The following is a 117118-nucleotide window of genomic DNA, read 5'->3' as shown; positions in this document are numbered from 1 at the left end:
ACAAATGATCAACATCTATCAACTAATACTGTCTATCAACTAGTACTGTTTGAGATATCGTTCATATGTGCAAGACATTTTAGAAATATTAATTAATACACAGAGATACAGTATGGCACGCATATTTTTATTTTATTATGGAAATTGTTTGATTTAACAGTATAATAACAAGTACGAAAGTTACATATACTTATATACATACTTATACACATACATACGTTAATTTTTTAATTTTTATTCATTTTAGCATAAATTTTTTAATATCAGTGCATTTGTTAATGTTGAAATATTTTTTTAAAGAAAAATTATTGTTAATATCTCATGTGTTCACAAAAACATGAGTTTTTATTGTCTAACTATATATTAACCATTAGATAAAAATTTTCTTGTCTTTAAAAATCTTCAAATCTTTTTTAGTTTTTCCTTGTTTCTACATCTTGACAAGATGTTGCCTATAATTCTCTTAATTTTTCTAAAAATAAGAAATAATTCCATATGATTTATATATTATGTAGTTTTTAAAAATAAATATATATTTATATTTGAATTAATCCATAAAACTTTAAAACATCTATGAGTTATGATTATTTACAAACTTATAATATTTGATAATATTAATTTATTAAATTAATCTAGACTTGAGGCTCTAATAATTTAAAGATCAGTTTGGCATTATTCATTTATATCAAATTATTTGAAAAGAAACAGATGTTTCCAGATCATGAGAGAATGAAGTGGAATTTTTTCAATTTCTTATTTCGTTCAATTTTGTTTTATCGATTTCATTGTTGACTGTCACATTAATAATATCTCATTAATGTTCTTATAAATTCTGAATTAATAATATATCATTAGTGTTCTTATAAAGTCTGATAATCTAAAAGCATATTATTAACAAGCAAAACATTAACAATCTAACATATCATCTATACATATCTATACATATCTATAACATATATTATCTTATACATATATATTATTTCCATATAAATTATTATCAAACATTAATTAAAACATTAAGAAAATACATTTATAGAAATATATATATAAAAAATATAAAATTTGTAGCTTTGTTTGCAAGTTTGTATGGACATACATTAAATCAAACGAAAATATTTCGACGAATTACATATTATAATTATAATTTATTAGTATAAAAAAAAATAAGTATTAGTACATAAGTATTAGTATAAGAAACAAAACTAAATAAGGAAATTATATAAATGAGAAAAGTGTTCTGATGCGGAAAAGTAGCTACAATTGGCTTTTTCATTTTGCTTACTTTGTGCAAAAAATGTACTTTTTGTACAGTTTATATAATTTTCATATTTGTACATAATTATTATTACAGATAAGAAGATTGTGTAAACATATTTTATTTTGTACTTTCTTCGAAGTATTTTCTTCGAATAATTTTATGATTAAATAATGTTGATATATGCATATATAAATAATTTTCTATGACAGGACAAATGAATGTAGCGGAGTTTTATTTCTCGTAACTAAAAACCATAGGCTGGAATAAAACGTTACATTATGAACTTTTTAAATCTGTTCTGATGAATAATGATGAAGTAATGTCTTGAAGGTAAGTCCATAAAATTGGTCCCTGAAACAAAGATAATTAAAATATTTTGACAAAACAATTTCGTCTAGTTCTGTGTAATAATTAATTTAAGGACCTAATATTTCTCTCTAAATGTTTGCTACTTAAAAAACATCCATATTTGTATATGTTCTTACATAAAAAATTGGCCATCGGCGATTGTTTCAAGAATTATTTTACACTTTTACGTGATTTATTGGACAGATACTTTACTTTCTGATACTTTTTTACAAGTTTTAAAAATATGAAAATATAATGTTTTTAGGAAAAGGAAAAGTACAAAAATGAAGCTAGAAATGACGCAAGAAACTTTTTACATGTCTCGCCTCTGACGTCACACAACCCATGTCGCGCCGCGAGAGAACCGAGCCTTAATGATCCTTCTGGCACCATCTAACAGAATTGAAATAATTTCTAAGGTGTTATATCGTCGATACAAAGCATACACTCAATTTTCATGCAATACCGATCGTTGTTAATGCAAATTGCAACATCCGATAAATTCAAGGAATTGCTCCAAGAAATTGGAAAAAAAAAAAAAACGTCGAACTTGTCGCACGTGTGCTACGAGAAGATATCGCGAAGGTATTTGCACATTTTTCTCGACATTTACAATTTGTGTTATTTTTATGATGAATCGATCAGGTCTTTTCGTCTAAAAAAAAAAAAAACAACACGGCGCAATATAATACAGGCTGAATGAATCGCAGGTTATAATGCGAGGTGTGCTCGCGCTTAAATCGCTTGCATACAGAATTCATCTAACCTCAACGTTCTTTACGCCGTATCGCCCTAAATATATTCACGCAAAACACGTGCTGACGATGAACGAGGCATTTCTCCGTTACGAGAAAGGCAACGACGTGTTTGACATTTCGTTTCGTTATGTGAACGAAGAGATGAATATCGACCGTCAATTTAATTTTTCCAGACAGGTCACCGAAAATGTGAACAATTTTCTGAAAAGAATCGATGCAAACGTTTACAAAAACATAAACAAAAAGGTAAGACGAACGATTTTTCCTTTTTTCTTTCTTTTTTTTTTTTTTTAATTTTTTTTACTATATGATTTTTATAATTGTCATTATATTATAGTACTATTTTATAATAGTATAGAATATACGAGGTATTACTTTATGATTAAAAAGAAGAAAGCAATTTTTTAAAGCAATTTTTAAGGACAAAATGGAAAAAACGTTTATATATATAATGATATATATTCAAACAAAAAAAGATAATTCAGATATATTGCTTGATCAAGCAAAATTTTCAGTGAATCTTTTAATTTTTTAATTTATTAAATAATGAGAAAGAACATATATTTTTTTAAAATAATGAGAAAGAACATATATTTTTTAAATCAAATGTAAAATGTTATTACTTATCTAATTATTATGATAAATATTATATATGTCTCAATGATCAAATTGAATAAGATATTTATTTCCAATAGAATGATCTAGATTCAAATTCTGGCTGAAATGATCTTTTGTAATAAACATTTTTTGAGAAATTTAATTAATATTAGTAGAGGAAAAATATAGCTTTCAAATGAAAGACCATAAATGACATAACAAAGGCTAAATGTTTCTTCACTTTACATAATAAATTAAAAAATTAAAAGTTTCACGATGAACAGATAGATTCTAAAAATCCTGCTTAATTGAATACTGCCTGAATTATGTATTTTATATAAAGTAAAATTTTATGTCTTATTTGTGAAAAAGTTAAAATTTGAAGAAGCAATAATATTTCTAGATATTGACTTTAAAATAAAATACATTTAAAATAAAAAATGTATAATTAAAAAAATAAAAATTTTTCCTTTTAGATGCAAAGAAAAAAGAAGAAAAATGCTACTTTAGAAGTATCTGATATACCAAATGACAATGTAAATACTGGAAAAATCATGCTTCTTAAAGATGATATTAAAGTAAATGGCGATGCATTATGGCAAAGCCTTTTACAAGATTCTGCAAATCTGAAACTAGTTATTTTTGAAAAAATCTTTTTAGTGAGATTAAACGCGCCTTACATTAACAAAATTTCATTACCATCAAGTATGCTGGTGGATTTTCCAACTTATCCCTCCAAGTTTGAATCGCTTTATACTGACAAAAAGCAATCGATATTTGATTGGTATAAAAACGATCGTATTAACAACAAGCCGCATTTATGGACACACATAGGCACTGGATATCTATATGTACCAAACATGACTGACATCGGTTGCAATTTGAAGATTAGCTGCGAACCACGAAACGAGTCAGACGTGGGTTGTAGAGTCGAAGTAGAATCAAAGAATGTTGTAGAAGCTGGTCCTGGGCAATGTCCATTTGATATTAGACATCAATTTACAAAACATAAATTATCAGGCAGAAGGTACTTATATTTGTAAAATATAACAGAATGAAGCATTAGAAAAGTTGAAATTATGAAAGTCGACGTAATGAATATGTATATTTTACTCAAGAAAAATATTTTTAGTTTCAGAATAGTATCTTACAATATACTAGCGGATACGTACACCGATTCTGATTTTACTAAAGATGTATTATTTCCATATTGTCCACAGTATGCATTAGATATGGATTACAGAAAGCAATTAATACTTAAAGAAATAATAGGTGAGTAATAAATATAATTTATATAAGCTGTTTAAATATTTTTTATTTATTATAAACGAAAAGTATTTTTTATTAATTCATGTGCTATATATTTAAAATATCTTAAATTTATAATTAAAAATCAATATATTAATAATTAAATTTTGTTAGAGCTTACGAAATTGGTCCTTTTTAACGTTCTTAAATATTATATCAGAATTATTGGATTATCGAATAAAATAATAATAACCATTTATATTTTTTATTTTCATTATCTTGCATTAATATGATTATTGTAGGTTTTAATAGCGATATAATTTGCCTACAAGAAGTAGACAAGAGTATATATGAATATGACTTATTACCATCTCTATACATGTTGAATTATGATGGTGTATTTATTACAAAGAATGAAATGAGCGAAGGACTCGCCACGTTTTTCAATCAAGAAAGATTTGAAAAATTGGGATTTGAATACAGTGTAATGGCTCAGAACATTGATTTTCCTAAATTTACTGCCGTCTGGTCTAAAATCGACAATGACAAGACAAGAGAGAGATTTTTGAATAGAAATACAACTATTCAGGTAATTATACATAAGATACAATTGAAATCTTAAGTAAAGATCATATTCTGTACTAAACTCAAAGAGATAAAAAATTAATGATTTAGGTAACAATGTTACGATTGAAAGAGGATTCATCCCAAATTTTGATCGTCGGCAACACACATCTGTACTTTAAACCTGATGCGGATCACATACGTTTATTGCAAGGATATTACGCGATTACATATGTACATGATGTGGCGAAAAAAATTCAAGAAGAAGTAGATATTTTTTTCAACTTAGAAACTTTAATATTTATACCTAAAAAATATTTGATAACATTGTTTTTTGATATTGTTGCGAATTATCTCACGAATTCTATTCTATTCTATTATTTATATGAAAATTTCTTGACAATGACCATTTGTATGTTGACAGAATCCTGGATGTAACGTGAATGTAATTCTTTGCGGAGATTTTAACAGTGTGCCGGAATGTGGCATTTATCAACTGATTACGGAAAATTATGTTCCGGAAACGTGCGAAGATTGGAAAAGCAGTAAGTAGCTTTCTTCAGTATTATCAGTTTATGGAAATTTGGTTTTTTTCTGATTTTATTGATGATTTTACTTTATCATGCAACATGAAAAAATTCTTCTTTTTTAGATGCCGAGGAAACTATAAAAAACATATCCTTAACGCAGGATCTTTATATGTCTAGCGCTTGCGGAACGCCAGAGTATACAAATTATACGCCGCAGTTCTCTGCTTGTTTGGACTATATATTTTATGAGAGGGACAAATTCGAAATAGAACAAGTAATTCCAATGCCCAGTAAGGAGGAACTTACTCTTCACACGGGTTTGCCGTCTGTAGTATTTCCCAGTGATCATATATCTTTATGCGCCGATTTAAAACTAAAAGGATAATGATAAAAATTGTTAAATTGCGCTACGCCTGTAATATCAATTATATGTAATTAAACATAGATGGTGATCAAATCTATTTATACATTTACGTAATATACAGGCAAAAATGTACTAATATAAAATCACTATCATTGAAACTTATTATTCCTATTTCAAGATTCTAATAGTATTAGAGTTAAGTTATACATTCTGCTCTACATTATTTAAATGTATATCTTTTTTATATTGCCAGAACAATTTATATTGTGCATTTTAAGGATTAACTTAAGTTTTAGAAAGTTTATTATAATATTTAGATTGTGCTTCTTTTATCATCATGTGTCGGCATGTCATGATTAGAGCATTCTTATAAGTAAAGTAAAAGCAATAATAAGATTTATATTTTCTGTGATAAATATATTTTATATCACTTCGTTTACTTGATTAATATCAAACCGCAGATAGCAAAAATTTATTCTAGTGCAAGAAATAATTCTTAAGAAACAACATTAGGAAAAGTATATACTAGGAATGTGTGAGTCAAATTATCATAAGCAGATTCTTCTTTCCAAGTGCATCATATTAATTTCATTTGTGGTCATCAAGATATACATTCATATTTCAATAAGCAAAATGACGTCATGTATCTATAGCTAAAGTTAATTTACAAAAACTTATATACATTAATATATTTTTTTGATATATTATTTCCTTCTTCGACGGCTCCGTTCGTAAAGATCTGCAGGTAACTTTAAATTTGATTGAACCACAAACTTTCTATATCCGCTACACAAGATGTTTTTTAGTACCTTTTTTTACCTTAAGCGAAAAATTGAATTTTTATACTTTACTATTTATATTTTACCAGTCTACGAGATTTACGTGTAAAGTAGAAATGTTTTAATCTGTAGTTATCTATATAATTATAACTATTACGTTTCAAAGCGTTTCACGTATAAAATGAAATTCAATTTTGGAAGAGTAGAAAAAATTGTTCTGTTTTCATGGATATCCGATGATTAAAATATTTTTTTTCTATTTATTTATATTTTTCTTTTTCATCATAGATTCGATTATTACATGATTGTGTTACTTTACACATGAAACACTTTGTATCTAATATATTTATTTATGAAAAAAGAGAGAGTCGTTATCCAATCTTCATAATTATTCATCACTGTAAACTCATTATCTCTGTCATTCATTATTTAATTTAATTAAAAAATGAAGAATCACAATTTATTCAATAACTATGATTATGATTCAAATAATAAATTTAAATATAATTAATTAAACTTTTAATAAGTCTATTCTGCATATCAAACGAATTGTCATTGTTTTATTTCATAAATTTAGATCCTGATATTGCTTATATTGCCTTATATTTGATGCAAGTATTTGTCAAATCGAATTATAATCATATGATTATATGAATAATAATAATATTTATGCAAAATCTTTATGTTTTATTCCTTGATCAATCATTTTTCCATCTCAATTCGATTAGTTGTTCTTTGTTATTCTCATCTTCTTTTAATAGAGGAATATTTCAGCAATGAGATTTACTTACAGTTTCAAAAACGGGATTAATTCACTTTAATTGGTCCATTTTTCGGCGCAGTAATCGGTGTGTAAATATGCCGATATAAATATATACTATGATTAAAGCCGAACTTTACATAGTAAAGATACAGTTTATATATCTTAATCACAACACAAATTGCATTTATTATTCATTAATATATTAATCACATCTTATTCTAATACAATATCCAAATTATCCTGATATAGAAGAATACTTCATCACGAAATAATTACTCAAATGAAAGATTTCTACTACCTGCAGACCTTTTCTTTCTATCACATACTTTGTTTTCATTTCCGTATAAATGTAACAAATCTAATGTGTATCTAAAATAATTCTCACCACTAAGCTTTGTTGTAACAAACCTTAATCCTTTTCTTCCTAAAAATATCATAAATGTAAATACAAATTATGAAACTTTTTATTTTTTTTTTTTGTAGTCTTAAGCCGAAACTCTATAGAAAAACACATTCAAATTAGATAAATTTGTTCCTTAATTTAAATTGCACGTACAAATATATACAAGAAAGGAATAATCCACAGAGTAATACAGGAATTATGTAGAAATTGATCAATTAGAAGTATCGATAAGACTTTTTTATTCTTTTTTATTCTTTTAAAATTTAAATGTTTTTCACACATCATAGATACAAAAAGTATATAAACTAGATCAGGAATAAAAGGATTAAGGCCTTTCCTCTTTCTCATTCGATGACTATAAACGATTGACTGAAAATATCTTAATAAAATATATATCCAAAAACAAGTTACACGTTCAACAATGAAATAATACATTGATATACGTAAAATCTCATGTTGCGTCTATATTTATAATTTCAGAAAAAAAAAACATAACTATTCCCAAAAATAAAATTACGCAAATTATTTTATTGATTATTTATTGACAATCCTTCAAACTTTGACATTTTCGTGTGTTTAGTCTCATTTATAATTCTAACATCTTTATGCAGACAATGAATGATTTAAAAATTATACACTTCCCCTTTTTATAAATAAAAAAAACATCAATTTTGTAATTTCAATATATATGCATTATATATTGCATCAAGAAAAGTAAATCAGAATAATCAGTTTATTTAATATTATACAACGCAAAAGGAGAAATTAAATAAAAAAATTATGACAATATAAATATATGTACAATGTGGCATAAAAATCATATATTTTAGGATGCATCCTTTCACATATATTTGAAATAGCCAAATGCAAAATTTTGAACAAATTCATACAATCTTTGTCTACGATCAATCTCCATTACTATCAAATTTCACGTGAATAATGCATGTGCCAACAAGACGATTCGAACTTAATGTTTAGCGATGTGCTGCGGACTCAGGAATAAAAGAATAAAGTTAAAGAGGTGAGACACGTTCGCGGCGAGTGAGTCCACCATATTTGTTTCATAAATCGCACACATGGAACCACAAGGAACGTGACGTATCATACGTGTATACATGCGCATATGTGTGTATACCTCAAGTAGGATTTTAGATTTCGTCTATTCCCAAGTCCGTAGCTACAGTGAATTTATGTAATGTGACACAAGTGATACCTCAACATACGACCGTTGAAACCGTTAGAGTATTTCCTTTCCCGCCTTATTAACGAATAAGAAAATGTGATTGCATCGGACAACAAGAGTATGCGAGATAGAGAAGAGAACGCAATGCTATGCAAGGAATTTACATATTAGTAAACGATTGTTGCTCGCTCGCATGTTCGCTCATTTAAGATTATCACATTCCTCTTCGCGGCGCACTCGGCACCAACAATTGCAACGCGGTCATTGCGTCAGGGAACAAAGAGTGATAATTCACCACTGGTACGTAGGCTGCGGTTATGACGCGACCGGCAAACCATCGACCATGCAGCGAATTCACCGCCGCCACAGCAGTCGCGATCGATGGACATTTGACATAGACATTGCCCTGCGGCGACGCTTGATCAACGTATACGTGCAATACACCGCCGTGCTTGTTACATTCTTCGATCACGTCGTCACGAATTTCTTTTGCCCAATTAGGATTCGTTTCACTGAAAGTACAACAATAACAATACAAATTGTTATTATATTATTATTATTATTATTATTATTAACGTTATCCCACTAAAAATTATAATTATGGACAATGCTTTTATGCTCTTTTATGAAATCAAGAGTAACACTCGATGGTTACGATAAGCATGTAATGTTATCATTATCTTTGCACACGACTATTTGCGCATATGCTGACTCAATTATGATAACATTTTTATTTGGCATATATTTTACCCCCTAGTGAAAGTATGATATACCTGACACTAGGTCTACAAATATGCAACGTATAAAATGAACTTATAGTTTAAATGCTTATATAATACAAAGATATTTATGCAACTTACTTTTGCGGATCGAACATATTCGATAACATAAAGCATTGTGTCGCGATAGGAGGTGCAGCCTGAGGTGGTGGCTGTGGTTGAGTCATCACTGGTGCCATATTTAAAGCGTTTGCTGCAGCAGGAGGAATTTCTAGACCAGTACCTTCCGCCAATTTGAACATTAGTTGTAATCTATAAAAATGTACAAATTATCATCAAAATGTATGTAACAAATCATTTGTTATCTATCTCTTTTCCTTTTATAGTTTGCTTACCTTCCAGTTGCTCCAAGATCAATTCCACTACGATCTAATTCGTCAGTATCGAGAAGAGAAGGTCCTTGAATTAAATCCGTTCGTTCTGTTACATTTCCAACTTTCATAGGTCTACCAGCAAGTTCGAATCCATTCAACTGTTCCAATGCTTTCTTTGCATCGTCTGCATTTCTGAACTAAAAAAAAAAAAGAGAAATAAAGATCTTAAATTTCACATAAAAATGCGACAAAAAATATTTAAGGTATCAGTCTTTATGGATTACAAATAAAAAATATTAACTCAATTATTATTCAAAAATCTTGATAAATATTTAAAAAAAAAAATATATGCTAATAAATAATATTAATGTAAGCTTACTGTCAGAAAACCGTAACCTTTGCTCCGCCCTGTTTCGGGATCCATTATTAACTGTATGTTATCAATTTTTCCAAAAGGTTCAAAGATTCCGCGAAGCATATCTTCCGTGATATTAAAGTGCAGAGATCCTACATATAATCGCATAGGTCCTGTTTGTCCTTTAGGCATTAGGTTCGGCATCGAATTACCCATGCGATTCTTTTCAGCCTGTGTATGTTGTACTACGATAGGCACCCCAAGAAGTTTTTGACCCGACAAACCAAGAGCCTGTAAAACGATATAAAAGTTAGCAAAGTTTTTTTCAACTATTTAGTATATAAAATATTTTACTTTAAACGAAAAAAAAAATTACAATCTCATAAAATATTATTTGTTATCTTTCTAATCGCATAATTAATATACTCACAAGTGTCACACTTTCTGGATCTTTGAATTCCACATAAGCAATACCTTTGAATCTTCGAGTTTTGTTACATGTAATTAGTCTAACATCTTGCACTTTGCCGACACTTGAGAAGAATTCTTCCAGATCTCGTGCACGAATTCGCTGGCTTAACTGCATACAAAAGACAGTCCTAGCATCTCGCTCTTCTGGTGTTAATTCATCGTTTCTAAGAATAGATAATATATTATTTTATATGTATTAAATATAAAAAAATACATATTAATTTTAAAAAATTCTAATTTATAAATTAGATATTTGTTGCATATTAATTTCTGTTACTAAATGTAGTAGTAACAAAATAAAACTTAATATTCATTTTGATCTAGCATAAATATATCCCCCAAAATCACAGACTGCTGTTCCATGACTTGGTCTAGTCAATTATGCATTTTGAGAAGTATATGAATATAGATAAGAAAATAGAAATAAATAGTTTATATATTTAACTATTAAATTAATTGTATAAATTTTAAACAATTTATACAGCTTATAATTAATATTTTCTCTTGATGTTCAAATTGTTTTTATTCCATATTAAAATTATTTCCTACGTAATCAATTTATTACAATAACCTATATATTAAAAATGCCGGAAAGAATAAAAGCTTGGTAGAAAGTAACAATCCCGTATCAAAAAAACAAAGATTTACACAATGTAATAAAGTGATGCATTTCAATTTTATATAAAATGTTAAAAACTAAAACTATAATCTTAAAGGCAAATTCCTGATATCATTTCAAAATAAAAATTGTATTAAAATATTGAAATTATAATAGTTTTTACAGTTGTTACAAACTTACAATTTGCTCACTTTTTTATACAGAGAGATATAAAAAAGAGAATAGCACTTTTTTAGAATATTTACATTTAAATATCAGCAATATTGGTAATTATACAATTTCGTTATTGCAAAAAGATTAATCAAATGTATTAATCAGCTAATTAGATTTTACTAGTTTACTATAAGAGTTTTGTAAATAACTAGTACTTACATTCCAAGAGGACTGTGGCCTTTGCCGAATGGTGGTCGGGCTCTAGGAAGAGTTAATGGTGTTAACGATCTCTTTCTTCTTCTGTCTCTGTCCCGATCTCTGTCTCGCCTATCCCTTTCTCGATCATTATCACGATCCCTGTCCCGATCTCGTCTGTCGCGCGATCTCGACCTGCGCCGACGATCGCGGTCGCGATCGCGATCCCTGTCCCGATCGCGATCTCGGTCCCTGTCTCTGTCGCGATCCCGTCGATCTTTGTCTCGGCGATCGCGATCTCGGGATCGTGAACGAGAACGCGAGCGATGTTTGCTCTTCCTACGAAAGAAAAGTACATAAATTAGAAAAAGTTCACTTGAAATAAAATAAATTAAATACTATTTCCTCAAGTATTAAGATGAATCTTTAAGAGTCGGCTCTCTCGAGCAGCTAATTCGTCTTTTATGACGTCATACGCGAGAAATGATGTACAGTAATTTCTTTGCAACGCATAAGTTTACTTTTTATATTTCTCTGAAGAACATAATATTTTCATATTCTTAAAACTTGTAAAATATATCAGAAGCTAAGATAGATCTGTCCGATATGCTACCTAGAAGTGTGAAATAATTCTTGAAGATAATTTTTTCAGTTTTTACACGGCTGTTTCTGAGCTGAGTTGAATTTTCACATTTAATTTATCAATTTTCACACAATATCATCGTTATAACTTACTTTTTGATTTTGCATCTCTGAAGATTATGAATATATTTCACTGTTAAACTAAAAAATAAAATATATTGCAAGAAAATTACTGCATGTCATTTCTCGCCTATGACGTATCATAAAACTAATATAGCTACAGTAAGAGAGCCGAGCCTTAAATATCAAAATGAAGATTTGTGATACCTACGTGTACGTAATTTTATATATATATATATATATATATATATATATATAATTATATAATATATTAATATTATATAATTATATAATATATATATTATATAATTATATTAATATATTATATAATTATATTAATATATATATATATACATATATATATATATATATCTGCTGGTCTCAGCTTATATTAAATGGAAAGAAATGGGTTTTATTTCAAAGCTAAGATATAAAAGACCTATTTAAAAAAAAAAATAGTAAAAAATGTAAAAATATCAAGAAAACAGGTTTGAAACATTCTGTTGGAAATCCCTACACAATATATATAATTAAATCTTGAATAAATTTTCTCAATAAATTCTCTCAATATTGATGTTTTTATAGTAATTGCAGAATTCTATAGTTATTGTAAAATATGTATCATTGGATTCCTAGATTAAAATAGTATTAGTAAATAGTTATACTTTTTTACATGTAAATGAATAACGCTAGATTGGTTGAGCAATCTGGATGCTGAATAATAAATTCTTAATTTCTTGCTTCAACCACAAAAGTTGCATTATCTTTTCTTATATATATATATATATATATATATATATATATATATATATATATATTCTTTAAAACCGAGTGTTTCACAAGGCTCGGTTATTAAAATAGCGCAACGCAACTTCATAATTTTGTTTTATCTCGTTTTTTTTATTCAGAGCTTTATTAAAAAAGTACGTTTTTGAGTTCACGAAAGGAGAATCTGTAGTACAGATATTCTTCCTAGATACTTACCATTATCAGGTTTAACCTTTGGAATTATGAAATAAACCGGAATACTAATTGTATGGGGTCTATAACAAAGAGAATAAAACTTTCAGATGGGTCTATTAGGCGAATGACTAACACTGCTTCAATTATGGCGCAAAGATATGGCAATACATCACAAGGCCTTGCGAAAAATAATAGAATAGCCTTTTCTCTTTGTGCTTTAATTTGAATCAACAGTGTATTCACGGTATATCAGGATTGACACGCTAATATCAAAATAATTACGATCTGAGAGATTCTTGGACAGGATTTTGACAATCCTGTGTAACTGTATCGTGGATCATTCCACTACTGGATTATTCCAAGTTAAAGGCATTATGAAACAAAGCACAGAATAACATAAGAAAATTGAATAAAATAATTTTTCACTACCCAAATTCTTTCTTACTATACTTCTCAATTTAAATAAATTCAAATAAATTAGAAAATCAAAATGTTTTATTCTTGAATCATTTTATCATCGCCCCTATCATTACCCCTTTATCATTAACGCGTCACATTCAATGCCATAAATCAGACATATGGATACGTACAAAACCGTTCGTTGGATCACCGAAAATGACCCAAATAAAATCGCAAAACACGATGATATAAATAAAACTAAGACGATGACAAAGTCGGTCTGTCTTAGCAAGATCTCCAAATTCTAGTTTTAATGTATGACATGAGGGTCACCTGGTCTTGCTCGGCTTCAAAGTTTAAAACAAGGATTATATAATTAAGTCTTGTGATCCTACGGTCTCCATTTAATTTCTAATACAGCCAAATAAAAGAGGATTGTACTTACCCAGACGATTTGCGACTAGACCCATTCTCCTTGGAGGACTTGTCTTTGGAAGAGGAGTCCTGCTCCTACGAACAGCAAACAGTTGAATGCCAATGCCAGCCAGCCGATGTGGCAGGGACGCGCGAACAAGGGGACAAAAAGCAAATCGTAAAACGTTAGTAAATTTCATAACGACAGTCTTTTCGGCATATAAAATATAACAATATAACATTATATATAAATATATATTTTTTCCGTTTTCATTTTATATCTTTTTTGTTTTATAAAATGTCAAATTCAACGAGAATTACGAACGAGAGAAAATCTATTTTCTATATCATATTGCCTATCAGAGTATTATGATAGCAACCTTCCCTTGCTGCGAAAAAGCAATGCTTTTTCTTATTTTTATTCTTTTTTTTTTCTTTTTTCTTTTTAATGCTTTTTGATGCTGGATGGATAGACAGATGTCGGCGTCAACTCTCGTGCTCTTTCTCATCTTTCCCGTTCCGGAATTGTATGGGTCTCCGAGAGCGCTGAGGGAGGGGAAGGTACAAGAAGAGAAGAGAGAGCGAGCGTGAGAGAGCGAGCGTGTAACAGAGAGAGAAAGAGAGAGAGAGAGAGAGAGAGAGAGAAAGACAGACGGGGCGAGCATAGCGATGCGACACGGTCGCATGCACCTGGCTCAGACTTACCAATCGCTTTATCGGGTTTTAGGAAAGCATTGCAATCTTGGGTTGAGCATGCCTTGGTGTTTAAACTACCAATGGCCAACCACACATCCTTTTATTTTCTGCAAAAGAGAGCCCTCATCAAAGACAGCACGATTTCAAAGGGGTGTAACGCGAGAGACGCGAGCGAGCACCCCTAATCGCATAATCTACGAATTACCAGCAATTAGGGAGCGTGTCTCTTGTTAATTAGGAATCGTTTCAGACCACCGTATTTTTTTTTTTCTTTTCTCCCTCCCAATACGGGGTAGAGATTGATCTTCCAAGAATAAGCACCTTTGCAACAACTCTCATAGGTCCGTCCGGTCAAATTCAGAAAATGTTTCGTTCTTGCTGCGATATACGTCACGTTTCAATAACAATGCAATACGTGGCAAAAGCACAAGCAAAGTAAATTTCTTCTCCTATTCAATTCAAATATCGGTTCGGTTAATTGGCGTTAAACTTTATTTAAAAGAACATGATAGGCAGAGCATTTCTCTGACGAAGACTAAAAGCAAGTTCTTAAAACATTTTCTTGAATTGATCTAATTATTTTTCTTTTCCAGTTTGTTGGCCAATTTACCATATCATTACTTTCACGTGGTCGTTTGCAAACTCGAGATATAACGCAGGGGATGCTTACAAAGTTCCTATCCAATTTCTCTGAGATAAAATGCCACAATATAAATAAATAATAAGAGCTTAGCATGCACAAAATTCCAAAAGTTCAAATTACTGCGCGCAATTTGAATATGATGTGTTTTTTTGTGTAATTACGTCCTAAAAAAGGACGTCGAAATTATCTGTACAAATTGTACAATATAACTCATCCTATTTGTCCCGATGAGATCGATGAGATGGATAGGCATTTTGTAAACAATTTAGGAACATCAAATTTAATTTAGAGAATAAGCTAAAATTGGGATAAGAATTTTGGAAGCCTGATGTGTCTCCTGTTGCACTGCAATTAAGTGTTGTGATGCCACTACCTAAAAGGCAAATTGCTATCATTATAAATTGTACAAAGATAATGAGTAATGTTTAGTTATTTTGTAAAATAATTTCATTCATGAAATAAAATGTTTTGGGATTTCTCTAACATCCGAAAACTATAGCACCTTGATGACATACTTTTTATAACTTTATAAAAGTCAAGAATATTGCTTCGTTTTCAAGCAAAAAGTAATGGTAAATTAAATAGAAGAAATTGTAAATAGGAATAACATTGCAAATATTTCAAATTTATCAATCACAGTAAAATTCGACAAAGTTTCTATACTCATATTCTACGATGTATTAGTATCAAATACATAATCATGTAAAATAATATAATTAAAATAATTCAGTAGACAATAAGAAATGAGACAATATCTGATTACTATCTAAAAAAAACATCGAAAATAAATATTTTATAAAAATCCTCCCTTTTATAAAAATTTCCTCAAATTACATTTGACTTTGACGAAAAACTAAAAAAGAAACAGAAAATGTTACCAAATAAAATACTGTCAAAGTATTATTAAATGTGATATATCCTTTTGTTTCTCTCATAATCTTAGAGATAAGATAACCACCTTTATCTTTTTGCAAAACAATGTTACATTATTGGAATAAAGAATATTATGCTATATCTAAAAAAAGATTTGTAACAAGGACAATTTGATTTATCTATACATCCATATATTTGGTATACCAATTTTCTCAAATGTATTCAGAATGTCTATTCAAATATTGTAAAAAGATTCTGAAAATTCCCAGATTCTTTGGGTACTTTTATTCAAAATTTTAGCTAAAATTAAAGAATTCTTAAATAATAAATTTATTTTGTATGTGCTTTTTTTTATTTTCTAATCACAAAAAAACTTATTTTGGATATTAATATTTTATCTTAATTATTCTTAGAAGATATCAAATTTTCTTTCTAAAATTTCACAAATTACCCATACATACAATGTACATGGATATATGTATGGTATTGATTGCTAATTTGAATGATTGATGGATTAGCGACAGCTTACAGTATAAGAACAAAATTATGAACAAAATTTTGAGACACAAAATTCAAATTTAAAGATAAAATGTCAAAAATTTCCTAAATTGCAATAAAATTCTATTTTTCCTGGTTTTCAAGAATAAAAAAAATTCTCTGAGAATCCCAGGCTTTTTTCAAAGAATATATATTCTGTATACATATGGACAAATTATCGAGACACAAAATACATTTGTAGAACTATGGATCCTGCAAGTTCGTAAATCCCCACACGAATAACTTGAACCGATTTTAGATTTTTAAAGCCATCCATGCCAAAATTCATAAACTGTAAAATCTAAAGATCCTACGACATAAATCTTGACATATGTCTCAGTCACACACCCTTGCATTCAAACCTATTTTACTTTTATTCGCGTAAGTTTTAGTGTAAGGACCTCTGGAACCCTCCTGTCCGGATATCGATGTTGTTACCACATATACAAACAGTATGAAGCTTCCCATGAATTACGAGTCTATTGTTATCACTGTCGAGAACTGTGCTTCCATTCGAGCGCGTGTACCGCCATGACAGTGACGCATGTGTTCTCCATTTCACTCTTATGAAACCTTTATACCTTTGCAAGACAAAATTTAAAAGAAAAAAAATGTGAAAAAAATGAAAAATGAGAGAAAGAGAAAGAGAAAGAGAGAGAGAGAAAGAGGAAGCAACTAGACAAAAGTAAGGAAAGAGGAAACAAAAAATTAAGTAGAGAATGATTGTTAGATGATTGCTATATCTTAATACCTCATCTTTTGAATGTTATGGTCTCGCTGGCGCACATCCTATGAGCGCGAGGGTACATGTAACGTACCATCTATAAGTAGAGAAAACGGACGTGTTGATCAATAGTTGGTATATCAGACACAAGGGCGTACTTTGTTCTACATATATATATATATATATATGTATGTATGTACACATATGTATACTTGTACATAAAAAACTATCATATAACACAGTAGAGATGGACAGAGAGAGAGAGAGAGAGAGAGAGAGAGAGAGAGAGAGAGAGAGAGAGAGAGAGAGAATATAAAAAAAAGTAATGAGATAGCGGAGACGCAGGAGTGGCGGATTCCCTTTCTCTCATACGGCAAGTGCATGTAAAAAAAAAGGGGGGAGGGGGGAACGGAAGGCACGTTTCGCCATTCGGATAATGCGATGCACGAGCGTGATGGAAACTGCGGCGGGTCAGATAGAGATCAAATGAGAGAAAGAAAGAGACAGAGAGAGAGAGAGAGAGAAAGAAAAGAAAAAGGAAATAGGTCGATATTAAATACATGAGAAAACAAAGCTTACCCCCTTCTTGTAAGGCGCCTCCAACATCGCCTCGACATCCAAATCCTCCGCCATTGCGCGAGTCGGGGAGCTCTCTGAAACGCCACGCATTAGCGGACCACGGAATTTCACGCTGCTTGCAGAGACAAGAGAAGGATATATGTGAATACGGAATGTCCTCGACACTGGACTATCGATTACGAGCTACAACGTACAGACGGCGAGCGCTCTTATAGACAGAGCGTCTCGTGCAACGATCAAGATTTTAAGACGCGAGAACGATCGTCGCGCGACGACGTCGACAGCAAATCGGACAAAATGGCCGACACCGAATACAACTCTTCCTTTCCCGTCCCGGAAGTGATGTCCGTCGATACGTGAATCGTTCAGCAACTGTAAGCTCTCTTCGGCTTGTTCTACAATACGTCGCATGTCGATGCCACAAATCACAAACCACAAGAATTGACCAATCACAGTCGGACGTGGGGAAAAATGCTTGATTGTGATTGGCCCATTCTTATGACCCACGACGTCACACGATGCATTGTAGAAACAGGCCTTTGGCTGCGTTCCAATAATCGCTGGGTCTATTCTTTTTAGCTGAATTGGCTGCACTAATTCAGAGTTTATCTTTCTTCTTTCAGTGTAAGAAAAAAAGATAGACTATAAACTAGTCAATCACATATGAAGTTTGTTCGTGTTGCATGCACTTTTCTCACTTGAATTCTAGTGAGGTTATTAGTAATATGAAAAGTGTACTAATTTTTTTAATTATTGTACAAAATAGCTCAAACGTCAAAGTGCATAAACTATTAAAATGGCGCATGGAAATATTAGAGAAAATATTAGAAGAAATAATGGATATATATACGATGACGGAATAATTTTACCAGCTCCAGTACCTCCATTCATATTATTATACGATGACGGTATGTAAAAATTAGTAGTATATATACATCAGTGCTCTACTTGTTAAATAATAAAGTATTTACTATTAATAAATATATTAAATATATATTAATATATTAATATATTTATTAAATTGATGATTATAATTTCTGATGATTATAACTATAATTATAATTATAATTTCTGTCTTCTTGTTTATAATTTTTAGATGATGAAATACTACATTCTTGCATAAAATTGGCCAACCACAATCGATTATTCTTCTATAAATCGATTATGATTGGCCAATTTCTTAAGCTTACATTAGCTTAAAGTCTCATTGTAAACACCGCTTTTTTAGAGTTGGTTTAATTCCGGTCTACAATGGTGATTTAAACCTTAAGCCATAAGAAATTGATCACCTATTGTAGATTGGGACTAAAAACTAGCTTTGTTTTTTTGGCCTGTATTGCATCCTAGAGGAACCATTTAAAGATCGGCAGAAGAGATTATGGAGACCTCTATCGGAGATGAATTTTTTTTCACCCATATTACAACCAAAATACTGCGAGAAAAGTTATACATAATTATGATATTTATAATTAGAATATTTGCCTGACGAAAGCTACAGAGCGATTTTTGTAAGAAAATATGTGAAAATAAATAATTCATTTATGCGTAGATTTGCACTACAGGACAATAAAGTGCAAATATTTTCATTTATTGTAAATTTTTTTTTTTTTAAATGTAAAATCCCGCTCTGACATCTAGCAAGAATCATAATTTTATAAAAAATACATAGAAAAAGGCTCATGGCAGAATATTGCTTCTACGAGATGATATATGAGTGTGCTCAAATATATATCTGTAAATAAGGCGTAGATAGTTACATTTATTTTAATTATTTAAGAGCTAAATTGCAAAATTGGCTCTGTGGATAGCTTCGTAATTGTAAAAAAATTATCTTAACAAAATTTCATGAAATTTCACGAAACATCGTTTCTATAAGACAAAATATAATTGAGTATAGATACATATCTGCACTGTAAATAAGGAGTAGATAATCATTTTAGATCAAGTCGGAGTTAGCTCGTCACTCCTGCCGACTCTTAAAAGAAATAGTGGGTGCTTTCCATTTAGTGACACAGATCGACACAAATATCATTTTGTCCTTGTTAATCCTTGAAAGCCAAGAAAGATAAAACGATAACTTGTGTCACTAAATGGAAAGCACTCAGTAGTAGTTAGTTTGTTTCGTTTCATGAAAATGTCCCTTAACACGTAAGTCCTTTCGTGTTCGTGACTTATGTAAATTCGCTTTTGTACGCATATGTATGTGCTGTATACATATATAGACATGGTAGTGCTTCAGAGAAATTCTCGTGTTTATTAATAATTTCTCTTCACATTGATATGAAGTATAGCTAGAAATAATTTGGAATTGGTGCAATTATCAATCTTTTGTGGATTTTGTTGATTCGAACGTAGTTTCCTGTATGAATGCAACTCGGAAATTATTTGCGGCGGCTCTTTACAACATGTACAGCGAACGAGCAAAAATATTCTTTTAAGGGAAAAAGTTCCGGTTTCTGAATTTATTAATATTACAACGAGAAATCATACAAGGCAAAACTTGTCGCGCGCTCCCATTGTTGAAATGGCTGCATCCTTGTCAGGTATGTTATAAACTTTTTTTTTTCAATAGTATTTTACATTTGTGATTTTTAAAACTATTAATTTACGCCATTTTAAAAAATGCCTAAATCTATAAATAAATTAATATCGTATTCTTTTTGCTTCAAATGATCCAGTAATGATATCAAATATTCTATATAAAATATATATATATTTTCTTAGTTAAAGTAAAAGCATTAAATATTTTTGATAGATACATATATAATTTTTTTTTTTTTTCTAGCTTACTGGGTGAAATTTTTTAAAGGAGCAGGATTTCCACAAGATGTGGCAACTAAACATGCTGTTGTGTTTTCAAATAATCGTATTAAACCAGATATGTTGCCAGATTTAGATAAGCCTAGTCTTAAGGAAATGGGTATCACATTAATGGGTGATATGATTGCTATTTTGAGATATGCCAAGAAAGTTGTGGAAGAAACAACATGTGAGAGATTTTTAGTTGATTCAGAAGACGTACCTCCAACTCAAAAAGTTTCTGCGAAGCCTGTTGTAAAGAAAGTAGTCAAGGAAATTGAAAATAAAACGGTAGTTTTAACAGCACCTAAAACGGATATTGCAAAAAAAATAGTTAAACCTACATCTACTTTACCTGCCACAAAAAAAATTGTGACTGTAAGGAAACCAATTTCTACATCAATTACTACCAATGCTGTTAATCAAAAGCAGATATCTGTGAAAAGAAAATTAGTGCCAGAAAAATCATATCAAGATAATGATGAAGACAATTGGAATATTGTAGAAAAAAAATTAAAGGTAACAAATGGTAGTGAAGATGATACTGTCGAATACACTGTCGCTGCACCAAAGGTAACAACTGTAAGAAGTACTCCAGTGCTCAAAAAGTCTGTTGAGCAAAAACGAACAGTATTTGATAGATTAGGTGACAGCTCGGTTACAAGTACAACCAATTTAGCTGATGCAATGCCTACTTTCAATATTACTGGAGTTGGTAAAGATATATTCAAGAGATCGAACAGTGTTTTTAAACGTCTTGGCGACATTGATGACAAAAAAGATCATCCAACTGCAGGAATACTTAAGAATGGATCAAACGCTATCAGTTCACCAGGTATACTAGGTATACTAAAAAATCGAACATCGCCTAGTGTACGGACATCAATTATAATGACAAACAGAGTTATTCCTAAAACTACTGGCACTATGCATGCTGATCATGAAGCTAGCAAAAAGACTACTTTGAACAGCACAAGTCGTATACTGAAGCTAAAAAAGGAGGTGATACCTGATGTTAAACCAAGTATTACCAAACCAGTTGTTGCATCTGGCAAATTAGGTATGTATATATGTTATACAAATGTTATTATAATGTATAGTATATATAGGAACAGTCTTTATTGGTGTTTTTATTATAGCTTCTGAGCGACTTGTCTCCATACCAGCCAAAGCACGTCTGGGCGCGACTACTGCCAAACAAGTGACTTTTAGTAAAACAGCAACAGTAACACGTGTCAAAAGAGCAGATGTTTTCAGTCGCTTGGGCATTTAAATTGGGCCCTATATTCCCACTATTATCAATCGCCAGTGGTTTGCAATTGAACTATTGTTTGTATAAAGTTAGTTTTTCAGCTAGCTGCACTGACATTAATTAGTGCTAACCAATGATTAGCAAGTGATTGAATTTCTTTTTGTTTCAAATGGAATACATTGCTAATCAAAATCACTTGTAAAGTCATTGCAAGGATATTGTGAATGACATGTATGATGTAAATATTATTGTAAAACATTTAACAATTTATAATTAGACGGACAATTTAGTCATGCCCATGAATTATTCGGTCATAAAGTACACAAATCGGGAAGCCTAGTGAGATATATCTTTCTTTATTTAAGAATTTCTAACGGATGATGTAATGATTTTCGCTTGTCTGTCTTTTTATTAAAAATATTTTATCTGATGAATTAATTTTGCATCAGGATTGAACAAACACGCATGCGCGTACGACTATATTCTATCAGATATAATTGTATTTTAAACTTGGAACTGTGTCATTTTGTGATTTCAGGAAAAAGAAACAATTTTACACAGTTTATCATTTTCCTATATACATGTGTATTACCTATGTTTTTATAATATCCCGGGATTATTTACATTATTATACAAATACAAATGTATAAATGAGCATTAGATTTATTATATTTTGATATGGACTTCTTATATTTTCAGCTGGATTTCCTGTAACTTTCAACATCTTTTTCTTCTTACTTTCTGCAATAAATATCTGTTTTATATTATACAAATATAGATATTGTAAAAAGTATCATTTGACAAATCTGTCATAATATTTTATTAATAATTTAAACGACACTTTAAATGACTGCTAGAAAGTATAATTTATGTTAATAATAGCGACATAAATTAATAATTTTCAAATAATTATACAACTGGATTATTGATATTCATTTATTTGTTATTATTTTATATCTTTTTATAAATATATAATATCAACAAATATATTTTTATAAGATTTCTTAAAATGAGTTCAAATTAATAAGAACAGATGATCACGGACAAGTATTGCGATGAATTAATTAATTTTTTGATATCAATAAAAGATGAAATATATTTGTCGATATATTTAAGCTTTTTATTGAATTTTCGACTATAAAAATCACACGATACAGTAGTTCAATAAGATCCAAGAAAAAAAGTTTTATTATAATATAGACTTTTTTCTTCTCCATAGGAGGCAATAATCTTCAGAAATGTTTTAATTTTAATTTATGTGTCTAATTTTAATAAATATCTCTAAAAGACAATAATCTTCATAATGTTCTTACTGAGAGACTCAATATCAATAATTAGCATATATTTTTATATTTTCATATTCTTTTTTACAGAAAAAGCTTAATCACTTAATGCCAGAATATTTTTTTTTTTATTCTTAGAATATTTGATTTCTTAATGAATGCAAGTATTTTGCATTAAATAATCTTTATTTTTATTTTTGAAATTTGTTTTTTGTAATCACAGTGGCATAATATTATTCTATTTAAATACTGAAAAAAACAAGAAAATTCAAGTTCTACTAAATTATCAAGTATAAAATTTTTATATATTATTTTATTATATATTATTTGCTTATTTTATTATATATTGTTGCTATGTGAAGCTATATTTTTGGAAATCATGTTTTGAAGTGTGTGACACATTCATATATAAATTACAAAGCTAGTCACAGCAATCAAAATTATTGACTCAAAATTATAACTTATAATAAATAATGAATAAATAAAAATTGAATAATAAAATTTAAAATAGTTGTTTTAATGTTTTAATGATTACCGATGAAATTATCGTAAAAATAATAAAATATTTAAAGCAACGATAATAAATAGTTTAAATAGTTTAAATTTTAAATAATTATTTTTTGAACTTTGAAATATTAATAAAAAGGTGAAATTAGTACATATAATAAATAATATATATCATAAAAATATATAATTAAAATAATAAAATATATTTTTGTAAAATAATTATTATTAATTAAGACAGGATGAAAAAAGATAAGAAAGTGTATATATGCAAACTAAGAATTATAAGGCTTATGTGTGATAAATTGAAAACAATTTGTAAAATATTTATTTGTTGAAAAATAATATTTGTATAAGTTAAATGATTTTCTGCGAGGCATAATAATTTTTTGCGCATAAAATTTGCTGTACGAGTGCATATATTTATATATTTTCTAATGATGAAATAAATAAGTTGTAATTTATGTGATAATTCTGATAATTCAATGTCTATACACGTAAAATTAAAAAAAAATTGAAGAGTTCAAACAAAACTTTTAATAAGCATTAATATTTTTAAATCAAAATTTGTCAGAGAAACTTTTGTAAAATTTTCTGTTTCCAATTCTGTCTATAAGTTTTTTATTTCTAAATTTTAAATTAATGCTTCGTGACGAATTAAATCATCGTAATATCAACAACTTCAATAAATTTTTCAGTACAAAAATAATTATTCGTGACTTTGCTAAAAGATTTGTAGTGCAAAAATCACATTCAATAGTAGAATATAATTTTTTTACAATGTATCATAATGCATAATCGCAATGTAATAACTTTTTTTTTTTTTTATAAGAAGAATGGACTAATGAGATCACATTCTACTATTTTAATACATAATTTTCTATTACTTGATATATTTGAATGAATTCACTTTATTGATGGAACATTATGTAGAATTTGTTTAGTACATTTGAATATTAAAAAATTAGGATTATTATTGTAATTATGCCTGCTTTTAATTCTCACAAATAATTCAATGCTATTTTGCGAAAATCTGTAAGTTAAAATATACTGAAGTATTTCAAACATAGTTCTACAACTGAAAAAATCATAATTTCTACAACTGAAAAAATCGGTTTTGTCGCTGCTGCAAATCCAAGAATAAAAGTTTTACATAGAAACTTATTATAAATATTATGTAAAGTAAATAGAAGTAGCATTATATTGATTATTGTTGCATTTCGATAATCTAAATTATCTCGATTTAGAAATTTTTATAATCTTTGCCGAATGTGGATTCCATTAAATAGCAAGTCAATTTTTTTATTAAGTTCAACAATTGTTCCGCATCCTTGAAATTGTGACATTTTTTTTTTCATGAAAAAAGTCTAAAATGTTTATGATAGAGAAATTGAAAGCAGTATATGTTCATAATCAGTTCTTATATTTAAAATTTTAAAATTATATTTCAACCAATAATATGATCGTATAAGTTTATCTAAGATGATTTTAAGTATAAGAGCGGAATATCTTCCCGGGGAGAAGCAATATATTTCATTTTCATTTTATTGTCTTCCCAAGTTATGTGCAGATAATTTATTTTTAAAATTTAAATTGTAATCTATAAATTATGCAATTCAATTATACATTGCTATCTGATAAAATTTATTACTTTATTGATATTATTTGTTACTTTTTATTTTAGTTTAATTTCCTTGCTAATCAGTTTTTTTTTATAAATTTTAAAATATATCTAAAATATCTTAAAATAGTCTAAAATAATAAAAATTTTATAGTTTTTTTTATAATAAGGATAAGGAAATGAATAATCTAATTCTTTTCTATAATTGTTCACATATAACAAACAATCTAATTATAAAGAATTGAGATTAATATTTGCTACGTTATATATTAAAGAAATTATATGAAGATTTTCATCATAATATAAACACAATTTTTATTAAGTGAGCCTGTATTATTGTTTAAAGTTATTATTGTTTATCGTTTAAAGCTATTAAAAAAAAATATATCTAATAAACTATTTCCATTTACTGACAACAATACGTAACAATATTTTTGTTGCAATTTTATCTTTGGAAAATGAATTCACTTTTCTGAATGACCCTTGCTTCCATAAGCAAATATATCTCATTTGTTGTTTCTGAGGATGCCATATTACAATTTGTTTTTAAAATGCCATGCTGTCAAATACGAAATTACAATATCGATTATATGGCGAAAGATTCTTTAATTGTGCGAAAACATCAATATTAAAACCAGATTCTGAGTTATTTATTAAGATAATAAAAAATTAGATAATAAAAAATAAATTTCTCCAACTTGATAGTAATTTGAACAATGTCTTGTAAATAAAATATTCTTTATTATACAAATTTAATATACAACAGGTCAATATTCTGGTTTATCAAAATGTGTCATAAGATATATATGAGTTATTTTTTTATTTTTAATGATATTTATCAGTGCTTTTTTTTCAATCTGGCTCTTTGACAGTAGTAATTCATTTGGTCAGATAAGTTTTATCACTTAATTACTATGACATTTACTGAAAATAAAATACTTTCTTAAATAAGAATTATTCCTTTTTATAAAATGTTAATTAGATTAATAGTTTTACAAATAGACTTCATAATGAAAATTACAAATAAAATATTTATTAATTAATTTATTATCTTTCCATCATCTTTCCAAATCTTTCTACATTTGAAACAAAAAATACACTTATTACAAATATTTATCAGAAAAAATATATGTTATTTTTTATTTGTATCTGCTTTTCAATGAACCCAGTAAAAGTTTTCTATATATAATTACATATGATTATATATAATTACATATGATTACATCATAAAATATGTTCATATATAAAAATATATAAGTTATATCTAAAGTGAACATATTATATATGATATAATTATATGAATTATATAATACAGATATATGTGTGTGTAATTATATGTAAATATATATAATGAGTTATACATAATTATATATAATATATTAATACATAATTACATAAATATATAAATATATTTTTATATAGAAAATGTTTAATTGGGATTTTTTACATGATGACGTTTTTTCTTTACATTATAACTTTTGAGAATTTAACAAAATGAAGAAAATCATTGTGAGAAAATATTTTTATGTAATAATTTCTCATCATTTTTCAATCATATAACTAATATAGTATTTCTACGTACTATAAAGTTCGAGTATCTCGTGTACTTTTTGTTCATCAAGTTCATCAAGTTCGTTCGTAATTCATCATGTTCGTTCGCGCTCGTTTATACTTTACTTTTTTATAATAAACCTTGTTGATGGATAAATAATGGTCATTTCTTGTCAATATATCATAGATATATCTAACAACTTTGACAAGAAACACTAAAAACAAATATGTAGCAAATATGTAGATATGATTGTCAAATAGACTCAATAAAGCCTAATGGATACAGAAATAATCGAAGAGTAAATATTATCAAGTATTTCGACTATTTGTAAATATCTGAACGATTAGTAAATAACAAAATATTAAATTGTAATATATTACTTATCGCAATAAGCCAAATTTATAATTTATTATTACACAGATATTTCATAAATAAGCATGCATGTTCGCAATGTTATGCATCATATGTCATGTATTTTTTTTCAAAACAACATTTTTTTTCTATTGATCAATAAAACTTGATAAAACTAACGATTAAAATTGCAATTTTAAAAATTCAAATACTGTTGCGTTGAATAAAATAATATTAATGTATATTGCAAGTATTAGTAAAATAATAGAATGGCCAAATGATGAGGTTTTTTATTTACTAATAAAATTCAAAACTCCAATTATTTCCAGATCCATTTTGTAATCACGAAAAATTTTTCGTCAATGTGTTTTTACATCTTTATCAGTTCATTCAGAAGATACCTGTACAGACCAAACAAAGCAAGCACGAACAAGCACGAACAAAGAACTACGAACGAACTTGACGAGTCTGCGATCGTCGCGAGTACAAACGAGCCCAAACGAACATCGACGAACATGTTTCATCTCTTATTGATATATTTATCAAAGGAAAAACACTCGATGCTGATTTACACAGTGATAAAACGATAATCTTTTGAATAAAAGATTAGAGTTTGATGTGTCCACCTGACACGTGTTTCAAAGAATTTTGAAAGGAAAGATATATTTATTTGTGAGACACACAAGTATCTAAAAATAATAAATTCAGTATAATTCGATACAATATCGTGATATTGCATTTTTCTACAAGACTGAAGTAACGATAATAAGAATAATAAGCTGAAATATCCAATTTCGTTATAAATTATGGTGCTTTGTCCTAGCAAGGATAGAAATTCGTAATAGAAAGAAGAGCACTCGTTCGTGATCGTTCATGCTCGACCTGCTCGTATGGGTTATCAAATGTTTTTAGCCAAGGCATTCATGTGGGATTCTAAACTTTATTGAAGTCTCACTTTCTTTTTCTCTTCTTTTCCCGTTCCCCCTCTCTCTGTTTTATACATTAAATAAATAAAATATTAATATACATATATTACAAGTGTTAGTAAAATAATGGAATGGCCAAATGATAAGGCTTTATTATTTATTAGTGAAATTGAAAATTTACCAATTCTATGGGATTCTTCAGATCCATATTATAAAATTGGTAGGAAAAGAAATGAAACATGGGAAAATCTTGCCAACAAATTTGGCACAACAGTGCTAGATGTTAAGAAGAAATGGCTCTCATTACAAGTAAGCAAATATATGTTTGTAGATATTAATAATATCTATTGTAATAAAAGACAATTATAACTTTTAAAATTATTATATTTTATAATTGTGTGTGTTATATTTAATATATGTAAATTAGTGTTTGATTAATAATAATAAATGTATGAATATTTTTTCTAGGCATCATATAGAAGAGAAAGAATTAAAGTGATTGATTCTGCAAAAGGGACTGATGAAAAAGTATCATCAAAATGGTTTGCATATAATGCTATGATGTTTTTAGGAGATCATTATAAGCCAAGAGGTACAAGAAGTACTTTCGAGGTAAAGTAAACATATATTTGCACTTTATAAACTTAAGTAAATTTCTTTTAATGTAATAATTTTTAAATAAAATTATATTAAAATAATAAGATTTTATCTTTGTTAAATTTTTATATAATTTATCAGTGTGCATTATATCATTGTATATTGAAACGATATATAACGTTTATATAATTTTTCTCACTATATCTAAGCCAATGAGAAATATATATAAAAATTATATACAGATATGATTGCTAAATGAATATTAATGTTTAGGAATATGATTATTCTTGTTCCAGATTTCTGAAATGTGTCAAGTGGAAGAAAATAATGACTATAAGGACCAGGAAAGCATAAGACAAATGGAAGTAACATGCTCGAAAATAGAAAATATGTTACATGAGAGAAGCTTACAATTGTGTAATAGCACATCGCGAAGAAAACATTTAAAAATGTTTCATTCTCCGGAACAATGTGTCTCAAAGAAGAAAAAAATTAATGAAGATAATAAGCCAAGTGAGATGTATATTTTAAAAGCTACTGTTGCAGAAAAAGAATCTCAACGAGACGAAAATGAAACTTATGGCGAATATGTGGCATTAACATTGAAGAAATTGGATAATTATTCACGTATAATGGCTAAACATTACATCAATGAGATTCTTATAGAAGCAGAGTTAGGGAAATACAAAGAATCAATTCCTCAAAAATCGCCTACACCTACGACGTATTCCGGTATTTCGCCATCACTTTCTGTATATTCTTACCAGTCTGGAAGTTCTAATAATGTAATTTCTCCTGATCCAAATCTATGATTATCTAAAACAAATAAATAGTTAATTATTTAATATAATTTTGATAGTATTTATTTTTTGCATATTTTTTTTCTCTGGTACCTTTTTGGTATCTAACTTAGTTACATGAATCAGTACCATGATTTATGAACTTAAAATCCTCAAAAATATACAGGGGCCTCTTACTATTTCCTTATTATTTCCTTATTATTTCCAACTTTTAATCAAGTCTTATGCTGATAAATTAAGAGATTTAAGATCTTATAAATAGAATGGGATTATTAATCGATCATTCATCTAGGCATTAAACCACACATGTCACATTCTATTTATGCACATTTAAACTTTAACAATCTGTTCTATAAGTTTTGCAAATAATTTCTTAGAAGTAATTATATTTAACTTACATATGTATAAAAAAACTAAATAAATTTCTTATAATAAAATTAAAAAAGAATAAAATTTTGTCATTAAAAAAAATTTTATCTATAGAACTCCATATATTTTAGAAATAATTTCTAAGATAGTTTGTTGAAAAAAAAATTTGGAATAAATAATTGGAATTTGTTCACAAATCTTTACTTGCTAAATATATTATTGTTATATAAGCCTTTTTTCAGAAAAAATTGTATTTCTACAATTAGATTTTTCTTTAATTGAAATAACATTGTTTAGTATAATTTTGAGCTGAGCAATTGTTTGCATCATGCTAAATGAAATCTTGTAAGATCAGACTTAAGATCTTAAATACAAGTCATATTATTGACAATCCCTTTCACCCCTCTCTCTCGCCCTTCCATTCTCTGTTTCCCTTCCATTCCCCCCTCTCTCTCTCTCTCTCTCTCTCTCTCTCTCTCTCTCTCTCTCTCTCTCTTCCTCTCTCCTGAATGAAGTTTCTATATTAATGCCAACATTAAAATATGCTGAGTCAACTGTTTAAATTCGAATGTCCAAAGTTGCACCTATTTTTAATAAATAAAAAAGTAAATATATTAATTATTTACAATTTATTTATATTTATTATAATAATCGTATTTAGAATAATTATAATAAAATTTAATCATTACTTATTTTTGAAAATTTTCTATTGTAAATACATCAAAATATTTATAGAAAAATTTTTGAGCTATTATTAAAATCGTCGAATGAAAATACGAAAGTAAATTGAATTTTTTTATAAAACTGCATTAGCACGTTATATACTAAATATAACAAGATTGGAAATAAGAAAGCATTTTTATTTTAATTCCAAATAGAAGGAATATTTTTTTCATTTGAGATTTATGTAAAAAAAATTTATTCTATTTGATGATTTGTGTTTAGGATCTAGTGACTTTTTCATGGACCGAATTGAGTTCATAGATGTGAACCTCATCGATTATCAATCCAGAATAAATTCTATAATTTTATGGACTCCAGAGAGAGAAGAAAGAAAGAGAAAAGGGAGAATGTAGTATTAAAAATATAAAATGTAGTATTAAAATATCAATAATACCGACTATCGATATAATTTCCAATTACTGACACGGATATTTGAATAATTAGCTTATAATGCATTATTAATTTCATAATTTATTATTTATAGAAATGCTCCATAAATAGCCAGTATATTTACCAAATAATACCAAATACACCGTTGCAAAATTATATTTTTTTTTTTTTCCTTACAGTTATCACTCGCATGAGCAGTCAAACATGCACGATAAAAATGCAGTTTTAAATGGAATTAAGTCTTATTGAGTCTTAGTGTACGAAGCAACAAGATGATAATAAATTAAAACATTAATATCACGCTACGATCTAACTGTATAAATTTTAACGGCTAAGTAAAATTTCACGATGGTCGGTTTTAATAGGTTCTTGTCGGGCCCAAATGATAATAACGCGATACACATAATATAAATATTTCGACAAGGTACGTTACTGTGCTGCGTTACTGAGCATGCGCGGAAAAATCCCTCGATTTGGGATCACTGCCCTTCACTCGTTTGCGCACGGTGAATCGCAACAGGGTCTCGTATTGGGTTTTTACCTACGTTTATTTCGCACGCAATTGCCGGCAGCTTGCGAAAAATTTGTTAATGATCGTGCCGTATAATTCGTTCGCGAGTCCGGCGGTATAAATAAAAGATGGAAATGAACGAGAATCGAACGCAAGAAAGACCGCAGGACGGAGGTAAAAAAAAAAAAAAAAAATCTTCATAACTATTCGTTTGAAATTTCGCTCACGCACCAATTGAGTTTTGTCTCGTGCGAATGAAATTCGCGATTTTTTTCCCAATATCAGTTTTGTAACGCGATTGCCAAGTTACCGCGCGACTTTTTCACGTGATCAACTTAAGCGCTATCACTTTCCGATAAAGGTAGATGCGGATTATAGACAACATGGTAGTTGAACGCGTTTTCAAATAAAACTTTTGAAAGAAAGTTTTGTGCTTCGTACTGAAAATGATCTTTGTATCATGATAATTATCTATTAAAGAGCAGACGTTACATTGTTTTCGCATAATCTTATATGTTCTTTTATAATCTTTGCAAATGCATTTTCATTCTCTATGTGTTCTCTGTTAAAACACAATTGAGAAAATGGCGTTTTGCGCGTCAATAATAGCATATAAAAATGCTAAGATGAAAAAAAATTATTAATTCAACAAATTAAATATTCTTATCTATAATAATTCATAAATAATGAATATAATGCGAATTTAATAGAAAAGAATGATAATATAAATATAATTTAAATAAAAATAAGTTTTTAATTAAAATATTTTAAAAAATATGATTTTATTATATTATAATATTTGTTTTATTTACATGGATATTCCATGACTGTAAATAATATTAAATAGTCTTTTTTTTAGACTACATATTTATTTATATTGTTTATATTATAAAGTTTTTTGTCACAATAATAGTTTATTAAGATAAAGTAAAAATCATAATTTGCTATTAAATTCAAATTGAGTAATATTTATATCATTAGTAATATTTATATCATATGCTAAATTTTTTATTTTTATTTTAGAATATGGATTTGTTTGGCAAGATTATCTTGATGCTACCAAGAGTGTGGAAGTTCCACAAATTATGTTCCCTCATGTGGAGTTGACATTGCAGAACAGTATTGAGATAGGCATGTCGCTAGAAGTACCAGTGCAAAAAAATAACGATGAAGAACAATCATATTGGGTAGCTTCTATTGTTATGCCTTGTGGACCTTTATTGCGATTACGTTACTTTGGTGGTGATGATAGATCTTTAGAATTTTGGTTTAATCTTACAAAAGAAGCTGGTCATGAACTTGGCTGGAGCATGAAAAATAATAAGAAGTTGAAGCCACCTGACATTATACTTGAGAGATCACCAGACTGCGTAGAAAAGCTGCATGAATTTTTGACAACAGCACGTACACTTCCAGCAGAGATGTTAACAGGAGTAAGATATTAATGCTTTCAGGACTTTGCATTAGGGCCATTCTACAATAAGTAACATCATAAGTCAAAAACTAAGAATTGACCAATCACAGATTGAAAATAATAAGAATACTCGACTATGATTCAATTCTTATTTTCTGACTTATGATCTATCACTTATGGCTTATTGTAGAATAGTACTTACAGTTAGTATTTTAATGTAACTCATTTTCTTTATAGGATGGCCTAAGTATGACTGACAGGATAAAACAGGGTATGAAAGTTGAGATAAGTGATGTGCTGCATCCATACAAATTATGGGTAGCTACGGTAAGAATAGAATTGAGAATTATAGAATTAGATATCTCTAAAGAAAAAAAGTATTTTATATAAAACTGTAATATACAATGCAAATATAATACAAACCATTATACAATAAAAAAATAGCAATATTTACTTCTATATGCTCCAAGTATTAAAAACACCTTTATATGTTATACATTTTAAAAATATTTGATTTTTTTTTTAATTATTTAATCTGTATCTTTCTAGATTATGGAAAATGTTGGAGGACGTCTTTTGCTGAAATACGATACTCCCGATTCTTTGCGTCAGGGCTTTTGGATATTTTGTACATCCGAGCGTTTACATTCATATGGATTTACATCTAAGTCAAATTCCACTTGGTTTTTGGAACCACCTAGTTCGATAATCGATTTACATGCATATGAAGAATGGAAGGATTTGTTAGAATCTAAACCGAAGGATTGCGAGCTATTAGAAGAATTATTTAATAATAATGTAGATCATTCAAAGCATGGTTTTGAAGTTGGAATGAAATTGGAAGCTTTGAATCCAGCAGATCGAATAAAAATTTGCCCTGCTACTGTAACGAAAGTATTTGATGATATATATTTTCTTGTGAATATTGATACACATGTCGAATGCTTGGACAAATCAGATGATATGTATGTGTCTAATAATTCAGAAAATAACACATGGCTGTGCACTGCAGAACATCCATATATATTTCCAATAGGATGGGCGCAAAAAAATAATATTATGTAAGTTATATCAAATTGATACAACAATTTTCCAATTTTCAAATAATTTATCTTAATGCATTTATAAATATATATTTATAATAATATTGCATTTATAAATATGCTATAATCTTGTGAAATATTTGTTATGAATATTGTATATTTGTATATAATTCTTTGAGTTTGATCATCATTTTCTTAAAATTTTAATCTTGCAGGATTACTCATCCACAAGGTTGGATCTCAAAGACTGAAAATTTTGATTGGAATGAATATTTGAATACATTTCACGCTATCGCAGCGCCTGAAAACTTATTTGGTGAACGTGCGAATGCCATTGAGGCAGGTTTCGAATGTGGTATGAGATTGGAGGCGGTTGATCCAGAACATGAACATGTAATATGCGCCGCCCACATTAATAAAATCGTTGATAATTTGTTATGGATAAAATTAGATAATTACGACTACTTTCGGCCAGATCATATTGTCGACATGTATTCCTTGGACATATTTCCGGTCGGATGGTGCGAATCTAATCACTATCCGTTAAAACCTCCGCACGACTATATAGAAATTTGTAAAAAATTAGAAACATCCGTAAAGGAGGAAAAGAAAACCAATATTCTGGACATACCGATATCTGAGCCACGTTCTTCCCTTTGGTGTCCAAAGATATATTTTAATTATAGATGTTTCACAGGTCCCATGATATCGAAAGGTAAATTAGCCACTCTTCCAAAATCGGTAGGACCTGGTCCAGTTATATTAGTCATGCGAGAAGTTTTATCGATGATAGTATCTGTTGGATACAGAAGTGCTAGAATTTTGAAAGTTTTACAATGTGATACCAAACCAGATCCTGGATATCATTTAGAAGTCTTAAAGGCAAAACATAAAAATAATACATACCGTGCGAGTGTAGCCATTGTTACATCAGGAGACATGGTAGCAGATTTTTGCAGAAGTATTTGTAAAAAGTTGATGGTATGCCCAAATTTATTCGGTCCGTTGCATATATCAGAAAATGAATGTCCAGATGAATGTTATAAAACATCAAAAACGAAATATAGTAAGTAACTATCTCGAAAAAATTTTATGTATTGCGCATATATAAAATGAGTACATTTGTGACATAATCAGTATGTAAAAACACATTTTATATGTATATATTTTATATTTTCAATTTTCATTTATATTTGATACTTTCAAATTTTCAGCAGCATCAGTTGGAACTGGAAAAAGAGGAAAACCAAAAGGATATACAAGCATTATGGTGCAAAAACCAAAACCTTGGGGTAGAAGACGTAAACGGCGACGTGGTAGATGGGCAAACAAGCATAAAGAGGTTCACGAACAGGAATACGACCAGGAAGATGAAATGCCATTTATACCATTAGATTTAGCAAAACATATCTCAGAGAATCATGTTGAAGAGACATTCGATGGAAGGCAACCACTTTCAGAAATAGACATCATGATACAAAAAGGTTTAGAGAAATCTGACAAATCGGATGATTTCAAAACTGAAATAGCTTCTAGTAATGTTTCAGAGGATTCTGGTAGTTCATTCAATGATAGAAAAGCAAAGGATCGAGAATTACCTAGTCCTCCAAGTTTAAATTCTAAACAACATTCCACAAGATTCAGTCAAAACTTGGGAATGACTAGAGGAACTAAAAGAGATTGGGATACAAGCATAGAATCTGATTGTTCCGAAGCAGATGCTGAATACGTTAAAATGCAAAAAACACAAAGGCGACCAAAGACTCGAAAGCTTGATTCAAATCCGTTGTATTGGAGTGTAGACGATGTATTTCGATATCTCAGAAAAACGAATGATTGCAAAGATCTCGCGTATCGTGTCAAGGAAGAAGTAAGTATTTTAATTTCATAAATATTAAGACTTTAATTGAAATTATAATTGTCACTAATATTTTCCTGTTGGTTAGGAAATTGATGGTCTCGCGTTTTTGTTGCTGAATCTTCCTTCTCTTACGCAGCATATGAAACTGCGAACGAGCTTAGCCATGAAATTGTGTCGACACGTTGAACAAGTCAAAGTCACATTTTTCCTACGACATATTCACGAAGTAGAGCCTGAACAATATCAAATTGTTTAATTGAGTTTATTAATAAAATTTCTGTTTACTCACAATGCCTATTTATATGTACATACAAAATTTTTAGGATTAGCAAACTTAAATAGAATTCAGACTTCAGTTTATTAATATATTTTTATGTATTTTAATCTCTTATTGATGTCCATTGCTATTTTATGAAACCAAAGTATGAAGAATTGATTTTTAAAATTCGAATTATTAATAAAAGGTACATATATGTACTAAGAAGTATAAGGATTGTTAATAAAATGTTTGTATGATCAGTTTGTAAACAAGGTTATTGCATAAGACGTATGTATGTACTATCGTTTCAGAGACACGTAATGATGAATTATAAAAGATGTATGTGAAAGAACATCCTTGCATCCCAAGTGCATTCCATCTCGCTTATCTTAAGATTTTTCTTATATTTAATATATTACTGATATTTTATTTAGTAATATATTTTTGAAAAATACATATATAATTCGGATTTTATTCAATTGTAAATCTAAAAAAATTCTAAGTGCGTTCCATTTGATATTCTGTATTATTTCATCTTGTTTATCAAATATTAAATAAGGACAAATAATTTTGAAGACCGTTGTGAGCACCAAGTGGAACATACTTTTTTTTTTATATATACATCTTACATCCAGTAGCGTAGTAAAGGAGGGCGGGCAGAGAAAGCGATTCGTCTCGGACTTATTTCAATAATACTTCCTTATTATTACGAACAAAAAATTAGACTCGAAGAGATTTGTAATGGAAGATAGGAGACCATAAATTATCTCGATTGCCCAGACCAAAGACAAAAAAGGAGCAATCAGAGTCGTCGAAATAAAAATTAAAATTTCTTTTACTGTTTATTAAAACAATTTGTGTTTTTAAAAATTAAGTTATTTTAATTTGCTTAAATTTTAGAGGACTTATTTTCCTTTTAATGTAAATCGCTAGAAGAGAGACAAAGTGCAAAATAAAGCTGAGTATACTTATATAATAATAAGAATTAATATACGTATCGTAATATCGTAACATAACAAAAAAAAAAACCTCTCGATGGCGCATGAAATACTTTCGATTATTTTCGCAACTCGATACTCGTCAATTATCCCTGGAGTTGCAACGATAATATTTTACCGACAACAGATCGCGACATGAGCGACGGACGGAGTTGTTATCGACGGAGTGCTCGTCCTCTCTATCTAGTCTCCTCCGCGAGCCGGTGGGAGACACTGAGGGACACCGAGTGCGGCGCGACGCGCTGGCGCCGCACATGCACGTATGCACGTACGTGCGCACACACACACACACAAACGAGACGTTTTACACGACAATAGAGCGCGGTACCGTACGACGAGTTACGTTGCGAGTATCCGAGTATCGGTGGTTCCCGCAGTTTTTTTCCGACGATGCATTGGTGATAGCGACGTTCTCGGCACCAGTGACCGCGCCACCAGAACGCCCCAGGATCCCGGTAAGTCGACGTATATTCGATTCGCGTCGCGTCGCGACATTCGCCTCGGGATCGTCGGCGTAGTCGACCCGAGGCGACGACAGTCAACCGGGCGATCAATGCGATCTCGCGCGGGTGTGCCCGCACCATCGCCCTGCGTCGTTCCGATTCCCATTCGCGTTTCTCGCCTCCTTTTTCTTTTTCTTTTTCTTTTTCTTTTTCTTTTTTTTTTCTGCCGCGCCGCTCCGCATCGTGGGAACTCGCGCCGCAGATGCGACATCCCCCCCTCCTCCCCCTCTTCCCATGGGAGACACCGGAACGAGACGCGCCCGAGATCGTCGATTCGATCGCGTTTCCGCTCTGCGAAGCCCGCGAAGGACGACGAATGAGATCATCGCGGCGAACGTCGTCGAGACGCGACGGTGACTCGCATTCTAATCGGCCGACGTAGTGACGTAATGCCAGAGAGACCCTTTCGCGGATCCTCCCGATGACGTTCGAGCGTGGATGAGCGATTCGCGATGACCCGCGTTCACACCGTTACGTGAGATACACCGCCTCTGCTTGGCCTCTTTTTTTTTTTTCTTTTCTTTCTCCTTTCCTCTTTGTTTCCATCGGCTCCGGGTGCACGCCCATTTTTCGCGTCACCATTGGCAACCACCGTCCCACAACATCCCGGCGAATTTGAAAATTTCAAGATAACTGGGTCAGCTTCGATTTTGCGGCCGATCACGTCGAAGCTTTTTAAGCGCATGCGCGTCTGTGTCCTGTGTGTATATATACACGTATATTTCTACGTGCAATTTTGTGTTTACCGCAATGGCAAAAGCGCCACGGGGTACACGACCGCGGAGTGATGCGCGATTAATTGAAGAAAATCTCTGACGATACCACTCGTTATTATATTACTCGAATCGTGAGCGAATGTTTTATGGTTACCGATTTTTTAATACGAAACCGGGAGAATCCAAGGTACTAAGGTAAAAGTGTCAATATTGGGATATAGCAACAATTACACACCTACATCTCACACCTACGTCTTTTATTTCAAAGGTCAGTCCTTTCGAATAGTGTTTCCTTTAGATTAGTTTTTATTTTCTCAAAGCTTAATTTTGCCCTTTTATTATATGGGAAATTTTTTTTCAACTAGAGTTTCAATGTCTAATGTCGTACTAACGAGTTTAAATTTTTCAAAATAAGATATGTAAAATATAAATGTATGTATATAAATATAATTTGTCTTAATTATATTTAATTAAATTTTTTTTTAATTAAAAATTTAATTATATTTAATTAAATTTTAAGTCTTAATTAAATTTTTTAATTTGTATTATATTTTTAATTTTTTTAATTAAAATTATTCAGGTTACATTCGTTTTCATTTTTTATTATTTTGAACGTTATATTCCAAATTTAAATTAAGGATTTGTTCTAACACAATTGTACCAGTTTCAAATTACCAGAAAACTACAGAACATCTTATTTTGGTGTATTATGCAAAAAAATGTTGTAATACGCAGGTTCCTAATAATCACAAATCACAAATTTGGAAACATGTAGAAACAAAACTCCAAAATTTTCAGATTTAATCCTTAATTTTCTCGAAGAAAATATAGCCACCGTACTTGTACATATCACATATCTTATAAAACTGTCAAAAAGATGTCATTACGACGTTTTCAATATCTTATGACTCATGATTACTCTTATGACTTATGATTTATGACAACTTTGAAACATCTTATAGACTGTTATTTCAGATTATTTTTAATTTTATAGTATAATAAAAATCTTTAGATTCCTATTCACTCACCACTACTATCTCTCAAATTGGAATGTCAGAAGTGAAGAAACATACAATAAAAATTTTTGCAAAATATATTTAAATATATTTTTCAATAAAACAACATTTGCAATAGAATAGACGGAAAATATATCAAAAACTGTCTTTTTGTCTCAAGGAATAATTGAATCATATTTATTTCTATATATTATTAATTTTTGACTTGTTGTTATAGTTGTGAACTTAGCTTATTCTGTTTTTGATCAAGCATAACTTATTTTCAGGTATATAGTTATTAATTAATTTTGAAACAAAACGGAAAGTTCGGTATATTTTATAAGTCGTTTCTATCGATTGTAAATGTAGTTTTATTGAAATATATTTCCATTTTAATGTATCTTGCAAAAGAATTTTTTCTGTGTATTTTTTTTTTTGCTTTTGACATCATAATCTGAGGTAATAAGTGGACAGAAGCTTTAATTATGCAGAAACACGTTGATGAGAATACGAGGCAAAAATTAACGTTGCCAGATAAATTTGTATATCAATTATTAGTATTTACTTAATTTTGCTCTATCTGTCCATTATTTTTTATGTATTCAAGAAAGAATACAAAATTCAAAATCGGGATATAAGACGTTTTATATTCTGATTTTGGAATTTGCGTTGTCTGAGTATGTATATATATCGCAATAGAAATTTTTATTAAAGATTATATAGGTATCAAGATTATAACCCTTATTGACCTTATTGAAATGTGATTAAGATGTTGATTATTTTTTTGTAAGGTTGCTTTTGCCTTGAGAATTGTAACACTCGGGAATGTGCCCTTAATCTGCGTTTCATATAAAAGTAATGAACGATATATAAAAGGACTGGTCTAGAGCAATTTTGCCCAGATTACGGAGAATGGAAGAAAAATTTTAAAAAAAAATCCCAAAAATTTACCGAATAAACATGATAATATTAAATTAGAGAAATAAAGATATCCTCGGTAAACACCACGGGTCAACTGAAAAGATATAATCAAAATTGAAAAAATGATAAAATTGAATAACATGAAAAAATTCTATAGATAAGGAAAATAAATAAAAAAATCGATTCGATATGATTTTTAAATGTTTTTATTAAATCTTAAAGATAAAGACAAGTGTGTGTGTGTGTGTGTGTGTGTGTGTGTGTGTGTGTGTGTGTGTGTGTGTGTGTGTGTGTGTGTGTGTGTGTGTGTGTGTGTGTGTGTGTGTGTGTGTGTGTGTGTGTGTGTGTGTGTGTGTGTGTGTGTGTGTGTGTGTGTGTGTGTGTGTGTGTGTGTGTGTGTGTGTGTGTGTGTGTGTGTGTGTGTGTGTGTGTGTGTGTGTGTGTGTGTGTGTGTGTGTGTGTGTGTGTGTGTGTGTGTGTGTGTGTGTGTGTGTGTCATGTCCTTAGAATTTTTTTATGTATCATGAACTCTAATTATTTGCAAAACGAAACTATTAAGCCGCTTAGAACTATTCAATCTTAAATTTCGAAGAAAAGTTAGCACCTTATTGTTTAAACTGTAATTCCGACTTTAATCAATAGAATTTAATCAAGAGAACTCTTAGTCTTTTGAAGACAAAACGGGAACTCTAATCAAAACTATGGAATTTCAATGTTGAAGTGCTCACAATGTCATAAATATCCTAGATAATAGATATATTTTCCTGTATGAAAATCTTACTCTAATAATCTTAAAGATTATTGTGTTGAAACATGTGTATGTGTACACATCATATCTTTATTAAATATTAGGATATCTAACATATCCTCTTTAGGATATCTTAGATATCCTAAAGGTATAATAAGATATATGTACACATTTCAACACAATAATAATCTTTAAGATTATTAGAGTAAGATTTTCATGTAGGAAAATATGTCTATTGTCTAGGATATTTATAACATTAAAAATTTAGAATATTAAAACATGAAAGTAAAAATTTACTTAAAAAAATATGACACACACACACACACACACACACACACACACACACACACGATATTGTAAAATAAAAATTATATTGGTCTATTAAACATTTATTGAAATGAAAAATATTTTTCTTTAAAACTTAGTCGGGAACCTTTAATGTTACAGAAATATTTTATTAATGTTTTGTTAGTCTTATCTTTTTTAATATCTCTACTAATAAAATTAAGGTATTAATATATTTAAATTTATAAGCATATATATTTCCTAATTTTGTACCTTTATTTTCTCGTGCCATTATATATAAATTTTCATTACAATTTTCAATTTGTATTACAATTTTTTATAATTTTAAAAGTGTTTATAATTTTAAAATTTTAAATTACAAGATATTCTAAAGTATTAGATATTATATTTAATATATTATTTACATGTATAATATATAAATATAATAAAATATTTTAGTTGTATTAAAATAGCTTTTACAATTATATGATCTTATATATATATATATATATATATATATGAATGTATATATATCTATATATATTCTCGAAATATTTCCAATATAGATATATCTTAAGATCTGCGGACAATGGAACAAATATTAGGAATAGGAATAAATATTAAATTTAAAAAATGAAAATTCGGAATAAAAATTAAATGTAATGCGCAATGAATATAAGCAAGTATAAAGTATAATTATATGTTATACTTGTATTCATTGTGCGTTACGTTTAATTTTTATCCTAAATTTTTATTTCTAAAATTTAACATCTATTCCTAATATTTCCTCCATTGTGCGTAGAATCTTAGAAGTAGAAAGAATGTTTCTAATCAATTGTTTTCATAGTACATATCGACTTTAATTTGTATCTTCCCCTCGAGAAAATTTAATAGAATTGTTTATATATGGCTATTTAATATTATTATGTGCTACGCTATTACTTATTTAAAGTTTTGTCTTCGATAAAAAAATCCATTTGAAGCGCATATCTCTTTTAGTTTTAGCTTATCATTTATTTCGAACACAATTCAAGTCAACACACGAAGATTGTTGTAACAATATTTGTTAAATGTATCGTCTTCACAAACTTCTTCAATCAAAAAGTTAACATATGTAATAATACTCGGAGAAATAATAGGAAGTTTTTGAAACAAAAATTATTTGCAGATTATTAATACAATATTTCTGTTTATTCTAGTTTTTAGAATAATTTCAACAAGCTGCAATTAACTTATCGAATAATATTCCTATTATTTTATTAATTTTTTTCTTGTTTAATTTTCGTGGAGAGATAGATTAGGAACAACGAATTGTACAGTTAGAAACTTTGCGGTGAACAATTCTGCCGGTTTAATGGCCGATTAAGTTGCTTCAAGCTTGATCGACATTCTCTTTATTTATCTTTAATCATTTTTATTAAGGAAAATCTTAAAAACCTTTGAATCATTATTTTATTATTTTAGTTTTCTAGGTACGAAATAACGATGAGACTCGCCGTGTGTGTCGTTTTCACGCTGGTGCTTGGCGTATCAGCCATAAGTGAGTATAAATAATTTAATTCACTCGCCAATACCCTTCAAATTATGGCCAACCGTACAACTAAAATCTCTTAGTCTATTATGCTGCGAATTGCAATGAATCTTGCCATTAAAATTGTGATTTTTTTATTTTCAATTATAGTACATGTCCCGGATGATGTAGAAGGTGAAATATTGTTATGGAAACAATCATGTTTTTTATAATCATGCTTTCCATTGCAATTATATCTTTCATTCTGAACACCACAGAATAAATTTTCTACATGCGGCTGCTGTGTTTTGTGTGTATTCACATATCTACATACATACATACATACATATGTTTGTTTACATTATACATATTTCTTAATATTTATCTATTTTACATAATCGTACTAGACATATGTATAGATTATGTGACTGTTAAAGAACATGAGAAACGTGAGACATTTTCTAAATCATTTACATGTGTATGTCTCATTATCATATACTTGTGTTATTTTATATACACAATACAACACACACATAACATAACTTTGAACAAATTTAGAATATATTATTTCTATAGAACTCAGACTCGCTACTTTCTAAAGTTCTTGTATATATTTATGCATATACTCTTTAAAGAACACATTAGCCTTTTTTTATGAATCTATCATTTTCTTTATATTTTCTTAATGTGATACATTTATTTTGATTAAATTATAGTAAGCTGCGATTGACTTACTATAATTAAATTAAAACTCATCAAGATTATTTGCTCTAGCAGAGTCATTGCATTGAACATAAATTATAAATGTTTGTATGTTTTTCTTTTAGTTGCTCTTTGTCCCAATAATTCTATATATAATTTTTTTGTTTATTAGTTCAATCGCCGCCACGAATATCTAAACAACCGCCAACGGATGAGCAGCTATTTCAAGTGGTTCAAGCAAAAGTCAACGAGAATGATAAACCATTCCTAATTGAATGTGAAGCGGAAGGAGAGCCAGTTCCAACGTACGTATCTGATTGTTCCTTTTTTCTTCCATTTCTTTTTTGAGTTTATTATATGTAAAATATATATTATCATATCTTTGAGTCAGATTATAAAATCCGTCCCTAAGACTATCTGTCGGTATTATTAGAATCTACAAGGTATCAAGGAAATAGCTATTATGTAAATATAACTTGTGACACTTATTAAGTTGTTCAAGAACGGAAAATGTACTTTGGGGATATTTCATTCATAAAGTTTCATCACATTGTCGAGTTCATCTTGTACAGCATACAGAAGCCGGTGCAACTAGTCTATCTTAATTACAAAGATGATCTCATAACTTTAGGATGTGTGAAATAATCATCACTAATACGGATGTTTGACTTGTCTGACCGTAGAGGCACGCGTTCGCAAAATTTCTTATAAATATTATAAAACATAAATTACTTTATAGGTTTTATTTATAAAAATGAATTTCTAGATAAAAGTAAAAGTATAAAATTTAAATTTATATTACATTGCATGTGTTACGTCAATTTTAGATCTTGATAATTTATCATGCCCAAATATAAGCATACATATTATTATATATATATTTTTTTTAATTTTGTTTGTATTACATCTTAGAAAAGATTTTGATTTACGATGTTACATAGATACCGTTGGATTAAAAATGGAAAAAACTTCGAATGGCCGGCGTACGATGATCGCATTTCTCAACAGCCGGGTAGAGGTACCCTGGTAATCTCAAGACCGAGAGATGAAGATCTAGGACAATACCAGTGTTTCGCTGAGAATGAATGGGGCATAGCAACATCAAACTCAGTGTTCGTTCGAAAGGCCGAATTAAATTCGTTCAAAGATGAAAACCCGTTAACTTTGAATGCGAACGAGGGTTCCCCGTTCAAGCTTACCTGCCAACCACCCGATGGCTGGCCTAAGCCAAACGTTTATTGGTTAATTCAGGATATCGCTGGTGGTATTAAATCAATCAATAATTCGAGGATGACTCTGGATCCAGAGGGTAATCTTTGGTTCAGCAACGTCACAAGAAACGACGCTTCAGATGACTTTTACTATGCCTGTGCCGCCACGTCTGTGTTCAGAAACGAATACAAATTAGGCAATAAGGTTTTGTTAAACGTAATTTCTACAGGTGCGTCTGCCGGTCAAAATAAACATCCTCCCCAAAGACAATATGTCACTAGGAAAAACGAGGTAGCACTGCGCGGCAAGAAGGTAGAGCTGTACTGCATATACGGAGGAACGCCTTTACCACAGATAGTTTGGAGCAAGAATGGTCAATTGATCAGACCGAGCGACAGAATAATTCAAGGAAATTACGGCAAGTCTCTCATTATAAAACATGTAAATTTCGAGGACGAAGGACAGTACACTTGTGAGGCGTCAAACGGAGTTGGAGCAGCCCAGTCATATTCCATAAATTTGCAAGTAATGGCCGTGCCATATTTCACCGTTGAGCCAGAATTCGTCAACGCCGCAGAGGACGAGACTGTGACGATCACATGCGAAGCTAGCGGAGTGCCTGTTCCCGAGATCAAGTGGATCCACAACGGCAAACCGATATCCCAAGCGCCGCCAAATAGCAGAAGAAAAGTCACACCGAACTCCATTATAATAGAGAAGCTGATAAAAAACGACACAGGCAATTATGGATGCAATGCTACCAATTCGTTGGGATATGTTTACAAGGATGTATACGTGAACGTGTTGGCGCTTTATCCAGATATCACACAACCGCCTTCGAACTTGAGCACGGTCGATGGCAAAACTGTTCGGATTACGTGCCGCATTTTCGGCGCTCCTAAGCCCGAGATCAAATGGATCAAGAATGGACAAGAATTGACCGGAGGTCGTTACAGAACTTTGAATACAGGCGATTTAGAAATCGAGAATGTGATATTCTTAGATGCTGGTACTTACACGTGTCATGGCTCCAACAAATTCGGCGAGGTGAATGCATCCGCCACCTTAGTAGTGAAAGAACATACCAGAATAACGGATCAGCCAGAAGATTATGAAGTTGCTGCGGGCTCCACTGCCACATTCAGGTAAAGTTTCATCAAGAGGAAGTGAAACTTCGATAGAAATAAAAATAAATTTATAATTTTCTATATAATATGTTATAATGTAGTTATATGATATATGTTGTAATGTGAAATCTCGCTTAATTTCTTTTTCATATTTTAGATGTAATGCTGTTACCGATCCTAGTCTAGCTCTGACTATAGACTGGTTGAGCAACGGCGAACCAATAGACTTCGAGATGGAACCGAGATTTGTACGAAGTACCGATTATTCTCTGATGATAACAAAAACGACCGAATTGGATTCCGGTACTTATACATGCGTCGCTCGCACCGAACTCGATGAGGCAAGAGCGCAAGCGACACTGATAGTTCAGGATGTACCTAATGCACCAAGTTTAATCAGCATCAAATGCGAGTCTACCAGGGCCTTTGTTCACTGGACACCTATGGGAGATAACAGATCTCCCATTCTACGTTACACAATTCAACACAACACCAGCTTTACGCCGGATACCTGGGAGATATCCAAAGATTATGTCCCAGCTACTGACCAAACGTATGAAGTGCCTATGTCACCCTGGGCTAATTATACATTCCGCGTTCTTGCATGGAATAAGATAGGTGAGACTTATTTTTCAAAATTAAAACATTTCTTAAAATTTGTATAATATATAATTTAAAGTGGTATTACGCGATTTTTTAATCAATTTTTTATTGCTGTGGTTATTAACTTTTTTCTAAAATAAATATATTATACTGATGTGTTGTTTTCTAATATAGGCACATCTCTGCCGTCATCATTTAGCGAGGTTTGTACCACTTTACCGGATGTCCCTTACACAAATCCAGATAATGTCATGGGTAAGGGCACCACACCGCAAAATTTGGTTATTTCGTGGACAATCATGCCGCAGATAGAACACAATGCCCCTAGATTTATGTATAGGGTATATTATAAGAGAGACATACCAGGCGAGAAGTGGATCATACAGGATATAAATGATTGGAAGAAGAATATTCTGGTAGTCGAGAATCAGCCTACTTATCAGAGATACAAAATTAAAGTTGTCGCCATAAATGAGAGGGGAGAAAGTACAGCTCCGGCTGATGAAGTTATCGGATACTCTGGAGAAGATGGTAATATCTGCTGATAAAATAATTGTTTAGTTTTATTATTAAAAGAAAAATAAAATTTTATTATTAAAATATATTAGAATTTTTGACAGTTTTAACGTCAATATTCGCATAACATATCGACTTGTGCCATAAAACGTTACGTCATTATTTCAGTACCTTTACAAGCGCCCGGTAATTTTACGCTGAATCAAATCAAATCGAGTACAACCGCTCTATTATCGTGGAATCCGGTACCCGAAGAATCGGTGAGAGGTGAATTGCAAGGATACAAGATTCAAACATGGACGGAGAAGGAGGGCGAGAAGGGAATACGCGAGGTCGACATTCGTGGTGGAAATAAGACGCACGCGTTAGTTACCAAGTTCGTTCCGTATAGCAAGAATTTCGTGAGAATACTCGCTTACAACGGCCGGTAATTACACTTTGGATATCTATCTCTATTATACTTTACTTCTCATAGTTTGTTTGTTTGTTTGTTTGTTTGTTTGTTTTTTTTTTTAAATAATCTGTTTAATACTAATCCGTTTCGTATAGGTACACCGGTCCTGCATCCGAAACTTTAAGCTTTGACACACCAGAGGGAGTACCAGGAACAGTACTTAGTCTAGAAGCATTCCCCATGGGATCCAGTGCACTGTTTTTAGCTTGGACAAAGCCCGCAGAACCGAATGGTATTTTAACTGGATATAGAATTTATTATCAGGTTGTGAACGGCACAAAGTTGGGAACTTTACTCGAGAGAAAACCGCATGTTATGGATCCGCAAGCTACGAGTGCCAAATTAGCCGCATTAGCACCTGATACAATATACCGCGTTCATATACGTGCCACAACCAAAGTTGGTGAAGGCAATGAGTAAGTGTTGCATGAACTACAAGAACATAATATAACGTTTTCGATTACAGGTTTGCTGAACCAAATGAATCGAAATAGATTGGATAGACTGAATGTTAGATGATTTAATTAAAAGAAAAAAGTATAAAATATTAAATTATTAACAGATTATCTATGAAATTTTATGTTTTTATAATGCTGATATATTTTTCTAACGCGTGTTAAACATCTAACTATTTAAATATGATAGATAAGATACATCTCAGTTGTACGTTATGTTGCGCTGGTAAAACACTTTCTGTTTCTTAATTTATTTTATTTACAATTATTAATTATTACACAAATTATTTAGGAAGAAATGTAATATTACATATATCATGTTATTTATTAAATATATCTTTAATATTGCAATAAAATTTAAAAGAATTATTAATCGCAATGTTCATTATTTAATTTTTGATATAATTATCAAGAAAAAAGAGTATATATAAAAATACATTGTTAAGTAGATAAATTTGTCTATGATAACTTTTCTATGAAAGAAGAGGTGTACTGTTTTATATTACATTTATATGTATTTATATGTAATGTTGAGACAAGAAGATAATAATATTATAAACTTTATTACTGGATCATTAGTAAACATTTATTAAAATTTTAATTATTTTTTTTATGAGTTATTGACTAAAAGTCAATTACAATTTTAGATTACAAGTTCAAAGACAATTATGAATTCAAAATATCATTATATAAAATATATATATTTGACTTTTTGCTTTTTTATATATATATATATATATATATATATATATATATATATATATATAGTTTTATATATATATATATATATATAAATATATAAAGCATTATTATCAACAATTATGTTTCTTAAATGACTTGTAACTGGGATGGATACCTTATAATTGATTTAATCATCAGTCAGTTCTAACAACAAAAACACAAATCATATGATGTCATTAATCACTCTCGGAGTGCTTCTACTGCAATCGAAAACGTTATTAGTAACATTTATAAGACGATACATTATTTTATCATTTTATCTTTGTTAATTATATGTAATTTTAATACATTTGTATAGCTACTTCATCGAGCAGAAGACAAGAATATCTCAACGACCCGATGTTCCACAGTTTACATGGGAAACAGTACCAGAGAATGGATTTTCGAATGTAAGAGTTATTTGGCTACCGAATCTGAATGGTAATCCAGGAAGCCATTTCTTCGTCAAATATAAACTAAAAGGCGAAACGATATCTTTGATGACGGATCCCGAATTCCAGTCGAATACTCTCGAGGTATGAATAATACATGATTGAAATACATGATTGTATATTTATATATTACGAAATTTTCTACCATTTCATTTTTAACAAGTCACATTAATCAGAATTTTTTCAGATTTTGCATATTAAATTCTACACTGTGACTAATATGTCCATTAAATTTGTACATTTTGATTATACTTTATTATATTCTAATAATTTTTATTATAAAGCGAGGTAAACAATCATATGGTTATTAAAAATTATTAAATCACACAGATTCGTGGTCTTCAAAGTGGTGAAGTCTATGTGATGTCGGTTGTTGCTGTCGATGGAGATTTTATGACCGAGAGTGCTCCTCAAGAAGTAGAGACGAGTAGCGAAGGACCTATTATTCAACCGAAAGAAAATGTCGCGACAGCTGGCTGGTTCATAGGTAATAGGTCTATCTCTTTATTTTTAAATTGTTCTTTTTGACGATCGGTATATTCAAAAATATAATATTTCCACAGGAATGATGCTGGCGATCGCCATTCTCCTCTTAGTGTTGATAATTGTTTGCGTGATTAAACGAAATAGGGGCGGAAAATATGCAGTGCACGAACGAGAATTAGCTGCTGGACGCGGAGATTATCCTGATGAGGGTGGATTCCATGAGTATTCACAACCATTAGATACCAAATCGGCCGGTGGACGTGCATCCTTGGCGTCATCTTCGCATCAGGATGGTAAACATCCTGAGTCCGATACCGATTCTATGGCAGAATATGGTGATGGTGATACAGGTTGGTGATAAATTTAAAATTCTATATGATTTAATGATATGATTTAAAATTATTAAAACATCTATATTATTTTAAAAAAGTTTTTTTTTATATTAGCTAAAAATAATTAATGATAGCTAAAAATTTGTGGTTAAATATTTGCTGCACGATTTTTTAATTATCTGGTATTATAATAAATGTTATCGTACGATTGCATCTATACATGTACATGCATTGTTATGGCGTATGATCCCTCTAATTTCAAATTATCAAGATTAAACAAACTATTTTCAATTTTTTAAGACTATTATTTATATTCTAATAGCATATACACACAATGCTACATATTCAATTTATGCAGAATCAAAAAACGATTAAAAGAAGATACTATGCATTTATAATTTATACATGATAAAATAATAAAAAAAGCAGCATAAGAAAAGAAATTGAGTTAATAAATAAATATCAGTTTAGAATAGAAGAATTGAAAAGGAATGTAGAAGAATTTTATTCTAGTAAAATAGAATATGTATTACTCTGAAATTATCGTTGCAACATAATAAATGCACCGAACTTTTGTAACATTTTAATATTTTTGTATAGAAAACACAATGAAATAGTGAGCATCACATTATGTAGACATTGCTCATGTAAACACAGCTAGTTTATTGACAATTTTTCTGTATATCATATGAGTGCTTTTTTTTTGTATGCACATTGCAGACTTAATCGTGCAAGCTAATTGTTTTCATTTGAATAACATTTATTTTTTTATTTTAAATTATTTTATTATCTTATTATTTGTAATTTGTTATGCATATTTTGTTATATATTTTATTTGCTTCATCGTTTGAATCAACATAGAGGGCATGAATGAAGATGGTTCTTTCATTGGTCAATATGGCCGACACCGTAAGCAGGAACCAAATTCGCAAGCATTTGCTACTCTAGTCTAAGGTAAGTTACAGGCACATTCTTTTAACATTTTAATCGCTGCACTTTTATGCTTTGAATCAAAACACAGAATCAATTCGAAAATTAACGTATTTGTTTAATATTTTGTAAAATTCTGACATGCTGACGTTTATAAGGTAATATTTATTATGATTTCATTTTAAGATAAAAAACTGGAACTTCTGTACGTATGTACAGGCATGATCATATTTTTTTATACATATTTTTTATATAAATGATTCGTTGTTTGTTATAGGGCGTTTCACGGAGGATGGTTCCTTTATCGGACAATACGGACCTAAAGGTAGACCAGAGGAGACACCACCCATTCCGACTGGTACTATGGCCACGTACGTGTAACATCCGCAACTAACTTAATCAAAGCCGCATTAAAAATTCTTTTCTCGTTACGGTTAAGGGCTCTCCGTGATTCTTGACTACCGCAGCAGCTCTGCTATGCACCTTGCGCTGGGCGCAATGTCCAATACTATACTGCCAATTAGACTCCGGGTTTTGGGTTTTATAGTTTTTGTAGAAATCGTGACAATCTTTTATTCGATTGATTGAAACGTCGTCAATATGCAATAAGCAAATATAATTTTAAATTTTAATTTTACTATGAACTAAAATACTCTGAACATTCCAAGTTTTTCAATTTAATTTTTTTTAAACGTATAATGGAAATAGTGTATGTGTGAAAGATTAATTTTTTGTTACAATGATTATTATTTATGTTATCACAAATGCTGACGATTAACCATATATATATACATATATCTCTATTTTAATTATAAAACCCAAGAACGTTATAGGTGTTTCATAGCGTGCAAGCTATTTATGAAAATAGTATTAGAAACTATTCTAGCATTGACCGTAATATCTCTTTGACAAAGCCAGGTTGAATTAGACACTCTGATTGGTGACAAGATATACGAATTGCATTCCAACGTTGTGCAAATACTTTTAAGACTGCATGTGGTATCCAATGTTTCACGATATTATTTCTAAATTTGACACATCTATTTTTTGTTTTATGAATATACATCTTTCATATAGCGTCAAACATGTTATAATTAAAGCTATAATTAAATTTTGAAAATTGATTCTGTTAAAAATAAACATTGCTTATTTTGAGGCAAATATTAAATTGTCTTCAAAGCAGTTTGTTATCAATTACTTTTAGGAAATTTAAGTATTTGCATAGATAAGCAAAATAAAAACTTATTTTTAACGAAATTAAAATTTAATCTTAAAACTGTTTTATTATAGTTTACTATATTATTATATGCGATATTATGTGCGATGTATATTAAACTGTGTCCGCAAGGATTTAAATCTTAGTGCCTATAGGACTTATAAATACTTATTATTATTAATTTTTAACGCGCGAAAGTAAAATCTGCTTTAAATGGAATGTAGTGATGATAAATAGAATAGAATCCTCATGATAAGTGCTTGTATCAAAAAATCTTTATTGAAATTAATATCATGAATTAATATTTGAAAATATTTGAAAAAAAATTTTTTATTATTTCTTATATGTAATAAAGCTAAATTATTTTTTCTATTACAATTAGCTGATAATGCACAATATATGAATATTATAATACATCAAAACTGATGCATTTCCGATTTGAAATGAAAACGCACAATATATTAGTAAGTGACACTGTGTATTTACATGCAATCTTGAAAACGAAGAATAGCTGTAAAAAAAAAATGGTGTCGCAATCTGGCTTCGACTGATTTTAACTTTAATCTTATAATGGACGGTTACACTAAGAACCTTTAGCCGCGATCAATTTTTACTCTGCCGAAAAAGGGCCAAATCTAAATGAACGAATAATAATCTATAATCGTGCACTTACACTTTCATTATTAACAAACACACTCTACACACACGTGGGCGCATATATGCGCGAATGATAAGGATACGCGCAAGAGATAGTAAAGAGTAAAGTAATATTAAAGAGAAGATTGTATATGCACTATAAGTAGATAACAAAAAAAAAAAATCGCAAGGCCTCTAAGTAACTGTTGCTTTTGTATGTGAAACATGCTTCGACAAAAACTCTTTTATTTTTATGAGATTTTATTTTGCTTTTTGGTAATTTTATTATAATCCAATAATTATAAGATAATGCTATATGATTATTTAATATAAAATTTAATATAAAAGATATTAAATATATAAATATATATAGAAAGAAAGAAGGGAGAGAGAGACGAAAAAAGAGAGAGAGAATTATATATATATATATTAATTATGAATTATTACGCGAATAATTCTTAAAAAAAGACGCGACGATCACAGAGCAATTATTATTACTTAGTGTATGGGATGTTAAAATTTGTTTAGATTGTATTTTAAGTACAATTTGTACAATTTGTTTAGGTAATCATTAAGTTAATGTAGTCAATGCGATGTACAGGTTGTCTGCAAAAGTGTCGCAAGCAAATATGTCAGGTACAAAGATAAAGTAAAACAAAGATAGGTACAAAGTGTATAATATTTATGATACGTATATACGAAGAATCACAAAGTATAGTATTCTTAAATGATATATCTTATACCGGACAGGACAGAATTAGACTGTGTCTTTTTTCACGATAAATTCTCATAAAAGACGTACTGTGCAGAATTGTCTTCTAATCGAAATGTATTTCTTACGGTCTTTTTTGCCGAACATCCTGTACAGGGTGACTTGGACGTCACACGATTAAGATTCCTTTCAAATTATTGGATTGAGTCAGAAGTAATTTTTATAAAATATTTTTTTTTTTTCTTTTTTTTGAGAAGAGAATCCTTCAAACGAATCATCGTGGCGAATGGCTTTCGGCTCTATTGGCAGGTAAACATACCTTCTTTTCATGTCAATAGTTAAAACGTGAAAGTAAATAATGGTATTGCGACCCAAGCGGTCAGAAACCCATTACTGAAAGGACGAAGCAAGAGTGAAACGTGATTTTAAAGTGGATAAAATGAAAAACTTGGAAGTAGATATTTATCACGTAATATTTCAAGCAAAGATTCAAGCAAAGATATGCGACGACATTGGAAAAATATTCTATGCATACAGTAACGATTGATCAATCGTCGATTTTTTTTTTTTTTAATCGAAGTTCTGTTTTGAAAAAATTCTTTTAAAAAAGCCAAAGATACATTTTTTGATTTTAATGATTTTTCAATGAAACAATATCCGCGTCGTACAAACACATGAATATTTTAAAAAGACAAAGAAGTTATTTGTGACTCAATTCGATGTGTAATATATTGGCTTATCATAATAAGAAACAAGCGTTTTTGTATTATTATATTATCCGTTATGATGTTATTATATGTATTGACGTTAAACAACAAGAAGCTTACGTTGATTAGATAGAACATAAACTTCTAAACGGTTGCGACGATGCTAAAGACTGTGTATCCGGACAGACGGCGCCATGTTCAATCGAAAAGAAATGATTTATAAATTCACCCGATCTAATCTAGATTTATGGTGTACGTATATATATATGTATATATATATATATATATATCATAAACGCGTAAAAGTAACAGGCGATATTAATGATATGCAAGACAATCTAATATCGTCAGTGCATACAACCAATAGTACAACTATGCAATCTCGGAACTTGCAATCGAAACTTTGCAATTACATAGAGACAAATATAAGATCACACTCTCGGATATATCTTAACACATTCACTGCCGCAGAGATTATTCTTTCATTTTTTTATACATTTTCGTTTTATATATATTTCTCTTACCATTTTATTACTTACTTTTTCATCTTTCTTAATATCTTCCTTAATTCCCTCCCTCTTTCACTCTCTATTCTCTCTACTATTCTCTCTCTATTCACTCTCTATTATTCTCTACTATTAATTTCCCTTTTCTGATTATACTAGATCATTGTATTGTATCATGATTAATTAACAAATCGGAGGTTGCTATGGCCAATTGTTCTGTGGTCAATCAATGATTGTAATTTATTTAAATGAAAAGAAATGCCTTTCTTAATAGTATGTATCAGTTCGGTATGTCGCCGATCCATCCGGTAGATCATAGACAGTGAATGTGTTAATGTACGACTGGCAATAATCGAAATTGTCGACAAAATGTTTCGAATCTCGATCGTCCAAGTCACATACATAGTATACACGAAACGTATGCACACCACAAACGCATTTACATTTTTAGAATATTTTTCTATTGCGCTAGCTTCAATATTTATCGAGATGTAGCAAAATTCGTTCGTTCTGCACGTTGAAGCATCAGTTAGACGCGTTGAGATCTAATGTTACATACTATATACATATATATATATATATATATACATATTATACAAACTTCCAATACTTTCGCACGAGCAGTTCGTACTTTGGTACGTTGTATTATTCTTTTATATTTTTTTTCTTTTTTTTTTATAATTTTATACTTTGTATAGAAAATTTGCGTTTTGCGCGATCGTATTTATAAATATTAATAAATTGCGCGCTTTGTGGCAGCGATATTACGGCTAAGTTTCCGGGGTATTTCTGTTATCTCGATGGAGGGCGAGTATATCTATTATTCTGCTTGATATTAGATTGCGTTGATGAGAGAAACGATTCGTGACTTATTAAAGAATGTTCATTGTACAACGAGCACATGTTATCTCAAAAAAATGTAAATCCCGATTCTTTTTATAGCGAATCTCAGCGAATCTCAATTATCCCGTAACATACGAAGTGTTCAATTAGCTCAATCAAGTAGAATGTAATATCGCGATCACGATATTACACTCTACGTCATATCGATTGTTCTATTAAGCGATAGTGGAACGGGCGAGGATAGTTACGTCATTAATAACGAGCGATTTCCTATTAATATCTCTCTGAACTTTCCGACGTTAATATTTGTCGAACATTCATTACTTAAAGGCATCACGATCGCCATTCGGACACGATCGCTATAAAAAGAATCAACGAAGCAGGAACGACGAGGAATCTCAATGACGTAATAATTCAACGTGTGCCCGTTTATCGTGCGAACTCTTCATTGTACATTAGCCTGATATTACTAACATGCCGATGTGTTTTTCGCCGTTTATATAATTAATTATATGTGCAGCTACAGAGAGAAAGAGCGCATTCTCGAACATTTTCGCATCGGCATCGTGGAGTTTTTAGATAATTTTTTCTATGAAATAAACAAAGCTCGCAGAAAAGGCAGTCCAGAGACACGGATGATCGCGCGGGGCTGTCCATCCACTTGCGGCGCTTTGAACGTTCTAGTATATATCTGAGAATTACTCACGCAGAAGCGATACAAATAGGCACAAATAGGCCTAACGTTCATCGTCAACATTTTCATCCATATACGCGCGCGCGCGATCGGATGGGCTGCCTTGTACGAGTCTTTTCTCATCTTTTCCTCGTAAAGTAGCGAGTACCCGAGACCAGATCATGTTGTATGATAATTGAGTGAATAATTGTGTCTCTTAATCTTTAAGTTACTCATTCACGAAAGCGATCGCATTGATACGCATCCCGCATACCTTTGCCCGCTCCCATGTCAATAAAATACGAAAAAAAGAGAATAAAAAAAAAAACAAGGGAAATTCACAAAAAACGAAATGAATACGTCAGTTCACTCCACCCGTCGACGTACGTTTAAGTAAGTAATTCTAACCGGTGGTAATTCCGATTAGTCATCCGATGACGATGAAACTGAATCCATAACATCTTGTTTATAAGTCTCCGTTTTCAGCTGTCGTTTGAAGCTTATTCAAAGAGTTATTAAACAATGATTAAGTTGTAATAACTATAAAAAAAATATTTTATGATTCAGATTTATATATTTTAATTTTGAATATTATGTAGTTAAAAAATGATTTTTATATATACGTAATATGTACGTATGTTTTGTGCCCGTTAGTCTATTTATTTTACTTTTATAGGGAGCAACACCAGCTTTCAAGTTTATTTATTCTCGAGGAAAATCACATTCCCCGGAGTATAACAATGGTCGGATTTAATTCCACTAAGCGAACAACACAGAAATCGAGCAAGATGTGACCGATAATGCGATTATGCCGGACAGGTTTTTTGCGTCCGTGTTCTTGATCTGTGAGCTACTACGGGTTCTTTCTTCTCCTCCCTCGTCGCGGTTACAGACGGAATAAAGGATCGAGGGAGAATAAAGGGAGGCACATCCATGCCGCATCCACAGAAATATAACTGCACTAACGAACGCGTGCATCGAATGGTAACTTACGATCACTCGGCCGCAATGTCATTTAACATCGGACAAAGATATCTTCAAGCTAGAGGATTCATCATTACTTGAGACAGATCCAGTATGAAAATATTTTCCAATCTGAACGAAAAATTTATCTATATTTCTTGATTATATAGATTCTTTTTTTTCCTAACAGAAATAATAATTAAAAAATTCGTACAAAGAAGAGTCAATGTATATTAAATAAAGAATGCTCCATGGCTCTTTCGTCTTTTAAGGGTTGCTTATATTTCTTGATCACATATATATATGGTATGAAAGTGATATTACGTTTCTTGATTCCGCTTATAATAATTCCGTAAAAAAATATCAATAAAAAAAATGTTCTCGTGGCAAAAGAAGTTTGCGTTCAGTGAGGGATACTCCTTCGCGCAGAAAATTTGTGAAAATTTTGGAAAGATAGTCGGAAAGAGTTCCTTAACGATGAAGCGTACAATCGATTTTCGACCTTATACGCGTTGTACATAGCTCGCGAGCTGGAAGGCGACGAGCTATAAGAGCGTTCGCGAGCAGGCAGGCAGGCAGGCAGGCAGGCAGGCAGGCAACGCCGGTTTATTCCTGATCGAATGTTTTTGCACGGCCGCCGCAATCCTAATTGAATTCGCTGTCGGCCGCTCTTGCGGAGCTGCACCGAGAGCGATGCGTAGAATCACATATCGTGTATATATATATATATATATATATATATATATATGCGAATTTATGTCATTACATCCATGTAATTGCGTGAAAGAGAAGCGAAAGATGGGAAATGGTGATATCACTCGAAATTCAACTTTCTTCCCTTTGCAAAACGGAATGGAAATGTTCTCTGAATTCGAAAGGATAATTAGAATATTAGACCGCTTTGAATTTTTTTATTATAAAATATTATTTATTATAAAATATTTTATAAATGATGAAAGATGAGGATGATACCAAATTTTATATGAAAATAAAATGGAAAACATATTCGCAATATCTGTTTACTGTTTCGTGTAAAAAATTTCCTATCTTTATATGAATGTTATATATTTCATATTTATAATAATTTAATAGAGAGATATATATATAGTTAAGTAATAGTTTCGCCCAAATTCAGCTCTCTTTTTTTTCTACAAGAAACGAAAATGTTTACAAATTCTCACGTACGATTTGAAAAAGCGATTAGATTAGAAGATATCAGAAAATCTTAGATTTTTCACTATATACTGAGACTCTTTTATAAGTGAAGATGACAAAAATAATGTGCAATATTATATGAAGATAAATTGATTGAAAATATATGTGCAATATTTTTTTGCTTGATATGGAAAATATCACAACTCATCAATATACATGAATTTATATTTCTTCATAATCATCGAATAAAGCGAGAAATAATAGTACTACTTAAATTCAACTTTCTTATTTTCCATATAAAAGAAATGAAAATATGCTTTTAAATTTCCACGATTTGAGAAAATGATTAGTAGATATCAGAATGTCTTAATCTTCTCTCAATAGAGCTCTTCACATAAATTAGGCGATAAAGATTATAACAAATATTTTAAGAAGATAAAATCTTCGTTATTTAAATCTTCATTATTTAAAAATATCGTAATATCTGTCTGATATAGACAGTTAAAATATCTTATTAATATCAAATTGATATTTCTTTGTATAATTATCTAAAAAAATAAACGAAAGCGAAAATTAAAAATATCACGAAAAATTAGATCTTTTTGCAGTACAAAGTATATTTTTAAATTATATTACAGCTAACAGGTAGTGCGTATGTTTTATACAAAAATTTTGGAGCTTCTGGATGCTTCTGGATGTGCGTTCAAGAATTTGCGACGACTCGAGGTATCGCTGAAATATTCACGATCATACTGCATGTACCGGAAGAAGAAAGATGAAGCAGGAAGAAGATGAGAGATGGGAGAGATGGCAACCTCAGCCGCGTAGGATAACAATGGACCACTTGTTAGGTAGCCCTCCCTCGACACCAGGAATACAACGAATACTATTGGTTATTCATTGAGGTCTTTTTCAAAGCTGGGGCTATCTCGGTAAATCGGTCTAGAAATAGATCTGATCCAGTTATTATTCGATTGAATTCAAACTTTACTATCAGTCTCGGGGAAACTATCGCATCGTCGCGATTTTTTCACACGGTGTGTGTGTGTGTGTGTGTGTGTGTGTGTGTGTGTGTGTGTGTGTGTGTGTGTGTGTGTGTGTGTGTGTGTGTGTGTAAATACTACTAGTGTGTACAATTCCGTGAATTACGATTCTGTGGTAATATTATCAAATATACATCGATGGAAAAAATATAATGAAAATAAGATAAATAACTCTAAAATAAGGAAAATTAAAATTGCAATATTATACATTATATGCATTTGCTTTTTTTCACATTTTGAGAAAGAGAGAGAGAGAGAGAGAGAGAGAAAGAAATTTTATATATAATTTTCAATTTTTACTTAATATTAGCTTAATAATTTTAATAATTTAGCTTTTCTCAGTTTTCATTTTTTTGTAGCAATTTCTTATGTGCAAAAATATTTGTAGTTATTTAAGCATTCTTCCATCGAGCGGAACAACGATGCAAGCGCATGATGTAGCGAATTTACGACACGGAAGTAAAATTCAATTGTCGAAGGATGGGCAAGATATGAAGGATGGGAGAGAGAGAAAACACAAGAAATGAGATCAAGATGAGCGAGATGGCAAGGAACCGGCGCGATTGGATGAAAGATGTTAAAAAACTGGTTCCCTTCATCAAAATTTATTTTCATTTTTTTTTTATTAATTTGATTTTCGATTTCCGCGTATTTATATATATGCACAATAAAATCAGTTACGATTTCTTAATAACGATTATGTGATTATAAATTAGAAATTAAAAGGAATTGATTTTTGATTTACGACAAATGAAAAAATCTGCAAGTGCAAATAGCTATGAGAATAGATGATTTTGATAAAAATAAAAATAATAAAATTTCAGTATTTGATTTTTTTTAAATGAGCTATATAGTTACAAGTTGAAAACAGAAAGAAATTAATGCTCGATTCGTGGCAAATAAAAAAAATCTAATCTTAAATAGTTATGACAGATATAAGCACGACATGAATATATTTGATTTAATTAATTGTAAGAAAGAAAAAAGTGAGTGAAAAAGCTATTGTTTAGAAGAATAAAAGGAAAAAAACTCCAGAAAAACCTACATTATAATTTAATTGATTATAAATAAATGTTCTTAAAATTGCAAGTGCTCTAAAAATCTAGATTAAAATAAATTTTAAAAAATTCGTACAAACTAAATGCTTTAAATCTTTTATATTAGAAATCATTGGATTAATTTAAAATAAATATTGCGTTTACCTTTGAACTTTTATTCTTTGCTTTTTACAATATATTTTGAAGCTAATATAAATATAAAAAAATAGTATGTTCTAAACTGAGATTTTATTAGTTATCTTATCAAAATTAATATAAAATTAATTAACAGAGTAAAAAGTTTAATAAAATTGGCTTATGTATTAATATATCATTGAAAAACTTTAGAGACGATTTTAGTTTAAGATAAAATTCTATTTACAACTTATTTATAATTTTTTGCGTCATGTATGTACAATGCGAAAAAAATATTTCAAAATTAAAATACATATATACATAAAATATTATATATTAAAACGTACATGCATTATCAAAATAAAATATAAATAGAATATCATTTTGAATGCCAGCATGAATTATCTCGTCTAAACTAAATTTCTCAAGAAGTAAAATAAGAAGCGCGTAAAAAAATAATCTTGCAAAAAAATGATCTCTCCTAGCGAAAATTATCTAGATATGAAAAATTAGCTGAAATGAATAAATAAAAACTGTACTATACGAGATCGCGTATATATCTAATTAATGCAGATGACAGAGATAGAATTATTTCTGAATTTATATCTGGATAATATGTCAAATTTATTTTTATTAGCGAGAAAATTTCTCTGTAGCGCCTAATCAGGTAATAATTCATACCTCTTACAAGCTGTGACTGTGTAATTTATTGGGTACAACATCTAAATTTTTTTTGCATATATTGTTTGTAGAGATATTACTGCTGTTCTAATAAATTCTACGTACGACGAACAATTTTCTAGCAGATAGAAGAAAAATAGTAGATACATTTTAACTGTAATTAGAACTCCGGCTGAACATTTTTTTTTTTAGTGACACGGGAGCAGACGCGCGCGCGCGCGCGCGCGCAAGAATTGGCGAAGCGAGTTCGGAAACTCCTCGGGGCATATTGTGCACGCAGCCTTAACCTGCGGCGCGTCCGTTCTCGCTCCCCCGTCCGTGCCCCGGGTCCGTCTGCGAGATCTCTATCTCGCTCCACGGAGAGGTTTTGCTACTCGCTCCGCGTGCCTCGACTCTCATTGAGAGTCAGTCAGTCAGTCAGTCAGTTCGCCGGAGCGGTTCGCGCGCATCGTCGTTACGTATCGCGCGCTGTTCGCAAGCGAGAGAAGGGTTCGCGCGCCTCTCTCTCGTCCTGCTCCCTTTCGTCCACCCTCTTTATTCCTCCTTCTCTCTCCTCTCTCTCTCTCTCTCTCTCTCTCTCTCTCTGCTTTACCGATCGAGGGGGTAGACAACCGTGCGTTGAAATCACCGCGGGATCTCTCCGGCATCTCCGCCGCGGCGAGGAGACGCGCGATCGTGTCCCGTGCGCGCGCGCCCCGTGAAATCCCCCGATTTCACGCGTCGGATCGCCAACGGCACGCACGCTGGCACGTTGAACTATAGGGAGGCGGCCCGCGGGAAACGTTGCGCGTTAACCGCCCGTGCACGCACGGGCGGCTGCCAAGGAAGGGGCGGGCTTCCTTACCGGTGTGCGTGCAACACCTGGTGGCGGCGACAGCGGCGGCAGCAGCGGTGACGACGACGACGACGACGACGACGACGACAACGACGACAACGACGACGACGACGACGACGACGGCGGCGGCGGCGACAGCGGCGGCACGTCCCGGGCAATTATTATGCGATCGGCTGCGGCCGCCCTGGCCGCGGCGGCGGCTCTGGCCCTTCTCCTGGACACGGTACTCGCCCGGCACCAGCATCGCTCCGGGAATCCCACCGGCCCCAGAGCGGCGTCCGGTGACATCTCCCTCTGGATCGACCAGCAACAAATAAAAATGTTCAGCGGTAGATGTTCAGATTCAGTTCGCACACAGATGTTGAGTGATCGTCCTCGGATTTCTTCCCCCCTTAGCCCGATACGTGACCCCCTTTTCTTCGTATCGTCGATCGCTGCTCCAATATGCTCCGAAATGCTCCGCTCGAGATTTATACGTATACATATTTGATAAGTATGATCCGGGCGCGAAAGTATATCGTTATAAAATAGGGAAAAGCGAAAATGAATAAGAAAAGATAAAGAAAAGAGAGAAAAAAAATGAATGATTCGATGCTTCGATCCGCGCGGTAGCGAGCAACGGTCGTCGGCGACACGCGATGAAATTCTCGTAAACATAATCAATGCAAAAGTCTGAAATTGTTTTCATGGCGATGCAGGGCTGGCAATGGAAATATACGCGATTGCGGAGGGCAAAGTACTGTCGTACCTTTTGGATCCAGAATTTGAGAACAAACTGCCTATTATACCGAGCGAGGTGTCGCACGTGAATTTCACGTGGAAGTCAGGAGTAAAAAAGTACTTTTACAACTTTTTTCACTTAAAGTCGTTCGACGAGAGCATCTTGAAAACTCCATCCATCACGATTAAAACGCAAGGACGGGTGCCCAAGAGACCGAAAGGTAAAGGATTTAATATCACTATCAGATATATAAGCTAATTAATACGTGAGAAAACTAATTAAAGTAAATAATCTTCATGTAAGCTAATTGATACACGCGGAAAAGATAATTATCATTTAAAATAGTCTTCCTGTTTTCACAATTTGTTTTTTTGTGTTTTTTAACAAGGATTTAAAAGAATCCGATTATTGTAGATATATGTATATTTAATTACTGGAACTTTACGAAAAGAATCTAGTTATTATTATTATTATTATTATTATTATTATTATTATTATTAAAACTTATTAGATCTATAATTTCTGTGTTTTTAGTCAAATTTCTATATTACTAACACATAACAATACATTTAACTTTAATCCAAATATTTTCCTTGGCTTTCTATAATTTTTTTTTTTCTATTTTTCAAACAATATATAAAAAGCTTTCGAGAACTGTAATAAATATTTAAATAAATCTTTGGCAATGACCAAGAAAACTTACAATTATAGATTTAATATCAAGTAAGTTGGTCGTTAACTACGTTGAAAGAAACGTTCAATGTTACCAAAAATAAATTATCAGAAATAAAGTTTTATTGAAAGGAAACATTAAGAAGAGGGGAAAAACAGAGGAAAAAGAGATTATCGAAATTGAAATACACGAGAGAGAGAGAGAGAGAGAAAGAGAAAGAGAGAGAGAGAGAGAGAGACCTAACAATTTTTATGGCTATGATAATTTTTTTTAGGTGAAACGATTTATAAATCGGACAATCGTAAATTGCGGTGAGGCAATCATTACGTTTTGTCCGCGCGGACAAAATCCGTAATTTTCCGCTCGACGTCGACGAGCGCTAACGTGCTAATAGCGTTTTCGTTTGTCAAAGCGAATGTTTGGACTCGGAGCCGAACACGAAATCGACGAGGTCTAACGGCGGCTTTAGCTTTTGCCTCGCGCGTTTTAATGCCATTTTCATGAGTAAAATCTCTGTCACACGTTACGCGTACGTAAAAATGTTATCGCTGCCACATCACGCCACTTTCACGACACGTTAAAATAACGAAACGTCTACACGCAAATACGTTCGTTTCGTTATTAACGTTTTTTTTTTTTTTTTTTTTATCTCTCTATGCGGCGTTGCATAAGCGCCGACGGTTCTTATTTACACGGCCAAAGGTGAAGATGTCTTTCGTCGGCGTGCGGCATATAATCTACTATCGATCTAAGAGAAGACGAGGATATTTTTTGTGTGTGGACACTTCGCATTTTTCTTTCGTGCAAAAAATCGTTTCGTTCAGCTGGACCAAGCTTATTATCGGACATTTCCCCAGGATTAATGTCTCTTTTTGCCAACGTAGATTAGAACTTTGATCTTGGTTTAATTTACTCTTTATTTTTTTCTCTAATTTTTGTCTATATCTATTTCCATCAACATAAATTAACTTTAGTCTAAGTTTAATTTATTCTTCAGCTTTCTCTAATTTTAATATCCATCTCTAATGTAGATTAACTTTAATCTCGGTTTAATTTATTCTTCATCTTTCTCTAATTTTTGTGATCATTTTTACCAATATAGATTAACTTTAATCTCAGTTTAAGTTGTTCTTCATCTAATTTTTGTGTTTATTTCTACCAATATAGATTAACTTTAATCTCGGTTTATCTACTCTTTATTTTTTTGCAATTTTTAGAATTAGAAAAGAAAAAAGCAGAGATTAAAGTTAATCTATATTAGTAGATATGGTCACAAAAATTGAAAGAAAAAGATGAAGAGTAAATTAAACCAAGATTAAAATTAATTTACACTGGTAGGAATGGACATAAAAATTAAAAAAAAAAGATAGTTAATTAATTCAAGATTGAAATTAATCTACATTGATGGACATAAGTATAATTGACATGATCAATTACAATTATTTTAAAATATTCAAATAAATAGAACCAAGATCATCGACTCATCTAGCTATTTCTATAAATCTTAATAAATTTTATTTGTTTATATAACGATTTTTTTATCTTTATCGTATAGAAGGACGCACCGGTTAACAAAACTTGGAACTCTTGTACATTTACGCAATTAGAAAAAAGATATACTTTTGTTCCTTCTTATAGATCGTAGTATTTACTTGCGTTACGCGACCCCGAAGAGCGATCGCATCGCGGAAACTGCTGGAATCGTCGTGTGTCTTTTGAAATCGGTATAAAAAAAAAATCAAAGATGTGAGCCGAATAAGACTATTCGTGAAATAAAAAAATATCAAGAATCGAAATTATAACGCGTCGTGTTAATCGAGCGTCGAAAGCGGTGAAAGGAAGAAAGGTAGAAAGTACCAGAGCTGCGTCCAGAGCGGAGGTCTCACACTGTCTGTTTTTCGTTGCAGAGTTCAGCATTCTTCTACCTTGCGCCGGCAATTCGGGCATAGCGCAATTCGGGATCGGTCTGATGATCGAGTCCCGCAAGGGGAAACCTCTAAACGGGACGCCCCTCCGTCTCCGTTTGAGGAAAGAATGCACCGTGCGCGGTGAGTGGTCAGTCAGTCGCGCCCACGATCACCACCTCTTCACTCGCACATACAGTTCTGTATCAGCAGTAATTCATCGCCTAATTTGCTGCATGCTCTTGATCGATTGCAATCGGAGAGGCAATCGGAATCGGAGCGCCCCCGGCGCTCTCCCCCGATTATATTACCTTCCCTCGCCCCCTTCGCCGCTCGCGAGGATGTTGCATCGCGTCGCGTCGCGTAAAAAAAACGCGCGCACGAAAATCCGGTTCGCGCGTAGGTTCATTCGTTCATTCCGACTGCCTCTCCTCTGTTTTATTTAATCGAAAGTCGTGGCATGCACCTGACGCGCGTGAGAGCGCACGTTTTGATATTTTATAAGAGAAAGATTATCTACCTCTCTACCTGCCCCCCCTCCCCCCCGCCTGCCGGCCGGAACGATGGGTCCGATAATTGTGCGAGGGAGGCGCGTCGAATCTCTCCATCGCTCTATGGCGTCCGGGAGATTTATGGGTGTTACGTCGTTAAACGGTTGCTCCGAGCCTCGATCAACGCGACGAGATCACGACACAAACGAGGAGTGCTGCGTTTGTCAAAGTGTCAAAGGGAGTAGCGAATCGATTAACTTTCGTCTTGGATCCTTTCCCAACGACCTCGTGAAATTTCGATGCGGCTAATTTTACGCGTTTCTTGTCTCGCACAAGAGGGTGCATCTCGAAGTGCCTTGGAACATCGGTTACGGTGGAAGTCGAAAGAAAATGGAAAATTCCTTTGAGTGATGTCTCTCAAAATCTTTTTAGATATTTATGAACACGTGATCTCGATTTGTCTCGATAACTTTTATCTTGCATTCATTTATGCTATTATGCTTGTATGCATTTATGCTGTGAATAAAAAAAAAATAAGAAAGCGAGAGATCTAATAAAATTTGCATCAACGGTCAAAAAAATATGCTGGTCCAGTTGAAATTCTAAAATTATAATTAAAATATATCACTGTTTTTTATATATCTACTAGTAAATTACCTGTTATACGTAGAATTTATAGCAATAACATCTAACAAAGATAATGAAAATTTAGATCTCATAACTAAATCACACAGTCACTTTCATAAGAGGTGTGAGTGGCTATTAAGTATTTTATTGAGCGCCATAGAGATTTTTTTTGCTAAATTTGACAAATTGTTGTGATAAATTCATCTATACTGATTAGATACAAAACATATGCAATATCGTATTATAATATACATCCCATTCGCATCGAAATATCTTGTAAAGTATAAAAGATACGAAAATACGAGAAAATGTTTTTTAATACTTTTATGCACAGAATGATGAGATGTATCAATTAGTGTAAAGAAAACATAGTTGTTGTTTTAAAAAAAAAATGAAGATTTGCAATATGCGACGACATAACTTTTTTGAAAAACAACTATGTATTTTTTTTACACCAATTGATTCATCTCATTATTCTGTGCATAAAAATATTAAGAAATAATTGCCAAAAAATGAATAGTTTACGAGATATTTTACGTCACGTTGCATATCAAATTCAAGCCTCATAACTCAGAAAAAATTTATTAAAAAAAATACTTTATTATAGTGTTTTGCAGAACTCTCGAGGTCAGCTACAAGAATATGCAATAAAAAAATGAGGGTTTCCATTTAAAAAAGCAAAGTTGACCTCTATATGATTTTGGAACATCCATCCAAGATCAAAACATGGTATCATCTTACATCTTCCTCGAAATCATAAAACTTATGTCTGAAACATTTTCCTGTATCTTTTATACTTTGTGAGATATTTCGATGCAAAAGTTATGGAACAACCTGTATATTTTTTCATACATCTACATTAAGAAAAGAATAGTTTTGCAGTTATAGCAAAAATTATCTAGATATCAGAAAAATCAGATACTAAAATGAATAAATGATTAGCAAGTACTATGGTATCGCATTATATTTTGTACCTAATCAATAGCTATAGATATAGATATAGATGACAGAGACCGAATATGTACCTAAACAATTTATCAAATTTAATAAAAAGTCCCTTTGTGACGCCCAGTCAGATAATAGTCTCTTAAAAGTGACTATATGATTCGATTATGAGACTTAAATTTTTCTTTGCATATACTGTCAGATGTTACTGCTATAAATTCTATGCACGATAGACAATTTTCGATAGGCAAATAGAAAAAACAGGGGATACATTTTAAATGTAACATTTAGAATTCTAGTTAGAACATTTTTTTGAGCGTAGATAATTTTCTTTATGACTACAAGATCGTTTTTTTTTCAGTGAATATTCGCAATGTCGTCTCGACGATCTCGCCAATCTCGCGATTTTGGACCCATCGCCACTCGCAAGGTGGAGACGTGGACTGCTTTTGTGGAGCTTACTTTTTCCGTAACGAAAAGCATTCTCGTTCAGAGCTAGATTCTATTAATGCTTAGTACAGAGTACAACTGTCCACTCGTAATTATGTTATGTTAATTATAACTAGCAAAGTGTTGAGCAATGTTCATCGCTCTGTTTGCTATCTCAGACGTGTTAAATGAAGCAAGCGCCACTGAGACGAGCAAGGATCGGGAACGACGATAATTTTGACGAGATTAATTTCCGACGTTGCTTGCATGCCAGGAAGGATCTTATCCGCTGGATATCGCGTTTTCTATTTATTCGCAAATAAGGATCATTATCATATTTTTAAATGTGAACTCAATGGAATCACATCGATGCCGATCCTTGCTGTCAAAAAATATTCGCAAGGGTTAATCGTTATTATTTTTGACGTTTAAAGAATACTCGCTTTAGCTTGTGTTTATTTTTTTACTCAAACGTTATATCGCATCGATTTTTTTTTTTTTTTTTTTTCCATTTTGTATGCTTGCATTTTTCTATATTAGCATCCATTATTTTGTTGTCTTGCCTGGCACTTTGTTTATTAAGCGTTAGCCAGTTCTACGCTTCCTCAAGTTATTGTTCGCCCGCGAATTATGAATTAAGTGCCTAATTGCCTACCTTAATGCAAAAGAAGAACGCTCGAGTCTGCTCTGCCTTCTCGGCGTTATTTTCAGCTCTCTCAAGCTGTGTGCATTCAAGTTGCCATCATCAAATCAAGTATGTGTTTACTCGCCATTTAAGTATTTTACATATGTAAACGTTCGATAATAACGTTCGAGGGCTGAAAGGATTATTTAGCATGTACAATCGGTCGGATTGATTATACAAAGAAAAAAAAAAAGACTAGCAAATAACGATCCACGTAACACGTAATTGTGTTTTCATCTACTCGAATTCAGATGGGCGTAGCGAAATACGACGCTCTCGAACGCTTGGTATAATCGTCTCTGCGCGATAATACATCAACGATAATTCGTAGCACAGCAAGTCGGATGTGCGAAATGTGAAATAATTAAGCACGTTTAAACACTAGCTTTTTCTTTCGTTTAGGAGTAAAATTCGATCAAAAAAGAGTCACGATTTGCCATATGCCATGGAAATGAGAAATATATACACAAAAGAATACTCCAAAAATTAATAATATTTTTCCATATTATTTTTAAAAAAATTAAAAAATATATCATACATATTAAAATATTTACGAAGAAATTTATTGTGGATTAAAATTACTAGTATATTTCTTAATGTTAATAATTATCTCATATTTTTTCACGCATTTATTTATTATAATGTTTCGCTATATGTAAATCAAGATTTTAATTCTCCTCTTCATGTCGTCATATTAATCTCAATTCCTTGACTTATTATATGATTTTTTTAAAATTAAATCTGCATGAGATTGCATGCTTTATAATACAATGTTATCTTGTCGGATTAATTACGAGATGTTCGGTTCTGTTACCGAAATATTCCTCGTTTTTAATCGCATACGAAGATAATTATTAAATACGCGTGTGTGATAAGTGTGTACAAACATCGCGGTAATATGCCTTCTTTTAACTGAATTTTATTTTTACAGAACCTAATCCTGGTCCCTGTCCGGATGGTTATCTAGGACCTCATTGTAAAAAAGCACTTTGTTATCCGAATTGCATGAACGGCGGTAATTGCACGGCGCCAGGTGTGTGCTCGTGTCCGCCAGGATATCAAGGCCCTTATTGCGAAGGAGGTATTATTGCTTACATAAATATATGAGGAAAGTTCTAAAAATTAAGTAGTTGGAAAAATACATTTAAAATTTTATGTTAATTTCGCAAGATATATATATATATATATATGAAATTGAAACTTGTCATTATTCTTTCGTAAATCTCGCAGCAGATTCAAACGTTCAAATGTGTATAATGTTTAAGATTTATATAAAAATTTATATTCAAATTGTTAAATCAATTTTATATCTCTTCTTAATCTGAGAAATTATCTCGCATGGTAGGTGTTCTTTCTAAAAATGTGAATAAAAAATAAAGATTTTTTTAAGCTATTCTCTCAATAATTTCAAAGAAATTTTCTCTTATATTATATAAAACTGCACTGTTATGTAAAAAAAATCTAATGACCTTGAGAAATGAACATTGCAACATGTTTTCGACGAATAGTCTGTCAGTTTTTGCATAATTTAAATAATGTAATATTGTCAATATTACTTCATTTTTATACTCAACAAGCAAGTATCCTTTTATATTTCTTTTCAGAATACAATTGTTCTTACTTACCTAGTCTATAATTTCCATTTTTTTTTTTTAATCGAGAAAATCATCTATGTTAGGAAAATATTTTCCCTAGATTAAATGAAAAATAAACAAAATTGATTCAATAACTTGAGCATAAATTTTTATACATTTTTATACTTTGAGATTGATGTTGCATTGAAATAAATGTTTAAATCTATAGAAAAATTATATGTAGAAGTTAATACTAGGTTTTATTTTTTTAATATGCATATTTACATTTTGAAAATTAAAATCATTTTTAATTTATTCATTTTTATGTCTGACTTTTGGAACTTTTCTCGTACTACTTACACAAATCAGCTTTTAGAATATTTTACTAGTTTCTTTAAATTTTTCATTTATTTTTTTAACTCTAAGTTACCCTTAGATGTTATAATTTCTTTTATGAAATAAGTTTATAAAAAAAAGTTAAATAAGTTTATAAAAAAAAAAACAAAAGAATTATAGCGAAGAAAAATCGATTATACAAAGTGATCGATAATAATCATATCATCTCTCGTGAGCAAATAGAATGAATTATATTGAATGGAATTCAAATATCTTATCGACAAGATGTTTGAATATAATCTACAAATGATAGAGCATCCGTTCATAATACACATCTTTGAACATCTTATCGCACGCCTAACGACCGTGAATGTGCATAAACGCTAAACTATTTCTTCGCGCGAAGCTCGCTCAGTCATTGATCTGTATAAATTAATAACTCTTTAATTATATTCCGAAAATCACAAAATGATTATGACTTTTCTATAGACAAGTACAATCCGTTGTACTTGTCTATGAGAAATGATATGATTATTATCGGCCCTATATATTCATACAAAAAAATTTCAATCCACTGATTGAAAAAAAGCTAAACTCGGAACTTCTTATATACTTATATACATTTATCCGTTTCGCGTGAAAAATGATTTATCATAAAATTTATATAAATGATAGATATATTAATTTATTATATGCTTTATATAAATTTTGTGATAAATTATGTATAATAAATTAATTGTAATAAATTAATAAATTGTATAATAAATTAATATATATTTCCTACATGTTAATATCTATCTTTAACATCTTCAATACTAAAGTCTAAATGTTCTCTCTAATATTCGAAGACACGTTTATATCACTTTAGAGATGGAGATAGCTATCTTACAGCCACATTTGATTACATTCGTCAGAGCTTCGTAGAGCGGCGTTTGCTCGGCGCCGTGATCTATGCCCAAATCGTGATGCTCCTGCTCCTCGTCGCGAAACTTCTTAATGGTCTCGAGTATCTCTTCGTCCACCTTCTCGTTGTTTTCCATCAGTGTGCGCAATTGATCGTTGTAATGCTCGACAATTACAGTTTCTACCGCCACGGTGCACGCCATCGCCGCTTTCTCGCCCATGAGAGCGGTACCGACACCCAAGGCGAATCCGGCAATGTTCCATAGCGGGGTAAGAACAGTGGGTCTGACCCGGTACTTGCGTATCAGCTCCTCGAATTTAGCGCGGTGCCGCTTTTCCTGATCCCACATGTGCCGTATGGTCGGACCAACTGCTGTCCTACCTATCGTTTTCGCAGAAAAGCTTAAACTATCCGCAGAAATCTTAAACTACGTCTATATCCGCGTGTGTTTGAGCAATTATACTTAGCACAGCCATCTGCCCGGCGTATATCCTGTCTGCTCCCAATTCACCGGCATGATCGACTCTTATTATCGAGTCCAGAACTTTTCCAGACGCGCTTGTGGCTGCTGATGTGCTGGCTAGTCGTACTCCCAGTCCTCCGGCACGCAACATCTATAAAATTTGAAAAGTGCGAAATTTCTGTCGAGAATCTTTATTATCCAGACTGACTAAATCGAACGATTTTATAGGTATCTGCGTGGAAAAATGTTTGAACGGAGGAAAGTGCATCCAGAAGGATGTTTGCGAATGTCCAAAGGGCTATTTTGGCTTGCGCTGCGAATTCTGTAAGTATAAGCGATGTGTATCAAAGAAATGTTATCGTTATCGTTAAATCACAAATTTCTGCCCTTTTCAGCCAAATGCGTTATTCCTTGTCTCAATGGGGGCAAATGCAAGGGCAACAATATCTGCAGGTGTCTGAACGGATACAAAGGCAATCATTGCGAAATTGGTACACGCATAACGTCGCAACGCTCGACGTCATGTAGCCGGCCATGCAGACACGGGACCTGTCAAGGCGACACGTGTCTCTGCGAGAAGGGTTGGTACGGAAAGTTTTGCCACAAAAACAAGCCGTGGGCTTAGGAATCAATTAAGTGTACCAACTGGATTTTTTTAAAAACATCATTCTAAAATTCCAACGGAATCATGGCAGATTGTTTCATCTGTGTATCTTGAATTGTATGGAGAAACAAAAGTTTATGCGTTCGAAGAGAAAGAATCTCGTGATATTAAAATAATTCAAAGATTTTTAGCATTTTTGTTTTTATTTAGTGCGGCGATAATGAGAGAAACATAAAAGGTTTCATAAGATTCAGATCCAAATCTCGATTGGTAACCAATGTGATGTAAAATTTATAGTTTCTAATTTACTTTGCCCAGATGTGATATGTAAAGAGCTGCTTTATGCCATTTTATAACATTATTATATTTAGTTATTAATACTTTTGTACTGTAGTTGTAACAATTGTAAAAACAAAAAATAGGAACAAAATAGGTATTTTTCTGTAATGATGCTTGGTTATGCTTTAGAAAGCATGACCAAGAAATAATTCAGCATTGTAGTGTATCTGTGATGGACTTTTTTGCTATTATACTGTCTCTTTCTGTGTACATCTTAAAATATAGGTAAATAAATATGGTTTTATTGACAAATCCGTGAACAAAATGAATATTGATTTGACAATTTTTAGCGTTTAAATGAAATATTTATTTTACAGATGGCATGGGTCTAATTTTCAGGTACACAATTTTGAAATGCATGCACTTATGAATCAATATTCTAATGAAAACAATTTCAATTCTCTATTATATCAGGGTATACAAACTTGAAAAAAAATTCTCTGATTTTCAAGAGAAGGAAAATTTCCTAATTTGTTAAAACTTTAAAATGAAAGCATTTTTAAATATATTTTAAATAAATATAATAATTTATATATAATATGTAATAAAATTTATATATAATAATTTTAAATTAAATTTGTCATACAAATTTCTTAATATTTTCCATACATAAAAATTTATAAATTATAAAACAAAAATTAAGAATCACTTGTGCTTCAATAACTAAATTTGAAAAATTTTGAAAGAAATTATAAGGAGTCTAGAAAATAAATATTGCATACAATTTTCAAACTATTTTCAAAAGATACAAACAAAGTATTTTATAATACATAATGTCATATTCAATTTTTATAAAACTATTAAAATAAATATCCATCTACATTAAATAAAATTGCACTTGATACAAAATCGTCTACAATATTGAATATTGGATTAATTGTAAAATCAGTATGCTCTGAAGTTTATTGGATGTTTATTGGATGTTTAGTGGATAGCTCCAATATTATCGTTAACAATTTAATGGGTAAAGTCTCAATTAATAATATAAAAACAAAATATGAGAAAAAATTCTCTGAAAATTCCTTGATTTTTAAACCATAACGAATTCCTTGAGAATTTCAAATTTTTCCAAGTAGACACCCTGCATATAAGCATGTTTTTTAAACAATTTTAATAACAGAAATTTGATATTTCACATATTGTACACAACAAAAATTGAAAGAAAAAGATACAGCAGAGTTAACAATATTTTGAGCTTACATTTGTTAAGATCAAAACAGTAACATAAAGCAAGTTTTTAAAATGCAGAAAGAAATCTTTATTAAACAAAAAATCTTTATTATTATTAAAAATCTTATACTGCAATATCATTGAATAAAAAAACATTGTGTTAAACAAGAGAAAAAACAATTCATAATTTTATCTAACTTATCCACTTTATTAATAAAGTGTCATTAGTCAATTTTTATTTCAGTTAATTAGAATTTTAATTAAACTCTTTTACAAGTTATATTCATTCTATCAAGTGAACTTTAATTCTGGTTTAATTTATTTTTTAAACTTTAAATTGTCATTTCTATCAATGTAGAATAGCTTTAATCTATTTTCCATTTTGATTTAGTCTTAAAAATTAGAAAAAGGCAAGAAATTAAACTGAGAAAAAAATTAAAATTATTTTACATTGAGATAAAAATAAGATAAACATTAGAAAAAAAAGAGATAAGGAGTAAATCCAGATGAAAAATTATAGATATTAGTAGAAATGAATATTACTCCAGTATTATCACTACATTCAATGTGTCTTCATTGTATACATTTTACAGTGGAAGTCCAAATTACACCGTCACATTCCTCGATAGCATCAGAGCCGAGTCGTAGAGAAGCGATTGGTACAAACACAACATGGCATGAAACGCGATATTTTTTTTAATATTTTCGCAAACGGCGGAGAGAGCAACAGCAAAAACACAAATCGCACCTTCGCGTGAAATCTTCACCGGAAACTGGGATCCGTCGACGAGCGGCGATTATCTCAGACGAGAGAGATACGAGGGATGTCAAAATGAGATGACGAACACTCGCACGAATGGCAGGTTATGGTCGTCCGACATTACGTCGAACCGCGCGCGAAGGCGGCAGTCACGTGTCACGGCGACCAATGGCGGCGGGTGTACGCGAGTCCGCCATGACGCGTGCCCCAGCGATTCCCGCCAATCGCGCTATACCAAAGCGCGTATATATGTATATGGCGTTGGCGTTCTCTCGGATCGGGTGCTGTCGTTGTTCGGATTTCTACGAGGAAAGGGTGAGTGCTGGCGCGATAGCCGCGCGAACGCCGCGCCAAAGCGAGCGGTGCACGGCGTCGGCCGCGCACGGCGTCCGCGCCGTCCGCGAAAATCGCGGAATTTCGCATCGTCTGCTCGGGCGGGCGTGCATCGCGCAGGCTCGCCCAAGATGGCCGGTGCCCCGTGTCCGCGTTCTGTTGTTGTGGTGGTGGTGGTGGTGATGGAGGCCCGCTCGCGGTGCCGATCGATACGCCCGCCGTCGTCGCCGCCGCCGCCAAATACCGGCCATGGCGGCTACCGTTGTCGCGCGTCACGCGTCCTGAGGTAAAACGCGAAGACTCTCGTCGAGTGGCGTCTCGCGCGTCCGCCGCCGCACCGCCGACCGGCCGCCACGGTGATGATAAGCGCGGGCGCGACCGCGTGCGCGGGGCGTGGTGCGAGAGCGTAGCCGAGGCGGCTGGCCTCCCCGCAGACGCGAAGAGCCCTGCGAGCCCTCCCTTGATCCACTCCGCGGGAACACACCAAGGTGCGTACGCAACTCGCGATTTTCACTGGGCCTGCTCCATCGCGGCTCCGCGTTACCGAGCAGTCGTCGTGAGCTGCTCTCCGGCTACCCGGAGGTGGTCTCTTTTGCGTGTGCCCTGCGCATTTTCATTGCCCCCCCAAAGTATCGGCCCGAATAAACGCGCATATCCCCCGTCTCCCTCTCCGCCTCGTTCCGTGTATACACACTGTGTGTGCCGTCCCGTTCTCTTCTCTTTCTTTCTCTCCGTCCTTTCCGTCTCTCCTCGCCACTTACGCGCGCGTTCTTTATCGCGCGTCGTCTTGTTGTGTCGTCTGGTCAGTTTGTCAACTTTGCGATCGGCCGCGACGATGCGACCAGGAGCTGGACGAGAGCCTCGACGCCAGCCACTACCATCGCCGTCGCCGTCGTCGTCGCCGCTGCCGCGTCTGCTGCCGTTGCTGCTGTGATCAATTATGTTCGCGGTGGTATGCCGTGCCGGCGACGCGCTCCTTCTCGTCCGCGTGGATTTACGCGCGTCACGTACAATCCAGCGGACATCGGGAGAAGAATGCGTGCGAGCCGCGGAAATCTTCCACGCGGGAGGCGATCCGTCGCCCGCGGGCACACGCCGTCGTCCGTCGCTCGTCAGTTGTGCGAAATGTACATACCCTGATTTACTTCTTACCGCGTTTTTCCACCTTCCTCGGAAGGGAAACATGTGCTTTTGTTTCTCTTTTTTTTTTTCTTCCGAGCGCTCCGCTTCCGGGCAAGCGACGCGGAACGTAAACATGGGGAAACACCAGGGGAAAATGTTGATAATATTTTGTAGCCTGTGGGTGAATGAAATGGTCTCTAATTTTTCCTTTTTTTTTTTTGTGCTTTTTAACACGACGATCGTATCCCATATATGAATGCGGGAGGTTACTTACTAAAAAAAAAACTTTGATATTTTATCATATCAGGCTAAGGTGATGTAGAAGAAATTGAAACTGCCAAATCGACGACATCACGACTTTCTGTTAACGAGCGGTTGCGATATACAAGTCGCCAAAACGGGTGACGAGGAGAAGAAAATGGTGTCTATGCAAAACGCCGAGACTAGCACCATGGCCAGACTCTCGGACGACGATGACGATGAGCCTAGTAGTGGATCTGAAACCTACGAAGAAGGGGATCTTCTTTCGGCTGCAATGGATGACGATGTAACAGCTCAGCTCGCAGCAGCAGGTTGGCAAATCAAACACATTGATGGTGATTTCCCATTTTTTTTCGCTTTTTCACCTTTTATTGGTTTTTTTTTTTTTTTGTCCATTCTTAATCATCTTTATTTAAGTCAAGTACGATATACAGGATGCTTAGTCGCCCTGCTAGGGCATTATTTAACATTACAGCCGATCTTTCCAGTAAGATCACTAAACTTCAAGTAAGAAAATTTGATTGGACATACACTTTTGTTATACGTAAATATAACTTACACAAAAATATGCGCTGCATAAACGATTTATCAAAATCATATTTCACACTACAATTTTTACTTACAATTTTTTTCCACATCAATATTATCAAAGGCAATTTTCTTCATGAATTTACATCAGTCTAATTAATTAAATTAAGATGTGTCATCGTCGATATATCGAATGTAATAAATATTAATTAAAAATAATTGTCTAATTTTTTATATAACTTCAGTTTTTTAAATTAAAAATTTTTTTTTAATAAATTAATCATCAGATAGCATGATATCTATTTAAAATATATATTTTTTTCATTTCTGCTAATTAAACTATTCATAAGCTTATGATTTATGCATCAATAATATAATTGTGTGCCATATATGCATTTTACAGTGTTTGTGTATTATGTCTTCACTTGCTTTATGTCGCCAATATTAATGACTGTATTTATAGCCAACAATTTTTTGAATTCTAGTATAATAAATTTAAGCTAAAAACATTGCCTTTAGTTTTTTATATTATTAGTATTATAAATATTATTAATATTTTATCTTCCGTTTGGGAATATCTTATCCCCAAAATAAAGCAATTTTGTTTTTACTATAAGGATGGAAAGAATTTTTAACCAATAAATTAATTAAATAAGATAATTAATAATTAATATTTTTAAACAAATGACATTTCTTTTTTGAGTCTGAACTATAAATACAGTCTAATATTTTTCTATATTTTTATTGATATAATGCACTTGATGTTAAATATCTTAGGTAAGATTTTACTACATCTTGTATAGAATTTTATTTTTCTTCATATCTTATATATTTCCTTTGGTGATTTCTTAGATTTATAAAATTTTTTTGTATAATTATTTTAATTACTTTTAGTTAATTTAATATCAAAATTATATTATTTGAATCATAATGTCCAAATTTCTTGGACTTGATTTTTTATTCTAACCATGTTTTCTATTTCATTGTTGCTTATGTATCCTCCTTTGTTTTGTATGTTTAGTATGTTTAGAAATACATTTTTATTGTTAATATGCCAATATATTTGTTAAATCTTTGCTTTAATAAATTTATTTTAAATAAATGTTTTTACCGTTAATTTGAAAATATTTTCAAAGATTGTTTTATTCTATTCTTAATTTATATTGGCATACCAAAAAAAAATATAAAGTTAGAAACTGCTAAAAAAAATATTTCTTCTACGTTAAACAAATCTTTAGGCCCTGTCGGTGTTGCTGCAGCTGCTGCTATTGTGTCAGCTAAGAAGAGAAAACGACCTCACAGTTTTGAAACTAATCCCAGTATCAGAAAAAGACAACAAAACAGGCTTCTAAGAAAGCTTAGAGTAAGTGAAATCCTTTTTAATGATTTATCGTATTTTCATTATTTTATATACATATTCTTGTATTCTTGCACATATGATCTTACAGTAATACATCTATTTTAGAAGTTTAGTATCATTGAATTTATTACAGCAAACTATTGATGAATTCGCTACACGAGTGGGACAGCAGGCAGTAGTGCTAGTGGCTACGCCGGGTAAACCAAATAGTAGTTACAAAGTCTTTGGTGCAAAACCATTGGAAGATGTAGTTAAAAATCTAAGGAGCGTTATCATGGAGGAATTGGAAAATGCACTTGCACAACAAGCGCCTCCTCCCGTACAGGACGATCCATCACTATATGAATTACCACCGCTTATAATCGATGGCATACCAACTCCAGTTGAAAAAATGACACAGGCACAACTCAGGGCATTTATCCCATTGATGTTGAAGTATTCTACGGGTAGAGGTAAACCTGGTTGGGGTAGAGATAGCACGCGACCTCCTTGGTGGCCTAAGGAATTACCTTGGGCTAATGTTCGGATGGATGCGCGATCAGAGGACGAAAAACAAAAAGTGAGTAAAAGTCAGTAAAAACATTTTCTGTTCTTTCTCTATCATATTATCTCGCTCTGCTTAGATATCAAAATATTAAATAGAATTATTTCATATTTTTCTTTTTTTATATTTCATTTTTTTTTCTTTTATTTTTTTTCTTTATATTTCTTTAAAATATAAAAGTACATTGATAACTCAGAAAAATAATTATAACCTTTGAAATTTAATGCGAGGAATATATATGGTTTCTTATGTTCTTTGCTGTCTTACATGTTTAATAAATACATATTTATTTTAAGAATTCTAATTGAGTGTTAAAATGAAAATTGAGATGACGTATGACGGTGCTTTAATTTATTTCAGATCTCATGGACTCACGCGTTACGTCAAATTGTAATAAATTGTTATAAATTCCACGGAAGAGAAGATCTTCTACCGGCGTTCAGCGAAGAGGATGACAAGTCCAATGTTCTGATACAGCAAGCGACGCCTCATTCCTCGTCACATCCATCGTCGAGTCAAGGACAAAACGGAGGAGGACAATCACAGCAGCAGCAGACGGTGGGAGTTGTTCGTCTCAACAGCACGGATTCATCTAAGGGAAACTCTTCGCCAGCACAAATCATTGCCGCGTCTCCCACAGCTCTTGCCACTGCCACTCAGGTGGGAGTGGATAGAGTATATAAAAGGAATAGATCTAGCATTCTAGAATAACAGCAATATAACGATCGAAAATTCATATTGTTTCATGTCATTGCACAAAACAATATGAATTTTCGATCGTCATGTTGCTGAAGAAATTTCGAGAGCATGCTTATTTTGACAAAGAAATATTAATAAAATATTATAACTTTTCTTTCTTATGTCTCGAATTTTTTAATCTCTCGAGACTTAATTTTCATTTATTTCTACAATCTTTCCTGCAAAGAAAGAAAAAGTATGTTAAATACTTTTTGAAAAATGATGGTTCCGTTGATGTGTTTAGTTTCCCTTATTTGAGTTGAATCTGTTTTTTCTGTTATTTATTCCATATAATTTTTATATGATAGAACAGATGTATCTGTATTTTAAAATTAAAATAATAAGATTAAGATTAATATCATATAAGTATAACGAAAGTATCTTGTTATGACCTAGAGCTGCATTACAAAAACGTCCAGGAAGCATTGCTTATTGTCATTTTGAAACACAAAGTAAAATACTGTATAAGAATGATTCACTTTTTCAAAAGTTCGAGATAATTAAAAATTTGATCTCAACATATTTCTTATTTTCGTGCTTTGTAATTTACTTTGTGTTTTTCATTACTTTGGTCTCGATAAGATTGACAATCCATGGAGTTTTGAAATGCAGCCATAATTTACACAGATATAGTTCACTCATCTGGTCTATCATTATTTAACAGATGACAACCCAATATCCGACAACTGTATTGCAGACAATAACCAATCCAGATGGAACAGTTTCTATTATACAGATGGATCCTAGTACTCCGATTATTACATTACCAGATGGTACAACAGCCCAAGTTCAAGGTGTCGCTACTGTAAGTCTGAAATTATGAATATTTATATCAAAGATTATTTTTTGTTAAAAACTTTTTCAAAATATAAACTCTTCTTTTTTTACAAAATAATATGTAAAACAGGATTAGAATGAGTTATCCGATATAATAATGGAGAAATACTAAAAATCAATAACAACTGGACACTACAAGTATAGATGTAAAATCAATAGAAGTTACAAGTATATGAACAAATACATTGAAGTTATAAATACCACCTAAAGATAGCTTGTCTACAATAGAAATATTGCATCTTTTGTACCTCTAAATCATTTTTAATTTAAAAAACAGAAATTTACATGAGATACATTAATATAATGAAATATTAGATTGTTGCCAAAAGATAATACTAGATATAGCACAATACAATTTTACAATAATAATGTTTTCAACTGTTTTTAAACTTATTCTTTTTGTTTCTTATTTTTTGTTTCTTTTCTCTCTCTCTCTCTCTCTTTTTTAATTAAGTTAAAATTAACAGAGCTCATATGAGTAATTTTTTTATATATTATATGATTATATTATTATATAAAAAAGAGAAATACTAAAATATATGATATTCATACACAATATAAGCCGCATGGGATAAAATCTTATTTGCAATTTGTATTTAGATCCATACGAGTCAAGGAGATGTGCAAGCACTAGCAGAAGTAGCCGGTAGCACAGAAGGTGCTAGTGTAGCTGTCGATTTGAACACCGTTACAGAAGCGACGTTAGGTCAAGATGGCCAGATCATTCTTACCGGAGAAGATGGACACGGTAAAACAGTTTTTTATAGGCTCTGCACTGTCGCCGGCCAGGAGCTACTTGAGCAGTGACTCGTTTTTGATCCCGGATCTTTTTTGCATGCTGTCTGCTATGCTCCAATCAGGAATCATGTCTATGTGTTTATATACTACTTTGTATTACGAAGTAGGATCTGGATTAGTTTATGTATTTGTGCCTCGTATTGTATATATACATATATCTAGAGCAATTTTATATAAATGGAGCTATGCACAGCTTTTTATCTGAAACTTTGTTCTTTAAGAATCCATGGTGCGCTTAACTTATGTAACACGGAGAAACATATAGAAGTATTAATCGCGAGAAAAAATGCACTTTGAAAAGTGGATAAACATTTACGTTTGACATGTTTATATATTATTTGTTATTTTATTTTGCAAATTTCTAGGTAAGGTCAGCATTTATATATATATATATATATATTATATATATATTTTATATATATATATATATATATAATATACATATAATATACATATATATGCAACTTGTAGATATTATTTTTCAACGATTATGTGCACGTGATATGTATCTGTATATAAAAACTATTCTAATATTAAAACTATTATTAAAAATTTTTATAATATAACAAAAAAATGTATGATGTACAAATGGTTACAAAAGAAATATATCGCCATTGGATTCTTAAAATTTTCGAATCGATCGCTATGAATGATGATCACTAAAATAATCCGCTATTGCAATCGCGATAACGGAAGAAACTGTTCTATGATTATACTTATTATTATTAAAAGTTGGTTTACTGACACTGAACAAAAATAAACTTGCTGTACATAGAGTATTTTTTGTTGATGTACCATTATTTTTTATACATTATGTTTTAGCAGCCTGTGTTTAAGCTGCTTGAAATGAAAAGTTCGTTAGTTAGACAAATATTTTTGCGCTTTTCGAAAGTGTCATTGTGTGAAATTTTATTTAATTTCTGCAAACGGCTTAAACACTTGCTGTCCCTCATAAACGCCTTGGTTTTTTTTTTAAATACACCGTAAGCTATATTTCGATCTTGCGTTAAGTTAAAGAGGCGTGCCAGAGAATTATTAAGTTGTAGTAAGTACACGTATTGTTTTTTCCTTTAGCGCACCCTCTAATTAATTAAATGGTACTACTTCTGCGTTTTAAATTGTTCGATATTTACATAATGTGCGATCTTGCTTTAAAAATTTTTAACTGGCACGCAGCGGTTTTACAATTCTCTATTCGATTCCTTTTTCATTGTTCTTTCCAATATGAAACCTGTATCCTCTATTTACTATTCCACTCGATAACAATATGAATAATTTTTTTTTCTTTTTATAAATAACTACAATGATTCGACGACCGCATCATGCCAGTTACGAAAAAAAGTGTAATTTGATCCATTAACTGAAGTTCTACTAATCCCATGTATATTCAATTATATAAACCAGTAGTTACTGTTACAATAGAAGTCATAATTATCTCTCGAATGAAGAGTGCGAACGACACGATTTTTAATCGTGCGCAGATATATTAAATCGGTTTTTAGCGCTTTGCAAACAGCTTCTTAACGTTGTCGCATTGTGAGTATAATTTATCTGAGATATTTGTTTATCTATATTTTTATTTTATCCATTTCCAGTTCGCAATACAAATGAAAATTGCCTCATCGTGTACAGGGCGTAAAATGCTCATTGTACATTTGTTTCAGGATATCCTGTCTCAGTCTCAGGAGTGATCACGGTGCCAGTGTCCGCCAGTATGTATCAAACTATGGTGGCCAATATACAGAGCGACGGTACGATGCAAGTTGTAACGCCGATGGTTCAGGTACCCAAGGTCGAGCCAGGCAGTGGGGATACCACCATTGAGGCTGTCGCTATACAGGGTCATCCTATGACTATGATAAATGCCGCCGGAGAACATCAAGTTCTTCAAGTAATATCATTAAAGGACGCCAACGTTCTGACGAAGGCCATGCAGGCCGATGTCAAGGACGAGGACAGTCAACAACAACAAACTGTATCTAGCCCAGAATAAACGCGTTAAGTATAATCTAGTTAATCTAAAAAAAAAAAAATCACTCCGTACCACTTGTACCAATACCTGTCGGTGCATTCCAGTGATATACGGAAGAGATAGACCTGTGTGAAAGAATTCGTAACGATTGGTGTTGTGTTTTCTTTTTCTCTTTGAGTCACTGTACTGTGTAGTGTGTCTCGCCGAGTGCGTCGTCGTTCAATGACGATTATTATCTGAAGTTAATGATGGATGAATGCAGAAGCGATTGGATTAGAATTAGTCATATATTTGTACTCAAGATTCATCATAGACGCTTGAGGATTCACTTGCAATCCAATTTCTCGGATGTAGTATTAATTTTCGAAGAGGTCATGTCAGACGAACAGATCTGTTTTCGAAGATAATTTATGATAATTACCTATTGCGCATTGTTCACTGGAAAATGTAAAATTACATATTTTCCAGTGTTGCGCGAGCTAAGCACATATTTTCTAGTCTTAGAGTCAGGTTGTTACATAAGAATACACCAAAGACATTTACGTTTCATTAATTTGATGTTTTCCATGGAAAGTATTTATATGAAAATTATTTCATTCATTATTAAAGATAATATATCATGAAGCTCGAATTTCCAAAACACAGCAACAAAAATAATTCGGTTAATTTTGTTAATTTATTCCAAAATTTGATAAAAAGACATAAAGCCTTTTCCTGCGGGTGCCTAAAAATAAATAATTTCGTTATATCACAATCGTGAAAAAGAATTATTTGCAAAAGATTATTTATTTTTATGAGTAAAAAATAGAGGTCAGACGAATAGTCGAATAAATCGGGCAGTCGATCTGTTCGAATGTTCGACTTCAAAATTCAGCTTGTTTGAATTGTATGAGCACCAAGTGAAAAAGTGAAAAGATTATCGAAAAAAATTTCTTATCACAGAGTTATATAACATTATATATAATAATATATACAATGGGCGTTTCTCATTTATCTTGACCACTTGGAAATTTTTTCTAAATAGTCAAGATATGCAAAACAGACTAGTATATATAATATATAAAGGATTGAGATAGTAGAAATAATGACAAAGAAAAAAAAAGTTAAGCATTTCTGACGGGTACAAATAGGACATAAGATGTATGTTTTTTCAATACAGACTATATGAATTTGCAATTTCAATTACGCACCAACGAGAGACGTGTGTCCATTATTTTATGAGAATTGCACTATTTGCGTATTTGCTTCGATTAGCGTAATCGAAACGAGCTATCGTTTGATTTTTAACTCAGAAAGAAAGGAAAATTAATATATTTATATGAAAGATTATTTTAATGTTCTTAATCTCGGAACTTTAAAAACTATGACATATGTACTAATTTTTTAAAGAGGAAGGATATGCAATTGTAAAAATCAGGATTCATATATATATATATATATATATATATATATATATCCTTCATTCCATTTGAAGGTAATCAAAAGTAATCGATTCTATTTTACATTAAATAGTCAAACTGTGTCACAGTGTTTAAATCATCGCCCCTCCCCCCATTTTTATATAATGTATCTAAAGCGACGAAAAGTGTATTTTTTGCGTGCAATCTTGTTTCAATGTTACGGTGGCAAAAGGCGGATTCTTTTTTCAAAATAATCTTACTTCTTCAACTTTGCACTATATTCTCTCTTTACTTTGTACATAATATATATACATATATATATATCACATGTAGGCGATCTAAATAATAATGTTCTTCAGTTTTATTTAACATTATCTAATTGTAAATTAGATAATATACAGTATGTTACATACATACATACATACATACCGCAAAGCGACTCATCTTTGAAGATCGTAACATTGAAACAATAAAATGCCCTCGACACCATGTGTAATAATACCAAAGAGATTTTTATAACATTATAGGAGAAAGTAGTTAAAGTTAGTCTAGTAAATATTATTAAAAACGTATCATAATGATTAGACTAATTGTTGCGTTTTTTTTTATATCAAGGCTACATTAATGATGTAATATATCGGTACTCACATGTAAGATAAACATGTTATATTTTCCCTCTATTGTTTGTAACAAAGCACACACCGCGAGCATAAATTAAGTTGGATGTCATTTGAAAAACAAGAAAAAAAATGTGTATTATGACTTTAGATAATTATAGACATATGTGTATATGACTTTGCTGATGTATATCCCAATCTCCGTGTCATATAATTTGTAAATACGCCATCTCTCAAGCTGTTTTCAATTCTACGTTTACTACATGCTTCTATTAAAATTACACAAGATATTGAGGAAAATAATGAATTAATACAATTATGCCATATAATATTATTGTACATATCTCAGTCAGTATACAACACAGCACAGAGCAAAAGTTTAACTCAATGGTCTTCACAGAATATATAAAGATATCTAACAAGCGATTCCAATTTTAAGAATAACTTGGAATAACTTCTTTCTTTAGTTTAGAAAAAGTTGAAAAGTTGTGATTACAATTTTATCACAATTTTTGTCAATTTTATATTTTTGTAGTAATGTCTTAAATTAAAATTCCGGCACACTTTGTATTCAACATCACGAATTACATTTTGATCTTTCATGAACAACAGACAATAATTATAATCGTGCCTATTTATTTAACAACACTGCTGATAATGTAGATACATGTACAATTCAATTTTACTGACAATATTCTCTTAATGCGCGTATCTCAGGCAGTAACTAGGGATATAAATACTAGAATTTTGTACAATATAATTTCAAGTTCATTACATATGATATACTGATTCGTAGGCTAATTCTGGCTTGTCAAATCCTAATTCTTCGGGCGTGCTGATGCCTAGCTCATCCAAGGTAGGTTTGATTTCTTGAAGGATATAAGGATAGATTTTGTCAGCGTGTGATCCACCTTTATCTTTTACACTCTCTAGGAACCTTACAGCTAGTGCAAAGTCATTTAATCTTCTACAAGCTCTCAATGCTGCACATATAATCTTTGGTTCTGGCACAAGATCCATACCTAAATAAAACAAAATAAAATTGTTACTTATTTTACAGTTGTAGATCAGTATAAAAAAAATATTGTCGAGCCTTTCAGCCATTCGATTAAATATATAGATGAATATTCCTTTTCTCATGATAAAATACCGATAGTGTCGATTTCTTTTAATTTAGAATGACTTTTCTAAGATTTTTAATTAGACAAAAAGAAATCACTCAACTTTAAGTAAGCTTTAATTGAATATTTTAATTTAATTAACAAGAAAATGCAATGGAGGATCTTTCGTGACATTCTCGACAAAGGAAAATTAATCTAAGAAACTATGATTTAAGAGACATTCGACGATAGTTTTACATAATTGTGTGGAATAAATGGAAAAAAACAATAGCTTTTTACCTTTTATCGAAAACTTGCAACTCATTAACTCATTAATTTTCAATTCTATATTTTGAAATATTTTATTGTTATCTTGAAATTCTTGATTGTGAAAAATGTCTGTGATTTTAAATGTGCTTATTTTATTGATTGCTTTCATTAAGATTGCGACTTCGAAAATTAAAATAAATTCAAATTTGGATTATATTGACCCGAGAGTACGAGAGTAAGTTAGAATCCAGGTGAGCTCCTAGCAAAGCAAATCTCAATTTGAATTCAATTCGTCATGTCAACTCGAGGTGTTGTCGCCTCTCCCTGATGATCCCGAGGTGTTTAGATCTTGCTCCTAGATATTAATAATAATTAACGTAATTAACGCGAGCTCACCGGCCAGATCGTTCATGGCCTTCCGGATCTCCCAGTGATCGATATCACTCCGATTGAAGAAATTCACATATCGCTGATCGAATTCCTCATCAGTCTCTTTGGCACTGTCGTGGGATGCCCTGGTGCACTGCGTGCCGACGATGGCCGTTCCCCGGGACACCATCGCCGTGCGTGCCGCCGAGGCCACGCGTGTCGCTACGACGCGCAACATCCTCTCGTCGGTGACTCCTGAAGGAAAAAAACGCTTACGAGAATCGACGGATTGTCTGTCTGTCTGTTGCGTAAACCGGCCAAAACGGAAGTCGATCGTCCGGGCGAGTCGCGTCGTCTGCGGCAAAGATGGCGCGCGAACTCCAACTTCCGGCTGCGAGCCACTCGCTAGCGCGTATTTTCAAATCGAGGTGATGCTGGAGAGACGAACAAACACCGACGAGAGCGGAATTTCACACATTTTGCACATTTAAATATATATAGATACATTTATGTATACATACATACATACATACATACATTCTCATACATGCATTTCTGCACATGAATAAATGAATAAATTTTTGTGTTGATTTTTTTTTGTATCACATCAGGTAATTTCTAATTTCTAAGAATTTAATTCTTGTTGTTTCATCGCGTAATCTTCTAGTTTAGCAATATTAATTTTGTAGATACAAGCTGCAAAATTTTTATGTAAAGCAAATATTGATGCGAGTTGACACAGCTGTGAACGCCATATCAAAGTAACACAAATGATAAAAAAGATCTAAATTAAAAAAATTGTTCTCTGTTTTTTGATACGAATTCTATATAGGTAGACACGTGTTAATGTATAAATTTTAATTACGGAAAAAAATTTATCCAAATTTATAAAATTAATATATAAAAAAGGTCGGTACAAAAAATTATTGCCTCGATATACAGTCATATACAAATGCATTCCCTTGCCGATAAAAAGCCGATATCTCGAGTTCAGACCAAAGATTCAGATTGAAATTAGATTGGAATTAAACCAATCACGAGAAAATCAATTTTAAGTACAATCGAATTTTTACGACAGGTTCGTGGCGGGGACCCCCGACCACGAACCCCAGTCATGAAAATTCGCAATTATAATATTTTTACGAAAAACATCTCACCTCAACCGGGGGATTCGAACCCGGACCTCCTGCTTGTCGGGCAGGCATCTTATCCTCTCGACTACCGAGGTACGTGATGATATTTATCGCAATAACGAAAATACTTAGAACAACATGTTAAACAATACAATGTCATATACACATATACATATATTACATATACATAGATGGAGGTACAACTCGCTTAGCATCTTTTGACGAGATCAGAATCCCACAATTCATCATATAATAATTTCTGGGTAATGTTAAAGCAGTCTGCAATTTTCTTGCATGTAATTTTTATTTTTTAATTTTTTAATTTAATTATATTATAAAATTCTTATGTTAATAAAATTACGTTATTAAGACCATTTCTTCTTTTAATTTTGACAAAAAGATTTCGAAAATAATTTGAAATTTCAATATAAAAATTACAATAATTCAAGAACAATGCATTTTACTTATGTTCATAAACTTTTTCCTATTTTTGAATCCCCAATCACCCTCTCCGAGCGATCAACTTCCACTTTTAAAACACCCTATTAAAAAGAGAATTCAAAAAGTGATGTTATTGTTATATCAGCATTATTATATCCATTAAGGGGATGCTGAACCGAGGAACGAACTCCAATAAGAACGTTCACACATATGCACATAATCTAAATATATACATAAATACATTTATTTGTACACATTCATACATACATTTCTGCACATATATGAACACATTTTTCGTATTGCCTTTGTCACCTTAGATATTCAGCCTAATTCTAAGAAACTCAATGTTGCTTCTTCATGTAATCTTCTAGCAATGTCAGTGTAACATACATACATTTTGTAAGTACAAACTATTAAAATTTTTATATAAAGCAAATATTGACGCGATCTGACCGTCGTATTAAAATACCAAATGGTAAAAAAAAATCTAACTATATAACTTATAAATTATAAAACTTTTTCTCATTCTTGAGATTCTACGAAATTCATATGCTAGACACGTATTAATGCATAAATTTTAATTGCGGAAAGATGCTTGATTAATGCGTTTCATTCATTTTTTTTATATTCTCAGCGATTGTTATTGTTATTTATTATAGCTTTCTACGTGCTCATGCTTGATGCAATCTCTCCTGTTGTGCTCCAGAAGGATTATTTGTATATTTGCCAATGGCGTTGAAGGATGTCGCCGCTGCAGTCCGACCTGCATCCATCGAGAGAATAGGACCATCATCTCTCTGGAGTATCGGTCGTGGGGATTCGAGAGAATACATGTATATATGTATATTGTAATATATGTATATATGTGTATCATTGTATTGTTGACGTGTTGACGTGTTATTCTAAATACGTTATTTGCGATAAATATCATCACATGTCTCGGTAATCGAAGGGATAAGATGCCTGCCCGGTAAGCAGGAGATCCAGGTTTGATTCCTGGCTGAGATGGTATTTTTTCGCAAAATAATTACGAGTTTTCACGACTGATTCGTAATCGAGCCCCGCCGTAACGCACACCCTCCCTTCTTATTTGGGCATTCATACGTTTCTAGAAAAATAAAATTGTGGATATCAGCTATCTATCAATAAGGATATCAGCTATCTATCAATTGTGTATACGTATTACGCGCATTTCTGCGTCATCAAGAATGATATGCGAATTATGAATCATGCTATAGCAAGAAAATGAAAAAGTATTAATCATTGAAAAATGAAAAACAAATTGCGGACATGTATTCCGTGATAACTGAAATCAAATACAAATAAGTAAAAACAGTATACATTTAGGATCAAATTATGTTAATTCACTAAAGACAAGGAAGAGAAAAGAAAGAATAGTTTGAATAGAAAAATCTAGAAAAAACTAGTTATCAACTAGAAATTAACCAGACTAATTGATTAAAAATTGACTAGACTAATTTTTTTAAACAGAATCTAATTCTTTTCTTCCTTTCTGATCAATTTGAATCTATGGCATCAAAATTTTGTTTGATAAATAGATAAATTTTTGTCGAAAGCGATTAAATAATTTTATATGAAAAATAGAAACACATTTTTGTAATTTTTTTTTTTTAAGGATTTGATACTCCTCTAAGAGGACACTTCAAATTTTTTTGTTATATCTTTAAATCTTAGCCGATGTGATATATCTGACTGAAACATAAAACAAATATTTGTATTTCATTGTTGATTTTGTGATTTATTTTCCACATGAAGCTTTACTATAAGACAGATACAAATAAAAAATAGAAAAGAAAAGTAATTAATCTCTTTTTACAAACTTGGCTATCGATACGAGATAAACATAAGTGAAATAATGGAAATGTTATTCATTCTCTGGAATGAAATTCACTTGAATTACAACAACCATAGGTTGAAAATAGTTTTGAATGTGACTAAAAATGCGGCATCTGGAAAGAAATCACTTTTGCTGAAGTATCAACAAATTTGGCCAGATAGAAAATAATTTGGACCATCAAAATAATTATGTAAGATAATTATAAAATAATTATGTAAAATAATTATTCAAGTCTCTAGAATATTTTTGTATTATTATCATACTGAAACACCCTATTAATAATTTTGATGGCCCAATAAATTTACTTTTAGGTCCGTGTCTGACTACATTTTTAAATATTTCAATAAAATTAATCTTTTCGCACGCTTTCGATGATAGAGAAAATGTTTCGCTTTGCACACTTAAAAAAAAGTTGTCCAACTAGAATTCGAAATGTTATAGTTGAAATATGTATTAATGTATCTGCTAAAAGAATTTTGCCGTATGTAAAATTTAATAGCAACATTTTAACAATGTATGCAAAAAAATTTAGCCTTGTAATCATACGATCACTTTTGTAAGACTTATTATGATTAAACGCCAAAGAGAGAGACTTTCCTGTTAAATTTAACAAATTATTCAAATATAAATTCTGTTTTTGTCATTCATATCGATTAGATATGACAAAACGTATATATGCGATGTCATATAGTGCTTGCCGGCTCACTTACTCCATTTTAGCTAATTTCTCATGTCTAGATAATTTTCGTTATGACTGCAAGATCATTCTTTTTTTTTTTTTTTTCCAGTAAAATATGCGATATCCATTTACGGCGAGCCTCAGTCACCTTCCTTGGCGACGCTGTTTGTCGCAAATCGCCGAGGCAACGATCTCGCACGGGCAATTATCGCACATCAAGCGGAACGTGGGGGATCCGCCGATCAGCGGGAAGGTCAACGTCGAGGCGATTTCTTCAAGAGTTCGAGTTTGAGTCGACAACAAGCAAATCGAGAGCAAAATCGAAATGAGGACACGAGGACACGAGGAAACAGGGATAACGAGAAATGGGGAAATACGGTCGCGCGTACGGAGCGAGTCGAGCTCGCTCCATTTGCGACAAACAGCTGCGCTTCTTGATCAAAATCAAGATATACGTATATATATATATATATGTGTGTGTACGTATATATCTTCGTGTTCGACATGCTTCACGCGACTGATAAGAACTGAATTCTTGCCGGGGCCGCCTCGCTGGCCTCCGCCGCGTACTCCGTCACACGCCGCGACACGCCGCTGGTCAGTCGACGATCCTCAGCTCGGCTTTTGCACATCGCCAGCCAGACCGCTGATCGCCCCCGACGAGGGAAACCGTCGACCATCGAAGAGGAGGACTTTATTTACGGTGTGTAGTCAAAATTTTTAAATTATCAGTTCGCTTAATTACCCCCCCCGTCCGCCCGATAACGGCGAAGGGAAGCACACTCGTCGATCGACCTTTCCTTCCCTTTTCTTCCCTCTCAGCCGTAGTCTCCCTTCATTTCTTCCTTCTCCCTTTTTCTTTACGAACCTACTTCTTATCGATACCTGTTGTTTTGTCACGAATATGAAAAGTGATAATGATAATTAAATGTGTAAATTGAGGAGATTGTTCGATTTATCGTTCTACCCCGTTTATCAAGCAATGTGGACATTCTCATGATTAAAGATTAAGTTTTATTGCGAAAGCAATATGTCATACCGCGATCTGCAAGTCAAGAAGATCGAAATGAGTATTAATTGATTAAAGTGTACCGAATCTCTTCTGAACATTAAAAAAAATAATAAAATAGATCACGTGGGTGATCTCTCGAGAATTTAAAAAAAAAAGTAAATAAATAAATAAATGAGAATTTACGTGCCAGTGGCATTATGCAAAAAGCTTAGTCACGAGCATTTATGAAATAAAATAACAATGGAGTAAATTTTTCACTTATTTTTTATAAAAGCAGTACAGAAGTAACAGAATTTGAATTAGGAGCGAATTCGGCACGTGGTTTTTATCTGCATATAACATCGCGTGTAATTTTAATTTCAAAATAACATCTGAAACGTAGCGTTACCGCATTATCAATGTGTAAGTGTTTGTAAATTCTTCACAGCGTGTAGTTTTTTTATCCCTCAAATCTCTTTAATGCATGAACGAGCCTTAAACACTTTAGATTATCATAATTCGTTTTACAATTCGGATTAAAATCTTACTCATAATTTTATGTAATACGAAAAATTTGAAAAATCAAAATATGCGTAATAAAATATGTAAAAATACACACATCCTAAAATATACAACGTATAAAATTGCAGATAAAATTATATTCTTAAAATTTAATGTAAATTATAGATTAGAGTGGACTTTTTGAATATTACCGTTGAAATTGGCGTTTCACAAAAGAAATATTTAAAATATTCATATGTAAGGTTGATTTGCACATTCATCTTTATGTTATGTTAGATTGACATTTTTAGTACAATGTACAGAATATATTAACACGAAAAGAATGAATTTGCTGAAGTATTTAAAAATTTGCAAGAGTATAGATCTCAGAATAATATCTATATATAATTTTATTAGACCATTGTAATTATATAGAATGTTTAAATATAATATGATGTAATATTGAAAAAACTTTCGTTATCCTGATAACTTAAATACACATAATATTACTTTAATGGTTCAATAATCAAAAATTTTTTTTGGACTTGTATCTGGTTAAAGTTTTAGTTACTTCAGTAAATCGTTTTTTTTTTTTTTTTCTACAAACGAATAAGAAATGAGGCGGAAATATTCGACGATTAAAGCTTCTTAATGCTTGATAAGTAAAGTTTTGATAAGTAAACGAAACGTACGATGGTAGAGTAATGTATTTTAAAATTAATTAGTGCATTTAAGAATATTTTATAGCACAACAGATTAATATCTACATTATGTAGATTTAAGACATTCGCATGAAACGTTTTCGATTTGTGCATTATCGCAATCGTGAAATACGCAAGATAAGGGGAAATCCGCAAATCGGCGATTTAATCATTGTATTTTGCGTCACATATGGTTAATTATTTGTAATTTTGCAAGTGTTATTACGTCGTTAATGCAAGTCTGCATTTTTCTCGAGCCGGCCGGCGTGTCATTTGTCGTCGAACGGAAAAACACGACGAATCGAAAATTATGGATGGCACATTGTATTGTCACTTATATAAGAAACCACACAGATCGTTATATAAATCATTTTAAAAACGAAACTAAAACAAATTTTAATGTGCTGAAAATATCTGTTCGAAACAGAACGTAAGAAAGTGAGGTATTGCTTAATTGCCTGTGATAAGCTTTAAGCAATCGTTGCGTTTTAATTGTGCATCTTTGTTGATCAAATACAATAATTGCGAAGTACGTATTTGCGAATACGTCATAAAAAATAGCAAATATGTCATAATGCGAAAGGAGTGTTACATTTCTCAAAACAATGACAAAATATTTTGTCTTATTTCAAACCTTTCTTATGCATATTATTTAGAATCTTATTTCACTTGAATATTATTTTTCAATCATTTTTATCTTTCTATTTATTCATTATTATCAAGCAATTACGCTTAGTCAGTTAACTATTTTTTTTTTTATTTTATTATTTTATTATTTACAAAAGTATGTATGTATGTGATTATGAACACGCTTTTAATTTTCGATGTTTTCGCTTAAAAAGAATTTGAATTTTTGATAGCTTTGTGTGAAAAATTATCAAAAATAAAAGAGAATTTGAAATTCATATCTTTATTGAATTAAATTTATTTCTAAATTTAATAGGTTTCTGAACAATAATATTCTGTTGAAGAACAAAGCCAATATTAAATATATGGAAAGTATGGAAAATATGATACGTTTCGTCATATCTGAAAAACGCAATTGTGTAATATAATTACACGTCCACGTTTAACGAATTATTATTTGTAGACGCACATTGAGATATCATAATTCAGATTTAACGATCTCGTATTAGCTAGAATATTTTGGAATATTTCTTATATATATAAAAAAAAAAAAGAATAGTATCTGATCGTCACACACGATTTTTAACATATCGCAGTATCGCATGTCACTAGTACATTTATCATCTAGGAAGACAAGAGTCAAGATAACAAAAGTCAAGAATGCATGTAAACGGATAAATCTGTAAAATTTACGCGCAAGCAAAATTAAATTATGAAACAGAAAACTTCTCTCTCTCGAGCTCGATATTACATTTCTTTACGTATATTACATCACGCTGTCGTTTGACTCATGATTTATTAATTAATAAAATCAGATACTTAAGAAGTTCTATTATCGCATATCCTGTTTTGCTTAGATTTTTTTTAAGTGGCATATACCTTATCTGTTCGTTCCAAATTCACAATATAGCTACAAATATAAATATATGTGTATGTTTATGTCACAGGTTCGTTAATGTTGAAAGATAAATATAACACATAGAAAGAAAGTTTTGTTAAAATATTTAAAAATTTTGTTGTGAGCCATTGACATAATTATGTGAGATATTTAAATTGGTTGCTAGAATATAAATAAAAAAATTTTGCAGTATCATCATACTCAAGTATCTTATATAATAATTTTGATAATTCAACAAAATTATTTTCATCTCTATCTAGCCAAATGTTTCAATAAAAGTGTTCTTTCCGTACAAGAATAGATATTATAGGGATAAACATTAATTTTTTTTTCAATTTATATGATTTCATTGCACGTTCGATTAAGTGAATACGGTCGGGAATCATAGCTATAAAATTTGTTAATACTTCATGAATCGTGTTTAATCTCATCAATATTTAAAACTTAATCCTTGGAACTCAATGCTACATCGCATTGATATCGTTGCAATGTGCATTTATGCGATAACATTACGCAATATTCGATGTGTTAACTGTTTGTACTGGGTATATAAATGTTACTAGGGCTTATATTTCACATTCACACATTTACTTTTGTTAAAATCTAATCAAATAGAAAGATTTTTCAAACTTAACATTTTTATTTACAAAAATTTTTTTAAATTTAAAAAAAACCTTTCATTTTTATGTCACTCACACGTTTCCTATCGAAATATATAATATAATCTGCTGGAAAAAATACAAAATACAAAAACGGTTGTTTTTGTTAAATAGCACGCGAGTGATTCTCTTGACCAGATAAAAAAATTTTGGGAACATATTACCCCAGTTTCGACAATTATCAAATAACGGAGTAAATGTGGAACGGATATTTCCTATCACCAATTTCGTATGATAATTTAAGAAGCATAACGTTGTAAGAAAATATTGACACAGCGCGATTATTGTGATAAAATAATCGATAATTGAGAGAGGTTCCTTTCGTCTGAATTTATTTTTCTTTGAAATGTACATAGAAATTTAGAGCAAATACACATACGAGTGCAGAATAAGGTGTTTAGCTTACTTTGATTTCAGTAAGCATATTCACGGAAAGAGCAGTTTTGCTTGATATAAATCTGACAATGAGAAATGATATTAAGCTATTTAAATAATTATATAGGACGTTTAAATTAATTTAATTGCGAGAATATAACAAAATTTGCACTATTTTCATCATATTTAAACGTAACACAATAATTTTGATCGACAAAATTAATTTTTTAGATAATTAATTTTCTAGTCAAATTTTTCAATCTTACAGCAAAATTGTTCTTTCCGTGTCGCGCATTTCAATATACGTAAAGTCTCGATTTGTATTATTGATACACGAACGATTTGCAATAGTTTATGAAAGTATAACATTATGGATAGTTTATAGCAAACTTGCAGTGAAATAAACAGAAATTACCCGGAATTCAATGGAGATTAATCTGCATGCTACATTCGTATAAAAGGTGAAAGTTTATTTTAGATAACACAAAATAACAGAAAAAAAAGAAAAAGAGAAAAAGAAGATTGTTTTTGTACAATAAAATTATGTAATAAACTTTGTTATAATAAACTATTAATTTTATACAATAAAATTATATAATAAACTTTGTTATAATAAATTATTATTATTAACATCGCATTGTCTAGTATAAATCAAAGCTAATACTTTTGTTGATAATGTCAGGTAATAATATGCTTTCGATTAAGGTTCTATTTTATCTTATTTATATTAACAGAATATTTTGTCGAATATCTAACAGACAAAGGAGAAATTTTGCAAATGCACATAAATTAATGTATTAATGTAATAAATCGTATCGATTAATCAACATATGCTGTCACATTTTTACATTGGAATGTCATGTATTATTTACGTAATCCATATCGTTATCAGAATATCGAAGCGATATTAGAAGAATTATATCTTGTTTCGTTATCGTTTACCAGTCTGATATCTAAAATATCATGTAGATAATAATTTTTTTTGCGGCAGCTTCCGCGTAATCAGATGACTTCTTTGACATTTTTAAAAGATTCGCGCTTTATTATTCTATATTCTACTTCACGATATCGCATTGTATTGGATGGAAATAATACGACGCAATAATGAAACAATTAGCGTTCAAAAATCAAAATAAAACACAAAAAACATAAGATTAAAATTTCCTGCGTCGCGAAATATTACACGAAATATTAATATTTTCTTTGAATATAAAATAATAATTTGTAATTTTTAACAAAAAATATATGGAATGATGTAACTTTATGCGTTTTGCAATTCTTCTTATCTAATGTTTAATATTTTTATCTTAACTCTTTTTTCATTATGTTAGAAATGAGTGCGTTTATTATTTTTTTATGTATTTTTTCTATATATTCTTTTTTTCTAACATTTTATATGTTGTAGAATTGTTATTTTTTTTTTGTATCGAATATATATATATATATATATATATATATATCTTGCGCGTAAATTGATATAAGGACAGACAACAGCAAACAATGCAAGTGAATATGAGTTTGTAATAAACAAATTTGTAGAGAAGAAATATTTTAATATTTTTTTTTACATGATAAGTATGTGACAATTACGTTATTTGTTTCACTATCTGTGAAGAAATCCACTTATTAACATGTAAAAGCGAAGCTGGTATATTGTTTATTAAAAATCTATGTCGTCTAGCGTTTATGAATGCCTAAACTGCTATGTGAACAGCTATGTGAAGGTCTTAGAAGTACTTAAAATTTTGCATAACATCGAACAGAGTGATATATAATTAATTATATGACTTTTGTAAGAAACAGTCTAACTCGTGTAGGCCGCGATAATCTTTAATCTGAAATCAAGTTATTTGCGTATCAAAGTAGGAAAGTGATATCATTTGTGTTATATTTTATGACATATAGATTCTTAAATTTGAAAAATTACTTAGCGTACAATTTCTTGTAGATATTATTTATAAGTACGTTAGATATTAAAAAATGCGTGATGTGTGTGTGTGTGTGTGTGTGTGTGTGTGTGAGGGGGGGGGGGAGAACGCGCCATGCATTTGCGCATATATATGTGTACACAGATACGTATTATATATAAATACAAATGTACGTATAATTTATAACATTATATACATAGGAATATAATACGTATACTCTCTAATTTTTTTAATTTGTTGTATAATAATTACCAGTAATTATATAAGTATGAGAGTTTGAACAAAATATTTCTTTAACGCGGAAGGAACGAATTTGTCAAAATATCGAAAAATTTGATATAAATATTGGAAAATAATTTTATTAAATTATTAGAATAACGATTTAAACATGATGATAAGTAAAATTTTTATTTTTGATAATTGATCAAATACCTTGAGTTTCTTATATAATTATTTTAATTCAACAAGTTATTGATGATTCAATATTTATTTTTAGACTCATATTTTTATATCTATGCGAAACCATTCTCTTTTTATATAATAATATATTTGTGTGTGATCAATATAAAGTTCGGAAATTAAAGAGTTAAAAGGTTTGGAGTTGATTGTTATTTTAAAAAGAAGAATCGTGTTATTTTATTGAAAGAAAAAATTTATCAAGTTATATTTTTAAAGATTGTCGAATTTTTCTGTGCAAATTCTGGGATTCTAACTTCCTGATAAAAGCGCAAATTTCAAGTTCAATGCTTATATTTGCGAATTATATATGTAATCTAGAATGTTTTTCCGTCAAAGAGATAAGAGTATGCGATATAACAGCGCTTAGCATGAAAATAATGCAAGCGGAAAGAAATGCGTAATATATTTGATATATATTGTCTATATTATAATTGAATATTTTTACAGATCACAAATATATATATATATATATATATATAAGTGCTGGAATATTCTTTTATTAATAGGTACAATAAAAGAAAGATGCGATTTACATAAGTTAATGTTAAAATCGCATACAGTTTCCTACAATACAATTTTTTCTCTATTTAATAAATTATAATACTATATTACATGTGACTATAATAATGTAATAATTTATTAAATTATCAAAATCCGAAATGTACAAGTTATATTCTTTCATAAAAATGTGTTAAATATTATTGATTAATTGGCATTATATATATTGATCATTGTTGACGGAAATACAAACAAATATTTTTGTTAGAAATATTTTTTATAAGAAAAGATTAAATAAAATTAATTTTGGAAAATAAAACTATAGATTAATTTATTTAAGTTTGAAATGCATAATAAAAAGAAATCTAGAAAATCCAAAAATAATTCTAAATTGTTTGCATATTATGAACAAGTATTTTTTTCATAAGTTATATTCCGTTTTATTCTTATAAAATCTTATACATAATTTTAATAATTGCCTTATTATTTCAACAAATTAATCATGAAGAGAAAATTGTATTATTTAAAAAGAACTCATAGAATCGTAAAGCTTTTGAGGAAAGCAAGAATTTTTTCTTAATGTTTATTGCAAGTTGCAATTTGCATAAAAATGATGAAGTTTTATCCATCTTTTCATTTAGAGATTATCATTGATTACTTTTAAAACCATGCAAACCATTATCATGAACTGTCCCTAATAGCAGATGTAGATTCTGAAAATACTCGAAAGATATCGTAAATTATGTATTAAATATTCCCTTTTCTTTAAAATATATACTATATTATACAAAAGATGTACCACATATGTCACATTTTTTCTTATTATATACTAAGATTCTAATATACAGTTTGAATATTATATATCTGAGAAATATACATATTTGAGAAATACGTACAAAGAGAGAGAGAGAGAGAGAGAGAGAGAGAGAGAGAGAGAGAGAGAGAGAGAGAGAGAGATTACTTATAGTACTTACTTGAATAATTATACTGAATATATAGATATATTTCTCAAATAATAAAAGACTAAATATATGGACATTTTCAGTGCAATTTTATATATAATAGCTACATAACAGAAATATCTAAAATACATTAGGATATCTAAAAGATATAATTATAATTTGAACATTTCAAAAGTGGAGGTCAATCGCTCTGGAGGTGATTGGAAATCTAAAAATAACAAAAAAAAAAAAAGAGTTGGCATAAACAGTAGCCCAAAAAAGGGTTGTTTTCAAGTTATCGTCATTTTTATATTGAAATTTCAAATTGCTTTGCTTTAGAATTTTTTTTGTTAAAATTGAAAGAAGACATAATCTTTATGAGTTTAACAACATAATTAAAGTCAAATAAAAGTTACAGGTTGCTTTAGCACTGTCCAGAATGCAAATTGAGGTATAACCCTCTTAGCATCCCTTGATAGAAATCAAGATTCTACAGTTGTGAATAATGATTCTACAGTTGTGATCCTGAATAGTATTAAAACAGCCCACAACTTTTATTTAATTTTATGAATGTGAATGTTATGAGAAGACTCATAAACACCATTTCGTTTTTCAATTTTGACAAAAAAATTCGAAAGTAAAATAATTTGAAATTTTTTTAACATAAAAATGGCAATAACTCGAAACAACGCATTTTCAGATCTATTTATTCGCACTAACTTTTTTCTTGTTTTTAATTTTTTTGCTTTTGAATCCGTACTTACCTTCCGAGCGATTGAAACACGATGTTTCATTTTTGAAACATTTTGCATAAAAAGAGAATATACGTAATCTATTTTTGCGATATCCTATGAACATGTTTATGTTAGATTTCTGTTAGATTTCTTTATAAATAAAAAAATGCGACAAGATAAAGGAAAAAGTAGTATTATAAATAAAATACATTTCACCAGAATATTTTCGATTTGCAATTTACGTTTGTGCAAAATACTGTCATTTCTAACGAAAGGAAAAGAAAATTTTCGTAAGAAATCGATCGATGTATGAAAAAAAAAAAAAAATTAAAAAAAAGAATTTATCAATCGTTATCTTCCGCATTTTTGTCGTATGCAGTTTTAATTTTTACCTTCGCCGGTAGATGTCGAGTGTGTCGACTCCGAGCGCTTTACTATACAGTTAGTTTAAATACCCGGCACTTTAAAACGGGATGGAGAACATGTGTTTCGGCGTTGACAAGAGAAGGAAACACGAGACGCATGTACAGAAGGTGCAAGTGAACGAATCAAGATCTCGTCTTATAATTCGTGTTGCGATTTCGTCACGATGTAGATAAGTTTTGAAGAATGTGCATGTGCGACCGCATTTGCGACTGTTTAGCAAAATGTCAAACCGACATGTATGATTATTGCGTGTTACTTTTGCGAGAACTTGTCAAACAGATTAAAAGGATTCTATCTACTAAGGAATAGAGTAGATCAAAAGGATTGTCTTCAAAATGACAGATTTTGTGTGGAATAGCGAAAACATGGAGCCAACATGCTCAACCGTACGTAATTCCACAGCGCAATACCTTCCTTCAATATATTTCCTTTGTCTAACAGTACGTTCTTCAAAACAAAGATATTAATGATACACTACAATGAAATCAAATAACAAATTCGATTAATTTTTTTCTTTAGTACTTTGTCATCAGAGTTTTCCTTTCAAAATACGAGAAAAATATATATAGAAAAATAATATAGTTTTTATTCGAGATGTGTACAAAAAATTTTGCTTCTTAAAGTTGCTTTGCAAGAAATAGATTTAATAAGAAATTTATTGTGAAATTTTTTTTGGCTTAAATTTATTTTAATTAATATTTTTCTTTCAGACCGACGAAAGCACGCCACTTTTGTCAGCTAGTGGTCAAGCCATGCCCACTGAGAAGATTAGTATATCGCAGCAAACTTTGGTCTCCACTAATGTCCAATTTGGTCAAGCGAAGAAGTTGCCACAATATCTGGCAGGCATAGCAGCAACGCTCGGTGCTCTTGCTGCTGGTATGGTACTCGGTTGGACATCGCCAGCTGGCAAAGATGGCATAAATCTGAAAAAGGACTATGATATTTCTCTTACCCCAGCTGAATTCTCTTGGATAGGATCACTCGCCACGCTTGGAGCCGGTGCAATATGCATTCCCATTGGTATATTAGCGGATATGATTGGGAGAAAGACTGCCATGTTGATCATGGTAGTTCCTTTCATTGCTGGTTGGCTACTTATCATCTTGTCGGAATCACTACTCATGTTCTATTTTGGTAGATTTATTACAGGCGTTAGTGGTGGAGCTTTTTGTGTAGCTGCTCCTCTATATACGGCAGAGATATCTGAGAGTGAAATTCGCGGTACTCTCGGCTCATACTTCCAATTGATGCTGACCATAGGTATCTTGGCTTCATATGTTCTCGGGGCACTTATTGAAAATATGAAGACATTGTCGATTATTTCCGCGGTAATGCCGATAATATTTTTCGTCGTGTTCTTCTTCATGCCAGAGACTCCAGTATACTACTTGAAGAAGGGCAATGAAGTAGCCGCCAGGAAAAGTTTGGTTAAACTTCGTGGCAATCAATATAACGTCGATGCCGAGTTGCAAGCGCATCGTGAATCGCTTGAGGAAACCAAGCATAGAGGCGCATCGTTTGCAGTCTCCATCAAATCCCGAGCCACTATGAAAGGCTTTATAATTGCTTATGGATTGATGCTCTTCCAGCAAATGAGCGGCGTAAATTCCATCATCTTTTATTCTTCAGATATCTTCGAAAGAGCCGGAACCTCTATAGCGCCCAATATGGCCACCATCATTGTAGGAGCGGTGCAAGTGGTATCAGTGTTTCTTAGTACTCTCGTCGTCGATAAATTAGGCAGGAGAATCTTGCTGCTATCATCAATTGCAGTTATGCTTCTGATGACCTTGCTTCTCGGAATTTACTTTTACTGTATTGATAATACTACCGCCTTTGATAATATCAAGTGGTTCGCACTTATCCCACTCTGCGTATTTCTCATACTGTTTTCCTTCGGCTTTGGACCGATCCCATGGATGATGATGCCGGAGATTTTTGCACCGGAAGTAAAGGGAGTCGCCGGGAGCAGTGCCTGCCTATTCAACTGGCTCATGGCTTTTATTGTCACCAAGTTTTACTCTGACATGATCGCCGCTGTGAAACCTTATGGTACCTTTTGGATATTTTCTTTATTCAGCGCTGTTGGCATTGTATTCGTTTATTTCTTGGTTCCGGAAACTAAGGGCAAGACATTGGATCAGATACAAAGAGAGTTGAATCGTTGATCAGGAATTAATCAAGAATTAACTAGAGATTCTCTTTTGACAAAGCGAAGAACATAAATTGTACATATTGAAGTGCATTTTGTAGTTGTACATATAATAAGTTACAGCATTTATATAAATAAGGCAACACATTTTATAACTTGAATATTTTATATCAAGTCCATATCACCATACTAGAATGTGTTTTTGTGATCGCAATGCTATTCAACATTGTCATTTTATTATACTATAATACTACCTTAATTCTCATATGGAGAATATCATTTATTAATTGGGACTCAAAAAGCAAATTTTATTTTAATAGGAAATAGTACTTGAACAAAAAAATATATATTTCCTTTCTTCTGGAATTATATTAAACGATGATATCACGTCCTGAAGGCAGCATTTAGAATGATAGATTTTTATTCAACATTTATATTAATTTATTATTCTACAATTTTAAAAAATGTCATTTAATACAGCTTGTGAATGTCATTAGTCGATCCATCCTTTGAGGATGGATTAAGAAAATCTAATGTATGATATTGTAGCGAGTTTATTTTATAAGACTGATTCTTCTTTGGTAAATTTGTATGAAGTTTCTATTAACTACATTATAATGATTACTATTTAAGTTAGCGTTATATGTACATACATATGTCTAATATTTATTTGCCCTGCAAATAAATTATTGTTGATCATGTATAACACAAAAAGTCATACCTTCAAATATAAATGATATCAAATATAAATGATATTTAATTTCACCGCCGTTATCTTATTGTGATTACAAATTTTTGTTTTTAGTTTTGTCCTTATCCTACCTTTGTCCTACCTTTAATTCAGTCTTTTCTACATTATTTTCTTGTTTCCTCTCTACATTTTCAAATCCCGATAAATATTAATTTTCGTAAACGTAGTAATAAATAAATAAAATAATAGATAAAAGAAAGATAATATATAAGCAGATAAGTATAACGTGTATTAACCTAATATCATATCAGGAGTATATTAAAAGATATGCTGAAATTCGCGAAAATGTCTAGAAAATTTCAAGTTTTTAATAAGTATTGTACTTTAATAAATATTATATAAGAAACACTTTTACACTTAGATAAAATTACACGTGATATTTTTTTAATAACAGTTAAAGTATGTTAAACATATAGTAATTTTCTCCACGTGCATTTCATATGAATTTCATATGCGTTTTGTTCAGTCAGTAATATACATATACGCGCAATAATTATACAAGATGAGAGATCTTTATTTTTTTAGAATCGTTAATTATTGAAGCGTAAGAAACAAATCTACAGAGTAATAATTTAGCAGCAATTGATTACATTTGATCACATATTGCAGCACATTAGCATTGGCACAGTTGCATTTGAGAAAATTTAATCCTTCATATTTGCAGAATTATAGCGGATTAGAGCAGAAATTATGCATTTAAGCAAATTTATGGCATAAATAAAACATCTGCTGTTTTAAATAATATATGAAAAGCTGTTATTTTACTATTTTTTTAAGCACTATTTAAACATTGTTTATTATTTTTTAAATATTTAAATATTTATCAGTTTTTTAAATATATTTGATTTACATTTTTATCATTTATTGATTTACAATTTTGAATTATGAATATGCATGGAAAAGAGAAAAATAAAAAAATCAACTGTTGAAACTTGAACTTTAGAACTGCACGATCAAACGCTATATACGAGGGTGGTCTGAAAAATTTTGAGCCTTAACATGAAGATGACGTTACTCGTCAAAACCATTCTAGTACTACAATAGTATATACTTTGAAAGACTTTTGTGAAAATTTCAGCCATTTTGGACGTTCAGTTATTGTTTGACAGTCGTTTGTGTCAGTCAGTGTCAGTATTTTTGTAAAAATGGAAAAAATATATTGAATATCGTGCCGTGATTAAATTCTTACATTTGAAAGGCAATACGCCTGCGCAAATTAAAATCGAGTTGGAAACGCTGTTTACGGGGACTCTGCCCCATCATTTGCCACCGTAAAAAGATGGGTAGCTGAATTTAAACGTGGTCGTACCAGCTCGGCTGATAATGAGCGTTCGGGACGGCCAAAAACTGCGACCACCGCTGATAACATCGAAAATGTTCACTAAATGGTATTATTGGACGATCGTCGAATTAAAATTAGAGAGAGATAGCAGAGGCTACGGGCATAAAAATTCGAAAGAACGCGTTTGTCTTATATTGACTGAAGTATATTTTTTCTCGTATATTTTTTCTAAAAAAGACAAAAAGAAAGAAATGGTTAAAATATCAGATTTGTCCAATTTTTTATTATATTTTAGTAAATTGTGTTAAATGTTTGTTTAATTTCTCTATTATTATTTTTATTAATAAACTAGAGTTTTGCCAAAAGCTTTGTTTTCAATATCATTGGACGCGCTATATTTCGTCGCCGACAAGTTTATAATAATTTGTAATAGACTTTGCATAGCCTGCTCTCGACATAGAATTGGCTATGTGAATATAAACTATAATTTAAAATGTCAATTGTCAAGCTGTATTAAATGTTAATTTCTTGAATTGCAAATGATTCAAGCATATACAAATCTATGAATAAAATGTGCTCTCTCTCTCTCAGAAACGCGTTTAGTGTGAAAATTTTTAGAAAACAGAAAAACATTTATTTCAAGGATACAATTTTAGGAAAAAAAAAATTATATATATTTATATAAATATTTATATTTATAAATATATATATTTAAAAAAAAATATATATATTTATATATATTTGACCGATTCAATATCAATTTCAATTGCTATTTTGATTTTGACCGCGGTGATCTGATATTTTGATCTGGGGAACTACTTCGATCGGTGATAATGAATCGTTGAATTTTTACGGAAATGTATGTCATTCTTGGAATCAAATAACAATGAGCTTTGATTTTCACACTGGCACATAATATACTGAAATCAGCGCTTTTCCAACGTTCATCACGACCTTACTGTAATTTAAAATGTTGCACGCGTCGTACACGTGATACGTTGGTAATAGATGCCAAGTGGCTGCTCCTACGCATACAGACGTGTTCCAAAAACAGAAAGTTCATATTTTTAGCTGCACTATGCATATTGCCATGCTTCCTCTATTAGAACGAAATAGATACGTGAACACTGTAGGGATTCAGAGAAAGAGAAAGAGAAACGGAAGAGAAAATTTATAACACAACACTTTATTCTACATAAAATATAAATAAAGAAGTGCAGATTTGCATGTAATCCATATTTACGTCTAACCCCGAAACTTTTGCGGCATTTTTTTAAAGTTTATATTATATAGGGTGTAAATAATTATTGGCATTACGTTCGCGTGTATTAGGTAGAATAAGTAAGTTGAGCCGAGGAAAGTTCTTTATCATTTTACAATTTTTATTATTTAATTAATAAGAAATTAAGGTTCCTGCTGGTTCAATACAGCCATCTTAAATTCTGACGAATTCAGAAGCGAAAAAAAAAACACATGATGACGAGCAAAATAAATTAACATAAAAACATTTTTCGATAAAATAACGTTTTCTCTTGATGAAACAGACTTGTAAAATATATCGAAAATCCTTCTTTCACTCCGTTAATTAATAAATAGTCGTATATCTAGAATTAAATTTCAGCTCTTTTTTTTTATCAGGCATAATTCAGTTTTTAAATGTATAGATATTTATTGATTACTAAAGCAAAAGTAGATTTTACAAGTCTGTTTTATCGAGTGCAAACGTTATTTTATTGACACAAAATGACACTTCCGTTTTAATGTAATTCTTTGCAAGAATTTTCCTTATATATTTTCTCGCTTGTGACGTCATAATTCAAAATGCTTACGGTGAACCAGCGGGAGCCTTAATGATTAAAAATCGCCGAATAAGCGCGTATCCGCCCGCGAATGCAAGTGTGCGTGGTGAAATATGACTAGCATTACACGCATTTATGGTTGCTAGGAGCGTGGCAAAATGTTTGAAGGTGATCTACAATGTGAGTATCCGCTTATAGCTCCAAACATCTTTCTGTATTCCTAACAACAAAGTAACAACGCACGGTCGTATTTCGCCGCGCGAAATTGCAAACTTACATTTACTCCAGAGTAGTAGTTGAATGAATACTCCTTAATTCAATGATTTTTAGTTCATTCATTCTTTCTGAAGGTTATTTTTTTATTCTAATAAATTATAAAACAGTATTTCTTTTTTTATTATTAAAAGATTTTCATATATTATATATACTTGCTAACGCATAAGAATATAGCGTATCCCTCTCTAGTCACCTATCTCCGCAAATAATCGATCGTACTTTCTTAACTAACAAATAAAAATCGTAAAATAGTACAAGAATTTTTTGTTTAGCTTAACTTATTCTACTTGCGCATGAGCCTTAATAACTAATAATTATAGGACATCCTATATATAGATGTATCAAATGAAATTGATTATTAATAAGAGATACATTTTAGATTGCACACTTGATTACTACTGTTATCATTGTGTTTTGCATTTGCGCATCCTTTTGTTTTTACGAAAATGCTCGTTCATAAATATGCAAATCGATTTTTACTTGTAAATTTCTTACATTATATCGTTTTATTGTAATATCAATGATAAGAAATGCGCAAATTTCCTTGTGATTACAAGAAAAAAGAAGAAGGACAATAAGAGAAGGTCAATAAGTGAATTTATTAAAATTCCTCTGCGAGAGAGAGAGAGAGAGAGAGAGAGAGAGAGAGAGAGAGAGAGAAACAGACAGATAGACAGAAAAAATTCAAAGAAATAAGAAGGTTAAAAGAGAAATTTCATACGTCAAGAACTAATCGAAGATTGTAACCTTGATGTAAACTACGTTCTTCCCTCTCAAATGAAACTAATTAATGAATTCACAATCAACTCAAAATATCGTCTGCGGAAACATCAAACGCGGAAACTTCCAACGATTTTAAAATATCTTAAAAAAGGTGAGTAAGAAAGTAATATTCCTATCCGTCCGTGACCATCAACCTTTAACATGATTAACACGGTCTTTCGAAGTGGAAATTAAATGATCATTCTTTCTCAACGTGAAACGATGTGATAGGAAGAGAGGGAGGAAATGATTAGCGTAACTTACATCAATTGCGGTAAAAAGTTAACTATATTTAACTTAATTACAAAATTCTTTATGCAAAGACTAATACTATGTCGACAGTATGGAATAAAACTATGACCTCTTGAGAATAGACTCAATGAGCAGAAAATTCAACAGAAAATTTTTGTTTTAAATATACGCACAAAAACAGTACATTGCGATTTAAATTTAATTAGAATTCTTGTCAAAGTATAATAAATCTTGTCGTTTTCTATTATTACTAACTCGTATTAAGAAAAATTTAATAAATTTTCAAAGATTTAAATCACTGAACGAAGTTGATACAAATCACAAAATCACGTATATTTTTTTCTGAATTTCTTTTTTTATTAATTTATTTTTATTTACACTAATAATATCCATGTAAATTTTCAGATAATTGCAATATTTAAAGAAAAGTTTTAATATTATCATAATAAAAGCGTATATATGTCGCGTTATATGTCGCGTTATATGTCGCGTGATCTTTATGCTATGTAAATTGTTATTAAGTAAATTATTTTAACTGCGCAGAAGTTAATTGGAGTCAAAAGTCTTAGTACAAAAAATTAAACTCATGATAATTTTATCATTATAAGCGATTAAAGTTGGTGAGTAGAGAATTCACGCTCTCAAAGCCATAATACACGTGTAAACATATCGATCGATTCATTAATTTTCATAGTTCAGTTGATGATTTTATTATGCAATTATTTTTATCTCCTTGCTTGTTATGTCGACAGATATTGCGTAAGCTTTAATGAATATTTAATATATAGCATATATATATATATGTAATTCATATAATTATTGTTACAAAAAACTTCGAAACGATATTCTATTTGCGAATATTATTCTGGATAGAAAATGTGTGAAGTGCGCAAGAGCAGAATATTCATACAAAGAAAGGATCAATAAGACACGATGTATATTCTTGTGCCGTCAAATTGATTAATGTTAGATTTATCTTTAAAATTACTGTTGCTATTTATAAGTGTCGCCTACAATCGCCTCTACAGGCAGCTTAATATGTGCTCCAACAATTAATGCAATATCACCGAAGTAACATAAGAATATCTTAGTTATATTGCAGAAATATTGTTGGAAAAAATATTTTATGCTTTATTGAGTTGGCCAAAAAATAATTTCATTTTTCTCTGTGTAAATGAAAGACAAATTTTTCATGAAAAACAAAAAATTTTCAATCAACAATATATTTTGTCCATTTTGTTCGATTATATTTTGCCATCTTTTTTAGGCAACTTTATGATTCAAAAAAGTTCTTATCTTTTTTAGCAAATTGTTCCAAGAACAATTTGATATCCTCGTCAGCAGCAAGTTTCAGCATTTAACATTTGCGTTTTGCAAAAAATGAAATAAATGGTAATCAGATGGCGCCAGGATTATAGATGTGATAGCACATTCCATTCAAGTAATAATTTTTGACGAGTGAATACTTTTGACTAAACTTGTATGTAATCCAGCGTTATCCTGATTAAACACAACTTTGTGATTCACTAATTCTGGACGCTTCTCTTTGATGGCATCACTTAATAACATCATTTAATTTATTCAGTTGATGACAGTCATGTATATGTCCGAATTAATGGTTTGAATGGTCCTTGGAAACAATTCAAAACACAAAATTCCTTCGAAATTTCACCAGACTGATAGCATTATCTTCCTTTGATGAATATTTGCTTTTGAAGTGCTTTGAGCACTACATTCCTCGATCTTTTCCATTCGATGTCGTAGACGATCCATTTTTCATCGCCTGTTACTATACGTTTCAAAAATGGGTCGTTTTTTTCATGTTTTTTTCATGTTTTTTTCGAGAGAGAATCGTTAATACGAGAGATGTCAATACCCTTAGTGAGATGAATTTCTTTGAGCTCATGAGATACCCAACTGTCGAGTTTACTAATGTATAAGTTGTTTTAAATGGTTTTCAACGATTTCAATATATTAAGCAATCTCTCGTGTATCTTATTAAACGTCGATTGGAGTCGATCAATACTTCTATTTTGTGGTCATCAACTTCACTGTTGGAAAAAATGTGTTGAATTTAACATAAATCGCATGTCCCAAACGGTCCACTCAAAATTTTGTGTTAATTTAACATAATATGGATGTGTTAAATAGTAACACCGACACTATGTTAATATTTCAACAAAAAAGAAATATACTCTTGATCTTAATTTGAAGTTAATTATGTGTTACAATTAACATAATTTTTATGATAAAATAATATGTCGAGACGCGTCAAGATTCGAAAATGTGCCGAAACTACACAAAGAATAATAACAAGCCATCCCCACTCCTGTTATAGAGTAAAATCAATATTTTTTTTTGTGTAAATTTTAACATATTGAATAAATACGTACGAATTGTGTTATTTTAACACATTTCTTAAATCATTTTAATAATTTTATATTTTATATTGTTAAGGTTTATATTTGTTAAGATCAATTAACGTAGTAGACATGTGTTAAATTTAATATAAATTTTATTTAATATAAATTATTTAATGTAAATATGTAGATTATTTATAATACAAAAATTTTAACAAGGACCGATTTTAACACAAATACAAAATGTTTTTTACTGTGTTCGATTGGTCTCCCTGAGCGTGGTGCATCTTTAACATCGAAATCTACAGAAATTTTGCAAACCAATTCTGACATTGTCGTAATTTTAAGACATCTTCACTATACACGTCACATAACTTTGTATAAGCTTGCACAGCGATTTTTCCTTTTCGGAAGTAATAAAGTAAAATATTACGAAAATGTTCTTTTTGATTTTCCATAAAATCAATGCCAAATAAATACTTTTTAACGAAATCATGTACGTTTTTTTTTTCTAAAACAATCTTGAACCTCTATAATCTATCAGGATATATAGTGAATTTAAAATGAAGTTAGTTATATGACGAGAAATGTCAACTATTAGGAAAAATTATTTTTTGGCCAACCCATAGGTAGAAATATTCCATGTCCTAAGACAAAACCGACAATGTTAGTCGGTATTCGATGTTGCTTTCGTAAAACTCGAGTCATGCTGTATTTATTTTTAGCGACTACCAAAGAAAATTGGTAGGCCAACGAATTCTTCATTCACCCATGTTGCAAAGTAATATTCGTTGCAATGCAATACAATTCAAATGTTGCAATGTTGTTGCAATATTGTTGCAATATTATATGGAATATATTATGAGTATTTATACTATCTACCTGAAAATGAATTATCAATAAATATAGATGTAATAATAAAATGTATAGAAAAAAAAGTTAACTCTAGTCGTTATTGAAAGAATAATTGAAGAAACGCGGGAAAAACAAAATATAAGCGATAAAAGAATATGAACGTGCAACTTTTTGTTATGTATTTAGATTAATATGAAAGATTTTTTTGTCACATTTGTAAAGTAAAATTGAAAACAAATTTTTAGCAGAAATGACGCAAAATTACCGCTACGAACTTCATTTTTTCATCCAGGGAGAAATTTTTCAATTCCAAAGAACTGTATTTTTTTAATTTTAATATAAAAAATAATAGAAAATTGACAAACTATTTAAGTTTAATAAAAGAGGGAATGTTTTACGTTATACACACATTTTGTATAAAAAAAATTAAATTCCCCTCATCTATTTTACAATAAATAGCAATAGTCAATAGGCGATTTAATTATTATATTTTCTACTTATTATTGTTTGATCTTTTTTTCTCAAAAATTTATACTTTTCTATAATATTTTCTTTAATATAGAAATAATAGAAAATTAATAAATTATTTGATTGACTTAAAAAAAGGAGAATTTTTCGAAATGTACATATTTGCATTAAAAGAATTCAATTTTCCTTATCTCTTTTGATATATAAATAATAGTGAATACAGATGAACTAATTATTGCATATTTTCCTTATTATTATTTCCTTCTTTCAAAGAACCTATAGCTTTTCTGGCTATAATATAAAAAAATAATGAAAAATTGAAAAAAATTATTCAATCAATTTAGGAAAAAAAGTATTTTTCATGTACATTTTATATTAAAAAAAATTAAATCTTTATTTCTTTTGATATATAAATAGCAATAGTCAATACAGATGGCAATCAATTGATATCAATTATTATGTCTTCCTTGTCGTTCAGTCTTCTTCTTTCAAAGAACCATTTCCAGAACTTTAATACAAAAAATAATATAAAATTGATAAATTATTTGATCAATTTAAATAAAAAAAAGAGAAGAATTTTTCACGTTTTGTATTAAAAGAATGCAATTTTCATCTTTCATTGATGCATAAATGACAATAGTCAATACAGGCGACTTAATTATTATACATTAGATTCACGCTGCTACCGATCGTTACTTTGTCTCGACCTCGTTAACCGCCAATGTCAGCCTCTGCGTCGATAACAGTTAATCTGAATAATAATCTTAGTATCAATTACAGGACGTATCGTTCTGTCGGTCCAGCGTAAACTCGCCCGTCGCCGGTCGCCGTACCAATAGAATGACATGAATCGAGCTTACGCGGAAAAGGGGGGAAGAAGAAGGCACCGATGCCGACGGAGAGGAAACGAGGAGCTCGCGTGGTTCGTGGCAGCCAATCATATTCACGGATTGTGGTCCGACTCGGGCGAGGTGGTGGGGCGATACAGCCAGCTGGTCGCGCGGCGCGGCGCGGCGCGGCGCGGTGCGGCGTGGCGTGGCGTGATGTGGTGCGGCACGGCGTGGCGCGGCACGGCACGTTGCGTTGCTCTCGTCACCGTTCGACTGCGTGATCCGCCTCGAACCGGAGTATATCACTCGTAAGATATTTCGTGTGCGCCACCGGGTATCGTCCATCTCACGCGTTTATCAACGATATTGCGAATACGCGCGCAGCGTGTGATAAGGATCCGGGCGGTCAGAGTTCGTCGGACTTGTCGCGCGTCTCTGATGAGAGAGAGAGAGAGAGAGAGAGAGAGAAGTAGCGAAGTGTGGGAGGGGCGAGAGGTATGCTCCGCTGCCGCTGCAGTTCCTGTCAGTTCCGCTCCGCGATGCCCCGTATAAGCGTGCTTTCCAGCTCGTCCAGCATCGCCCGGCGTTGATCGAACGGCACAGTTCCCGATCATCAGCCCACATCATTCCCGAATTTCGTTTGTTTCCTCGCATTCGAATCCGGGCCCGTCGCCTCTCGGGGAAGCACTCGCACGCGGGGATTCTCACCTCCCTCAGTGATAGTCAGGTGCGCGTGCACTCGCAGGCTACGCCGACATCGACAGGATGAACTACGGGGACATGACGAATGTTGATCCTGCCAGGTACGTTACCGGGCTTTCCCATTTTTACACGTAATAATACATACGTCGGCTATGCCCCTCGCCCTCGACCGTCGAAACCGTGGCCGATTTCAAGTTTCGTTTCTCTCTCTTTTTTAGGCGAAACTCGTATCTCGCGGAAAGTCGCACGATCACGTTTTACATATCATTATTACACATATAATACATATACAAGCGTCTGAGGCGAAAATTTGTTTTTCTTCCTGTATAACGAACGATTGCCCGCGAAGCCGATTGGCCAACTTTTGAGCAATATGGTCGGTCAAGCTAAATGAAATTGTGCTTGAACATTGTAACATAATCCCGGCCACATATGGTGGACCACGACGAGACCAGAAGTGATTTACAAAAAGCCGTTATTCGTTTGTTATTCGAAAAATGAGTCGTGAGATTTCAAGCATGTACTATTTGCAGGTGTGCCCCATTTTGAAGCGTTAGTTACACGAGAATATGTGGCCGCGCACGTTAAGGATGTATCACACCTATTTTCATTTCTAACGGAAAAAATTATGAAAAAATTATAAATTATTTTAAATCACATTTAAAGGTAATACAAAAAATTTTGCGACGATTTAGAACAGAAATTATGAACTAGAAATGTATTTTAATATTAATGTAGTTAAAAATCTCGATTTTTTTTTTTATACAAGTACTTTAAGTATTAAAAATAACTTATGTAAAGTTTCATTGTGATGCAGAGATTAATTGTTCTGTAAATAAAAATTAAAAATCAGAATTTTTATTTACAGAATTTAATTTTTACTTACAGAGCAATTAATCTCTGCATCGCAATGAAACTTTACATAAATATTTGAATGTTTATGTAAAAAAAATTGAGATTTTTATTATTTTTTAATTACATTTCCATTAGAGCACGTTTCTACTTATTAATTTAAATAATTTTTTTATCCAGATTCTAAACCACCATTAAACTTTTTTATTTTTTCATTATTTTTAATGCGATTTAGAATAATTAGTAAACGTTTTTATAATTTTTTTATTGTAAATATACCAATTATAAAAATAGATGTAATACATCCTCAAGATCTTTGCACGTAAAAAATATTTACGAGAGCATGGCACGAATCAGAAAATCAATTTTAGACCAAAAATTTTTATAAGCAGCTCAATGTCTTTATTAACTTAAAATGGTATGAATACATGGCACTTTGCTTTTCTATAAAAAATTAACAATCTTTTTTCTTTGTGTTCATTCTCGATCCTAATATGATTGAAATAGTAGAATGGTACGAGAGCATTATAATTCAAATCTCATAGACAAATTTTTAAATTATTTTTTTTCAGCACAATTATTGTTGTGACTTAGGTTTGTACAACTTTATTAATTTTTTATAGAGAAACAAAGCGTCGACATACTATTTTACTTAATTTAGTTAACAAAGACATTCTGAGCTCATAGAAATTTTTTAAGTTTAAAACTGATTTTCTAAATCGTGCCATTAATTCGTAAAGTCAATCATAGGCAAATTGACCAATCAGAATCGATTAATTTTCTTATGATCCAAAGATAATTGACTGTGGTAAATTTGCTTATGATCTTATCGATTGCGAGTAGACAATTTTTTTTTACAATGGTAATGGTTTTTTCGTCACATATAATCGCATGTTTTCGCAATATATTCTTTTTTTTATCGTCACACTATACAGATAGAGCTTGTGCAATGACAAGATAATAAGATAAACAATTGAAAAATCGAAATAATAGAAGTAAAGTATATTTCGTTTATTTGGAGTCTATTCTTTTTAGATGACAAGCTTGCATCAGCCACACAGGTTGCAAAGTTTGCGACTTGTACCATAGCCATACAAATTGCAAAAGACGATGAATGATGAAACTGTATGTAGCTCGTATGAAATACGCCAAGTTGAACAACTCGCGCACGTAACTTTGCAATTATACACACTACGTCATTAATGACTTTCAGTTCCGGTTTAGGCATTTTCCTAATCGAACGCGTTGTATCTGCATTCGTGCAACGGGATTTCTTCAGATTTGCTCTTAAAAGTCTGATATTTTCGTGCATTGCACGTACGTGAAGTATTAATAAGAAATCCAAATGTTTAAAGACTTGAGATAAACAATTTAATTATAACGCAAACTTTTCTAAAAGTACAATATGTTAAGAGACACTTCGAGTTCAGAATTTTAAATTAACAATCTTGTTCTTTAACAGTGTCGAGTATACCAAAAATAAAAACACTTCATTGTTTTATCTGGACATAGAAGTGGACATATAAAACCAGATGAAACTTGAAATATAAACTGGTTTCGTATAGATCCGATATTATCTGCATTATTTGTATGAATAAGTCATCATTTTCTTGATGAAGTACCTTTAAATATTACTTTCTTAATAATATTTGGATCCTTAACAAATAGATAATAATAAATAATAATAAATAATGAATCTCTTTTCACAATCTATTTTTAATAGTTGTATTAAAATAAACAACAAACATGGCACAAGTTTATCAATTTAAGTATTTATTTTTGCATTAATTATCGCCCACATACACAATTAAAAATGTTTTATTATGTTTAATGAAAATTATTTGTATATAAGAGAAAAAGAGAATTAAAATAAAAGATGACAAGGCATAATATAAGTAAAAGATTAAAAATTGGGAAGAGTTGTGTGCGTGAATTTATTAGAAAATAAAGATATGAAAGAGATATTCATATATGATATATAATGATGATGATAATATATGTTTATATACATACAATGTTCTACACGTATATGTATATCACGAAATACACATGTACACATATATGTATACTTTATAGAAATACGAAATAAGAAAGTATGAAGTATAGAATGTCTTCTGTAAACTGATACTTTTTTAATATAACTATCATTATTATTTAATTAATATATATAATTAATATTCGACTCTTTTGACTTTTATAAATATAAGAATATGTCTTTTTTCATTTAAGGTAAACTTCAAAATTTGATACATAAAGAATATTGAAAATCAATTATTGTATTATATGTGTTTTATGCCATATAACTATATTGTTTAAAACAATTTTTGTATAGTAAATAATTTCAGAATAATTTCAATTCACATGTGTAAATATGTAAATGCATTCACACACACACACACACACACACACACACACACACACACACCACACACACACACACACACACACACACACACACACATTCTAATTTAATTATTTAAAGTTTATTTCGCGAGAGTATAATAACCGTTGATTAAAAGAAATTGGATGCGAAAGGAACGGTTGTCGAAAGAAGCGGTCACGTGCTCATCGAGGCGCAAAGTAGCACTCGGAGGAGTGAATTTGGAAAGAACTGCTGGCACAATTTTACGCGAAGCACGTCCCGCCTTTCGATCTTGGTCATCGTCTGTAGAAAGTCTGGCAGTTAGACTGTGACTTTTTACCCGTGACACCACGGCTTTGCCGCGACTTTGCCGCCACCGTGAGATCTTCTTGTAACGAAGCGAAAGCAAATAATGT

At 31.3% G+C, this 117118-nt stretch overlaps 12 protein-coding genes and 1 long non-coding RNA gene across 42 annotated transcripts in view; 9 read left to right on the top strand and 4 right to left on the bottom strand.

The window, feature by feature from the left end:
- Window positions 1–1548: 1548 nt before the first annotated feature.
- Window positions 1549–5762, top strand: LOC105423394 (2',5'-phosphodiesterase 12). Its single transcript, XM_011633136.3, has 8 exons — window positions 1549–2191; window positions 2317–2610; window positions 3438–3988; window positions 4094–4233; window positions 4512–4798; window positions 4885–5040; window positions 5198–5318; window positions 5426–5762. The coding sequence occupies exons 2-8, from the start codon at window positions 2323–2325 to the stop codon at window positions 5686–5688; spliced, it is 1806 nt and encodes a 601-aa protein (XP_011631438.2). The 5' UTR covers window positions 1549–2191; window positions 2317–2322; the 3' UTR covers window positions 5689–5762.
- Window positions 5763–8134: 2372 nt separating this feature from the next.
- On the bottom strand, window positions 8135–18561 carry Caper (RNA-binding protein 39-like protein Caper). 3 transcript variants are annotated; one of them, XM_011633135.3, is made up of 9 exons: window positions 18406–18561; window positions 18212–18323; window positions 14191–14255; window positions 11706–12020; window positions 10674–10878; window positions 10268–10534; window positions 9910–10085; window positions 9656–9826; window positions 8135–9307 (listed from the first exon to the last, which is right to left on the bottom strand). In XM_011633135.3, the coding sequence occupies exons 2-9, from the start codon at window positions 18299–18301 to the stop codon at window positions 9010–9012; spliced, it is 1587 nt and encodes a 528-aa protein (XP_011631437.1). In that variant the 5' UTR covers window positions 18302–18323; window positions 18406–18561; the 3' UTR covers window positions 8135–9009. The 3 variants fall into 3 exon arrangements, with proteins under 3 accessions (XP_011631437.1, XP_088929772.1, XP_088929773.1); XM_089073646.1 differs by having other exon boundaries at window positions 18212–18326; window positions 18406–18552; XM_089073647.1 differs by lacking the exons at window positions 18212–18323; window positions 18406–18561 and adding an exon at window positions 14540–17489.
- Window positions 18562–20371: 1810 nt separating this feature from the next.
- Window positions 20372–23557, top strand: LOC105423392 (uncharacterized). Its single transcript, XM_011633133.2, has 3 exons — window positions 20372–20754; window positions 20997–22070; window positions 22150–23557. The coding sequence occupies exons 1-3, from the start codon at window positions 20736–20738 to the stop codon at window positions 22281–22283; spliced, it is 1227 nt and encodes a 408-aa protein (XP_011631435.2). The 5' UTR covers window positions 20372–20735; the 3' UTR covers window positions 22284–23557.
- Window positions 23558–27906: 4349 nt separating this feature from the next.
- On the top strand, window positions 27907–29946 carry LOC105423391 (uncharacterized). The gene is made up of 3 exons (XM_011633132.3): window positions 27907–28808; window positions 28968–29111; window positions 29393–29946. Exons 1-3 carry the CDS (start codon window positions 28626–28628, stop codon window positions 29906–29908), a joined length of 843 nt encoding a protein of 280 aa, XP_011631434.1. The 5' UTR covers window positions 27907–28625; the 3' UTR covers window positions 29909–29946.
- Window positions 29947–31866: 1920 nt separating this feature from the next.
- On the top strand, window positions 31867–36498 carry LOC105423390 (scm-like with four MBT domains protein 2). Of its 2 annotated transcripts, none has more exons than XM_011633131.3 (7): window positions 31867–32063; window positions 32913–33322; window positions 33541–33630; window positions 33853–34364; window positions 34562–35412; window positions 35564–36216; window positions 36293–36498. In XM_011633131.3, exons 1-7 carry the CDS (start codon window positions 32018–32020, stop codon window positions 36461–36463), a joined length of 2733 nt encoding a protein of 910 aa, XP_011631433.2. In that variant the 5' UTR covers window positions 31867–32017; the 3' UTR covers window positions 36464–36498. The 2 variants fall into 2 exon arrangements, with proteins under 2 accessions (XP_011631433.2, XP_011631432.2); XM_011633130.3 differs by having other exon boundaries at window positions 35561–36216.
- A 1249-nt stretch (window positions 36499–37747) lies between these two features.
- Window positions 37748–61303, top strand: Nrg (Neuroglian). 17 transcript variants are annotated; one of them, XR_016138536.1, is made up of 15 exons: window positions 37778–37916; window positions 43096–43172; window positions 43314–43337; window positions 44017–44149; window positions 44786–46201; window positions 46341–46801; window positions 46961–47317; window positions 47471–47729; window positions 47852–48172; window positions 49251–49467; window positions 49714–49870; window positions 49947–50219; window positions 51409–51502; window positions 59181–59474; window positions 59983–61303. XR_016138536.1 is itself a non-coding variant. In XM_089073626.1 (14 exons), exons 2-14 carry the CDS (start codon window positions 43118–43120, stop codon window positions 59182–59184), a joined length of 3771 nt encoding a protein of 1256 aa, XP_088929752.1. In that variant the 5' UTR covers window positions 37778–37916; window positions 43096–43117; the 3' UTR covers window positions 59185–61303. The 17 variants fall into 17 exon arrangements, 13 of the variants coding, with proteins under 13 accessions (XP_088929754.1, XP_088929752.1, XP_088929745.1 ...); XR_016138538.1 differs by adding an exon at window positions 51063–51155 and having other exon boundaries at window positions 59181–61303; XR_016138539.1 differs by lacking the exons at window positions 59181–59474; window positions 59983–61303 and adding exons at window positions 51063–51155; window positions 51571–51704 and having other exon boundaries at window positions 51409–51489.
- A 132-nt stretch (window positions 61304–61435) lies between these two features.
- shf (WNT inhibitory factor 1) lies at window positions 61436–73220 on the top strand. Of its 6 annotated transcripts, none has more exons than XM_089073660.1 (7): window positions 61436–62602; window positions 62972–63214; window positions 65575–65715; window positions 67996–68103; window positions 69680–69829; window positions 72254–72349; window positions 72421–73220. In XM_089073660.1, the coding sequence occupies exons 1-7, from the start codon at window positions 62437–62439 to the stop codon at window positions 72648–72650; spliced, it is 1134 nt and encodes a 377-aa protein (XP_088929786.1). In that variant the 5' UTR covers window positions 61436–62436; the 3' UTR covers window positions 72651–73220. The 6 variants fall into 6 exon arrangements, with proteins under 6 accessions (XP_088929786.1, XP_088929785.1, XP_011631429.2 ...); XM_089073659.1 differs by having other exon boundaries at window positions 65575–65769; XM_011633127.3 differs by lacking the exon at window positions 67996–68103.
- Window positions 71413–75028, bottom strand: Coq7 (ubiquinone biosynthesis protein COQ7, mitochondrial). The gene is made up of 3 exons (XM_089073669.1): window positions 74887–75028; window positions 72026–72176; window positions 71413–71943 (listed from the first exon to the last, which is right to left on the bottom strand). Exons 2-3 carry the CDS (start codon window positions 72174–72176, stop codon window positions 71513–71515), a joined length of 582 nt encoding a protein of 193 aa, XP_088929795.1. The 5' UTR covers window positions 74887–75028; the 3' UTR covers window positions 71413–71512.
- Window positions 75029–75073: 45 nt separating this feature from the next.
- On the top strand, window positions 75074–85585 carry ewg (DNA-binding protein Ewg). 5 transcript variants are annotated; one of them, XM_089073643.1, is made up of 8 exons: window positions 75074–75213; window positions 76661–76949; window positions 78381–78505; window positions 78636–79061; window positions 79407–79706; window positions 80449–80589; window positions 81222–81369; window positions 83084–85585. In XM_089073643.1, exons 2-8 carry the CDS (start codon window positions 76772–76774, stop codon window positions 83410–83412), a joined length of 1647 nt encoding a protein of 548 aa, XP_088929769.1. In that variant the 5' UTR covers window positions 75074–75213; window positions 76661–76771; the 3' UTR covers window positions 83413–85585. The 5 variants fall into 5 exon arrangements, with proteins under 5 accessions (XP_088929769.1, XP_088929771.1, XP_088929767.1 ...); XM_089073645.1 differs by lacking the exon at window positions 75074–75213 and adding an exon at window positions 75350–75719 and having other exon boundaries at window positions 79407–79604; XM_089073641.1 differs by lacking the exon at window positions 75074–75213 and adding an exon at window positions 75352–75719.
- Window positions 85586–85724: 139 nt separating this feature from the next.
- On the bottom strand, window positions 85725–87497 carry COX5A (Cytochrome c oxidase subunit 5A). Its single transcript, XM_011633124.3, has 2 exons — window positions 87175–87497; window positions 85725–86430 (listed from the first exon to the last, which is right to left on the bottom strand). Exons 1-2 carry the CDS (start codon window positions 87383–87385, stop codon window positions 86180–86182), a joined length of 462 nt encoding a protein of 153 aa, XP_011631426.2. The 5' UTR covers window positions 87386–87497; the 3' UTR covers window positions 85725–86179.
- A 4071-nt stretch (window positions 87498–91568) lies between these two features.
- Window positions 91569–103916, top strand: LOC105423386 (facilitated trehalose transporter Tret1). 2 transcript variants are annotated; one of them, XM_089073633.1, is made up of 2 exons: window positions 91569–91961; window positions 101707–103916. In XM_089073633.1, the coding sequence occupies exons 1-2, from the start codon at window positions 91584–91586 to the stop codon at window positions 103165–103167; spliced, it is 1839 nt and encodes a 612-aa protein (XP_088929759.1). In that variant the 5' UTR covers window positions 91569–91583; the 3' UTR covers window positions 103168–103916. The 2 variants fall into 2 exon arrangements, with proteins under 2 accessions (XP_088929759.1, XP_011631424.2); XM_011633122.3 differs by lacking the exon at window positions 91569–91961 and adding an exon at window positions 101042–101382.
- Window positions 103917–112530: 8614 nt separating this feature from the next.
- On the bottom strand, window positions 112531–112943 carry LOC105423385 (uncharacterized). Its single transcript, XR_967387.3, has 2 exons — window positions 112817–112943; window positions 112531–112707 (listed from the first exon to the last, which is right to left on the bottom strand). It is a non-coding gene; the product is annotated as an uncharacterized LOC105423385 (long non-coding RNA).
- Window positions 112944–113022: 79 nt separating this feature from the next.
- LOC105423383 (uncharacterized) overlaps window positions 113023–117118 on the top strand; it is a 28695-nt gene continuing 24599 nt past the window's right edge. The window contains exon 1 of the mRNA XM_011633121.2: window positions 113023–113589. Within this exon, the coding sequence (XP_011631423.1) occupies window positions 113552–113589 (38 nt within the window). The 5' untranslated portion in view covers window positions 113023–113551. The remainder of the gene's footprint in view (window positions 113590–117118) is intronic.

The sequence above is a fragment of the Pogonomyrmex barbatus genome, unplaced genomic scaffold (genome assembly GCF_055798465.1).
Source record: "Pogonomyrmex barbatus isolate J1 unplaced genomic scaffold, ASM5579846v1 scaffold15, whole genome shotgun sequence".
Taxonomy (NCBI): domain Eukaryota; kingdom Metazoa; phylum Arthropoda; class Insecta; order Hymenoptera; family Formicidae; genus Pogonomyrmex; species Pogonomyrmex barbatus.
The sequence above is the reverse complement of the archived record's forward strand: the minus strand, read 5'-3'. Positions and strand labels throughout refer to the sequence as shown.

Coding starts and splice junctions, on each gene's coding strand:
- LOC105423390 (XM_011633130.3), top strand. CDS start 32,018: ATGGAAATGAACGAGAATCGAACGCAAGAAAGACCGCAGGACGGAG. Junction 32,064..32,912: donor AGAAAGACCGCAGGACGGAG/GTAAAAAAAAAA, acceptor TTTTTATTTTAG/AATATGGATTTGTTTGGCAA. Junction 33,631..33,852: donor ACAAATTATGGGTAGCTACG/GTAAGAATAGAA, acceptor GTATCTTTCTAG/ATTATGGAAAATGTTGGAGG.
- ewg (XM_089073643.1), top strand. CDS start 76,772: ATGGTGTCTATGCAAAACGCCGAGACTAGCACCATGGCCAGACTCTCG. Junction 78,506..78,635: donor GGCTTCTAAGAAAGCTTAGA/GTAAGTGAAATC, acceptor AATTTATTACAG/CAAACTATTGATGAATTCGC. Junction 79,707..80,448: donor CTCTTGCCACTGCCACTCAG/GTGGGAGTGGAT, acceptor ATTATTTAACAG/ATGACAACCCAATATCCGAC.
- Coq7 (XM_089073669.1), bottom strand. CDS start 72,176: ATGTTGCGTGCCGGAGGACTGGGAGTACGACTAGCCAGCACATCAGCA. Junction 71,944..72,025: donor CGGGCAGATGGCTGTGCTAA/GTATAATTGCTC, acceptor CGAAAACGATAG/GTAGGACAGCAGTTGGTCCG.
- LOC105423391 (XM_011633132.3), top strand. CDS start 28,626: ATGGAATGGCCAAATGATAAGGCTTTATTATTTATTAGTGAAATTGAA. Junction 28,809..28,967: donor AGAAATGGCTCTCATTACAA/GTAAGCAAATAT, acceptor TATTTTTTCTAG/GCATCATATAGAAGAGAAAG. Junction 29,112..29,392: donor GTACAAGAAGTACTTTCGAG/GTAAAGTAAACA, acceptor TTCTTGTTCCAG/ATTTCTGAAATGTGTCAAGT.
- COX5A (XM_011633124.3), bottom strand. CDS start 87,385: ATGTTGCGCGTCGTAGCGACACGCGTGGCCTCGGCGGCACGCACGGCG. Junction 86,431..87,174: donor GGCCATGAACGATCTGGCCG/GTGAGCTCGCGT, acceptor TGTTTTATTTAG/GTATGGATCTTGTGCCAGAA.
- Nrg (XM_089073616.1), top strand. CDS start 43,118: ATGAGACTCGCCGTGTGTGTCGTTTTCACGCTGGTGCTTGGCGTATCA. Junction 43,173..43,313: donor GCTTGGCGTATCAGCCATAA/GTGAGTATAAAT, acceptor TTTCAATTATAG/TACATGTCCCGGATGATGTA. Junction 46,202..46,340: donor GGCTCCACTGCCACATTCAG/GTAAAGTTTCAT, acceptor TTCATATTTTAG/ATGTAATGCTGTTACCGATC.
- Caper (XM_089073647.1), bottom strand. CDS start 14,845: ATGCGACCGTGTCGCATCGCTATGCTCGCCCCGTCTGTCTTTCTCTCT. Junction 10,879..11,705: donor GGCCACAGTCCTCTTGGAAT/GTAAGTACTAGT, acceptor ATCTATTCTTAG/AAACGATGAATTAACACCAG. Junction 10,535..10,673: donor ATCCAGAAAGTGTGACACTT/GTGAGTATATTA, acceptor ATCGTTTTACAG/GCTCTTGGTTTGTCGGGTCA.
- shf (XM_089073659.1), top strand. CDS start 62,437: ATGCGATCGGCTGCGGCCGCCCTGGCCGCGGCGGCGGCTCTGGCCCTT. Junction 62,603..62,971: donor ACAAATAAAAATGTTCAGCG/GTAGATGTTCAG, acceptor ATGGCGATGCAG/GGCTGGCAATGGAAATATAC. Junction 69,830..72,253: donor AGGCCCTTATTGCGAAGGAG/GTATTATTGCTT, acceptor ACGATTTTATAG/GTATCTGCGTGGAAAAATGT.
- LOC105423386 (XM_089073633.1), top strand. CDS start 91,584: ATGAGGACACGAGGACACGAGGAAACAGGGATAACGAGAAATGGGGAA. Junction 91,962..101,706: donor AGAGGAGGACTTTATTTACG/GTGTGTAGTCAA, acceptor TTTTTCTTTCAG/ACCGACGAAAGCACGCCACT.
- LOC105423392 (XM_011633133.2), top strand. Junction 22,071..22,149: donor TGTTGCATCTGGCAAATTAG/GTATGTATATAT, acceptor TTTTTATTATAG/CTTCTGAGCGACTTGTCTCC.
- LOC105423394 (XM_011633136.3), top strand. CDS start 2,323: ATGCGAGGTGTGCTCGCGCTTAAATCGCTTGCATACAGAATTCATCTA. Junction 2,611..3,437: donor ACAAAAACATAAACAAAAAG/GTAAGACGAACG, acceptor TTTTCCTTTTAG/ATGCAAAGAAAAAAGAAGAA. Junction 4,234..4,511: donor AATACTTAAAGAAATAATAG/GTGAGTAATAAA, acceptor TGATTATTGTAG/GTTTTAATAGCGATATAATT.